This window comes from Trichosurus vulpecula, chromosome 8 (genome assembly GCF_011100635.1).
Source record: "Trichosurus vulpecula isolate mTriVul1 chromosome 8, mTriVul1.pri, whole genome shotgun sequence".
Lineage (NCBI taxonomy): Eukaryota > Metazoa > Chordata > Mammalia > Diprotodontia > Phalangeridae > Trichosurus > Trichosurus vulpecula.
This window is the reverse complement of record NC_050580.1, coordinates 161,208,620-161,352,798: the sequence shown is the minus strand read 5'-3', so window position 1 is coordinate 161,352,798 and position 144,179 is coordinate 161,208,620. Positions and strand designations below refer to the sequence as shown.

The window sequence follows — 144,179 nt, the reverse complement described above, 5'->3', positions numbered from 1 at the left end:
CCTGGACTATTGTATTTGCCTCCTTTAGGTATCCCTGCCTCAAGCTGCTCTCCTTTCCAAACCATCCTTTCTGCACATCTGCCTGAGTGATTTTCCTAAAGTGCTGGCCCAATGATGTCATTTTCCCTCCTTGCTATTGAATCTAGAATAAAATAGCACTTCATCTTTATCTCATCCTTTTGATTTCTGTTCATATTAAAGTTTTGAAATGTACACAAACTATTAGTATGAGAGTACATGCATGTCATTTATAAAAAAGTGAATACACATATTAGGGATATGTACTCAATTTGTTTTAATTGACAGGAGTTCATCAAGAGAGTTTGGTGATGCTGGTCTAGACTATTCCTATGGTCTCTTCCAACTCGAAGTCCCTTGTGCCCACATAAGCAGCACATTCAAAGATTCAAAGGCAGGTATTCTGATTCCAGCTCCCACACGACAGCACACTGGGAACCTGCATCCCCCTCCACAGGAGAGAACTTTGGATAGAAGTAAAGTTGGTGGCTAGGATTGTTAGGGGGGTCAGGCACAGAACCCACAACACCAACAGACTCAAGGCAGCACAGCTACATAAAGCATTTTCAGTGGTGCAAACTTTACTACTTACCTTATATATTGTCATGAGGATCAAATGGGATGATGTGTAGAAAGCATTTTTTTTTCAAATCTAAAAAGCATTACATGAATATCTTGCCCAGAGGCACGTTTAGCTTGATGTAAGAAAAAGACTTGTTAACAATTAGAACTGTCCCAAAGTGGAGGGGTCTGGGGGGAAGGATCTTGGGACAAAGTGTGTCTGTGTGTGTGCCTATGTTTAGTCGTTTTTGAGGCATGTCCAACTATCCATGACCCCATTTGAGGTTTTCTTGGCAAAGATATTAGAGTGGTTTGTCATTTCCTTCTCCAGCTCATTTCACAGAGGAGGAAACTGAGGCAAATGGGGTTAAATGATTGGCCCAGGGTCACACTACTAGTAAGTGTCTGAGGCCAGATTAGAACTCATGAACTTCCTGACTTCAGGCCTGGTACTCTATCCACCGTACCACTTGGAGCAAAGTATGGGTGACCACTTATCAGGTAGGATAGAGAGAGGATTACTGTTCAAAAGTGAGATGAACTGGAATGCCTCTGAGGTTTCCTCCAATTCTGAGGTCCTGACTCCGTGACACTATGACCTTTACATTGTAGGTTAAATAGGTTTTTATGCATTGGCTTAGGAACTAAACCAACATTGACAAGATGTGAAGCTGAGGACAAATAACTATTGGAACTATTGCTGATAAACACGGAAGAAAGAGTGTAGACCCATTATTTGGAGCCAAGGTAAAAGAGAAAGGGGAGAAGGTAAACTCTCTCTCTTGGTTCAGTTCATGGCACTGGAGCGGTAGGTGAACTGGAATCTTCACCCTCTGAAAACAGCAGGAAAGAGCAAACAGAAAAGACAAAGCCTGTCTTAGTCTGGCCAGTTCCAAAGACACAGTTTCTTCTGGCTACACAGCCAGTGAGAGGAGGTCTGGATGGAGGTAGGGTGCCTCTGTGTTAGGAGATCTGGGCAAACCCACATCAAGATCCCTTCTTCAAAAGAAGGATACAAATTGGCTGTAGAAATGGGGAGAAATTTGGTATATTAAAAAGAATTTTAGGCTTTTTGGAAGAAGCCTTGTTTGAAAAGAAGAGAATACAGAGGGATATGTGTTTAACCTGTGAGATTAGAAGAGGAGAAGTAGAGGAAATGGGATTGTTCAGTCCTCGGCCACCTCTGCCCTTGTTTGGGTCTTCGTTAATTTTTAAAAAATTTTTTTTTGCAGTGGAAAGGCAGGGAAATTGGGGTTAAGTGACTTGCCCAAGGTCACATAGGTAGTAAGCATGTCAAGGATCTGAGGCCAGATTTGAACTCAGGTCCTCCTGACTCTAGGGCAGCTTGTTAATCTTTGGGGTATTTGGAGAAGCCTCTGCTGCCTTATAGAGTGGGTGAACTCAAGTCAATTCAGTTCAACCAGCTGTTTTAGAGTTACTGTGTCAGATACAAATGTAAAAACAAAACAGTCCTGGCCCTCAAGGAGCTTACGCTCTGCTAGTCAGCTCAGACCTCAGTTTCCTCACATGTAAAAAGAGGAGTTTTGACTAGGCGATCTCTAAAGTTCTGTTCAGCTCTAGTGCCGTACTTAGAGTCAGGAAAGCCTGAGTTCAAAGTTTGCCTGAGATGATCACTAGCTGTGTAACTCTGGGAAAGTCATGTAGCCTCCCTGGGTCTCAGTTTCCCCATCTGTTAAATGGGGGTTGTGGACTCGATGACCTCAAAGTTCTCTCCCAGTTCTAAAGCCATGATCTTATGATCCTTTCACCCAGGCTCCATTGAGCCCTTTCTTTTTCTACTCCGTTTTTCCACCTGGGTGACTTTGGGCAATTATTTGACTTCCTTGGGCCTCACTTTCCTCATCTGCAAAATGGAAGGATTATATTAATACCAAGGGTTCTTAACCCAAGGTCTGTAAATTTAAAAAAAGTTTTATTTTCAATAACTGTGTTTCAACATAATTGGTTTCCTTTATAATGCTGCGTATTTTATTTTGTACATTTAAAAACATTATTCTAAGAAGGGATCCATAGACTTTACCAGATTGCCAAAGGGGTCCATGACACAAAAAGATTAAGAATCCCTGAACTGGATGGTCTCTGAGGCCTTTTCCAACTCTAAATCTGTGATCATATGAAAGTATTATGTCATATCCTTTTCTTCCTCAAAAAAAAGAACCTTTAAAATGCACACTAATTACCATGATTACCAGGATCTCAGTATATTTTGTTCTCTTCCTTGTAAAGAAACATCTAATCATTTGTTGTTATCGCTATTCAGTTGTTTCATTTGTGTTCAACTCTTCATGACCCCATTTGGAATTTTTTTTTTTTTTGGCAAAGATACCGGAGTGCTTTTCCATTTCCTTCACCGGTTCATTTTACAGATGAGGAAACTGAGGCAAACAGGGTCAAGTGACTTGCCCACGGTCCCATAGCTAGGAAGTGTCTGAGGCCAGATTTGAACTCAGGAAGCTGAGTCTTCCCGACTCCAGGCCCAATGCTCTATCCACTGTGCCACCTAGCCAACTTTTCAAGTAACAGAACTCTGTATAAAGTTGCCTTCACATTTGGTCCAATTCAATTCTTCTTTGACCCCTCACTACATTTGAGCTCCTGGGAATTACCTGCATTTCTTAAAAAAGCTCATCTACACAGCTCTCTGATAAGGCAGCTCTTTGGACATTTTATATTTGGTTGGCTTAATTTATGAAGGCAGTTTGTGAATCATCAAATCCATATCATAAAAAAAAATCATCTTATTTTAATCTCAAGGAAATTAGGTACTTTCCATCCAGGCGGAATGGATGGACCTTATAAACTGCCATCAATCTTACTATTGTCTCTGTAGCCAGGGTCCCTGCCCAACCTGAGCAATAAATACTGACAATCAACCAATAAACATTTATTAAATGCTTATCATGTGCCAGGTATTGCTACGTGCTGGAGATACAAAGAAAAGCAAAAAGACAGTCCCTGCTTTCAAGAAGCTCTCTTCCTAGCTGGGGCCATACCATGTAAACAACTATGTATGCACAAGATAATATACAGTGTAAAAAAAGAAGCAATCCAATGATCCAAGAAAATCCCAAAGGAATAATGATAAAGCCTACTATCTGCCTCCAGAGAAAGAACTGATATTGCTTGAATACACATTGAAGCATGTTATTTTCACTTTCTTTCATTCTTTTTCTTTTATTTGGATCTTCTTGTACAAAATGATTAATATGGAAATGTTTTCCACGATTGCACATGTATAACCTATAGGTGTTTGCTTAAAGTCTCAGGGAGAGGAGAGGGAAGGGAAGAACAAAATTTGGAACTCAAAACTTCTTTTAAAAAATGTTAAAAATTGTTTTACTGTAACTTGGGGAAAATAAAATATATTAATATTCAAAAAAGTTAATAAGTGTATTAAAAACTGTAAATGACAAAAAAGGCGGGGGGTGATCACAGGGAAGGTCCTAACTGTGGGGAGAGGTATCTTTTTAAAAAAATTAATTTATTTTAATTTTCAACATTCACTTCCATAAGTTTTAAATTTTTTTCCCTCTTCTTCCCTCCTTCCTCCCCAAGACTGTATGCAATCTAATGTGGGCTCTACACATACATTCCTATTAAACACATTTTCATATTAGTCATGTTGCATAGAAGAATTATAAGGAATGGGAGAAAGCATGAGAAGAAAAAAACAAAACAAAACAAAAAAGGAAATAGTCTGCTTCGCTCTGCATTCTGACTCCGTAGCTCTTTTTCTGGCTATGGATGGCATTTTCCATCACGAGTCCTTTGGAAATGTTTTAGGTCCTTGCATTACTGAGATGTGCAAAGTCCTTGCACACTGTGGCTGTTACTGTGTACAATGTTCTCTTGGTTCTGCTCACTTCACTCAGCATCAGTTCATATAAGTCTTTACAGGTTTTTCTGAAGTCCTCCTGTTCATCATTTCTTATATAGCACAATAGTATTCCATTACATTCATATACCACAACTTGTTCAGCCATTCCCCAATTGATGGTCATCCCCTCAATTTCTAGTTCTTGGCCACCACAAAGACAGCTGCTATAAATATTTTTGTACATGTGGGTCCTTTTCCTATTTTTAAAATCTCTTTGGGATAGAGCCCTAGAAGTGGTATTGCTAGGTCGAAGGGTATGCACATTTTTATAGCCCTTTGGGCATAGTTCCAAACTGCTCTCCAGAATGGTTGGATCAGCTCACAGCCCCACCAACAATGAATTAGTTTTCCAACTTGGGGAAAAAATTGCATAGGCAGACACAAATAAGACCCTTTCAGATTCGGAGGTCTGGACCAGACAGAGTGGGACTAAGCAGTTAGGCCTGAGATGACCCAACAGAAAAAGTAGCTGAAACTCTCAAACAATTATTAGAACTATTGATGGTAAAAAACTTGATGTGGTTGTTTTAATGCAAACCTCTTAATCTTCTGGTCCCAGTTTTTTTACCTTGTTCTATGGATTCTCTGGTCACTGACTCAAATGACTCTGAAGACAAAAGACCCATGCCTCCCCTGGCTTTGTCTCTCCTAGACTTCCTGGCTTCTTCATGACTGACCTGAACCATTGATCTTTGCCTTTGCCCTGATGTCCTTCTGCCTGCCTTCATGATGATTGGAGCCAATCGGCTTGGGGACTGCCCCTGAAAATGGTACCAACCAGACAACCTAAGTACATCTGCCAAATGCTTCTTCATCTCTTCCTTACATACTCACTTGAATCAGGGTCTCATTTTAAATAGACTGTAAGGTCTCAATTTGATGACATGTGCAAATAACTCCCTACTAGAAACAAGACTATGACTATGAAGCTCTATCATCTTTATGATTTATTCATTGGAAGCTTTTCAGTTAATTGATCATTTTTCAAATTATATGTGAAAACAGGATGGTTTGATGAAAACTAGAGTCTGCTGAGTTAAAAAAAAAGATATTGGCTTACAATGTACTGGAAGGATTAAAGTCGGAATTGGGAGCTTAAGTTTAAAATTCTAATTCCACTCCCCTTTAATTGATCAATAAATCACTTAACAGACATTAATTAAACACCTACTATAAAGCTCCCCTTTTCTTTTGGTTTTTCCCCATTAGAATGTAAACTTCTTGAAGTCAAGGATTGTTTTGTTTGCTTGCGTTCGCATTGCCATGGTTGCCTGACACATAGTAAGCGCTTAGTATGCTCTGTGTGTCTCTTTTACATACTTCGCTGTACAAGGAGCTGAGAATCCAAAGATGAAACGATGGCTGCCCTAAAGCTTTTATTCTATCAAGGAAGACAACAGGTACATAAATAAGTATCTCTATTGCTGATATCAAAATAGCCTAGACGACAGGCCCTGCTCTTCAGAAAAGAGCCCTAGACCTGGAGTAAGGAATGCCTGAGTTCAGATCTGCCTCAACTACTTAGCTCTGTGACCATGAGCGAGCCACTCAAATTCTGCCTACATCAGGTTTTTTATCTGCAAATTGAAATAATAATCGTACCTACCTCCCAGGGTTGTTGAAAGGATGAAATGAGACACTATCGTAAAGTACTTTGCAAACCCTAATGAAAATGCCAGTTATTATTGTCGTTGTTATGGCTATTATTGTAAGGAAGGCTCATAAAGTCTCCCACCTCTTTTCCATTTGGATCTGGCCTGAGTATGACTATGATTCATAATTTTTGATGCCTATGACCAGCAATTCCTGGGTTCTCTTCCTCGGTGGCAAGATTATAATCCTTAGTCCTCTGCACCACCCTTCCCACCCCACCTAGTTCTGGACAGGTTAACACCTGCCACACCTTCTACCTGGTCCTCCATACAGGATAACAACAGATGACAAAGTCTAAGCAATTATTTTTTTCCATTCATGACTACCTGTGTTTCTCCACCAAACTTGTAAAAGACTAAGAGCTCAATCCTTACCTCTGTGGAGAAGAGTCACACAACTCCATATAGAACACAAGTCACTCTCCTGATCTGTGGTCCCATCTCAAACAATTTATGGAGTATTTCCACCTAAGATCTATAATCACTTAAGGTAAGGGATTGACTATCCATACAGGAAAAACCAAGTGGATAAAAAAATGCCTATTATCCAGACTACAGTATGCAGTTGGAGGGACAACCAAAATAGTGGGTCCTCAGTGTGTTTGTCTGTGTATGTATGTGTGTATGTATGTATGTATGTATGTATCTACCTATCTGTCTATCTACAAAAGACATGACAAATGGACAATGAGCTGGGCACATAATTGAATAGAAGGAGAGTTGACTGGATTGTCCTTGGGAAATTTTACTTTTTAATGACCATAAACTTTTCCCTGAAACAAAGATGCATATTTTTAACAAATGCACATGAAATTCCTTTGATAATATTTATCTGCAAGCTATGGAATCATTTAGTTCCTGAAGAATTGAAGTTAAGGCATCTCATTTCAGGAGGTCCATTAACTTGAATGGGAACAAATTACAGCTTTGTTTACACTAACCTTTGATTTCCATCATAATCTTACATATTTTACTTTATACAGTTTAAAATATTATTGTGAGAAGGGGATCCATAGGCTTCACCAGACTGCCAAAGGGGTTCATCACACACACACACACACACACACACACACACACACACACACAAATTAGGAACCTCTATTGTGTTGTTGTTCAGTCATTTGATCATGTCCAACCTTTGTGACCGCATGGACCACAGGCCCTTCTATGCACCACTATTTCCCAAGCTCATGTTCATTGTTTTTGCTGTGGAGGTTAAAATAAATGGCAGACCTCTACATGTTTTAACGTACATGTGCTTGTAGAGTCCCTGTTTGCATGATAGGCAGCAGTGCTCAACAGAAAGAGTATTGGCTTTGAAGTCAGATGATCTGCATTCAAATTCTAATTCTGTCTTTACCTGTTTCATTTTGGGTAGCTCACTTTTCCTCTCTGGGCCTCAGTTTCCTTATCTGTAAAAGGAAAGGGTGGAATAACTGGCCTCAAGAGTACATTCTAGCTCTAAATCTATGACCCTATGAAAATAATTTTCTCCTATGTGGTACATTCTTCAGTGAAGCCTGTGATGGGTAGGAGTTGTGCAGGTGGGGATGGGGGTGGGAGAGGACAGGAGATTAGGAAGTTCTCTATCACTGGAGCATCCGTTCTGGGCCCCTGTTGGAGACAGGATGCAGGCTTAGTTGGGCCTTTCGGCTTGCTCCGAAGCAAGATACTTCATGATTTTAAAAACACATGTGGGGGCAGTCCATATGATTAAACAGTGATAAATACATTGTCCTGAAACCTTAACTGGACAGGAAGGAAACGCCTGGTGTTTATGATATATCTTCCTGCTTATTCATGAAAAACTTTGAGGAGCTGGGGGGAAATAGTAAACACTGCAGAGATAAAAGTTTTAATGTCTGTCTAGAAAGTGCTGTATTATGATTGCCAACAGTGGCTGGGAGCTAAGACAGTTATAATAAATTGATAAAGCATTCTACGTCTTAAAATCCAAACCAGACAAAATTGGAAAAGTGATTTTTTTATATGTGACCTTTCTAAGGTTCTCCACACCTCCCTCCCATCCAGAGCAGGTATTCTTAGCCTTTTTTCTGTCTAGTCTGCCTTGGTGGTTTGGTGAAGCCTATGGATGCCTTCTCACAATAATTTTATGAAATGCATAAAACAAAATATATAGCACTATAAAAGAAACCAATTATTTTGGAATATACATACATATATGTATATATACATATATTTAATTTTTATTTCATTTTTTCCTAATTACAAGTAAACCAAAATGTTTAACATTCTTTTAAAAAATTTTTGAGTTCCACATTTTTCTTTCCCTCCTTTCTCTCTTCCCTTCTGGAGAAGGCAAGCAATTTAATATAGATTATAGTGGTGTAGTCATGCAAAACATATTTCTATATTAACCATGTTGCAAAAGTAAATGTAGACGAAAAAAGGATAATAAAGAAAGTAAAACAAGTATGCTTCAATCTGAATTCAGACTCCTTCAGTTCTTTCTCTGGAGGTGAATTTCAGCATTTTTCATCACGAGTCCTTTGGCATTGTCTTGGATTGTTGTATTGTTGAGAATAGCTAAGTCATTCACAGTTGATCATCATACAATATTGCTGTTACTGTGTACACTGTTCTCACAGTTCTGCTCCCTTCACTTTGCATCAGTTCATGTAAGTCTTTCCAGGTTTTTCTGAAATCAACCTGGTCATCATTTCTTATAGCACAATAGTACTCCATCACAATCTTATACCACAACTTACGCAGCCATTCCCCAATTGATAAGCATCCCTTCAATTTCCAATCCTTTGCCACCACAAAAAGAGCTGCTATAAATATTCTTGTACATGTGGGTCCTTTTCCTTTTCCTTTGCTCTCTTTGGAGTATAGATCTAGCTGTGGTATTGCTGGCCAAAGGATATTCACAGTTCCTAGCCCTTTGGGCCTAGTTCCAAGTTGTTCTCCAGAATGGTTGGATCAGTTCACAACTCCACCAATAGTGCATTAGTGTCTCAGTTTTCCCACATCCCCTCCAACATCCATTATTTCTCTTTTTCATCATATTAGCCAATCTAATAGGTGTGAGGTGGTACCTCAGAGTTCTTTTAATTTGCATTTCTCTAATCAATAGTGATTTAGAGCATTGTTTCACTACAGACAGTTTTGATTTCTTCCGTCAAAATATAAATTGTTTTAGAAGTTCACAGAGTCCAATTTAAGAACCCCTGCTCTAGAGCTTGGAAAGAATACCATCATGCTGCTCACCCTTCCTTTCCTCTCTCGTCCCCATTGCTAACAGCCTTAATAGGGTCCCACTGAGATGCTTCAACCCCTCCTACGGGATTCTTTGCTGCCTCTTATAGACCCAAAGTTTGTCACTGCTGGGCTCCTTCCTTGACACACTTGACAAATTAATCTTATCTAGATGAGAAGCTGATTTTTCTTGGTGTCCTTAGGTAGCACAGGTTGGGTTAAGGATCCTGATGGCTTTCAGAGGCAACGAGGATTTATTCTACTTCCTCAGCCTTGGCTGGGGTGTGAACTGAGTGACCAATGTGTGTTGTCCTCCAGGATCCTGTGATAAGATCTTTGATCTAGTGCTCAGAGAAGACCCCAGAGACCATCTAGTCCAACCCTGTCATCTTACACATTAAGGGAATGGAGGCCCAAGGAAGTTAAGCAACTTAATCATTTGAGCTTGAGTCCTTTGACTCCTGAGCCAGTGAATCGTCTTTCTACTCTCCCGTACGGATTCATCATGGTGCTAGCTTGTGTGGTGGAAAGAGTCCTGGATTTGGAGTCAGAGGATGATTGGGCTTCAAATCCTAAGCTCTGCCATTTACTACCAGTTGCTTGGATCTCCATTTCCTCAACTATAAAAAAGATTAGACAAGATTTAAACCTATGATCTTAATCCTTGTCAAGGGTCCAGAGGGAGAAGGTTGGAGGCCTTCTATCCATCTTATTCACCTCCACCATCCTCATTGACAAAAAGAACATAACTAGAACCCCTTTATTCTAGAGACAAGGACTTTGCTTTTGTTGTTTAACCCAAGAAGTGATATTAATAGTGAGATGATTTGGTTGAGACCTAATGGTGCTCCTCGAATCATGGCATGTAACCTATTGTGTCTAGGTAAAAAACAAAACAACACAAACACCTTTGTCGAATTGAATTGGCTTATCCTTTCCCAGAATCCTCACAGTTGGGGAGTTGTTACTAATATGGATTTTAACCACAGATATAAATACTACCCAGACAATCCCAGCCTCCTCTTTGCTTAATTTAGCATTTCAATTCGACAAGAATTTCTTGGGCACCGATATTTGTTGAGGGCCTGCTGTGTACAAAGCACTGTGCCAGGCTATAGAAGAGAAATACAAAGATGAATGAGACTAAGTCCTTACCTTAGACTGTTTGGAGAGAGAAGATATTTTCAAAATAATTATACATAAAAAAAGTATGCATAAAAGAGGTGTAAATAAAGTGCTATGATAATTCAGAAGAGGAAGAAATTATTTCCCAGAAGGTTTCTCCATGTGGGAGATGTTTAACTTGGGTCTAAATGAATATATGTCATTTAAACAGGTGGAGACTTGTGGGTTCTTTCTAGGTCCAAGGAATGACCTGAGCAAAGGTATAGAGATAGAAAAGTATGCAACACATTGGATAAGCAGTAAATAATCCAGTTTAGGTCCAAGGTCATGTAGCAAGGTGTCTTAAGAATTAGTCACATAAATAGCAACTGATTTTGGTAGTTGGGGTAGGGATGGTGTGGAGGGCTCTTCATTCATTTTCCCATGTTATAGTAACTCTGAAATTATTTTTCAAGATCTTCCAGAACAAAGAAAAGCATAAGATCCAAGTATACCAAACATTAATAATCACAAAAAGGAACCAAGAGAATAGAATAACACATTTATAGAGCATTTCATGTTTACAAAATGATTTCCTCAAAATGGGTAGTATCAGTATTATTATCATTTCCATTTCATACATGAGGGAATTCAGGCTCAGTGACTTTTCCAGAAAAATATAATGAATAAATATTAGAGCTGGAAAGGGAAACCAGGTCTTCCAGCTCTAAGAACAGTGCACATTCCATTCTATAACCGTGTTTCAGGATGAGATGGAATAAACCCTAACCAAGTAGTAACAACATCATCTCCCTTTCTCATTGGTCTCCCATAATAATCAACATAGTCACACACCTCTAACCTAAATCTACCTTGCTTGCATCTCTCCTGCATTCCAGGGCTTGCAAAAGCCCTGTAGCAACATGATTTCCTCTGTACAAGTTCAAATCCTGTCAGTGGACTCTGGAGGTAAATACTTGGAGCCACAGAAATCATAACCAGGAGACAAACCACCTGTTCAATGATAAGCAGATTCCTTTTTGAAGACAGATCTATAGTCTACAATCTTCTACAACTCTACAATGTTCTGCTGCTTTGCTTATCTTAATCACTTTGCCTGGGTGGTATGAGCCCCTCCCTTATGTGGGTAAAGAGTTACCAGGTAACCCAACCCTTGCTTCATTTATGATGCAAAACACTTATAATGGTAAATGCCATGCTCTGACTCCTGAACTTTAGCCTGTGATAATGGATGACTCAGTCTACTACTTTAAACACACACACACACACACACACACACACACACCAAAGCCAAACAAAAAGAGAACCATGGCCTTTTTATTATAGGAAAGTATGTTTGGCTCCAAGTCTACAAAAAGGAGACTTTATTTCTTGTTTTGTGGATATATACTTGACTAGCACTGTTGCAGAAGCATGTTCACAAGAATGGGAACTAAAAATTCTGTTTTAAGCACATTGCTAAAAAGTTGAATTTCTGTGTTTTAAAATTTTATGTTGACAAAATATCAGAGCTGTTTTTCTCTTAGGAAAAAATGTGTGAGAATGATATCTTATACTTATGGCACATTATCTCATTGGCTCCTCAAACAACTGTAGGTAGGTGGCACAGTGGATAAAGAGCCAGGCCTAAAGTAAAAAAGACTCATCTTCCTGAGTTCAAATTCAGTTTTAGACATTTACTAGCTGTGTGACCCTGGGCAAGTCACTTAACTCTGCCTCAGTTTCCTCATCTGTAAAATGAGCTGAAAAAGGACATGGCAAACCACTCTAGTATCTTTGCTAAGAAAACCCCAAATGGTGTCACAAAGAGTCAGACAGAACTGAACAACAGCAGATGGTATTATGATCCTTCTTTGACACATTGAGGAAAACAAGAAGAGATTTCAGAAGCCCTTGCCTCCAAGTTTTCAGACTTCCATTTTCAGTGTCCTTTTGATTCAATTGATTCCAATAAACATTTATTAAGTGCCTGCTGCATTCAAGGCATTGTGCCAGGTGCTATGCTTTCTATTATGCCAGCTGATGATGTAATCAAATTACTTTTTAAACGGCAGTAAGCTTTAAGTGTTTAGAGGAAATGTGACTTTCTGGTAAAAGAATGAAAATAAGAAACACCTGTGGTGTAATAGGACCAGTGCTGGCTTTGGAGTCAAAAGATGTTGTTCACTAGTTCTGGTCATGTCCAATTCTCCATGACCCCATTTGAGGTTTTCTTGGCAAAGATCCTGGAGTGGTTTGCAATTTCCTTCTCTAGCTTATTTTACAGATGAGGAACTGAGGCAAACGGGGTTAAGTGACTTGTCCAGGGTCACACAGCTATTAATTCAAGAAGATGAGTCTTCCTGATTCCAAGTCCAGGGCTCTATCCACTGTACAATCCAGCTGCCTTTGAAGTCCAAAGACCATCATTTGGGTTGAGATGATGGCTCTACTACATACTACCTTTGTGACCTTGGGCAAATCACTTAATCTCTCTTAAAAATTCTTCTACTAAATGAGAAGTTTAGACCAGTTGATTTCTAAGACCCCTTCGGGTTCTAACTCCTATAAACTTTGGTAGGTTTTAGATTGAAAGGAGTTCATGTGTGAGCTCTGTGATGGATGACAGGTGATAATTTTTGTGTATGTTACAGCAACTCATGATGGTCTACTAAGGCTATCTTAAGGCTACTGGAATGCTATCTACAAAAAGCAGAGAGGAGTGCCCATATTCATGAAATCATGTTTCCTTAGACTTGTTGAAGAGAAATATAGCATCAAATTCATTTTGGTGAATTTAGACTCAGCACTCCAAGAAAATTTCATGATGTCCAGTAAAGAACAGGAGACTTGGAATCAGGACACCTAGGTTCAAATCTTGACTCTAAATTATCTTGGGCAAAACACGACCTCTGTTTGCCTTAGTTTCTTCATCTACAAAAATGAAGGTAAAGAACATAGATCCAGAGCTAGAGAGTACCTTAGAAGGATTTTAGTATAACCTTAAGGATTTGAACCCAGTTCTTGTGACTCCAAATCAGTGCTCTCTCCATATTTCTGCCTCCTTACTACCTCACAGACTTGTGAAGAATGTTTTTTATAAAACCTTAGAGAAGTATGTGAGAGTTGTACAGTTATTAGAGATGGACAAGCTAACCAATATGGATAGATGGTGGTGGGAGACAAACACTGAAGGGAGGGGAAGACAATTTTCCATGGTACAATTCCAAAAGCTGACCCAAGGAGGTCATCTCTTAGGGTCACATTTGTGCCTGCTTCAGGAGCCTGTACCCAGGACAAATGCCTTCCTCTTCCTCTAAGCAACAGTCCAGCAGAGAGAGTTTCTCCTTAAGTATGTCAGGGACAAGGAAGGTATCTTGGTAGATCATAGCTCTTCCTTGGGAAGCGGTACCTTTCATAATAGTGTTTCAGAATAGTGTTAAGGAATAATTATGGTCAGTTGGATGAAAAATGAACAAAATTCAGGCAATTTCAAAGTTTCCAGACCCTAGTCTATTACTTATCAATAGAGAGTAGATTATTTCAGCTTGTTAACTACATTACTATTGTAGGGCATAGGTTATGGGCTCACCCTCCTAATTCCCACTTCACTGGCTGTTCCCTTCTGCATTATAGGGGTAACTCTGAAGGGGCTGAGATCATTTAAATACTATTACTCTCAAGCCTCCAGCTGATGGGCTCCCCAATGTCATTCACTCAATTAATATCTTCCCAATATCATCTGACCAGATATCCCCTTAATATAAAATAACTACTAAACCTCATGTAGCTTTTTACAAAGGATTATTTACCAAAAAGATGGAACAAGACCAAAATACAATCTGACCCGTTCCAGCTGTGAGCATATCCTTTTCTACTACCTTGGGCCCTAAAGAGAATATCTTCAAACTTAAAGTGCTTGCAATAAACATTCCTCCTGAATTCACTTCTGGTGTGGCATAGCTGATGGAAAACTTGCTTCCTTGCTTGCAGAATATGGCTCCTAGGCCACTTCACTGTTGGGTTTGATTAAGTGGGTCACCCTTCTGCTTCCTAGTCTCCTCATTAGATTCTTTGCTGGGCTCAGCTGCCTCTAGCTCCTGGCAGACTGCTTTGGATTCCAGTTGGTAGGCCTCTGGTGGCTCTATTGACCTTTCAAAACTCACAGTTATAACTGAGTCTGTCCATCACTAGTGCTCATTCACCTAAGATCAAGAATGAATAAATACAATAGACAGGAAACAGAAGTGCGCTAAAGTTTTAGTCTTTTCTATGAACACTCAGTTCAAGTTCAGGAGCCAATTACAGGGCTTTCTATCACAATAAAACACCTTGACAGCAAAAAAAAAAAAAAAAAATCACAGGATACCTGTTCACACTTTTTATTGAGGAGGGAAAGGGCTCCTCCATCATGCATTTGTGGAAGCAGGCCCATGAAGCTTCCACGTGGACATACAACAGGTAAAGTATACTGTGAATGCTGTAAGGACTGGGCCTCGTTGATCAGTCCATAATTGGTTATTATTATTCCTTTGTTTTTCAGTCATATATAACTCTTTGTGACCCTATTTGGAGTTCTCTTGGCAAAGTTACTGGAGTGGTTTGCCATTTCTTTCTCCAGCTTATTTTGCAGATAAGGAAATTGAGGCAAACAAGGTTAAGTGACTTGCTTAGGGTCACACAGCTAGTAATGTCTGAGGCTAGATTTGAACTCAGGAAAATTAATCTTCCTGACTCCAAGTCCAGCTCTCCATCCACTGCACCACCTCGCTGTCCATGACACTATGTAGCAGATACAATATTATGTAGACAATGTAATAGAATTATGTAGACAATGTAAAAGAGCTACAAGGGACCTACGTGATCAACTACCAAATGATCAAATTAGATTATATTTGTAAAGCACTTTGGAAACCTTAAATTGCTAGGTTAATGCTAGCTATTATTATATAATACTAATATAATATAATAACAATGTTATCATTAATATTGGAAGACTGAGGCCAAGAGAGATTAAATGACTTGTCCAAGGTCACTCAGGTCTCTGATTCCAGATTCACTGTTTTTTCCCCTCCACAATGCCAATCTATCACTCCATTTTCATACATCTTTGATTACTACTAGACCCTGTCATATTTCTTTTTTTTAGCAGAGGGGAAGGCAGGGCAATTGGGGTTAAGTGACTTGCCCAAGGTCACACAGCTAGTAATGTGTCAAGTGTCTGAGGCCAGATTTGAACTTAGGTCCTCCTGACTCCAGGGCCGGTGCTCTACTCACTGTGTCACCTAGTTGCCCCAACCCTGTCATATTACTGTTTTGAATTTGAAGAGATGTTTCCCTCCAGTCCTTTACTTACTTCAGATAATGCCTCACTGTGGCTCCAGAACTGTAATTTCTATATTTGGATATGGCAGTATATTATACTCTGTGGGACACCCTGGCATAGCGTATAGAGAATCAGTCCCTGAGGCAGGATAACCTTGGTTCAAATCCGCCCTTTGATACCTTCTAGCTGCACAATCAAGGGCAAGTAACTTGATATCTCAATGTTCTCATTGTCCAACTTTCTGAGACTGTAAGTTGCTTTTCTGTATTGGTAGTGGGAGTTTATTCATTGGCAGTTCCCTATGCCAATTCACAGATCCAGAAAAGTAATTCTTAAGGAATCTCGATAGGATATGTGACATCCCCTGTTTTTAAAAAAAATCTACAACAGAAAACAAGGTAGATCTCAGGAAGAATATAAAATGTTTTAATGTACATGTGAGTGTGCCTAATAGCACGAATGATAAAAGATAGCAGCTAAGATGGTTAATGGTCTTTGCTAACATAATTTCAGAGTTATGATATTGTGAGTACTGCTGTTATAGATGTCTTTTTTCTTTTCTTTTAAAAGTCTAATTATAATTTGTTGACATTAAAACAGAAGATAGACTAAGTCCCCTGTGTCTCTTTTATCCTGATACAGGGATAAAAGTATGTCATTTTTGGGGGGGGAGGGCAGAGTGGATAGAGTGCAGGGTCTAGAGTCAGAAAATCTGAGTTCAAATCCAACCTTAGACATTTACCAGCTGTGTGACCCTGGGCAAATCACTTAACCCTGTTTGCCTCAGTTTCCTCATCTATAAAATGAGCTGGAGAAGAAAATGGCAAACCACTCTAGTATCTTTGCCAAGAAAACCCCAAATGAGGTTACAAAGATTAGGACATAAAATGACTGAACAACAAATCTACACAAGGGAGGTATAAAGTGTTGTCCTCAGTAGGGACATGGAAGAAGAAGCAAGGGGCAACAAGGGAGGGACAATAGGGCAGCAGCTGACTCCCAGACCTAGGGCAAGAGCCAATATATACAAACTAGGGTGGCACCTGCTGCCCCAAATTCGAGCAGTAGCCAACACCCCTAAATCAGGGCAGAGATGCAACCAGAGATCTTGCTAGGACATCAGATGCAATGATCTTTAAGCTATAGGAGGGGGAGGAAGGGTGGTGGAGTCTACCATGGTCCTACAAGAGGCCACCCTGTGAACTCGGCATAAGCAGGTAATACCAAACTTTCTTTACTCCTCCCAGTTCCATGGGTAGGATGCCTGCATCTATCATCACTCTGTGAATCAGGACAGCTCAGCTATGTGAAAGTCAGGGGTTTTATAGGGAGGAGCAAGGTCTCTGGTGGGGCATCTAATCGGCTTTCCACCTCTAATGCTGCAGGTAGGAACCAATTAGCAAGGTTGCATGGTTCATGAAGTTTCTATCTAGTGTGGCAAAAGGTTCCTGGCACAGAAGATTCCAGAAAAGGGAGGAGATGCCAGACATTGAGAATGGGATGAATCTAGAACATGGTCTGTTGAAAGAAGACTGAATCCTACCCCTTCCCCAAACCTGAAAGGTTTGGGGGCTACTATATCATCTTTCCAAGTTTTTACCATTTGTAAAGTGCAAAATTTGTAAACAAACCCCTTTTCTTCTCTATCCAAGTTATTTCAATGTCTTGGGTTTAGAAGCAGACATAAATGTTACTGGTAGTTGAATTTTGTCAAAACAAGATTAACTGGCCAGACATGAATTGAGAGCTTTTAGGATGAATCTCACATATTATTCAGGGAAGCTCACATCATATATTACACAATGAGATGTTTTAGTATGGTGCCTCATAGGAAGCCTCATAGATCCTTTTGCATTTCCCACCTGATTTATTCCCTACTTTTTTGGGTAGAGTGTTATACCAGCTTCCTCTTTGAAATCAAACAACTGCTAGAGCCTCTATCAGGAATAAATTCAATTTCCTTCTTTGCATGTAAAATATAAAATTATTACTGGGAAAAATGGTATGTGCTTGTCTCTTCCCTTATCAAACCAGGTTTTATGTAAAGGCCCTGGGTTCAAGTTCCAATACAGATACTTAATAGCTGTGTGACCCTGAAAAAATCAAATAACCTCTCTGGGCCTCACTTTTCTCATTTATAAAGGTGTCAGTGAATTTAGTACAAAACTTAGATACAGAAAGACCCGAATTTAAATCTTGCCTCAGATACTTCCTTTCTTTGTGACTCTGGTTAAGTTATTTAACCTCTCCCAGTCCCTGTAAAATGGGGATAGCATCTACTTCCCAGGGTTGTTGTGATGATCAGATGAGATATAACTAACTGTTATGAAGGGGGTTGGACTTGATGGTCTCTGAGGTATCTTCCAGCTCTTAATCTTTGATCCTATGATCCATTCCTCATTTCTCCCCTTTGACTGTACTTATTTGGGGTTCTCAAATAAGGCTTGTATGGTCACTCTCCCTGCAACTTACAGAATTCTTCATTAAGAAAGTAGATCTCTTTCATGCAATATCCTCTATTACTCTTTGCTGTTGCCCATTTGTTCACATTCTTAACTGATGCAGGAACCAGGATTATTTTCAGTGGATCTTGCATTCACCAGTATAGTTTAGCCAAGTTCCACTCTGTGTGTCTAGACAGATTTGGGTAATACTGTAGCTCTCACTGGGTTAGCTGGGTGTATTTGGTTACTTTCAACCTGCTCTCCTTATCTTTGGGTCATGTTCTCTGGTTCTCTGACTCCTTGTGAATGTACAGTGTTTCTTGTTGCACTTTATTTTTTAAAAAAGCTGTCTTTGTAATTCAATAGCCTCATCAAAGTGTTAAAAATGTTTCCCCTGTCCTGTTGCAAATGGTTATTCTTTTTCTGGTGTTCAGGAGAGATGAATGTAGCAGGACTTTGGGACAAATGTTCCAGTGTCCCAGCTGATAGGACAAGAGAAGTTTTAGAGATAGCAGAAAAGAGGCTACAAAATGCAGAAATGGTCAATGCTTGTTTGTTTGTTCCCAAAACCCATTATGGGCAAAGCACTGTGCTAGATGCCGAGGAATTTACAGACATAAATAAGCCAAGCTTACAATCTAGCAGTGGAGCTAATATACTATGGGAAAAGTATATTGTAATACATTAATAATAATTACACATAACACAAGTATATTATAATAGACTACACATAAAAAGCTGTAATTTTGAAAATAGAACATAGTTACACCAGAGAAGTGCAAACCAAACACTATGAAGAGTCCTGAGCCTGTGTGTATGTGTGTGTTGTTGTTGCTGTTCCATTGTGGAAGCCTCTTTGAGGCTCTGCGAACCATACTTTCCATAGGGTTTTCTTGGCAAAGATACTGGAGTGGTTTGCCATTTCCTTCTCCAGCTCATTTTACAGATGAGGAACCAAAGCAAACAGGGTCACATAGCTAGTAAGTGTCTGAGTCTGGATTTGAACTCAGGTCTTCCTAGCTGCCGTGTGTGTGTGTGTGTGTGTGTGTGTGTGTGTGTGTGTATACTTAGCAGTATTAGACATCCAATGAATTGATCCCTGATCGTTTCTGCCAATAACCACATTATGTTGGGCTTTTTCCTGAAAACTTACTAGAGTACTTCTGGGCTCCCCAACTAAAGAGGGATACAAGGATTTGGAGAAGGTTCAGTAAAAAGTAACAAAAATAGGGACAGCTAGGTGGCACAGTGGATAGAACATCTGCCCTGGAGTCAGGAGGACCTGAGTTCAAATCCAGTCTCAGACATTCAATGGTTGCTGTGTGACCCTGGGCAAGTCAGTTAACCCTGATCATCTCTGCCCCACCCCAAAAAAGTTTAAAAATGATTAAGGGGCTAGCATGTTGGGAAAGGTTAAAGAATTTCAGATTATTTAGTGTGGAAAAGAGAAGCCTGAAAGATGACCAGCAATTCAAGAATGTACTTGAATATTAATATGAAAGTATTTTACATAGACAGCAGGTAAACTCCCTCACTACCAAAGTCCGATCCAAATAAAAACCCCTTTATTACTTGTTTGATTAGGGTGGAGGTTGCCTGTCACTAAAGCCTCTGGGTCATCTCTTTGGTTTAAGTAGAAGCAAAGGAATTTAAGATAGATATAAGGAAAACATCTTATGTGTATGTATCATTCTACCAGCTTTGATAGTTCAAGATGGCAGCTAAGACAATTTCTAGCCAGTCAAGACTACTCTCTGGTGGCTTTTCCTGTTGCTTTCACTACTGTTCATCCTCAAGTCAACTCTCATACCTTGCCCTTCCTTATCCCTACTGTTCAGGGAGAGGTAGCAATGAAGGAAGAAAAGACCTCCAACCAAGATGCCACACTAGGTGGAAGGAAAGTGCTTAAAGGTCCGGTTACATGATAGAGAACTCAGGAATAGGACTATGGGAAACCAGCTAGGCAACTGAAAGCCCCTTGAGTAAACAGGAGGTAAGCTACAAAGTGTGGAAGCTATAGAATATGGAAACTGAGTGTAGTTGAAATTATGAAACAATGGAATCAAAAGGCCTTAATGGAAGGAATGATAGACTGAGAATCAGGACACCTGAGTTCCAGTCTTTACTGTATTTCTATTTTTTTGTATAATTATGGGAAACTTACTTAACTTCCTGGTTTTGAGTTTCCTTATATGTAAAATGAAGAGGTTTAACTCAATGGTCCCTAAGGTCTCTTCAAATTTCTGTGCTTTTCTGGGTGATAGAAGGAGGTCATGGTATCTTCTTTAGTGGAAAGCTTTAAAAATAACCAGATTCTCTTACTTCTGGGGATAGTTTTGGCCTCCACTCTACTCAATGCAAAACATATCCTTCAAGGTCCAGTTAATTCCTGTCTTCTCCATGAAGATTTACTAATTTCTTTAGTCAGTCAACAAGTATTTACTAAGCACTTAACATGTGCTAGGCACTGTGGCAAAAATAAAATAAAAAAGAAAGACACTTCTTCCCTCAAAGAGGTTACATTCTAATGGGAAGATAATGCATTAAAGGAATCTGAAAGGGGTGGGGGAGGGGAGATTGAGAGGAGAAAGAAGGTATTCAGCACTGGGATGGATAAATCTGGAGGAGTACAGTCTAGTGCCAAATTTAGGACATTCCTGTCTTCCTCTCTCACTTCCATCCTTCAACACCATATTTGACTCTAGCAGGCTGTCATTTAAACAAACATTTATTAAATGCCTTCTCTGGGCAAGACCCCTGTGACAGAGGCAAGGGATACAAACATAAAACTACCACAGAGCCTGGACTCAAGAAACTTCTCATTCTATCAGATATAAAATGTTTTTCATAGATTAGTCATATATATATTTTTTCATATTACATATGACTATAATTATGGTCATCATGGCCATCAGAATCATAAAGGAGACGTGCCATTCAGGGATTGGGGGTCCTATGGATACCTCCTTCCTCAAAAGTAGTGGGGAGTGACTGAGGAAGACATCCTTCCCATCTCACATAGCACTTTTGTTTCTTAACTCCCTAATGCAGTAATCATTTAATAGTGTATGATAGCTATGTTTGTATGGTATCCTTTTACCAGGTGGCTGGCTTTTCCCTTTTCCCCCCCTCTTACCTTTTGTATTTGCAGTTATTCTGCTACTGCCTAGTCTAGACTGGGTTCAAATTCTGGCTCTGCCAACAACTACCTGTGTGATCTGCATTCAACCTCTCTGGGCCTCAGTTTCCTCATCTGTAGAATGAGCTGGACTAAATGACCTCTAATGCCCTTTCCAGCTCTAAATCTAGATATACCGAGTTCCTTTGGTTATTCTTAAAAATATATTCAAACCTATTACTTCATTTCTCAGAATTACTCCTAAAAGTGTGTGGCTGAGATGAATTATTCAGTTTTCTATTCTCCTCTCAGTTTAGTAACATATTCTATTGTTTTCTTTTTCCCAGCTCTGTGTGCTTCCTCTCTCCTCCCCCTCTCCCCCTTCCACTTTCCTGTTTGCTCCCCATTCTTCTCTTCCTTGGACTTCCTCCAATATTGCTAAATATGCTTTCCAGTGTTGGCCTGGCTGGAACATGACATAACCCAGAGAGGCATCATAATACTTTGGGAGTTGACTGAGTAATCAACGGGCCCAAAGCCCTTCATTCCCTAGTCTTCCCAGGCAGCACGAGCCCCAGGGCTCTTGTCACATAGGCTGGCAAAGTGCTCTGAGAGCTCTGTCAGTGAGATTATCTGGAACATCTTTTTCAGTAGCAAGAGTTATGGATTTTGTTCTTGAGATTTGGAATTTGTAGAAAAGGTTTTTCTATTTGTTACAAAACACATTGACAGAGTAACGCCTTTGGGAGGGACCGTGCAAACCTATTATGTTGCAATGGCCAAAAGGGACCCCGAGATAAAATGTAGATCTACTGCCTCCTTTGTCTTTACCAAAACATTTGAGAGACTCTCCAGTGGCCACCAAAACGTAAACAAGCAATAGATGCCAGTTTATTTTGCCTTCGTCTGGGCCACAACCCACTTCCTTCCTCCTTAGAACAGCTGCCCAGACTTCAAGACAACAATCATTAACCTCTTTCAAGATAAGTATCTTGGTAGATATCAATTAACCAATGGAATCTCACTAATAGCCTGACCCCATTTTGACAAGTGGGGAAAATGAGACCCAGGTGGAAGGACCTGTGTCCCCACCCTCACAAAGCCACATCTGGAGAATGATAAAGGAGACAGGCCATTCAGGAACTGGGGGTCCTACGGATATCTCCTTTAAACAAAAAAATACTGGGGGGTGCCTGAGGAAGACATCCTCCCCTTCTCACTTAGCACTTTTGTTTCTTAACTCTCTAATGCAACGATCATTTAATAGTGTAGGATAGTTATGTTTGTATGGTATCCTCTTATTTTCCTCAATACCTTGTGCTCTTCGAACAACAGAAACACAAGAAATGTTTGTTGAATGACTCGATATTGTGCCAGAAGCAGTTCCAACCTCCAGTTCTAGAGAGGGCCTCCCAGAGAGCTCCCTCTCCAAGCTGTAACAAAGTGTCAGTAGAGGAAGAAGAGTCCTCTGCGCTGGCCTTACCCAAACTCAGACTGACCGCCCCTGCATAGAAAGACTGAGTCAGAGCCAAAAAGAGAAAATGCTGCCGGACAGGTCGGACGAGCTGGGAGTTCGCTTCTTCCGCCCCGAGGTGCGCTCCCTCCCCGTCTACCCGCCCACTCTTCCACCCGGGCTGCCTCCGACCACAGCTGGCCGCACAGCTGGCTTGGTGGGGCCACAGCGCGGCCTCTGGGGGTGTGGGTAGTGGGCTAGCCTGGGCGTTCCCTCCAGACCGGGCGGGCTGCGGACACTCCCCCGGTGTAGTGCAGGGAGAGGAGGAGCGGGAACAGTGACGAGGGCCAAGGGAGGAGGCAAGGAGGACGAAAGGGGGAGGGCAGATAGACAGACGGGCAGACAGACTGCCAGCCTGGGGCCTGGGGAGCGTTATTCGAACCCGAGAGACACTCCGGCTTCGCTCCCGCCCTCCGCGCCCTACGGCACAGCTGGAGGATGCTGCGCTACAGCTCCGCGGTCACCCTGCTCTCGGGCAACGGGGCCGCTTCCTCTGGGAGTCCAGGCAAGAGGGTGAGTAGCAGCAAGAGGAGAGGGAGCGAGCGAGCCCAGCTGCGCTCCGCCTTTCTCCTCAGTAGTCCAGTCTAAAGGCGCTCGGCTCCCCGCTCCTGGGTGGGTAAGCCCTTGCTCCCAGGAGCGCGCAAGCCGTGGGCCGGAGAATCGCTCAAGTTTCTGCCCACTTCCTGTCCGAGACCCCCTGCCTTCGCTCCGCCCTGCCAAGCTCAGCCCCTTCACTAGCCCACCTGCTCTCAACCCTGCAAACCACCCACAGATGAGAGGCCCCAAGAAAAGGAAAAAGGACTTGGTATTTAACGTGGTGCCTACTGTTCTTCTTTTGCTGACTTTCCTCTTCCTTACCACCATGCCCCCTTAAGCCTAGGATGTGGGGATGGCATCAGCTTCATAAACCAGCGTGACCTTTTTAATCACTTTAGCTGGCTTAGGACCCAAAGGCAAAGCTATAAAGAAAATGCCTAACTTTGTTTTGTCCCTTGATGGAACTAAAAGGACAGTATTCTTTTTTGTAGTGTTAGCTGGCCTTTAATAATTTTTCTAGGGCTGCCTTTTAAAAGGGAGACATAGGGAAGGGAAAAAGATCCCTTCTAAGTCCTTTGTATAGTGCTTAGCAAAACTGAGAAAAACCCATCTGGGAGCCAGGTGACTCTATTTCCTCTGACTTCACTTAGTGGAAGTCACTGTTTTTCCTTCCGAGTTACTTAAAAAAATCAGTAATTCTATGTGGATTCTTGAGCCTCAGATACCATCTCCACAATGTGTGTTAAGAAACTATTTTATGTACCTTGAAATGATATATGTAAATCAGATTCTTAAAGTGTCTTGCAAGTGGCAGCTTTCCTCCATCTTAGAGAAATTAATTTAGAAATTAGAGTGCTTTTTAATATTTAGTGATAATCACTAGAGGTCAAAACTGTGCCCTTCACTCCAAAAAAACAAAGTCAGCTGCCTCACGATTTTTTTATCTCATCCTAATATACGTTCATGTTTGTGTGTACATACATGTATATGCACCTATATAGTAGAGGCTATCATTGGTCACATTTTTAGATTATTACTATCACTTAATAAATAAATATTTATTAAGGGTCTACTATGTGCCCTGGCACAGACTACACTGTGCACTGTAGCTGGGGATACAAAAAGAGGCAAAAGACAGTCCTTGCCCTCAAGAAGTTTACAATCCAATGGATTAGTAACAAATACCACCCAACCTTCGGGTAGTTTGGTATTTCCTGCCTGCTCTGAAGTTTTTATTTTTTTAGGTATGTCTGTTTTAATTTTCTACTACCAGAAAGACATTAATGGCCTTCAATGCCTTAAGCCCTTTAAGGTTCTTTTTTCTGGGGTGGTGGAGTATTGAGTATGGAATTTGTTGAGGTCTTACCTAATTTTTTCTCTTGTTTTTGAAATCTAGCTAAACACATAGATTAAAAGGACTTTATCTGATTTTTAACTTCAAAATCCAGGATCTCAATTTGGGCCATTAGGACTTTTGATGATAATGGTCTTTATACAAAGACATGTGTTCATTCAACTTCAGGGAGATCTTTGTTAATTAGGACACAATTTAGACAGTGGAATAATTAAACTTCACAAAGGCTGGTCTAGAGCACAAAACTATGGATAGACAGAAATATAATCAGCAACTGGTCAACTTCCTCAAATGCTCACTCTCATCAGTAACCAGAGCAATACTTCAGTAAATAAATGAGCTTGTATTCCTAAGTGGGGTATGACAGAAACATCCTTAAAGAAGGCCTTGCCTTTGCAGTCAAATAGCATTCGAATCTCTGGTCACTTTGGATACTCCTAGAATCGCATAGTTTAGGTGGCTTCCACTCTCCCAATGAATACAGTTTCCAGTTTTGTGCAGACCAGTTCCTTAATCTGGAAAGAAGACAGCTCAACTGTCCAGTTATTTTCCCTCTTCCAAGACTGCCCACTCTAATTATGAATTTTCCAATGCCTCAGTCTCAAAAGGTGCCATTTCTGAATGGGAAAAGGACACTGGATATGCCATTAATCGCTTTATTGAGTATTGGAATGGTTAAATGGAAGGAAGAGAACATTTTGCTCTAGGGGGAAGAAACATAAAAATTTCTTTTGTTTCAGCTTTATAGATCAGATAGCCGAAAAAGCAACTTTACTTGGAGGTTTGTTAGTGATGACTGCTTCCCTTTGTGATACTGAATAAGTGAAACTGGGACAATAAAATGTTACTAGCAGATGGAATTAAATTTTTATCAAAGTAGCATGTCAGACATGACTGGGGGAGGTAGGGAAGATACCATGTTTTGATAGGATGAAAACTCAAGCAGAATAGAAATGGTTGCTAACAGTTGATGGGGAGTCATGAATTCTCTGAATCAGGTACCAAAAAATGATGTATCCAGCCTGGGTTATTATTGGGATTTCATTTGTTTGATGAATGTCACTTAGAAACTGTGATCGCCTCTCAACTGAAGTTGTGCCCAAGGAGTAATTTCTGTCAGCCCAGAATCAGAGGTGTGAGAAGCATAGAAATATGCCAACCAGCCAAGATTGTGAAACAAAAACGCCTGTCTCCAAACCAGTTGTGCACTAAAAATAGTTTTTATCTACAGCAACAGCAGGAAGATAAATTGGAAAGACTTGGAACGAAAACATGACCATAAAAAAAAACCTGAATGATAACTTTGGGGGATGGGAGAAATCAAGCATTTTGAAATTTCTTTGTCTTTCAAAGGAATGTTTAGAATACAAGGATGATCCCCTGAAAGTAAGACAGGTATTTTCCCCCTCAAGAAAAAGGCTTTGTGTATTTGTGAACTGTATGTGTCTCAGACTGTAACCAAATATGTTCTGTGTAGAGTGGTGACTAACAGAGTATACTGAATCTTCTCTCTAACAGCAGACCTTATTTATAGCCACAGGTGACTTGACTGCTAGCTGACAGCTGACTACTAAGAGATATTTACAAAAGAGGGAAATACTCAACCTAGGGTGAAAAGAATTAGGCATCTCCTCTCTTCCTCCTCCACTATTTTCTTTCTATTAGACTACTGTTTCCTCTGCAAAGAAGTAAAATTTACTTGTTAATCATCACTTCCTTGTTTTTGTATGAATATCCTAAGTCTAACCTGAGTGATCATAGACTCATAGCCTTAGAATTGGATGAGCTTTATAAACAACTCTTTCTGAGCTGTCAGCTACACTACTGGGTGCAAACAGCTGTTCATCGTCATTTTACTTTCCCAATAAATATATAGAACCATAGAAATGGCAGAATTTCAGAACTGAAGAGACATTAGAAGAAATGAATGAATGAATGGGAAGAATAAATTTATCCACCATTTACTGTTTGCCAAGCACTGTGTGTTAAATACTGGGGATACAAATAGGAAAGCAAGCATCGTTCCTGGCCTTAAGGAGCATATAATCTAAAGGGGATGGGGAAAGAAGGAGAAGGGAAGAGAATAAGTACTAATATACTATGTGTCAGGCACTGTGCTAAACATTTTTAAACAAATATTATCTCCTAAACATGGGAAGTAATAGGGAGGACCACTTTGGTCTAGAAAATTACATGGATGGTGAGTAGGGTTATAAGTTGATAGACTGATACCACCCATCCAAGAACTATGGTATTGATCATGATTCATGATTCCAGAACTGAAATGGAGGGGAAAGTACTTGAGTTAACATAGTGGATAAGTTGTAGAAGAGAAAGCTGGAGAACGAGGGCTCTGCTGAAACAGTGGTTGAGGAGGCAGTCACCCATCAGGATAGCTAGGCGCTAGGGTCCCTCCTAGACCAGCTACTGAGCAACAGCTATTTGTTCTTGGGGTATCAGCGTACACACACAGCCTGGTACAGCAAATATAGTCCTTGATGCCAGGCAGTAGAGGAGAAGTGCTAAAAACAATGTCAAGACCTTGAAGCTATCTTTACTGATCTTAGGAAAATGTCTTTAATAATGTGAGTCACCTTTAGTTCCAGAAGCTACTAAGGAAGTTTGACTTCTTTGAATTCACCAGAGTACTAAGGTTACCCCATGGTTCGTTGTATCTAAATTGATGACTGGCTCTCTTTGTTCCTGGTGAGCCCAAGAAATCAGTCAATAAAATTTTATTAAGGTCTTACTATATGCCAGACACTGTGCTGAGTCCTAGGGATACAAATAAAAGCCTTCAAAGAACGTACATTCTATTAAAGGAGACAACATGTAAATAACTAGGTACTTACAAGCTATCCACAGTAAAAAGAAAGTGATCTGAGAAGGGAAGGCATTAGAAGCTGGGGGGACCAGGAAAGGCCTCTTGCAGAAGATCAGCTTTGAGTTGAGAGGAAGGAAACCAAGCAAACTAAAAGGGGTACAAGGAGCTCAGCATTCTAGGCATAGGGGACAGAGAGTGCAAAGGCACAGAGTTGGGATGGAGGGTTGTGTTTGAGGAACAGCAAGTAAGCCAGCATGGCTGGATTATATTGTGGGTAGAGGGAAGAAAAATGTAAGAAGACAGAAAAGGTAGGAAGGAGCTAGGTTAGGGGTAGGGAATCTGCATGTGGCCTTGAGGCCAAAGGTTCCCCACCCCTGGGCTAGGTTATGAAGAGCTCTAAAAGCTTGAGAATTTTGTATTTGATCATGGAGGGAATGGAGAGCCACTGGAGGCCATTGAACAGGAGTAGGGAGTAGACACCATGAGACCTATGCTTTAGAGAAAATGTCTTGGCCACTAAGTCAAAGGTGGATTGGAGTGAGGGAGAGAGGTATGGGTTAAGAAGGCTGTTGCTGTAGTCTAGGCAAAAGCCAATGAGGGCTTGAACTAAATTTCGGCCGTAGGAGTGGAGAAGACACACGTCTTGTCGCAAGGGCAAGATTTGGCAAAGGATTGCATATGCATGGTGAGTGCGAACTATGTAACGATCCAGTTTGTCAGTCTGTGCTAGACTCCATAGGATCACAGGCTTTAGAGATGTAAGGGAATTTGGGCTCATCTAGAATAATCCTCTTATTTTACAGAGGAGGATATTAATGCTCAGAGAGGTTAAGTGTCTTGTCCGAAGTCTCAGCGGTAGTAAATGAGACTTGAACCCAGGTCCTCTGACTCCAAGTCCAGGTCTCTTTCCCCTCAACCATGAGATACCCCAAATATTAATTGGGGCCTGGAAGTTGATATCAGTGTGCATCAGTTCAACGGACATTCATTAAATTCTTGCAAGGTGCAAAGATGGATGAGGACAAGGTCCATGATCTTGAAGGGTTTACTAGGAAACTGAATTGTTTAGGCAGCACAAATCATCACAAGTTCTGGATATAGTCACTGAAGAACCCAAGCCTGTCCCTTTGAGTAGGGGAGGAGGGTAAAATCACATTATGTTTTTTCCCACCACTCTTCAAAAGACAAGATATAGGTGAAATGAGGATAAAATAAAAATTTAGGGCAGCTGAAAAGAGAGAAAAGAGATCACAAAAGGGCCACCTGAGAATAGGGCTCATATTTCACCTATCTCGCTTGGGGATGGTGTGTTGCATACAGCTTATACAGCTGTGAATCCCAGGTCTTACTGAGAACCAATTGGGAGGAGCCAATTTCTTCTTCTCCCAAAATTGCTGCTGACTTCTTGAGTCACGGCCTAGTCTCAGCAGCCATAGGGTCCCCCAGAGTAATGGTCAGGGATAGGAATTTCGTGCTGATAACCACTCTATGTATATGCATAAGAAAGAGTGTGTATAAGCAGTCAGTAATTAGTCAGTAGATATTTATTAAGCACCTACCATGCCAGGCACTGTGCTAAGCACTGGGGAGACGAAGAAAGGTAAAAGATAGTCTCAGCTCTCATGGAACTAGCTCACAGTCTAATAGAGGAGATAACATGCAAACAACTATGTCCAAACAAGCTATATGCAGGATAATTGGAAATTATCAACAGAGGGAAGGCTCCAGAATTAAGGGGGGATCCTATAGAAGGTGGGTTTTTAGCTGGGACTCAAAGGAATCCAGGTGGTGAATATTAGAAGGGAGAGAATTCCAGAAATTGGGGCCAGCCAGTGAAAATTCCCAGAATCCAGATGAAGGATCTTGTTTGAGAAACAGCAAGGATACAAGTATCACTGGCTTTCAGAGTACATGGGGTGTGGGTATGTAGGTGTATAAGAAGAATAGAATGGGGGCCAGGTTATGAGAGACTTTGAAAAATACCAGAGGAGTTTACATTTGATCAGTATAGTAGCAGCTTATTGTAGACTGAAGATAGAGCCTTAAAACCCAACTTAGTACCAGCATTTGACTACACAAGAGAAATTTTATCTCTATCCAAAGATATCCATCAGCAATTCAACCAGTAAAGTGTATTCTAGGATGGTTAGAAAGTCATCCTAATCCCAGGTACTGAGATAATGAAAATTACCCAATATAAGCAAAGGAAGTGTATGTGTATTATATATACATACGTATATAGATATATACACATATACACATATGTGCACATACATATATGCAGGCAAATATATATATATATCTTCATATATATATGTGTATATATATATATATATATGCATATGTATTCAGTTAGCTGGTAAGCATATAGTTTTCAAACACAGGGCAGGATCCATGATGAAAGATTGGACCCAATACCAGTTGCAGTAGGCAGACAGATTACATCAGCCTGAGGGTTGCTTGGGCAATAGTCAAGACAATGTTTATGTGTCTTGAGAAATGTCTATTTTAGCTTTTACAGCCTTGCTTTTCTGACCCTTCCCTGCCTCTGTTCTCTAACCTTGTTGACCTGTTCTTACTTGGTTAAATTGATATTAGGCCCATTGCCCTCAGACTGGGTATCTTTTGGGGTGTTGCAGCAGGCCCCCAGCCAAAGCCTCACTACAATGCACCCCAGGATTCTGTTGCTATATAGTCCAGTGAGGTTGGGATTGATAAAGAAATAGAAAAACAAGACAAATGAAGCTAGTTTCTTCCTTGAAAGAGAGCAATGTGCCTAAATGTCATCAAATTTCAAAGGCCTGTAGAAAGGAGGTAGTATCTGTTCCATATGAATTAATTCCAACAAGCATTTTAGCACCTGCTAGCTGCAGGTACAAGGACAAATGAGGCCTGATCTTTGCCCTCACAAGTTCCTAGAGTCTGCTTTAAAACCTGGATTTTAAACAGAAAACATCCCCAGATGTCCAAAGAGTTTCTTTATTGTCATTTAGGAGTTATATTCATAGTAAGTAATACAGGATTCCCCTGTGATAAAGTGCTGGAAATACCAGGTGACCAGTACTAGGGATATACACCTTGGATGTGGAAATTGGAAGATGGCCAAAGACCCAAGTACTTTATGTTATGGAGCTGATGTGGTATAACCACTAGCAACAGGCCCTAGGCAGAGTTAATTAGTAGTCATCTACCTGAAGCAATTTGTGAGGTATTAGGGAAACTTCCCTCTGACCCAAAATATCTACCTCACCCAAGTGCTATAATGTCTGATATTTCACCACTAGAAATTAATTCCTTAGGGTTAGTCATTGTTCTCTCCCTTCCGTCCTCTTTTAGAATGTAAATATCTTGAGGTTTTATATGGTAATTAGGGAGGTAGGACATGAGCTTAGTAACACTAAAAAGTTCTAGTGACTTAATCAATCATAGGAGGCTTCCAGAGCCTGAAGGAACTAGGGCTATGAGAATAGCACATTCCCAGGACTGGAAGGGATATGAAAAAAGGGAAATTGGTAGTTAAAAGTATTTTATAAAGAGTCATTTGATCCTTATATCCCCATTTTACAGACAAGGAAACTGAAACTTGGAGAAAAATTAAATAGAAGACGGGGAAGTGAGGCACTCATTCAATAAAAATGTCACCCACTTCCCGATTCTTTCTAGGGCCAGGCCTGAGAAGAAGGAAGGCTCTCGTTTTATCATTGGATAGGGCCTGGGAACTCATTTATGAATCTGTGATCTTTCATCAGCATCAGCACTCCAAAGGGGCAGATCACAAACCAACTTCTCATCCCAGACATTTCTTGTTTATGTATTCCATAAATATTCCAATGTGCCTGTGAATCTTTTAGGAAAGCATTTATTAAATGCTTACTATGTGCCAGCCACTCTGGTAAGGACTGGTGATAAAAAGAAAAGGCAAAAACAGTCCTTAAATTCAGCTCCGGGTATTATCTTTGACTGTCCTGCAGGCCTGGAATGCTCTCTGCCCTCTTGTCTTCTCACCTTCGTGGCTTCCTTTAAGTTCCAACTAAAATTCCACTTTCTAAAGGAAACCTTCCTCATCCCTTCATAATTCCAGTGCCTTCCCTCTGTTAATTATTTCCTACGTATCCTGTATACAGCTTGCTTTGTATATATTGTTTGCATGGTGTCTCCCCACTAGATTGTAAACTCTTTGAGGGCAGGGATTGTCTTTTGTCGCTTTTTGTATGCCTTTGCACTTACCACAGTGCCTGGCACATGGTAGGAACTTAATAAATGTTTATTGATTGACTGCTTTGAATTTGAGGGACAACTTGTATATAAACAGATACAGTATAGGCAAGGTACATTACGTTTCTTTGTATCCCTAGGTTTAGCACCTACGAAATCCTTAAAAATGATTGTTGTTCACTTGTTTTATTGAAAAAGATTAGTTTAGGGGTGACGGAGTATATAGGAAAGACCTACAGAAGATGGAGTCTGAGCTGAGTCTTAAAGGAATTCAGGGATTCTAAGAGGGCAAGATGAGGAGAAAAGTATTCTAGGCGTATGAGGGACAACCAACGCAAATCCTCTGAGATAAGTGATAGTGTCATGTAGGGAAACAACATTACCTTTCGAGTGAGGCAAGTCTTGGATTTGAGTTCCGGCTCTGACAATTAAAAGTTGTGTGAGCTTGGGCAAGTCAACTTGGGCAACTTCTGAGTGAGTCTCAGCTTCCTCCTCCATAAGGTTGGAATGATATTTGCAACACATACCTCATAGGGTTTTCTTAAGGAAAGTGACTTGTTAACCTTCCTGTGCCATGTCAATGAATTGTTATTTTAGAATTTCATAATGCCCGTGCAACACTTGTTGGCCCATAGTTTGCTACATGATGAACTACCCTTTGCCAGGCACTTGTGTCCTTGATACAGTCATAAATATCTATTGTAAACCATGAATCAACAAAATTCACCTTGGAAAAATAATGCATCCAACTCAGCTTAAACAACCAGGATGCCAGCCTTTTGAGTTGCCATCAGGAATGGAATGGGCCATTCTGAAGTATTTTTCAGAGACAGTAAGCCTAAGAGCAGAGGTACAGACAGCAACAAGTCTTTTGGGATGGCTGTGCACCCACAGTTTTTACAAGTTTGCATCAGTGAAGAAAAGCGGTTAACTCTTCAGGCATACCCACACTGATCACATAGAGCAGTTTTTCAAAACAGAGATGACACTGAGAGGCCCCTCACAAATGTTTCTTTGAGAGGAAAAGAGGAAGAGGAGGAGGCAGGGACCCATGTGTGAATTAGCTGACCTTGCTGTTCGGTTACAATATGGCCTACTTTGAAGAAAATGTAATTGCCGCTGGTGAATTTTCAAACCCATCTGGATAGATTCTGCTGACTTTACTTTTCTCTGTTTTCTCGGATTATCTTCCCCTTTCCTCCTCCCCCCACCTTTTTGCCCCAGTGATTGTTTTTCTTTCAAAATCAAGTGCTTTTGACATGTCTCAATTACCAAAATGCACAAAATGATTACCGTTCACAGTTACCCCATAGAACTCCAGCCTGAGAAATCAGGCTTTGACTTTTCTTTCATCCAAATTGCCCAATGATAAAGTCCCAAGGGGACTTGCTTAGCCCCTCTTGTTGCCTGAGTTAGAGGCCATAATATAGCTGTTCATTGTGAATGAAGGATGCATGCTTTTTGACAGGTTTAGCAGAGTTTAATTTTAGGTCACTCCTTTATAGGTGTTTTGTCTGGAGGGAGCATGGTATATTTTTGTTGTTTAATTGTCCAGTCATGTCCAGCCCTTGGTGATCCCAAGGACCACAGCATGCCAGTGCTGTCCATGGGGATTTCTTGGCAAAGATACTGGCTGGAGTGGTTTGCCATTTCCTTCTCCAGTGGATTAAAGCAAACAGAGGTTAAGTGACTTTCCCAGGGTCACACAGCTAGTAAGGGTCAGAGGCCAGATTTGAACGTAGGTCTTCTTGACCCCAGGACCAGTGCCTTCAGCACTTAGCCACCTAGCTGCCTCCAGTGTGGTATCAGATTTGGAGTCAGAGGATGGGTTACTTTAACCTCTCTGGGGCTCAGTTTCCTAATCTGTAAAATGACTAAATGATCTCTAAGGCCCTTGTGGTATGAATCCTGCAGTGCCACAAGGGAGGCAGTATTTTGGGGAATATCTTACATTGTATCTCTGTGATGAATTGCAGAGTCATAGAATTCCAGAACTAGATGATTACTCAGAGACCCAACCATCTCATTTTACAGAAAAGTGTAGCTGAGCAAGTACTGGATTTTGAGTCAGAAGACCTGGAGGTCCTTTCCTTAATTGGAACTACTGTTTTCATATCCTGGTTCTATCACCTTCTAACTGTATGAATTGGGGCCACTCACTTCTGCTCACTAATAAAAGGATTTGTTCTGTAAAACTTGGATTCAGTCAAAGGGTTGCACTTGAGGACCTAGAAGGCCACATGTGGCCTCAAGGTCGCAGGTTCCCCATCCCTGATGTAGTGTCTCCCTCACCCAGCAATCTTTCACACAATGACCAAAATAACCTTTCTAAGGCATGGGTCTGACCACGACGTCTTCTGTTCAAAGGTCTTCAGGGGATCCTTATTGCCTCTAAATATAAGTTCTTTAGACTGATAATTAAGGCCCTTTACCAGATGGGGGCGGGTTACCAATTCAAAAACACTGAAATAGATGATGGAGTGTTATGTGTGAAAGAACATTCCAGTTGGAGTCAAGAAAGACTTGGATTTGAATTCTGACTCTGATACTTACAAATTCTGTGACCTTGGGCAAGGAGTGGCACTTAACTTCTGAGTGAATCAGGGTTTCCTAACCTGGGGCCTGTGACCTTAGGAAAAAATGGATAACTGTATTTCATGATCATTGGTTTCTTTTGTAATCCTATACATTATATTTTATATACTTACAAACATTCCGAAAAGAGGCTTCACCAGATTGCACAAAGAGGATAAAGAACCCATGCCTTCTATTTCCATATGTTCACTTGACTATTCCTTATGCCTACAGTGCACTTCCTTCCCATTTCTGATGGTCAAGTCCTTTTTGGATCTGATGCTGCCTCCTCAAGATGCCCCAGCTGTTGGTGTTATTTCGACCTTCAGATTTTCTTAGAATATTTTGGGTCTCAACCTTTGCTCCAATGACATTCTTTCTTATATTATATTTGTCTATGTGCATGTTGCATTTCCCTAGTAGATGAAGCTCCTTGAGAGTAAGGACTCTTTTAAAAAAAAGTCTTTTTTCCAATTACATGTAAATTTTTAATTCTGGTCCTCCTTCCCTCCCCTCCCCCATTGAGAAGGCAAGCAATTTATTATAGGTTATGCATGTGTATTCATGCAAAATCTATTTCCATATTAGCCATGTTGTGAAAGAAAACACAGACCAAAAATAAAAATAAAAAAAAACAAGAAAAGTAAAGTTTAAAAAAACATGCTTTGATCTGCCTTTAGACTCCATCAGCTTCCCTGGGGGTAGATAGCATTTTTCATCATGAGTCCTCTGTGATTGTCTTATACATGACGGAGAATAGCTAAGAATGACTCTATTTAAAAAATAAATCCCAAGTCGGAGCACATTGCCTTGCACATTGAATATAGTTAATGGGTTTGTTGAGTGTTGTTGAATGATGACACAGGTGGGATCTGGTATGATCTTAGCATGACATAGAATGATCTTAGCATGGTGTAGAATGATCTTAGCATGGTGTAGAATGATCTTAGCATGGTGTAGTAGATAAGGTCCTGGACTTGGAGTCAGATAGCCCTGGGGTTGAATCTTGATGGTTGTGATCACACATTTAGTGAGTGAGGCTCTTAAACTCTCTGATTCTCAGTTTTCTTATCTGTAAAATGGCAATAATGCTGGATATGACTACCTCATTGGTGGTTTAGTCACTATTAAATGTAAAATGTTTTGCAAATTTTAAAGAAGTATTCAAATGCCAGTTATTACTCTCTCCCATGTTTCCAGTACCATGTAACAGCAGCTTCAGTGAGACTAGAGAGAAGTCATTCTGTGTTTCTTTGGCCTTAGTAGCCTCTGGGGAAAGCCAGGAGATTGCTGTCCTGTGTTCTTGGATACCATGGTAATTGAGGTCATAAAATAATCCTCAGGGAGATAAGACTTTCACCTGAACTTGTTCTTCCTCTATAGGAAACTTTCCCACAGGGAAATTCATATATTTGTTTGTCAAAAAAGAAAATTAGGACACGTGGCTTAACAAAGACATTCCTTTTGAAATGCTTTGTTAAAGACACACCTTTACCAGGCCTGGTGGTACATGCTTGTAATCTTTGTTGCTTGGGGAGTTTGTGGCTGATGGATTCCAGAGTTTGTGAGTTCTGAGCTACAGGAGGGCTGAAGTTGATTGGGTGTCTATACTGTCTGGTACCAATGTTGTAAGTGCCCTGGTGCAGAGGGCCAGAATTCTGCTAAAGGAGGGGGGAACCAGTTCAGGTCAGGAAAATAGTGGAGCAGGTCAAATGCTCCTGTGTAGATCATAATGGGGTAAAGCCCATGAGTGACCATGGCTCTTCTAGGCTGGGTGAGTTGGGGACAGGTAGGTAGCAGAGTGGATAGAGCACCAGGCTTGGAGTCAAGAAGATTTGAGTTCAAATCCAGCCTCAGACACTTACTAGCTGTGTGACCCTAGGCAAATCACTTAACAGCTATTTGTCTTATTTCCTCATCTGTAAAACGGGGACACACTGGAGAAGGAAATGGTAAATTACTCCAGTATCTTTGCCAAGAAAACCCCATGGACATTGGGGTCACTTAGAGTTGGACACAACTGAACGACTGAACAGCAGTAACTGACAGTTACTAGAGATGTGACTATTGGCACATCACTTGGTCTTGATGACCTTTAAAAGGCTATATAACTGTAAGTTATTGTTACTTGTTCATTACAGTTACAAAATGTTTCCTCTGCTGGCTCTCCGTGGTGGTGTTTTCCCCACTTATTCAGTCTAAGTTCCTTCTATGAGAATCTTACTTTGGTTTGACATCAAAATAGGAATTTTGTCTGTGGTAAAATATACATTACCTGGAAGTAGTAGACAATGCTCTGACTCTTTCTCATGAGGATAAATTAGATGCTAAATTAGTTAGTTTCTCCTTGTGAAGACACTCTAGGAAAAATGAGATGAGGACAGACTGATTTCATTTGGGTCTGGGGGAGTTGGCAAGGGGTGGGTGTGGCAGCTGGAAGATAGCATGGGATAGGGAACGGGTGGGTATAGAAGAGTGTGTCCAGGAAGTGTCCAAGAATTGTCCTGCACAGCTGGAGACTGAGAGGAAGGGGTAATGAAAGAATAAGTAGGAATCCATGCCATGCACTTGACAGGATAGGCTAATGGGGTCTTCTAGGATAGAGGTTAAGAGGTAGAGAGGAAAGGAGGGTGGGGGAAGGACCCTTGAGGGGGTGAAGGTACTGCACCTAAAAATGTCTAAGTCAGTCTTCTTGAGGTCCAGAGTTAACGAAAGGGTTAGAATATCTAGGTGGGAGGTGGGGACCCAATAAGTTGTATTTGTCTATCCAGGAGGAGTTATGCTTTGGTATTTGGAAAGATCCCAGGAATGTGCTAGATGAACCAGAATTGTTGGGAGTCAAGTCAGGAGAGTAAATTCTTTCCAAAGTGACCTGGATCAGATGCTATTTCTAATTGTTCAATCATTTTTTTTTCAGTCATTTCCATCTCTTCCTGACCCCATTTGGGGTTTTCATGGCAAAGGCACTGGAGTGGTTTGCCATTTCCTTGTCTAGCTCATTGTACAGATGAGGAAACTGAGGCAAATAGGGTTAAGTAACTTGTCCAGGGCCACATAGCTTGTAAGTTTCTGAGGCCAGATTTGAACTCAGAGAAGATGAGCCTTCCAGACTCTAGGCCTGGCAGCTCTATCTACTGTACCACCTTGATTCCCTGCTATTTCTGATTAGTCAAGGAGAAAGCAAAGTGTGATTGTAAGTCCCTTAAAGTTGCTTTCCTTAGAAAAGCAGATCAAAGAACCTGTGCCAGCAGCCCTCCTGTGTGCTGTCGTTGTTGGTCCTACAGCTCCACAGCAGCTGCTAGCAGCATTGCTGTTACAAACCCTTGTTCCCTATATTCTGTAGACAATCACCTGTGTGTGGAAGGTGGACTTGGTCACAACCTAAGGGGAAGTGATGTCAAGCAGCAGCCATGGGGAAGATGATGCTAACAGCTAACATTTCTCTAATGCTTTCAAGTTCAGAAAACACTTTTATGTCCCAACACTGTGAAGAAGGTGCTATTTTCTACTGTAAGTAGTCTCCATTTTGTGGAGGAGGAAACTGAGTCTCAGATAGCCAAAAGAACTTGGCCATAATGAGTCTTCTGGCTCCAAATCTAGGGCCCTTTTGACATTTGTATCTGGTATAGATTGACTCACCTGATGGTAAAAATGTTAAGAAAACTTTTTTTTAAAATAGCTCTTTTCTCTAAGGCATTTGGAAGGGATATAAATCCAAATAACTTTATGCTGACTTTCTGGATGACAGTGGAATTTTATATAAAATAAAGGGAAAATGTTAAACGGAAGATGCACTTCAAGAGGAGGTTGACCAGGATGATGAGACAATGGAAGACTGTAACATGCAAAGATTAGTTGAAGAAATGGAAGTTGTTTAGCATCCTTATCTGTAAGATGGGGACAGTATTTGCCCTGCTTTCTTCACAGACTGATTGTGGAGAAAGTATATTGAAAGCGTGCAAGGGCTAAACAACTGTGAGTCACTGTTTATGAGTTATGACTCTAGAGAAGATTTGGGTGGGGGGAAATGACAGCCATTTTCATGTAATTGAAAAGCTCTCATTTGGGAGGGAGAGGAGACTTATTCTGCTTAGCCCCAGAAGGCAGAACTAGAGGCTTTGGGACTCCTGGTTACTGTATCATTTTTGAATTTTGTGGCACTGCTTCATACCTTTTCCCATGGAAACCAAAAGCTCCAATTTGCATCTCTAAGACTGGGTGATTTTCCATATATATATATATATATATATATATATATATATATATATATATTTACAGTATACAGGCATATACATATATATCTGTGTGTATGTACACACAGATATACATGTATGTGTGTGCGTGTATATATATGTGTGTATATACACATACACATACACATTTGTACTGAGCTACACTTGAATTAAAATGCAGTCATAACCCCTAACCTACTCTTAGTTCTATTTATCTGGCCAGTCTTCAGCCTCTGTGCTGAATCACCCTCCAAGTCCCACTGTCCTGGGCCCTCTTTTCTTCACACCCACTCTATAGGTGATATCATCAGTTCCCATGGGTTTGATGACTCTTAGATCCAGGGACCTGATATCTCTCCTGAGCCCCAGTCCTGTGTCACCAATTGTCTGTTGGACATTTTGAACTGGATGTATTGCAGGAACCTCAATTCAACGTATTCCAAATGGATTTTACTGTCTCCCCTTTCAAAACCCTCCCATATTCTGAGATTTCCTATTTCTGTCATAGATACTGTGGTTCTCCCAGTCATATTGGTTTGATTCCCCCTCAGCTCTTCACTCTCCATCAGACCACCCATATCCAATTAGTTTTTGACCATTCTGCCTCCACAACATTTATTGAATCTATTCCCATCTCTTGATATGACCCCATTCTTTCCAATATGGTGACCACGCTAGTTCAGTCCTTGTTATTTCTCACCTGGACTAGTGCCGTAGCCTCCTAATTTGTCTCTCTTCCTCAAGTCCTTCCCCATCTCTCCTTCAATCCATCCTTTACATAGCTGCCAAAATAATGTTTAAAGCCCAGATTTGACTGTGTCGCTGATATACAGTAGGTATAAAATGTTTGATGACTGGTCGAGAAAAAAGCTTCCTATCAATTCAAACTATTGGAAAGTAGAATGGGATGCTTCAAGATGTTGTAGGGTTCCCAACACTGGAGGTCTTGTAGAGATTTCTGTTTAGATACTGGTTGGATTACATAACACCTGCAGTTCCTTCCAGCTCCCTTATCTGTGGACTCTAAAGTCTCTTCCAACTTTAAAGTTCATCTATTATCTTAGGTCACTAGGATCTGTACTCTGATGACATGTCTACCATTAATGCCTGCTCTGTATATGTATCTGTCTCTCTCTTAGGCCAACGTCTGCAGATTACGATTAACGGTACCCCCTGACTGCCCAGTGCCGGAGCAAAGTGAAAGGAAAGAGGAAAGAAAGGAACAAGTAAGTAGTTTTGGCAGCTGAACTCCATCAAGCAAATGGTATCTGGACCTATTTTAAAACAACATCAAACACGAAATGACCCTTACGCCTCTTAGCGCTGTTGGTGGAGGCCTGTTTTTTCCTTGAAAGGCTATTCATTAGAGTTGAATGTCAGGAGCTGTTAATAAAAAGCACCATCATCCCTCCCTGATCTCATTTCACATCTCCCCCCAAAATATACCTCTCCTCTCTGTCCATGGCTGCCTCCCTTTCCTCTCTCCACCCCCTTCTCCTGTTTCTTCATGAACACTGTTGAGCTATGTTACCTCTGAAGCCTCGGGGGACACTGACTTTCTAGCAGGAGGCACTCTGAGGAAAGGCCCCTTTCCAGCTGAGAAGTGTAGCCCAGGATAATCAAAATGCAGCATTGTTTGCAGGTACTACAATGTTGCCAAGCCTTTCTTTGCCATAGACACAGTAGACTAGACTCTAATTACTCAGCCGGCCTCAAATCTCCCTCTGTTGGAAGGAATGTTCATTGACGTCACAATAGTGCAGATATCTTGGATTCTATTTAAGGCAAATGAAAAGGTGTGTGATAAGGTGTAGGCTTAGAGAAGTAAAGAAAAGGAAGGGAACAGGGGAATAGGTCTCTGAAAAGCAGGTTGGGCTCAGTCCCATAATGCCAAGCACCCAGGCAATATTCAAGGACACAGCTGTCCTCTCTGTACTCTAGAAAAGTACAGAAAGTAGATATTATTCCCAGGTTACCAGACAGCTACAATGTTGACCTCTAGATTAGCCTGGCTTCAGAAGATAGGGAGCTAAGAATGTTCTCTCACAATTCCATAGTGACTTAGGGACACATGGTGTAGCAGAACGAACTTGGCCTGGAGTTACAGGACCTGAGGTCCTAACTTTGCTACTTACTAGCTATGTAAGCCTGGGTATAGCTTTAGATAAGTCACTCAACCATTTTGAGCCTCACTGCCCTCACCTATTCATCTAAAAAATACGAATGGTACTTGCATTGTCTACCTCCAGGGGTTATTGTGAGGGTCAAATGAGGTATTATAAGTGAAGAGTTGTGTCACTACAAGGCATTATATAAAGTTCACATTCACATAGTGCAGGAAGATTTACAGCACATTTTCCTCATAACCTTGGGGGTTATGGGTGAGGCAAGTATTATTTAGACCCATTTTACAGATGGCGAAACCAAACCATAAAAGGCCAAATGATTTGCCAAGAGTCACTATAGCTAGTAAGTATTGAAACTTAGAGCCTCTCTATTTGAACGCAAGTGGCTTAACTCTGAAACCAGCGCTCTTTTCATCATATCTTGCTGCCTCTCTATTAATCTATTGTCATCATTGTTATAAAATAATTTGCCAAAATGGTAGTTTTTCTGTCTTTCTGCATGACATGGCACACCAAAAAAGGACAGTGACATTATAGATTTAATATCCATGAAAGATAAGCAAGCAAGAAAAATAAAGAAAAGAATCTTTCATAAAATTGTTAACATATCAGACTGTACATTTTAACCAAGTACAACCAAATAAAAAATGAGTTTGCTTCTTGTGTCCTTCTGATTTCATCTGAAATTCCATTAATATTGATTACAACAGTAGTTGTAGTACTAATAAATGTAGTTGTAGTAAATATGTACACTTTTCTCATTCTATGATCTCCCTTCACATATCTTTCCATGATTCCTTGTATTTCTCATTTCATTACACTGACATACCTTTAATATTAAGGGTGGCATAGAGGGTAGAAAACTGGCCTTGCAGCCAGGGTTCTGGGTTCAAGTCTCACCTCTGACACCCACTGGTTATTTGACCCTGGCCAAGTTACATAGTCTCTCAGTACTCTAAGTAATTCTATAAGATTGCAGCTTCAGAAGGTGCCAACTTGCAAAGATATAGAAATTTCTTCACCAGTGAATCTCTTTAACAATGAAAAGGTCTTTATCTTTAATATGCCTTAATTTATTTAGCTATTTTCCAGTTATTGGTCAAATAGCTTTTTTTTCTTTCTTTTCTTCCTTTCTTTCTTCCTTTCCTTCCTTCCTTCCTTCCTTCCTTCCTTCCTTCCTTCCTTCCTTCCTTCCTTCCTTCCTTCCTTCCTTCCTCCTTTCTTTCTTTCTTTCTTTCTTTCTTTCTTTCTTTCTTTCTTTCTTTCTTTCTTTCTTTCTTTCTTTCTTTCTTTCTTTCTTTTTCTTCCTTCCTTCCCTCCTTCCTTCCTTCCTTCCTTCCTTCCTTCCTTCCTTCCTTCCTTCCTTCCTTCCTTCCTTCCTTCCTTCCTTCCTTTCTTTCTTTCTTTCTTTCTTTTTCTTTCTTCCTTCTTTCTTTCTTTCACTTGTTTGTTCTTTCTTTCCTTTTTTCTTTCTATTACAAATAGAACAGCTATCAATATACTTTTTTACAAACAGATGCACTTAATCTCCCTTTTTGCTTCATATGATCAGTTTTAGTGACCTATTGAAGATCGCCGTATTGCTTTGCAAACACATTTACAAAGGTCTCCAGTCCCACCAACACAGGGAACCATCACAGTGGCTATGCAGAGTCCTAGTCATACTCTTCTAGAAGCCAATCAAGGGTGTGGCTGTTTTAATAGGTGCTATTTCTACAATGCAGTAACCACCTAAGGAAAATTCTCAGTTCCCTGAACTTGTAGGTACATAATATTCCTGAAGAAGAACCCTTGGTTCTCTTCTCACAAATGCTACTGCGGTATAAAAGGTCACCATTGCCTTGGCTAGCATCAGGATTGAGTCCAAGAGAGCCACCTTGGCCTTTGTATAACTTTGTAACCTCCTGACTGAGCAAGGAAGGACCAAGAAGATTGCCAGGACCAAAGATGAGTCTAGGATGAGTGCAATAGGACAGCAAATCAGAAGGTACTCATTTCCCAGGGTTTTGCACTGATAACATACAGGATCACATAAAAGGGTGGGAGTGTCAGAAATAGGTGTGTTAGAGCTCCACTTTGAGACAAAAGACAAAACAACGTAGTCTGGCACTAAATCTCATTGGCAGTAGTAACTGAGGCTGGCCAAACAATTTCCTCCAGTTACTTACAGACATTCAGATAAATTGGGCTCTTCTGTGGGATCATTAACTTTCTAGTCAACACAGAAACATGTCTCCCTAGACTAGAATGGGCAGGTTCCAAAGGAGCCACACTTACTCACATGAACAGATGGTAGAGGGAAGAATATCAATACAATAGAAAGGGATGTTCCTGATCTACTTAGTCCCAAACGTCTTCTTCTAAAGGAGACCACCACTAATAACTTGCATTATTAGTGAGGAGACATGTAACTAGTCAGATCACCAGCTGCAAGCCTTTCTTGCTTTTCATCTTTGTGGGCTATGAGCTCTGTTGGTATCGTTTTCTGTTGTGTGCATCCTAGTGATTTTCCCTTCTCCACCCTCCCTTCTTTCCCCATGCGCACTGTGTACACAATTCAGCCTTCCCGTCTTGTTTTGACGTCTGCCTTTCTCTTGTCCCCTCCTTCCCTGCCTATGTGGCATCTGCTTTGGAGGCAAGGTAAGCAAGGTAACAATTTATTATCCACAGTGAGTTATTTACAACATAGCAACGACCATAGCTACTCATAAACAAAAGTAATTGTAGCTTACTCAGCCCAGGACAAGTAGCTCTTCAGTTAGGTTCCTAATGGATAAGGCACTGGATTGGAAGTCATACTCTGTGATCTTGGCCAAATTCCTCGGCTCTTCAAGCTTATTTGGTCTCTTCCATGCTTCATGCTTTACTTGGTATCTAAGGTGCTCAGTCAGTGTTTGATATACTTTAGCTTGCTTATAGAGTATTTTCTACATTGTCCCCAGTCATAGAAATGGCCCATTAGTTGGCCATTTTTTGAAGGCCATATCTTGTTTGTGGAACCAAATTTGAAAATACTTCTCTCTCTCTCTCTCTCTCTCTCTCTCTCTTTCTCTCTCTGTGTGTGTGTGTGTGTGTGTGTGTGTGTTGGAGATGATCATTGTATTTAGTTACTGGAAACTCAAAAAGTGAGAGAGCATGGAAAGGGCAATACTTTCATTCAATAGTAAAAACCTAAGAGGAAGAAGTCATAACCAATTTTGTATTTCTCTTTGCTTTAACAATAATGGATGAATCAGAGCTTTCTGCCCTCCTGACTCTGACATTGCTATTTATTTAACATCATAGGCTGTTACCAAGTAAACATTAGTGTCTATCATAATCTGGTTTCCATGTTGTAGCTGAGCAGACTGATCCAATTAGAATGAATTGATAAAATAAATGCAAGGGAGGAGATGCAATAACTCTATTATATATATGTATATGTATATATACACACATACATACACATACATACACACATACACACACACACATATATATATATCTGTGAATGAGTGAATGAATTTAAAAAATTATTAAGTGCTTGTCACATACAAAGCACTGTGAAGCTGCTTAGCACAGTGGCTGGCACACAGTATGTCCTTAATAAATGTTTATTCACTGACTAGACTTGAAGGAAAACAGATTCCACTTTGGGAGAAGGCTAATCCGTTGTCTCACAGGGATTGATGGTGCCATGTGCAATGCCTAAAAGATCCTTGCCTCCCTCTCCTCATAGAGAGGGCCCACCTTCAAATAGCCCTAGGAGCTTATGTTGTCATGGAAATACTCCTGTGTGAACATAGTAAGTAATTAGTGATTGCTTTTTATTTCATTCATTCATTCATTCACTCATTTGTTCATTCATTCATTCATTCATTCATGTCTCCAACTCCTGGAATGCTTCCTGAGAGCTGCTTGGTGGACCACTTCAGAGAAGGGGAGATTAGTACAATAACTACTTTGGAAAGGGTCTGAGAAGGGTAAAAGGGGCCATCAGCTTCCTGAAAGAGACAGTATCATAATCACTTTACCCAAACGTTAAAAGAAATCAAGATAAGGTCACCTGGGTCCAGGTTCATTTGGGAGCCTTCCACCATCTTGGAAAGATGCAGTTTGGATATTTAATTTTTATCATTCAAACCACCTATGACTTTTAAGTTCTTTACTCAGTGCTGTGTTTTGTTTTGTTTTTTAATATAGAAATAACAGTTCTTGAATCTTAATGTAGGTCTTATTTGCTTTTTTCTCTTTCCCTGGATTTTTCAGGTTTAAGCTATTAGTATTGTTTATATAAAATCTTACTACTTCATTCTGAAAGCTTTCAAAGAAACTTTTTTTTAAGAGAGAAAGAGAGAGAGAGAGAAAGAGAGAGAGAGAGAGAGAGAGAGAGAGAGAGAGAGAAAGAGAGAGTGTGTGTATTTGGGGGGGGAGACATTGTAGGGGAAGGAGTCATCTTCGTTTTTATATAATTAGGCCACTGAAAGTAAGTGTAGGGTTTCTGCTCTGCTACAGCTATTTTCTTCTGGGCTTTATAGAAGATAAGCTTCATTAATCGAGCACATATTGACAGACTTGGGAATGCACATTTCATGGAATACTCAGTAATTACATGGATTTCAGCCAGGCCAAAAGTCAGATTGCAAGATTTAGAGTTGGAAAGGTAACACAGAGACCATCTAGTCCTAATGCCTTATGTTACAGATGAGGAGACTGAGGCCTGGAAAGGTTAAACAGCTTCTCAGATCACACAAATAATAATTAGCAAAACTGAGATTTGGGAAGCAGCATGGTATAGAGGGAAAGACATGGCACATGGAGTTCAAAGGACCTTCTGATCTGACCTTGGATAAGTCTCTTAACTTCTTTCAGTCTGATTTTCTTCATCTGTAAAACAAGGGTGTTGGATTAGATGACTTCTAAGGTCCCTAGTGGGGACCAATGTATTGAACACTGGGCCTGGAATCAGGAAAACTTGAGTTCAAATCTGGCCTCAGAAACTTACTAGCTGTGTGACCCTGGGCAAGTCACTTAACTCCTGTTTGTCTTGGAGACAGCCAGGTGACTCAGTGGCCAGAACACTGGACCTGGAGTCAAGAAGACCTAAGTTCAAATCTGACTTCAGACACTTACTAGTCGCGTGACCATGGGCAAGTCACTTAACCCTGTTTGTCTCAGTTTCCTCAAATGCAAAATGAGCTGGAGAAGGAAATGGCAAACCACTCCAGTATCTTTGTCAAAAAAGCCATATAAGGGGGCAAGAAGAGTTGGGCATGACTAAATGACTGAACAACAAGGTCCCTTCTGGCTGTAAGTCTATGAGCACATAATCCTTTAAATCCACATCGTAGGCTCTTGTCAATACACCAAGGCCACCTTGTTTACTTCTCTGAGGCAAGAGAGGTGCTTTTTTAAGCCTAGTCCTTACAAAACCTGCTTTGGGAGCTATGAAATACCTCTTTTCCTGTGACATTCATCATAGGCACAGGAGACAAAACAGTGTCAAGTGTGAATAATGACCTGAAACTAGTCATTTGCTAACACTGACAACAGGTCAGAGCACATTCTTGAAAACCAGATGCTTTGTGCACAAGATACGTTCGATGTACTGTAACATTCAGTGCATAGCAATTCTCAGAGTAAGAGGCACAGTCACTGAGGTGGGGGCTGGGGTGGAGTGGGTGCCTATCCCATCAGTCTATGTTTCTCTGCAGTGAGTTTACTACAGTATCCCTGTCAGCCTCAGAATATTACTGTTGGAAGAGACCTTAGCAGTCACCCATGTCAACCTAATTTTATAGGTGGTATCCAGAGATGCCAAGTGATTTCTTTAAGATCACACAGTTACAGTGGAAGCACCTAGACTAGAACCTGAAGTGCCTGACCCGTAGCTAATCTATACTACTCTCAATTAGTTTTAGCTTAGTTCAGTCCAATTCAATCCAACAAGCATTAGGACTGACTAAATATGCCAAGCACTTTGGCAGGGACTATGGCTTGAAAGATTAAAAAATGGAACCCACAAGGGACTTACATTCTCTGGGAATGACTTTTAGGAGAGAAGGTAATGATACTTTTACCTCAGTCTTTCAAAAGAGAACTGCAGCTTTGTTGGTGTGTGTACTTTCTCTTATCTAGATTACCTTTTCTTCCTAGGTTAGTTTATAGGAACATGATTTCAGGCTGGAAGAAAATTTGGAAGCCGTTGAGCTCAGTATCTCTTTTTTAAATATTTAAAACATTTTTACATTAATTTTATTGATATAATTTGTGTTTATGTCACCTACATTTCACTCCCCTTTCACCTTACCATGGAGCCATCCTTTATAATAAAGAATAAAAAGAGGAAAAATAAAATGAAACATTTCAGCCAAACTAACCAATATATCAAGAAAGTCTGATGTCACATGCTGTCATCCACACCCATTGGCCCACACCTCTGCAAAGGAGCAGAGGGAAGTTCCTTCTCAAATCTTTTCTTTAGGGTCAAACTTGGTCATTATAATTTCATGGCATTCAATTTTGATTTTCAGATTACTTTCTTTATTTATAGTGTTGTTATTACGTACATTGTTTTCCTGATTCTGCTTGCTTCATTTTATATCAGTTCATATAAGTCTTCCCATGCTTTTCTTTATTCATCATGTTCATTTCTTACAGCATAGTGACATTCCATTATATTATTTTGTTTAGCTGTTCCCTGATTGATGGAATTTTACCTTATTTCCAGTATTTTGCTACTATACAGAGTGCTGCCACAAACATTTTGGTGTATAGAGAGAGACTTTCTTTTTTGTCATTGGCCTCTTTGCATATATTCCTCCCGGTGGAATATCTAGATGAAAGAATATGGAGAATTTAGTCACTGTCTTTGCATAATACCAAACTGCTGTCAAGAATCTCAGCCCCTTATGTTTATAGATGTGGAAACTGAGGCACTGAGGTTAAGGTGATAGATTTGCTTATGGTGTCTAAACAGCTGGCAGGTGTTCCTTAATGCAATTAATTATCCATTATATCATACTGACCCTCAGTTGCTGTAGAGAGAGAATTAAGCACCTTCCAGTGAAGGTGGCTAACTTTCTGCTCATGTGCTTCTCTGTACTTAGCTAGATCAGTCTATAGTCAACAGATGGGAAACCAAACCATTTCTGAGTCTATAAACAGAACTTTTCAACTTGGTAAAACCTATTAGATTATGCTTTCTGTTGGCATAGTCATTAAAAACCTGGAGTTGCCTCTGTGACATGAGTAGCATCCAAATAAGATTTTAGTGGAAGAAGGGGATGATAAGTTAGTGTAAGGATTTCATAAGGGCCTTGTGGATAAAGCAGCCCTAATCAAGCCTTCCTACACACTTTCCAGTAGCAGATGCTCTCTAAATGGCTAATTTGGTGGTAAGCCAGCAGCCATGCCCACTAGAAGCGAAAGACAGTTTGTGCATAAAGCTTACATATTCTAATAAGATTTATGAAAGGCTATATATATGTATATGTATATGTATGTATATATATACATACATATATATGTATGTATACACACACACACACACACACACACACACACACACACACACATATATATTTGCTAGCAGAGGCCATATGGAAACACTGGGTGCTGAAGGTACCTCTAGAAAGTCTGAATCTTATCTCAGGTCTGCAGATTGAGTCAGCTTGTGAGAGACAACATCACAAAAATCACAGCCCAGATTTGACTCCCCTCACATTTGGGGAAAATTCCATCTCTAATATGTACTATTGATATTTTACCAGTTTGTCTTTCTTGCTAGGAATTCTAGGGCAATGATTGGTGGAGAAGCAAGATGTTACTTCTGCTTCCAGATCTTCATTTTGAGATATTTGAGCATTATATAATAGGTTGAGGGTTCATAGGCTCAATAGAACCCTGAGGCTGTAAAAGGAATCTTAGAAATCACTTACTTCAACCTTCTAATTTTTTTACAGATGAGGAAACTAAGGCCCAGAGGTTCAGATATATTAAATAACTTACCCACACAGTTAGCAAATAGAAGAACTGGTGTTTGAACTCATGTCCTTTGTCTCTAGGTTCTTTTTTTTTTTGTATTATTCCATGCTCCTGCTTAAGGGGTAAGGGAGGGAAATAAAGGAGAAAGGGAGAGAAGATTCTGACTCACCCTATAGCTGACTTTGCAAATATATTGTTCACAGCATAGAGATGGGAGCCTGCTCTCCAAAATATTTCCCAGACCCTGCTCCTTCATACAGCTGGCATCTATCTATCTATCTATCTATCTATCTATCATCTATCTATCTGTTTATCTATAGTTTATTAGGAGTTTGGCCAAGTAGCCTCATAGCTCAAGGAATGCCAAGATGGAACATTTTAAAACAAAGATAATATGAAAGTTGTTCTTGGACAGGATTTCTGGCTAAACTTTCCTGACTCAGTCATCTAGACTCCAAGCATGCTATCTTTATAGATGTAGCAAACAAGTTAACGTTCAGTCCAAGCTTTTGTTTAGTACTTCACATATTAGGCGTGTTTTATATCCGTGAGATGGATCAGGAGACAAGTACAGGCTTACTAGAATGGGCACGAGGGTTTAACTTGGGCCTCATGAATTCATACCTCTTTAATGAAGGCAGAGACTGCTCGATAAAATATAAAATTAGTAATTTAGAGTTCAATTCTGGGCAGCTTTTCTATAACCTCCTAATTCCTTTTGTGAAGCATTTTAAAGATCTTTTTAAAGGCATATGCTACTAAACACTTCTTAAAGGGAAAATGTGTTAAGTCAGGAAATTCAAAATTATGGGCCTATTGGTAGGACTTAAAATTTGGATAGAAGGCATGGGATAACTTTAATTGGTAACTTCTTTAGAGGGTTTTACTGTACAAAGCTGGTATTGATTTGAGCACAGTTTGTTCAGGGTTAATGGAATTCATTTATGCCCTCCTGGCTCCTTTTCCCTCTTTGCTGTTGAAAACCACATGTTTTCATCACATATATTTATTGTAACTCTCACTTTCAGAGTATTTATCTCAGTATCATTAGATGCTTCATGGATATGTTGAAATTTTGGGAAACATAAAGATGGCCCTTTGCTACTATGTGTAGTGAAGAGTCATTGTGGTGTGGTTGAAGGAACATTGAGGGGAGATAATCATCATAATAAATAATAACATCTATACAACACTTTAAGATTTGCAAAATGCTTTACAAATATTATCTCTATTAATCCTCACAACAATCTTTGTAGTTAGGTGCTAGTATTATTCTCCTTTCACAAATGAGGAAACTGAGGCAGACAAAGGTTAAGTGGCTTGCCAGGGTCATGCTGCTGGTATCTGAGGGTGGATTTGAACTGAGGTTTTACTGATTCTGGGTTCAGGGCTCTACCCGGTGTGCCATCCAGCTGTCAGAAGACCAGGGTTGGAATTTCAGCTCTGCTACTTGGTAGCTGTGTGACTATGGAATAATTACTCTGGGCCTCGGTTGTTTTGTCTGCGAAATGAGGATAATAATGCTTATATGATCTAACTCACAGGGATGTTGTGAGGCGAGGTTATAAATGTGATTCATTATTATTTTGCAACACATAAAAATATTTTGTGTTGGTCTTGATCCTCCAGGTATTCGTTGATTGTGGTAAATGTTAGCCATCTGTGCCTCAGTCCTAAGGGCCCTTGGAAACAGACAATTCAACATATATTTATTAAGGCACTGCGCTATGTGCCAGGGATAGAAAGATGAAAACCCACTGTCCCCATAAGGTTCTTACATTCTACTGGGGGACTATAATATATGTGTAAATAAGGAAGTGTGAGCTTTTGGAGGTATAACTCCAATGGCAGCTCTTTCTTAGTTCAGGTTCATTGTTGGGACAAAATAAGTCACTTATAAGTCATTGAACAATTAATAAGGGGAGATTTAATTTGCTAAATCTGAGCAAGGATATACAGTAAGGTTTAGTGGTATTTAACTTCTCTGGATACTACCTTCTCTTCCCCCACCCCCAATATCCATATAAAAATAAGTCTAATCAGCAGTGCAGGGTAAAAGCAACTCAAATAAGATTCAGGATCCACCAAGTCCCAAGGGCCTAGTTTCTAAGTGGCTGGGACTTTTTATGCCCTTAGATGACTGGGAAGCTATGTCAGAGAAGCCAGGGCCATGAGGTCCCAGGAGGGTAGCTTTATCTTGGGCCTACCCCATGTTTTCTGGGGAAGGAGAATCAAGAAGGGAAATCGGGGCCAATTAGGTCCCAGGGGCAGCTTCTATGTTGTAGGAGGGAGGAATGAAGCCGTGTCAGGGAAATGTTGGCCTTATTACACAAGGTAAGTGGAAAAGTAGGAGAGCCCTAATATTTAAGGAGGTCAGGGAAGACTTCACAGAAGAGGTGGCTGAGCTTGAGCCCTGAAGGAATATCAAGTTTTGGAAAGGCAGACCTGAGGGGAGGGATTGTATTTCACTTCATAGGGATTCTGAGAGGCAGTTGCTTCTGCTAAATCAACATTGTATTTTAATACTTGGCCAAATGCTCAGCTGATTAGCCCCATTCTTCGTTACTTCTATACCTGCAGAATTTTGTCACTTTCCTTATTACAGACCTGCAAACTACCCCTCCCTACTCCATGAAGTCCCTTCCTGTGATACTACTCCCTCTGTCCATCCTGAAATCACCGTGGGTCTGGGCAAATCACTTAATTTCCCTGGTCTGAGTATTCCTCATATGAAACATGAGAATTTGGATGAATTGATCTCTAAGATCCCTTCTCTAAAGTTCTATAATTCATCTAGCTAAAGCAAGGATTCTTTTTTTTAAAATTAAATTTTATTTTTTAAATTATAAAATATTTATTTTTTTCATCCTTCCCACCTTTCCCACCACTGGAAAAAGTAAAATCCTCATAATAAGTAAGAATAGTCAAGCAAATATTGCCCCCATCTCTAAATTAAGAGGCCATGTCCAAAACTGTATATGTCATTCTACATATTAGTGTATTAACCCTCTGTCTAGAGGTAGATAGCATTCTTCATCACTGGTCCTCTGGAATCATAGAATAGTGAGCAGTTCTTGACCTTTATTGTGCCCCCTTTCTAAGTCTGGTAAAACCCATGGACCGCTTCTGAGAATAATGTTTTAAATGCTTAAAATAAAACATGAGATTATAAAGGACATCATTATATTGAAGTAGTTATAAACTTTTTTTAAAGTTTATGCACCCCAGGTTAAGAACCTCTGATCCAGGGATATGTCTGGTTTGTTTTTACATTTTAATTTCTCACATTTGGGGTAGTCTTATTGAAGCAAAAATAAATTGGTTCCTAGTTGCTGAAGACAAGCTTCTCTATGCTGGTCTTACTGTAAATGTGTGCAATTCAGATCGCAAAATGCCTTTGCTTTATAGAAATTAAGTTGGTCAGAGGGTTATGCCATCAAGCTTGTTTTTCAGGAACTAGGTGGGGTATGTGACTGAAAAAAAACTGCTTTTCATTTCCTGGAATATGAAATTTCATTGGGAGTTCCATTTTAGTTTTTTCCTCTTCCTAATTATGTGTTGTCATTTGGGAATGTCCATTTCTTAATCACTAGATTCCACAAGCACTCAAGTGTAGTATCTATAGAATGGAAAATTGACCAGTTTTCCATATAGGTCTAAGGATGTGAACACTTTGCATTTCTTATTTTGAAAATTGTCAACAATCAAATTTAAAAATGCATCAAATCACTAATAAGAGAAAGGCAAATTAAAGCAGGTTTTGCCTTACACCTATGAAAAGTGCAAAGATGTGAAAATTCAGTCCAATTTAAGAAACATTTAGCAACAAGCACAAAAGTTGGAACAAGTTAATTGTGGAGGGGCTATAGGAGACAAACATGCTATGACTCTCTTGGAGTAACTGAATTTTGGTTCAGTCGTTCTGGACAGCAACTTGGAATTATGCAACAAAAATCACTTAACCTTTTGACTTAGCAATCTCACCAGGCATATACCCCACGGAGATAAAAAACAGAAAGATCCTATACATACCAAAACACTTACAAAAGTACTTTGTGTAGTTGTACAAAATTGGAAACAAAGTTGGTTTCGTTTGATACAGGAATAGACAAACAATTCGTAGGATGTGGATATGATGGAATGCTTTTGTGTCATACATGGGGAAATTCAGACAAGCCTGAGAAAGTTTACATGAAACCAATGCAGAGTGAAGAAAATGCCACCACAAAACAATTTAAACAGCTATAAGGATGTAAGTGAATACTAAAAGGGGGAAGGTAATAAGCATTTATTAAGCACCTTCTCCAACCAGGCACTGTGCTAAGAACTCTCCAAATGTCTCATGTTGAATTAAAATAATCAAAGTTGATCTTTCTGTATTACAATTTAAAAGAAGAATTATTGATTTCCTCTTGTCCTATTAAAATATATCAGAATGAGAATATGAGGCACAGGTATCCATAGAGGTATTTGGAGGCATGTCCCAGGTGTCTGTACTTGATCAGAGGCAGGTGAATTTGGATTCATTGCACTGATTTGTATTGGTATTGAAGAACAGATGCACAAACTCACTTTCCTACTCTTGGGAGAAAGGTGGGGGGACTATAAAGGCAGAATGCTACATGCTGTCATATGTGATCACTTTGTGGGTTGGGTTTTGTTTAATTGTATTTCTTTGTTCCAGGGGAGAATTCCGTTGGAATATTCAGAGGAATAGTCGCATTTGGGGGTTATATCCTGAAATAATTTTGATACAAATACATAAGGCAAAAATAATACATATTAAAAAGAAAGTGATAGATCTCTAGGATTAAATAATACGTGGGTTTCATGAAAATACAAACTACTTGTGTTAAACCCTCATTCAAGAGACATGCAAGTTTTTTCAATAGAAATCCACATCCATAAATGTTGGGGGCCTGTGATTTTATAATAATGACTAATATGAATCTGCTAATATGACACTTGGGTGGCAGTAGGCTACTAATTTAAATACACTAGGCAATCAGGTTTTTTTAAAATGCAAGGAGGGAATCTCTGGTAGATTTTGTTCTGAAATCATGTGGACTTTGAAAGCTACTAAGATTTGGAAGAAAACAGGCTACTTAACTCAAGAGAGACTTGAATAGAAATTCTCTCTGAAATCCCTGACAAGTGACTTTGGTTGAGGATTTTTGGTAATATGAAACTGACTACCTCCCAAGATGACAGCCTATACCAGTCTTAAAAGAAAGTTTTTTTCCCTTTACATTGAGCTAAAATATCTTGAAGCAATTTCTATCCATTGCTACTAGTTTTGCCTTGGAGAGCCTTTGTCCAGAGTAAGTCCAATCGCTCTTTTTTGTGTGTGCCAGTCCTTCAAATATTCTGTCCCAACAAGTCTTCTCCATATTGAAGACCCTAGTTTTCAAATGGTCATCATGTGACCATCTCTAGTTCCCCTACCATCCTTGTCACTTTCTCTGGATACCCTCTAATCTGTCCCTGTCCTTCCTAAAGTATTAAACATAACTCTTCAGGTGGGATTTGATGGGAGCCCAGGATAACTAGACTATAATTTCTCTAATTATGGACATTTTGACTTTATTAATGATTTTTTTTGCTGCCATGTTAACTCATAGTGAATTTGCAATCCATCGAGACTCCTAGATGTTTTTCACATAAATTGTCATCAGTGCACACTTTCCATATCCTGTGTTTGTGATGTTGAATTTTAAAAATTCAAGTAATAGAATGACACATTTTGCAATGTTACATTTTCTCTTATTAGATTTAACCTATCATTCTAGCCTATTGAAATCTTTCTGGATCCTGACTATTACTTAGTGTATTAGCTATCCCTCCAATTCTCATGACATTAGCAAATTTAATAAGAATGCTACATATGCCTTCAATGAACAAAAATAATAAATTTCACAGGACTAAGAACAAATTCCCTGGGACATGCCACCAGAAACCTCTCTTGATACTTGTGCCTCATATTCTTGTTCATGTATATTTCTAATAAGGGAAGGCAGGAAGGGGAAGAAATAGAAAATTGTTTTTAAAAAGTTTATAATTTTGAAAAATTAATTTAAATTATTTTAATTAAAATTTGTGGTGGGAAAACATGATTTCAAGGTATATTAAAGTCAAAGTAATAGAATTTAATATAAAATGTTCATATTAGTGGGGCTAACATGGGAAAAATATTAAATAGACTATTTTGTTTTCTGTAGTTTTTGAAAGCTTTCTCTACCAAGTCCTATTCTCAGATCTTTGATCCCATAAGGGATAAATCACTGATAATAGTTTAATGTGTTGTAGTATATAGGGCATTGGATTTGGAATAAAGACGACCTGGATTCTAATCTTGCCTTAAAAACTGACTTTCTGTGTCTTTTGTTTGTATATCACCTGTATCTCCCAGTGTATCCCTCCCCCTCCTAGGGAGTGATTCCTTTTGTTTGTTTGTTTTTGGAGGGGGGAAGGCCAGACAATTACCCAGGGTCACGCAGCTAGTAAGTGTGTCAAGTGTCTTAGGCCGGATTTGAACTCAGGTCCTCCTGACTCCAGGGACGGTACTCTACTCACTGCGCTACCTAGCGGCCCCGAGAGTCATTCCTTTTAACAAAGAATAAAAAGAGAGAAATCAGTTCAGCAAAACTAAACATATCAAAAAAGTCCAATGTTGTGTGAAGATATTATATTCGTAGTCTTATACCTCCACAAAAATGGGGCCTTCTCAGAACTCTTCTTTGGGGATAGTTTACTAATTATATCATGTTTGTCAGTCTTGTCATATTCGAATTGATGGCAAATTCCTTGATGATAGGGAATTCAATGGCCCTAGTAGACAAGTCTTATCCCTCCTCTGGACCTCAGCTTCTACATCTGTGAAATGGGGGTGGAGTGGGGTGGACTAGATGTTATTTCAAATCTCTACCAGCTTGAAATCCAATTTTGTTACCATCTTGCCCTTCTTTTGTATCTGCTATAGGACCTGACAGAATATTGGGCATATTGTGTTTCATATTCAGTGGATCTCTGAGATCGTGCAAAGGAAGTTTTAAGCAAATCCAACCCTTTAAGCACGATAGTCATTCGGGTGGCATCAGGAGGACAGGTATTTGGGCTTGACAGGACCCTGAGTAGATGTCATAATTAGGTTGTGGTTTGTCCTTCATTCTCAAAGAAGATCATGATATCAGGAAGGTGATGCCATGACTTGCAAATGAATTGGATTTAAGTGACACAGGGCTGTGCAAAGTCACCAGCCTTACTTTCTTCTCCAGAGTCATTGGGGTCCAATGGCCAGATACAGATCAAGACAACTGAAGATGGCCCAGTCGTAATTAGGAGATTTATGGGGATTATGCTACTGTAGAACTGAGATAAGAGGCCTTGACAGTTTCATGCAGAGCAATCAAAGAAGGGACATTAGAGTGTAGTATGGCACCAGACTTGGAATCAGGAGGACCTAGGTTCAAATCCTACCTCAGATACTTAGTAGTGTTGTGACCTAGGCAAGTCACGTTAACTTCTCTGTGCCTGAATTTCCTCATTTCGAAAATGAGAAAGTTGGAATTGACGGCTTCCAAGGGTCTCTCTGACTCTAAATCCGTGTTGCTGTATTTGACTCTGTAACCTCACTGAATGCCATGGAGAAGTTGAGAGAAGATGGTTTGAGTGAGAATGGTGTTTGTGAGGGCAGCTAGGTGGTACAGTGGATAGAGCACTGGACGTGGAGTCAGGAAGACTTATCTTCCTGAGTCCAAATCTGGCCTCAGACACTTACTAGCTGTGTGACCCTGGGCAAGTCACTTAACTCTGTTTGCCTCAGTTTCCTTGGCTGTAAAATGAGCTAGAGGAGGAAATAGCAAACCACTCTAGTATTTTGGCCAAGAAAACCCCCAAATGAGGTCACAAAGAGTCAAACATGACTGAACAACAAGAAGAAGTATATGTGACTTGGATTGGGGTTTTCTTTCTTTTGTTTTTAAGGGGAACTATCAGGAAAGGATATGAATAAGAATGAATGTTTTCTAGCAGTTTCTCTATTTACCTATTTTACTTTGTTTTTATTATTTACTTTTTGTATTTTTACTATTACTAATGCCCATAGTATTTTTACCCTTTACCTTTTTCCTTTTTGTAGCATCCTGATTTAGTCAATGGAGAATCTACCAAGAAACTCCCCCAAGGTGTGGTTTATGGTGTGGTTCGAAGATCCGACCAAAACCAACAGAAAGAAATGGTGGTATATGGTTGGTCCACTGATCAGCTGAAAGAAGAAATGAACTACATCAAGGATGTGAGATACTTTAAAGATTTTTTTTTCTGGCCCTTATTCCTTTCTGAAGTCCACCGATAGATTGCTATATGTCATTTAAGAAGATTATCAGTTCTTTTTGTTAGAGAACGCTCTCTAAGTCTTCATGTTATTGTCATGGCCAAAGCACAGGGGTGGTTCTCACACCATAATGTTAGCTTTTGCTGGAATCAAGGTGAGACATTGTGCTTAAGGAACTAAGAGGTTTCTCCTGTTATGCTGAACAGCCCTAAGAAACAGTGACCAAAAGGAAGCCATTCCTTTCTTTGGGTTTCCCTGGAGTGTTTCCCTTTACCAAATACAACTGAGATTGTGTCTGGGACATGTATCATCCCATGGTCAACACTAGATTGGTAACAAATAGGAAATAGAAGCTACTTTGGTTTGCCTCAGGTTTTTTTTTCTTTAATCTTTCTGAGGATGATGTATTTCTTTGCCTTCTTGTTGAGCTTGATTGAGTAGCTTTATTTTCTGTTTGTCACTGGGGAAAAGTCATACATACTTTGCCTCCCAGGTAAGTCACTTAACTTCTCAGTTTAAATAATTTCTGAATCTGTAAAATGGAAAAGTAATAGCACTTAATTCTTGTGAGAATCAGATGTGTATAAAGCACTTTGCAAACTTTAATGAACTATATATTTAATGTACCCACCAATGTTATTATTGGAACTCATACAAAGGAGATTCACACACTGAAATTTTTTTCAGGAGAAATGCTACTTTTACTTATTCACGCCACCTAAATATCTCAGAATTTCTTTTCAAATATTCAGAGCAGTATAAAAGAGAAGGGATGAAAATTGAGTCAAAGGTCACAGGAAGCCATTCGATGTATGAAGCTGAGCACAGCTGGCAAGATTGATTTGGAACTGCCAGCATCAAAATGTACTAATCCATTATGATCTTCCATGTCATAATGAATCAAAATTAATTTTCTTATCAGAACTGATAACATTATGTCTGTCTACCTAAGTTCAAATTCAGGTTCAAAGTCAGTGTTGACTAACCTCTTGTTTAGTCATTCTGAAATAAGTGAGGGTTGCTATACCTTCCATTGCCTTGTTATCCTCCAAAAATCACTTTTTAAAAAAAATATTTTTTAAAAGGAAGATCTGCCTTCTCTCCCTTCCAGCTCAAACAAAACCTCTATTATAGACATGTATAGTCAAGCAAAACAAAAATCTTCATTGGCTGTGTCTAAAAACTCATATCTTGATTTCCACTCCATCACATCTCTATCAGGCGGTAGGCAGCCTCTTCCATCATGAGCCCTCTGGAATTGAAGCTGGTCTTTCAAAGTCAACAATTATTTTTTACTCCTTACTTAACTTCTACCCTAAATAAGCCAGCTGGGACAAGGGGAATATTAAGGGCTGCCACAATATCCTAACAGTGAAAGAAAGGTCTTCCTTTTCCCTCAAATGGAAGACTATGCTTTTGTCCTTAATTTCCTGGGATATAGGATTGTTATAGATAAGACAATAGATTTTGACAGTACACGATTCCCCCTCTTTTCAAATGAGCAAGAATGAGTGAGAGCTGATGGAATGAAAATGCCAAAGGAATATTACCAGGTTACATATGAGTTCTTCTAGGCTTCGCTTTCCATGTTGTCTTTTCCTTAGGAATGTCTTATGTTAGGGCTGCCCATAATTGTGGTTTCTTAAAATGTTTGCATGATCTTTAAATGGCATCTCTGTTGGGCTACAGGTGAGAGCAACATTGGAAAAAGTCAGAAAACAAATATATGGGAACTATGATGAAATGAGGCAGAAAATTCAACTCCTCACCAAAGAATTGAGAGTAAGTAAAGGTCTCATTCATCTGAAAATGTGGAGAGATGATCAGAATGTAAATAATTTTCATAGGAAAATTATGTTTTTATGTGTGCATACATGCATGCGTATGCAAGCTTCATTTTAAGCAAAGATATGTATCTGAGAAGTTTGGGGGCTATCAGTATTTGTGAATTGAAACATATTTTAAGACAGGGCTGTCCAACTTTAGGTTTTCATTGAAATGATAGACAATATATTTTGATTTGCCATTTTAGTGAGAGCTCTGCAGTAGCTGGGCTTCGTTTACTGAAGCATTTATGTAAATTTCTCTGCTTGCAGGGAGGCTGCATAAATCACACTGCCAGCCACATTTTGGAGAGCCCTATTTTAAGATATACTAGAGGAGGTTATTTATAGAAAATGTTCAACTAATCTTTTTGAAGTGGGGAATCATAATGATTTACTGCTTTTTTGAGTCCCAGATTTTAAATATTTGCTTTTCTTAACCCAGGGCTCACCTTTTTGTGTGACTGAAGCCAAGTAAGGAAGAACCAGTAGCATATAACATTTTATGAAGATTCAATATCTTAATGAAAGGTGTTGATATATAAATATTTTGGAAAATTGGGTAGTGAAATTCTAACATACCTATGGAAATCTGAACTCAACATTCACTCGCAGTCACTAAATCCCCGTAATAAGTGCAAAAGACTTTAATGTAAACAAAAAATGATTTGATTGATAATAGAAACACAAGCAAAACTCTTAACATTTGTACATTATCTGTTTCTTTGTTCACCTTTTTCACTTCTCTGTGATTTATACCACCACGACCACCACCACCACTACTACCACCATTACCACTACTACTACTCTTACCAGGCCTGTTTGAACTAGAACACCTTTAAGTATTTAAGATCATGAACTTCCTCTTTCAAGAAGCCTTCTCTGGCTACTCCAGCTTATAAGAAGACCTTCCTTTATTAGATTCTGATAGAACTTGTGATCAGAATCATATAATTTTGTATATGGTTATATACAATCTAAATTGTTTGCTAATTGTTTCAGGTGTGTTAGTCTTGCCAACAAAAACATTGGCACAGTAGATAAAGCCCTGAACCTGGGCTTGTGTTCAAATCCAGCCTCAGGCGCTTACTAGCTGTGTGACCTTGGGCAAAGCCCTGTCTTCCTCAGTTCTTAATATCTGTAAAATGGCGATAATAATTAACACCTACGTCCCAGGATTGTTGTGAGGATAAATAAGAAAATATTTTTTACAGACCTTTGCAAACCTTAAAGCATTATATAAATGCTATCATTATCATCATTATCATTAATAGTAGCAGTAGAACTGGTAGTAGTAGTAGCAGGGAAGAGTCATTCAACAAACATTTAATAAGTGTTTATTTTGTGGCAGGCACCATGCAATGCTGTACTCATTTTCCATCCACCACAGTGCCTAATGAAACAGACCCTTATGAAATAGGGTTTTTTTTAACAATACTTCATATTGCTGATACATGATGAACCCCCCCCCCGCTTTCTTCTTTTGTCATTAAATTTTGATGGTGGTAATGACATCACAAGTATTATATTATTAGAGTCTTATTCTAAAACAAATAGTTTAGAATGACAAATAGTTTAATGACAAAAGAAGAAAGCAGGGGGTTCACCTTGCATATGAAGTGTTATTAAAATAGTCATACCATGGATCAAATCACATCCTTTGCCAAATATAGCTAAATATGGTAAAAACTGGGCACATGTTACATAGGATCAATTAATATTTGATAAATTAGTTAATGAATTTGCTCATTGCCTTTATCTGTTATGGGAATTAGCCTGTTTTTGGACTTAACTATGATCTCTCTATGTTGCGTATGTAGAGTTTATAGGGGGTCCTATGGAGAAAGTAGCTGGTCTTAGTGACTTTCTTAGGTTCTTTTATTTGTAGGCTGACTTTCCCCTCCGTTCAGAGAATGGACATGGATTAATGAGAATACTAGACAGATTATTCGGCTAAACGATGTCAGTTCAGATCCTGGGTCCTTGGGAGAATTTAAAGGAAGGGCTTTGTTCCAGCATATTCTTACCTTGCCTACTTGAACATTGGTTTTGCCCAGTGTTTGTGATAGTACCAAGTGTGTAGGGGTATCAGGATACAAAAAGGCACTCTAACTTTCTTGGAGGACTTTAAAAGTTGATGCAGGAGGAGCAACTGAGAACAAAGTTGCAAATATTCTTTTTGACTTAAAGGATGACCATCCTCTAAATGAGTTAACAAACCAAGGCGGTGAACATCTTCTCTAATTTCTCTATCTGAACAAACTGGTCATTGTTTGTGAAGAGCACCATATTTTATGTTTTGACTTTATTGGGTATATACTGTATTTCCCCATGTACGAGACACACCTTGATTTTGGGGCCTGAAATTTGAAAAAAAATGTATTACATAAAGTTATTGAACTTTGTCCATATTTGCAATCTGTCCCAACTCAAACTGATGTGTCTTCTGACATTGAATGACAAAATGATGAAATTCAAGGACCTTCTGCTCATAGCTTTCAGGCATCTTTTGGGCAAGTCTGGTGCATGTATGCATGCTTAGTCCATTCCATTCCATAAACCTGAAGCACCAATTGTGTCCTCCTTTGAAGTCAGTAACTTCTTTTTCATCAGCATCTTTGTGGACACAGGAATTCCAATTGCCCTTTGCTCTTCAATCCGTATCTTAAATTCCCTCTCTGAATCAGGCCATTTTGCTGACTTGCCTCTCATGGCCTTCTTCTGCCATGGTGTTTTCAGTAGGGTTTCTTCTTTCCATAGCCAGTCTTGGGTTGTTTTCTCAGTTGGAGGAGGACCAATCTTACGTTCAGCAGCACGATTTCCATTCACTTTTGCAAACTGGCACTTTTAACTTGAATGCAGCACCGTACAAAAATCTTTTCTGAGCCATTTCTGGGCAGAATGTGGCAAAAGTAACCTATATACCAGTGACAAATGTGAAAGAACGAGCGCAAAGACAACAAGCACGAAAAAGCAGGAAATGCAAGTAAAAAAAAATCTACAACCACTGTATAAGATGCACTCAGTTTTTAGACCTCAGATTTTTTGAAAAAGGGTGCATCTTATACGTGGGGAAATACAGTACAACCTCTGAAGTTCTGTCCTCTGATTATCTAGTTGTTGCCTCCAAACACATTCTATGAAATCTTGACGAGCTTAATTAGTACATCTGAGGCAACTGAGTTGAGTTCTATGTGTGTGGGTTTTGCCTAATTCTCTTTTCCTTCTGTTCAGGTTTCCAGTGCTCAACAGGAGTATCTACAGAATCACATCGAAACACAGTCTTCAGCCTTGGATAGTTTTAATGACATGAGCTCCTCTTTGGCTTCAGACTCCATTGGTTTGCAGGTATATAATTGTGCTCTCCTTCTTCACAATGCTCCAGGATGGCCACATGCCAGCTTTCTAGAAAGGTTTGAAAATAAGATTGAAAGCACATTTCAAACAGAGAGTCTCGTTCTAAACCAGTTGTTTTTGTCATTACCACCATCAAAATTTAATGACAAAAGGAGAAAGCAGTGGGGTTCACCATGCATCAGTAATATGAAATGTTATTTAAATAGAATCCCATTACACCATGGGTCAAATCACATCCTTTGCCAAATATAACTGAATGTGATAAAAGTAGCATATGATATAGTGGTTGCATCCTCCAATATCAGTGTTACAAAGGATCTCTCTACTTTAGTACAAGGAAGCAAAAATCTGATTGAGGACAAGATATTTGATATATAGAAAAATATAAATGAACAATCGAATGAAAGAATGAATAAATGACAAAGCATTGATTAAGTGCTTTGCTGTGTGCTAGGCATTGTGCTAAGTGCTAAAGATACAAATAGAGAAAAGACAACTGTTCCTATCCTCAAGGAACTTACTTACATTCTAATAGGAGAAGGAAATATACATAGGAGAATGGTGTCCAGGGTTGGGTGTTTTGGTTTGAGGAGTTACAGAAATGGTGAATGGAGTTGTAGAGCAATGGATGGATATGACCTTTTTATAAATGGTAGTGTTGCTTTGATTACTGTTCCTAGAGCAAGAGGCGGAAAGCAATGAAGCAGAGGGCATATATAAGGTGCCATAATAGGGATAATGGCCAGTGATGAATAGTCTATTTCATAGTGGATCTGAAGACATTTAAATATGTTGACCACTCTTTGATCAGCAGTAAAGGGCCCCAGGTCAAGGGACAGAGTAGTAGTTTGGATAGAGGAGTACAGCAGCATGGCAAGTTAAAAGACTTTCTGCTTCCATTGTGATTATTAATTATTATGTAATTATTAATTAAATGTAATTATTAATATCAAATACGTGTATGACCAAAAGGGAGATGGATTTGTCACGTGGTAGGAACAAGGGATAATTAAGACCTTTCTTGTATTCTACACTGCTATCCTTATAATGGCAAGAGAAAGGGAAGAAGATCCCCAATGTGTTGGAGGGAACTTCCTGTGTGGCAAACTAATGGGCCAGAGTCACAAATGGTGGGTAGGTAAAGGTCTGTGTCATTGGAGGAAATAGCTAGGTCAGTGAGACCACAGGTCCATTTGTTAAATAGAAGTCATAAATAATGATATTGTACTTCACCACTTACAAAGCCCATCCATATTCGCTACCTCATTTAATAACCCTCATAGCAACTCTAAGAGGTAAGAAAGGCAGATGTTATTCCCGTTTTACTGATGAGAAAATTGAGGCTCAGAAAATACTCTAAGTCTAGTTCTCTTTGCCTATCCCATGCTGCTTCCATTAATTCATTTAGAAAATCATTGGTGCAGGAAGCCAGGGGCCACCTGAATGTCAACATGAGGCACAGACCCCAATTGCAATAGAAAATCAAAGTTATGCTGACAACAAAGCTAGCCATAAGAGGTCTGATGGCTGGTCTAGGTGAACCTCATCTTGTGTTTGGGTTTAGCTGGGATGACCCCTGGCTGGAGTACCGGCAGCTATAGAGACATAGGCCCATAGATGATTAGAGCTGGAGGACCTGAGGGATCATCTCATTCAACCCCCTTATTTTGAAGATGAGGGAACAGAGACCCTGAGAGGGGAATTGACTCACTCTGGGAGGCTGTGTAGTGATACAGTGGCAAAGTTGGCAGTACAAGCCAGGTCTTCTGATCTTCCAGTCCACAGATTTTTCTACTAAAATAATTTTAAAAGATGCCAAGAGATGGCTGCACCTTCCCCAAAGAGCCAGTATTAAACCCCTGTACCTCCCTTATAAAATGAAGAGGATGAGCCTTCTGTCACTGGTAATAGCAGTAGACACTGGTCAAGTGGCTCATGGGATGAGGTTTCTGGCATCAGTCTCTTAGTTGGTTTTCTCATGGCTTTCTCACCAGTAGGGTGAGGGATGGAATCAAGTGTGACCCTGAACCAAAAGACTTTGACAGTTATTTAAATGGCTTCATGTAAAAAAAATGGAGAAGAAAATGCCAAACCACTCCAATATCTTCTCCAAGAAAACCCCAAACAGGGTCACAGAGAGTTAGGCACACTGAAACAAGTGAACAACAGTGGAAGAAGAATTTGGAAATGAGGGTGAAGCATGTCTCTATATTCTTTCTGAGTCCTTCCGGAGAACATAATTTCCCTCCTGGGCATAGACTGAGTGGGTGGTACTGGTTTTTTAAAATCACCTCCACATTTTCCCTCCTCTCTCCCTTTGTATCTGGTAACTAAGGCTTCTTTTACCTTCTCAGAATGCATTTAACCACCTGGCAGCTGAGGGGGTCACCTTGACTGAGTTTAAGAGTTATTCTATGGTGAGCTTGTATGTGCTTATCTTTTTTTTAAATGATTTTTTATTTTTCCCCAATTACATGTGAAAACAATTTTTAACATTTTAAAAGTTTTGAGTTCCAAATTCTATCTCTCCTTCTCTCTCCCCTGAAACGGTAAGCAGTCTGATATAGGTTATACATGTCCAATCATGTAAAACATTTCCATATGAGTCATTTTGTGGAAGAAAACTTGAAGAAAGAAAGAAAGTGAGGGGGAGAGAGAGAGAGAGAGAGAGAGAGAGAGAGAGAGAGAGAGAGAGAGAGAGAGAAAGAGAGAGAGAGATTTTCAGATGCCATCAGTTCTTGCTCTGCAGAAGCATAGCATTTTTCATCATGAGTCCTTTGGGATTGTCTTGAATCATTGTATTGCTGAGAATAGCTAAGTCATTTACAGCTGTTCATTGTACAATATTGATGTTACTGGCTGTATACAATATTCTCTTGGTTCTGCTCACTTTATTCTGTATCAATTCAAGTAACTCTCTCCAGGTTTTTCTGAAATCATACTGCTCATCATTTCTTATAGCACAATAATATCTTATTACATTCATATATCACAATTTGTTCAGCTGTTCCCCAATTGATGGGAATCTCCTTAATTTCCTATTCTTAGCCACCACAAAAAGAGCTGCTATAAATATTTTTATACAAATCAGTTCTTTTTCCCTTTTTTTGGTAGGGAGGGATAATGTGCTTATCTTTTATCTTTTATCAGAGCCCTGGTTGCTCACCAGGTGTATAATTTACATAATTGACATCTCAGTCTTTTGCATTTGAGAGGCACATTTTTATTTAAGCAACTGGATAAATTTCACAATCTTTCCATCTTGACCTAGTGTATAGCTAACTTCAAATTGTTGTTATTCAGTTGTTTCTGTTGTGTCCAACTCTTCATGACCCCAGCTGGGGTTTTCTTGGCAAAGATACTGGAATGGTTTGCCATTTCCTTCTCCAATTCATTTTACAGATGAGGAAACTGAGGCAAATAGGGTTAAGTGACTTGTCCAGGGTCACACAGCCAGTAAGTATCTGAAGCCAGATTTTAACTTGGGAAGATGCTCAGACAAACTGAGGCCTGGGAAAGACCTTAATTTAGAAAGACCAAGGTCATTCACTGCATCTCTTGGTCATCACCAGTTGTCTTGACTTATGCTTTGTCATTGGATTTTGGTGACTCTGGAGGAGTCAGACGGATGACTTCACACAGCTCTGCCTCACTCAGATCTAATTCATTCACAAGTCAAGACCTCATCTTTGTGATGCCATTGATCCTCTTCAAGTGCAAAGGATGAACAACCAGAGCAAAACAGGAAGATGCATCTTCCTGACTCTAGGCCTTGCATTCTATCCACTGCACCACCTATCTGCCCCACAACTCCAAATTACCTTTGAATATTAATCACAGGCAGCCAAGAACAGCTATGTTATGACTAAAGTAAAAAATCTATCAAGTATAAAATTATCCATCTAACAGCCTGCTAACTTAGCTAGGGCTGAAAATCTGTCCAGGGGTGGGGAACCTGTGGCCACATGACCACATGTGGCCCTCTAAGTCCTCAAGTGTGGCCTTTGACTGAATCCAAACTTCACAGAACAAATCCCCTTAATAAAAAGATTTGTTTTGGTAAATTGTGGACTCAGTCAAAATGCCTCATCCAAGGACCTAGAAGGCTACATGTGGCTTCAACGCTGTCGGTTCCCCACCCCTGGAACAATTTTACTTCTTATTTATTCTAATTTCTAAGTTTCAATCAGTCAACGAGCATTTATTAAATCTTTACTATGCATCAGTCACTCTGCTTCTCCCGTTACCAACTTTGCCCATATCTCATTTGACTTGATGAATGAAGACAAGCCCCTGTTTAGTTTTACTGTGACATCATTTGCCCAGTAAGCTTAGAATCTATTCTGTCGATGAGGAGGAGCCAATGTAGGCTTTTAAGAAAGAGAGTAACACCTGGGCTTCTATATCCTTGTATTTAAAATGAGTTGGTTCAATTAGGTGATCTCTTAGATTTTTCTAGCTCTAAGATTCTATGATTCTCAGAGAGCCTGGCTTGTGACTGATCTTACTCCTAGAATTATAAATTTGGGACTGAAAGGTACTATTGAAGAAAAGCATTCTAATTCTGTTTTAGATTAAATCTGTTGGAAACATATCTTATTAGTGTATACACAGCTTGCTTGGGTAGAGGTTCTGACCAATAGACTTCAATTGTCCAAAAATTTTCTCTTTTCTCTCAAGCAATTTATAGCTTGCATTTATAAATAATGGTGAAACAAAAAATGAAGACATTCCATAGTAATGATAACAGTAATGTCGGTACACCTTTAGGGAAGATGTTTCCCAGAAAACTAAAGACCTTCCCTTTCCTGGTTTGGTCAGGAATAAAGTATACATCCTTTCTAAATTTAGTCACAATAGACAAAGGATTCTCTCTCGACTGATTTAGTCAACATTAAACTAAGACATTCTCTTTATTAAGACTCTCCCTATGTTTATCAGGCCTGCTATCCAAGGGAGAGTGAGGAAATCAGTCCAAAGATACTTAACACAATATTAATTCTCAGTTTTAATATAGTACTTTATTTTTTCCCAATTACATGTAAAGACAATTTTTAACATTTATTTTTTAGCTTTTATTTAGTATTTTATTTTCCACCAGTTACATGTAAAAACAATTTTTAACATTCATTTTTAAAACTTTGACTTCCAAATTCTTTCCCTTCCTTCCCACCCCTACCCCTTCATTGAGAAGACAAGCAATTTGATATAGGTTATACATGTGTAGTCATGCAAAACATATCTATTGATAGTCATGCTGTGAAAGAAAACACAGATAAAAAGACTCAAGAAAAATAAAGTAAAAAAAGTATGCTTCGATCTATATTCAGACACCACAAGTTCTTTCTCTCTCTGGAGATGGATAGCATTTTTCATCCTAAGTCTTTCAGAGTTGTGTTGGATCATTGTATTGCTGAGAAAAGCTAAGTCATTCACAGCTGATCATCTTACAATATTGCTGTCATTTTGTATACAGTACATTTCACTCTGCATCAGCCCATGCAAGTCTTTCCAGGTTTTTCTGAGTGTCCTGCTCGTCATTTCTTATAGTACAATTCAGTTTTTATATAGCATACCATTTTACAGATGAAGAAACTGAGGACTGCAGAGGTGAAGTGACTTGCTCATGTTTCTCGGGTTGTAAGTGGAAAAGTCAAAATTTGAACCCAGGTCCCATGACCCTGAATCCAGATGTCTATCCATAGCACCATGGCACCATACCGCCATTCAAGCTCCATATTACTTCGTGCTTTTAGCTATTCCACATACCTCATTGTAAGATTTCAGTTCAGCAAATATTTTTGAGGCATCAGGGGATGTGGTAGGTACTGAGAATACACAGATAGGTACAACAATCATTCTGCTATTGAAGAACTCATAATCTCTTGGAGATGAGGGCACCTAGGTATTCAAATAAATGTGATATAGTGGAAATTGCACAGGTTCCAAGAGGAGGTTTATGAGACATATGAGGATATATAGATCACTTTTAGGTATGCAAGGGAGGTGGTGGTGGAAAAGAATTGTGGAGTCTTGGTTCTAGAGCTAGAAGAGACCTCAGATGCCACCCAGTGTAATTCTCTTATTTTATAGATGAAGACAGTAGGACCCCGGGTAGTAAAGTGACTCACTTAGGTATTGAAGTGTGATGGGTAAGGCATCATGGAGGAGGTGGTATTGGTTTGGGTCTTAAAGCAAGGGATGCTCTTTAACAGATGAAGATGGAAGAGGAGTCCATTCCAAACATAGATATTTCATATAGTCACTACATACTCTAATCAGGAATCCTCTCCTCTGCTTAGAGAAACAAGGAGCTAAAAGGCTTATCATCATTATTCAAATAAGGATTTAGAAACGAAGGAGCCTCGGAGATTAATTTCTCCTCTTGCTACAGAGTCAGCAAAGGTCTTGGGATACTATTTCAAAGGATAGGGTTTCCAGATGTTTGCATTTGAAATGGCATGCGACTTGGGTGGGGGGTGGGGGTGTGTGGGAGGTGAGAGAAGACGGCCATAAACACAGTGTCTAGCAGTGGGAGTTCTGGATTTTAATGACCTCACTCTTCTGGAGTCCTAAAAGAATAAACCAAACACAAATTGCAGTCATAAAAAGCCGCAGGCATTTAAAACATTCTTGTTGATGGGCACCCCCTGGCTATTATCAAAGGCATTTGTTAAGCACCTGTCTGTGCAAAGCACTATGATTAAGTGCTATAAACTACACTGAAAGTCCATGGTCCTCTAGCTCTACCAGCTCCTCCCTCCTACTCCTGAGCTGGAATGAGAGGGAGCCACTAGAGAAGAGATTTCTTGTGAAATTGACATTTCATTGGAATCCACTGAGGACACCCCTCCATATTGCCCTGAAGGACAAAAGTGACCACCCATTTCAGGTAAGGGAGAAAGTCTCCATTTTTTTAGATTGTCTCTAGCCAACCTCCATGGTACAGGCCCTGTGGGAAAGGTGTAGGTGGCTGCAATGGAGGAGCTTAGGTGGTAGGTAGATTAGAGCCACTAAATAATTTGGCAATAGTGAGCATCTACGCCCCTGCGATGGTGACAAAGGCTCCCAGAATGGACTGGGTTTCCGGGGTATGAATAGCCAGGGTGATTTGTTATTCCTCATATTGGCTACATACTGGGTTGTCTAGGTTGAGGCAAGGTACATAAGGATATTCTAGGCTACAGCCTTGGTGAAGGTTTTACAAGATCTCTTGGCCCTCTGTTCACATGTAGTTTCTGTATGCCAGTAATCAATCAGTAATGGAATGTCTCAAAATGTGTTCTTCTTTTTGTCCTGGCAGAAAACATTGGTGGATGTTACCTTAGAAAACAGTACCATTAAGGACCAGATCAGAAATTTACAGCACACATATGAAGCATCTATGGAACAACTGAGAGAAAAGCAGAGACAGTTAGAGGTGGCTCAGGTTGAAAACCAGCTTTTGAAACTAAAGGTAAAGTAAATGAAATTTAAATTCTTCATCAGGTTTCTATTCCTAATTTATATTTCTTCATTTCCTCTTTCTTTCTTCAGCTCCCTTCTCTTTTGTCTTCTTCTCACTTTCTCTTTTACCCCTTACTTCTTCTGTTATTTCTTCTCACATTCATTGTTAATAGTCCCAGAAGACTGAAATTGAAGGTATTCTCTAGGTGATCTAGAAAATGTTTGAGCATGTTACTATTATTTTCAGTGCAGTACAAGTACTAAATCAAAGAAATATTAACCATACTCCATTCTCATATACACTCTTAACATGACCACTTCTAGGAGGCAGCTAATGGCACAATGGAGCGCTGTGATTGAAGTCAGGAAGATCTGAGTTCAAATCTTCCCAAAGATACTTTCTAGCTATGTAGTCCCTTAAAAAAAAATCTGTTTGCCTCAGTTTCCTCATCTGTAAAATGGGGATAATAATAGCACCTACCTTGGAAAGCTGTTGTGAAGATTAAATAAGATAATATTTGTAAAAGCACTTAGCATAGTGCCTGGCACATAGTAGGTGCTATTATAAATGCTTATTCTTTTGTTTTCACCTACTCCCTAAGTGTTGCAAGAACTGCTCAGACAGTTATACCTTTGTTCTGTACAAACAAGCAAGGTTATTCACTATCAGTCATCTAGCACTTATTACGTGCCTACACTACACAGTCCTAGGCACTGTCCTAGGTGCTGGGGATACAAAGGAAGGCAAAAAAAAATTCCTTGCCCTCAAGGAACTCACAGTCTAATGCTGGGAGAGGGAGAGGGAGAGACAATAAGATACATACATATTACATTGGGGAATAATTTCAAACGGAAGGCACTGGTCTTAAGTAGAATTGGGAAAGACTTCTTCAAAAGGGGAGACTTTACCTGAGACTTGAAGGAAACCAGAGAAACTCAGAGGCATAGATTATTCCCTATACCTGGAATGTCTTCCCTCATCTTTTGCCTGAGTTTCTCTGGTTTCCTTCAAGTCTCAGCTAAAGTCTCTCCTTCTGAAGTCTTTCTGAGTTTTACTTAAGACTAGTGTATGACCCTAGGCAAGTCGCTTAACCCTGATTGCTTCAAAAAAATTTTTTTAAATTATTTTTAAAATGCTTGGAGCGGGTCTTGTGCAAGGAATAACAAGGAGGTCAGTGTCACTGGATCTCAGAGTAAATGCCCAGGAATAAGGCAAAGATAGGAAGAGGCCATGATATGAAAGGCTTTAAAGGCCAACAGAGGATTTTATATTTGATCCCAGAGGTTATAGGAAGCCATTGGAGTTTATTGAATAGAGGGGTGATGTGGTCCAATCTGTGATTTAGGAAGAGCAACAGCTGAGTGGAAGTAGAGGACAGGCTGGAATGTGGAGAGAATTGAGGCTGGGAGACTCACCAGGAAGCAATAATACAGATGTGCAGTGATGAGGGCTTGTGCCAGGTGGTGGCAGAGCCAGAGGAAAGGAGAAATGTATGAGAGATGTTCCAAAGGCAGCAATGATAGGCTTTGACAACTGACTGGATATAGGGAGGGGAGGGGAGAAACAGAGAGGGGGGGGGGCAGAGATAGAGACAGGGGAGGGGATATCCAGGATGACACCTGGGTTGTATGTTGACTGTAACATTAGTAGTACTGGAACATAGATGTGTTCAAGCTTTACCAAGAATTATCCTAGGAGCCCACAGAATAACCCCAAAGCCTCTCTAATCTGATTTTGCAGCAAAAAAAAGATAATCGTGGTGTCCCCTACGTTTCTTAGTCCCAGCAGGGGTGGGGTGAGGTGGGTTCCTTAGCAGTGCTGTTTTATACTAGCAACCAATTCTGTCCTCATCCTGGCACCACGAAGAAAAATGTAAGAGCATTCTCTAGAGCAGGGATTCTTAACATGGTATCTATAAATTTAAAAAAAAAATTGAAAATTGTGGTTTAATAAGATTGGTTTCCTTTCTAATCTTGCAGATTTTATCTTGTGCATTAAAACATTATTCCAAGAAGGGATTCATAGATTTATCAGACTGCCAAGGAAGTCCATGACACGCAAAAAGTTTGAGAATCCTTGCCCTAGACCTAGAGAATATATATTCCTACTGTAACTACTAGGCATTACTGTGTAGATAAAAGTTTGGTTAGGCCATGAATCTTTCTTGAACCATGCCATTCTCCTCTGCCTGCTGGAGGCTAAAATTTTTCCCTCTGGCACTTGAGCACCTATATCCTGCTATAATAACAAGCTCATTTTCTAGCCTAGGGGGTAAAATGACTCCAAATTCCATATGGATATCTTTATCTGCTATTTTAGGGAGCTTAAACAAATTCTAGTCATTAATAAAAAATTACATATAATTTTTTTTGCCTCTAGATCAGTATGAAATTCTGATCAATTCTGACCTACTTTATACTCCTATTGCCTACAGTAGCTATACATTCATACTATATATGCATTCGTGATTTTTAAATGAGGCTAAGAAATCAGGATAAGAAATAGCTTAGATAAAGGGAAAGATGATCATATAGAATGCTTGTCAAGCATGGGAAGGAGAATTTAGAAAGCTAAAAATAAAATCCTTTCAGAACTTTGTTCATTTCCCCAAATGGGACATCAGAGTCATCTGCTTTTTCTGTCTAAGTTCTTTTTTCCCATTGACCAGAACCCATGCCCTACAGCTTAAGTTTTTAGTTCTAGATGATGCTATGTAAGATACCTATAGGGAATCCATAGTGCTTCACTCCATTGTTCACTTTAGCTCTGCTCATCTATCTCCTTCCCCTGCATGTCCCTTTTTTCAAAACTCCTGGGCACAACTCAAGGCTGTCTCCTAGATCAAAGATTAAAGTCATCCAGATCTCTCCCAGGGCTGGGAGAAAACACTTGCCTCACTGAACTACAAATCCGAGAAGGCCAATCAAGTCTCAAATCACTATTACACTTCTATGGAAACATAGACTCTCAGAGTTGGAAAGGACCTCAGATGGTCTTTCCAGTTTTATTTGAAGAACTCCAGTTATGGAACTTACTTGTGTCTGGAGGGTTAGCGTATTTTATTTCTGGACAGTTTTAATTGTTAAGCATTTCTTCCTTAGTATTGTGTTGAAATGTGTCTCTCTGTAAACTTTTGACCTTTGGTCTTGGTTTTGCCCTTTGAGACCAAGCAGCATAAACTTAATTGCTCTTGCACAAGGTAGTTCTGAAAAGACTTGAAGATAGCTATCTTAGTCCCATCTTCCCCTATCCCGAAAGCCAGTCTCTTCTCCAGACTAAGCATTCTCACATCTTTAAATTAGTCTGTGTATGGCAGGATTCTAGTCCCCTCACCATTTTCTTGTTGTCTTCTGGATTTACTACCATTGTAATGGCTGTCCTAAAATGGAGGTCCCAGAACTTACAAATGTGTTCTGACCATCAGAGTTCAGGAAACCATCATTTCCCTAAGTATGCACATTATGCTTCTCTTAATGCAGCCCAAGATATTATAGGCATTTTTTAGCTTTCTTGGATGCCAGTTCTCCATTATAAATCTGACCTTTCGGAAGGCCACTTGGTGAAAGTGAGCAGGACTTTTTGTTGGCTCCCAGGAACCCAACAGCATTAGTGTGTTTCTCAGTGGTGAATAGCTTGTTGCTTTCCCAGTAGCAGAATCTGTTCCATTCTTGTTTGTATCAGTCACTTCCTCAGCCCAGGTAAATGTTCTACATTCTTGTTTCTGCAAAGACCTCTACGCGCCATGTATTGTTGTCACCGTAGCTCTATTAAAAAGGAATGTGGGAGAGCCTTATCAGGCTAGAGATAGCTTTGATTTCAAAGTGCATTTCTTGAATTTGGAATGGACTGCTGTGAACACATTCATAAGGTGTTATAAGCCTCAGCACCTGTGTTTCAATTCAATCAACATATATTAAGCATTTACTTTGTATGGGGACTGGGCTAGGAAACTTTGAGAGATACAAACTTTTACTTGACAACTAAGAAAAACAGAAGTATAATAATAGATCCATTTATAGAGCACAGATTTCTTGAGTGAGTGGCAAAGCCAAGATCCCAGGCTAAGCATTTTGACTTTGAATGCAACACTTTCCCCACTATATCATGTACTTCTCTGGGTCTTGGTTTCCTTATCTATAAAACGGAAATAATTATATTTTTACTAGCTCCTTCAAAGAGCGATGGTGAGGAAAGCACCTGTAATCTTAAAATGATGTAGAAATATGAACTATTAATAAAGTCTATCACAGGTTGGCTTGATAGTACAATTTAAGAATGAACTTTCGTTAATTTTTACTTATCCCAATTCTGTATAAGTTGTTCATGTCCCAAAGCTCCATTTTAGTAAATCCTTGGCTCCTCTTGCAGTGGTGCATTTTATGAATTCACCCCAATTAAAGAAAACACCACAAACCATCACAGAACTCATAATGCCAGTCATGTATTAGCACAATAACATGATTCTTAGACGTTCAGCCCTCTACTATCATTCCATTGCCTCATTCTCTCTATTTGTTGAAGGGAAAGAGTGATTTCCCCATCTTTTGTGCTAAGAGGTCATGTACTTTTCTCACAGGCGTGCCTTGAAGTCCTCACTTAGAGCCCATTTACTTGTACTTTAGACACAAGTCCAACAGGCTTGTTTATCTGATTCCTCAGCTCACATCAGATTAGAAGCAGCAAGTTACAATGAAGACTGTATGAGACAGGTGGGAACCGTGATAGGAATGAGAAATGACAACAAAGGAGAGACAATAAAACAGTAATACAATAAATCACATTTATGTAGTACTTTTAAGGTTCACAAGGTATTTTCTTCACCACAACCCTAGGAGGTAGGTAGTTAAACAACTCATAAACACAAACCTAAGTAAGTGTTGGAAGCTAGAGTAGGATTGACAATGCTATTAAAGCAGAAAAGATAGGGAGGATCAAGTGACCTTTAGTGGGTCCTAACTTGAGGTGCCCTTTGCTATTGGTCTGAACTCCAGCTCCACTCCCAAAGTGTTTCTGTGAAAGATAAGAAGTGTACTTCTTTAGGGGTAAAGGGTAGGGGGGACGGTGCCAGGGTGCTTAAGTATTGGCAGACAATCATGATGGAAAATGCTGTCCACCTCCAGAAAAAGAACTATGGAGTCTGAATGCAGATTGAAGCATACTATTTGCTTTCTCTGTTTTTGTTTGTTTCTTCTTTCTCATGGCTCCTCTCAGTGGTTCTAATTCTCCTTTAGAACATGACTAATGTGAAAATATGTTTAATAGGAATGTATATGTAGAGCCTATATCAGATTGCATACCATCTTGGGGTGGGGGGAGGAGAAGGAGAGAGAGAGAAAATTTGGAACTCAATAAGTGAATGTTGAAAACTAAAAATATATTAATATAAAAAAAGAAAGTACATAAAAAAGTATTGGCACTCAATCAACAAGCATTTATTAAGTGCCCACTGTATTCAAGGCACCATGCTAGATGCTAAGGATACAAGGACAAAAGTGAAATAAACTCAAGCTTACATTCTACTGGAAGAAACATGTTCAGTACAAATATATACTAAAAAAATAGGATATAGGGCAACTAGGTGGCACAGTGGATAGACTGCTGGGCCTGGAGTCAGGAAGACCTGAGTTCAAACTGACCTCAGACACTTACTTGCTATGTGACCCTGGGCAAGTTGCTTAACTCGGTTTGCTTCAGTTTCCTCATCTGTAAAACGAGCTGGAGAAGGAAATGGCAAACCACTCCCCCAAAAAGGGTTCACAAAGAGTCAGATACGACTGAAAATGTGTTGAACAACAGAAAAGGCCCTAGCAGCTGGGACAGGGAGGTCAGGAAAAGCCTTATGAAGAAAATGGTGTTTAAGTTAAACTTTGAAGAAAACTAAGTATTCTCAAAGATAGATGGAGGAGGAGGGAATACACTCCAGGTATGGGGGACAGCCTGTGCGAAGTCCCAAAGTTAGGAGATGAAATGTTGCATTGGCACTCACCAGTCACCACCCTATCTTAGATAAAATCTTGCCACATTCTCTGACTCCTTGGGGAACAGGAATGCCTAGAAACTAAAGAAGTTTGACAATATCAGGGGTTTTTGCTTTTCTTTTTTCTGTTGAAAGCCAACATAAAACATTTTTCCTTGAATAATGAAACTTGAAACTCACATTGATGAAAGAGTATGTGGGCGGAGGCTGTTTTCTCTGACCAAAATCACTACTTAGGATGGCAGAAAAGGAGGAAAGGATATTAGCCGTAGGGAAGCTGATGGTCAGAACCAGGAGATTCTGAAGCTGTGATGATCAGGGTCAGTTTTTGGTAGAGAACACACAAAATAACTGGGTTTTTATTGTGTTGAAATTTTCTCCAGAGAGCACCTCTGATTTACTAATTAGTTTCTAGAATTTGGGTATGGGCATAGCAGTGATTAACCAGTTAATACATGGTGGCACAGTGGATAGAGTGCTGGGCCAGGAGTCAGAAAGACTCATCTTCATTAGTTCAAATCTGGCCTCAGACACTTACTAGCTGTGTGACCTTGGGCAAGTGACTTAACCCTGTGTGCCTCAGTTTCCTCAGCTGTAATATGAGTTAGAGAAGGAAATGGCAAACCATTCCAGTATCTTTGCCAAGAAAACCCCAAATGGGGTCACAAAGAGTCAGACATGACTGTAAATGATTAAACAAAGATGTTTATTAAGTGAATTTGATGTCAGGCTGTGTTCTATATGCTGAGGAAACATATACAAAGAATGGGACAGTTCCCACTCTTGTGGTGCTTAAGAGCTAGGTTAAAATCCCACATCTGATACTCCTTTTGTGACCTTGGGCAAGTCTCTTAACTTCCCTGGGCTTCAATTTTCTTGTCAAATTCCTTAAATGGACTCAATTGCCTTCTTATCTTCCTTCTACTTCTAAATCAATGACGATTTCTAGAGATTGAGAAAAAATTCTCCAAACCTCTTAGAAAACCAAAAGTTGGGAAAAAGTCAGGCATGAATGAAGCAGGTTCAAGTTATAGAATGACAGGTTATAATCCAGAAGGGGCCTTGGTTTTACAGAGAAGTTAAACTGAGGTTGCTGATCCTTTGACACTGTCACTTAACACTTAACATCTATTAAGTGACTATTCCATGATTAGACAGCTAGAAAATGTCAGGGACAAGTTATAAAGTCAGGTCTTCCTGATCCAAGTTGAGAAAATATCTGCTTTCAAAATGCAGAGATTATTGGAGGAGGGGGACAGGTGGAAGAGGTAGACAGTGAGCTGAAACAAGTTTCTTTTTCCTCACATTTTTCACTTTGAACAACATTTGGCATTCCAAATATGTCGGCCCTATTGAATTCCTTGATCAGCTATGTTTTTACAGCAGTAGTAAAAACATTTAACTCCCTCCGCATAAATACTTAATAAATTTCATCCAGAAAAGGGGAAGGCAAAGATTTTCTCTAAAGGATTCCTATTTTAAGGTTAGCTCGTCTATCTGCTGCTAGTGTTGATCATATACTTAATCTTAAATCAATGCCCCAAAGATTTCCTTTTAGATCTTTTTTTTTCTTTCCTTCTGAGTCTGATTCTCCCTATTCAACCAGCCTGGAAGTACATCAGCCACTCATAGTCAGATCCATTGCTGGTTGGCACGGGAGCTCTGAACTGCTCCGTTTGTGATCTAGGACAGTCCCCTCACTCCCAGCTCCCAAGGGCTCACTGTATTGATGCTGGACTTCAACCCACTGCAACTCAGAACTCCCAAGATCAGGTGCTCTACCAGCCTCAGCTGCCCCGTAGAAACAGGGCTTAGAGGCATGTGTCACCACAAACAGCTTTCAATTTAAATCTGGGTAATGAAAAGCAAAACCAAAAAGATGAATGACTGGACAAGATGAGAGAAATGACACAGAAATAAGGAGGAAGAGTGATAACATTAAATCAGAGTCTTGGTAAGTAAAGTGAGAATAGTGGAATATGGGGGACAGCTCGATACACTTTCACATGCATGGTATAAAGACCTGCAACATCATGATCCAGTGGGAAAAAAAACAGACTATGGAGTCAGAGGGCCTGAGTTCTAATCCTATTTCTGACACTGTGTCGCTTACTATGTCCTGTGACACTTGGGATAGTTATTTAAACTTCCTGGGTCTGTGTGTGTATGCACATATACATATACACATGCATATATACACACATGCATGTACACACATATGTATAGATACGTATTTCTTCTGTTGAGTTGGTTTCAGTCATGTTGGACTTCCTGTGATCCCATTTGGAGTTTTCTTGGCAAAGATACTGGGGTGGTTTGCTATTTCTTTTTCCAGCTCATTTTACAGATGAGGAAACTGAGGCAAACAGGGTGAAGTGACTTGCCTAGCTAGTAAATTATACTGTAATATTAAAATGACACATATGTGTATATAGATATATGTATATATGTGTGTGTGTATATACATATACACACACACACACACACACATACATACACACACCTCTTACTTCTAGCCTTATTTCATCTGCAGATGGTGCGACCTTGATGTTTCTCTCTTTTATAGGTAGAATCTTCCCAGGAAGCCAATGCTGACGTCATGAGGGAGATGACCAAGAAGCTCTACAGTCAGTATGAAGAAAAACTACAGCAAGAACAGCAAAAGCACAATGCAGAGAAACAGGCCCTCCTAGTAAGTTTGGGGAGCCCTGCAATGAAAATCAAAGAGAGGTTTTTTTGTTTTAATTTTGTTTTCCTCAACCTCAACGTGGTCATAATCATAGGACTATAGGAAGGAGGATTCCATTTATTTATTTATTACCCAAAATCTCTCAATAACTTCCCATGATCTACTAAATTAATTTCAAACTCCGTGGCCTGACATTTAAGCCCTTCCATGGTATGGACATAACCAGGTTTATCTCCATAAATAAAATCCCCAGATATATTCTTTATATGGCAAACTGAAATCTTCATTGTCCTCCACATTCACCATGTGTTTTTCTTCTTCCATACTATTTTCCCTTATACATGCTCTACCCCCATCTCTCTATCTGCTTAAAACTGAATTGTTCTTTAGAGCTTAGCAGAAACGTAGCTTCTTCCATGAAGCCTTCTCCAATTACGAAAAGTGTCTCCTTCCACTGGGAGGGAGATGGTACTTCTTTTATACTGTGCTTATATTGTACTATATATAATAATCATATGTGTATGCACAGAATCAAGAACTTGACCTCAGAAGCGATCATTTTGTAGATGAGGAAATAGAAACTCAGAGAGTTATAACTTGGCCAAGGGTCACACAAGTAGGAATATAAATACACTGTAAACTTGAGAGGTCAGGTGCTATATTTTATGCATTTTTATATCTCCCAACACTCCAGTACAGTGACCTGCTCACAGTAGATGCTCAGAAAATGTTTGTTGAGTGATTGATTCATTTATTCGCTCAATCAAATGAGAATATTTGTAAAACGCTCACTAGAATGCTTGGCATACAATAGGTGCTACATAAATGCTTATTCCCTTTTCTCTCCTTACTAATAAGATTTATTCTTAAGGGTAGTTTGGTGGACAGCAGTATAGGAAGGGCATCCAGGAATTCTGTACTATACTTATGCCACTGATTTCCCCCATGGTTTTGATAAATAATGTGACATTGCGATTGAAAAGATAAAGCAAACAAAACCCAGGGAGCATAGTTAAATGTTGAGTAATGGTGGCAAGACTTCTCAGGTGGGAACCATAGTGGTAAATGGAAACAAGGTAGTGAGATTGTTCTGTTTACAAAGTTAAATAGCATAGAAATGGGAAGAATAAATACCTCCTCCAAGTACTCGAAGCCTGCTTAGGCTCCCTTAGAACTAACACAAGGTGACTAGCTTCTCATTTCTACCTCTGCTATGGTCATCATAAAGGAAGGTAAATGGCCTATATGGTCAGCTCTATGGTCACCTATATGGTGAGCTCTAAATGCTAAAGGATGTTATAGATTTAATGAAATAGAGAAAGGGTGTTGGATTTGGAGTTTGAGGACCTGGGTTGGAATGCTGTCTCTGCCAGTGTGACTTTGGGCAAGTCAATGGCTTCTATTTTCCTCATCCACAAAATGAAGGGGTTGGATTTAATGGCCTCTGGGGTCCCTTCCAGGTCTATATCCATGATCCTATAAATAGGACTTTCTTGTTTTCAAATAAAGTTTAAAAAATGATCCCATCCTTGATGAGACCCAAGCTCTCCTTCATATCCCTAAAGAAAAATGGTTGAATTAAGATGGCTATCCTGGACAAACTCTGTGTATTGAGACAAGTGTTTGTTTTGAAGGAAGAAACCAATAATTTTCTGAAAGCCATTGAGGAAGCCAATATCAAGATGCAAGTAGCGGAGACCAGCCTCGAAGAGCGAGACCAAAGGATCGGAGAACTGGACAGACTAATTGAACGTATGGAAAAGGTAACCCCCACACTCTCCTTTCCTCTCTTTCTCCAAAACTCCCATGTACTGTCACAACTCTCTAGACCCAAATCCTACACCACCATTCTGGAACTCTTTTCGTTTCTTGATGTGCAATGTAAATGTTAAAGGTTTCCCTGGCACTGAAGGACATGGTGTAGTGGTGGGAGTACAGGTATGACTGTGAATGTGGGACATGTTTTTATAGGAGGAGTATGTTGTGAGCAGGCTGATGAGTAGAGAACATTCCTCTGGAGCAAAATGTGGTTTGGGGACCCCTGGGGGTCTACAATAGTTCTGTCACATCAAAACTATTTTCATGATAATAATTATGACATTTTAGTTCTAATACAGTAAATATTAACAATTGCAACTCATATAAACAAAAGCTCTTTGGAGTTCTCAATAGTTTTAAGAGTTTAAAAGAATCCTGAACCCAAAAAGTTTGAGAACTGCTGTTCCAGAGGGTAACTGATTGCTAAAGTCACAGAAGAGAGGAGGCTGAGAGGAAGAATTGGTTAGGGGAAAGAAAAGAATGAAGAAAATGAAGGAGGACAAGAAAAGGAAAGGACAAGTGAGCTTCTACTTAATTATGTAATGGCCTGGCATATAGTAATCACTTAATAAATGCTTATTGATTGGGTAGTTTTGAATTATGTTTGATGGCTCAGGACTAAAATTAATGGACAATTGTGGCCTGACCCTCTTTGACTATTGTTGCTAAGCCTAGGTGACCTTGCTGAAGCCACTGACCATAGTGACCCCTCAGAGACTTGGGAGAAAGGAAATCCCAGCATCCTTAAATATTTTTATAGAGAAAAACAGGAAGAAGGAGCTAGTACTGACTATATTAAACTTAAATAGCTCTTTCTACTCCCTCAAGTGAAAATATTAGCCAGTTCCATGAGGTGAAATTTGGGGCCCCAAGCAAAAATTTCAAAAAGGGTTTTACCTTTTGTTAGCTGAAAAATTCATAGCTCTCTAGTGCTTGGGCAGGGATTAACTGAAATGGGAAATGTAGTAAATTCAGTGTTTATGGAGCCTGAGGGGTTCCTAGTGACTTCCAATAAAGCTAATGTGTGCATTTGGGGTATATGGAAGCTTACTTCAGTATGTAATAATCTGACCTGCTTTTCCCTAGGAATGCCAATTCTTTCCTGCTGAATGCTAAATCCTCTAATAAGTCTGTTGAAAATTAAAAGAATAGGTGGACTGTGTGAGGGAGTTGTCCTGTCTCTCTGTAGATATATACCTTATCCAGAGACAATGTGGTATAGCAGAACCATCAATGGATTTGGAGTCAGAGAATTTGGGGCAACTGTGGGCAAGTCATTGACCCTCTCTTGGCCCCCATTTCTTCATCTGCAAAATGAGGGAATTGAACTAGATGACTTGTGAGGTCCTCTAGAACTGTGATCCCTTTGTGCTATTTTCTAAATAGTCCCTGGATTATGTGTGTGCTGGGGTGGGGTGGGGTGCAGTGCTTTAGAAATTTAGATACAGGCAGTTCTGCTATAGCTGGGCACATACTTTCCCAAATACCACACCATGCAAAATCACACAATAAAAACTACGTGGCTTATGAGGAAAATGGAGCTGGGGCACAATTTTCAAAAACTCTATAAGTAAAAAAGAAATAGAAACCTAATAAGATGGTAGGGCAGGTTTATACATGTTAACGGTTAAGAAATAGACAAATACTATGATAAATAGTGGACTTGTCAGCGGTGGTAGCAGTAGGAACTTGGATAGGCCATAACTCTGAGAAGGCCATAGGGGAAAGGGGTAGGGGTGGAGGTGGTGCGGTGAGCCTTTCTTGTCTTGTATATCAGAAGATATACAATTAACACGGCCCTTTACCTCAACAAACATCTGAAGTTTCCTTGTGGAAGTGGGTGTTGGAAGGGTTGCAGCTTTTGAGTTATTTCTGCATTCTCACTTTTTCTTTTCCTAAAACAAATTTTATTGATGTCTTCTATTACTTACAACACCGTAATAATACTAATTATCCCTTCCCTTCCCCCTCCCAGAGAATCATGCCATATTTGTTGCTGTTTAGCTGGTCAGTCTTGTCCAACTCTTTGTGACCCTGTGGATTGTAATGTCCATGGTGTTTTCTTGCAAAAAGTACTGGGCTGCTTTGCCATTTCCTTCTCCAGTAGATTAAGGCAAACCGAGGTTAAGTGACTTGCCCAGGGTCACACATCTAGTAAGTATCTGAGGTTGGATTTGAATTCAGGTCTCCTTGACTCTAGGCCCAGTGATCTATCCACCAAGCCACCATATGGCCAATACTGTTTTTTAGAGAGGAAAATGATCAGCTCAACTGATTGATACATATGTACAATGTGTAATAACTGTGGAAATCCCACCTCCACAAAGGGGTAGGTTGAGGGGAGTGGGTTCTCATAACTCTGGATTTGAGTCCTACTTCATTTTTACAATTTCGCTACATTCACTTTGGATTTTTGGTGTGTAATTGTTCTTTCCACTCACATTGTTGTAGCTACTGTGTATATTGTCTTCTTGGTTCTCTGCATCAGTTCATATAGCTCTTCCCATACTTCTCTATAGTCATCACTCACTTCATTTCTTACAGCACAGTAAATATTCTGTTCCACAGTAAATATTCATATGCCACAATTTGCTTAGCCATTCTCCAATTGATGAACGTCTACTTTGTTTCCAGTTCTTTGTTACCACAAAGAGTGCTGGGTAAATTTTTTGTATGTATAGAGATATGCTTCTTGTTTCTTGTTGAAGAAATTGTGCAGAAGTAAACTTGAAAATTGTGTTATGCTCAAAATGTTCCCTAATATGTTAATCATGTTGGAACAAACAAAAACAGACCCTTTTCCTTTTGCCACCAAACCAAAGTTTTCATTTTGGGGTTATTTGGCTTGAGTATCTTAAATAATCCTTAAATCATTCCTGGTTTTTCTTCTGATAGAACAGGTTTTATAAATGCTCTGGTATAACCTCTCCCTGCAAAACAACTGCCAGAACTATATTTCCCCATACTTCCTGACATAGCAATGAATATTAAAAGCTAGAAGGATTCAGAAATTAGAATAAACTAAGGCATGCCATCTATATTGCTTATACTTTATCAAAACTTCCAAGCAACTCTTTGGAACTCTAGATTTAATATCTCTGATTTAGAAGTCTGGTGGGATCCTCAGGGGTATTTTTTAAATTAAATTAATAATTTTGAATTAACAAAAAACCATTTAATCTTCCACCAATCCCTCATCTAAAAAAATAAAAACAAAACCCTGAAATAAATGTTCATAGTCAAGCAAAACATGTGTTATCCATGTTCAAAAATATGTGTCTTATTCTCCACTTTGAGTCTGTCATCTTTCTGCCAGGAAGCGGGTAACATGCTTCAACATCAGGCCTCTGGAATTTTGGTTGGTCTTTGCATTAATTAGAGTTCTTAAATTTTTGAAAGTTTGTTTTTACAATGCTATTATTGTTGTGTAAATTGTTCTGCTCCGGTTCATTTCACCCAGTCCAAGGTATTTTAAAACTAAGTTTGAGAAATAGTTGTATTATGATAAAGTGGGGGCTAAAGATTATGTTGTGGATTTTTGAGGTCAGAGACTCTTCTTCAATAAATTGGGCTGCCCTCTCTTGCTCCCCCCTCTACTACACTGCTATATACTCCAGGTTCTATACTGCTATATAGTCCAGGTTATAACATATAATTTCCTAGATGAATTGGGCCCAGATTTTCTTTCCTGGTCCTTCCCAAACACTTCTTGTCTAATAATCTGTAAAGAGGACCTTGACTTTTGCCATGATGGCAGCAGGGCAAAGGTCATCAGCTTTGCCACTCCTCTGAGTCTCAGTGTTAAGTGCCTCCTCGAGGCTTATGCTTGCTTTAAGGTAGTTTTTATGACTCCTGAACCAACTGCTGTGGCACAATGAGACCTGAAAGATATTCACTCCTCCCAAATGTGAAGCAGCTAGGTGGCATAGTGAATAGAGTGCTGGACCCTGAGACAGGAAGATCCAAATTTGAATTCCTCCTCAGCCAGTTGGACAATTCACTTAACCTCTCTAAGTCACAATTTCCTCACCTGTAAAATGGGGATAATACTAGCACCTACCTCACAGGCTTGTTATTAAGCTAAAATAAGATAGTATATGCAAGCATTTTGTAAATTTTAAAGTACTATGCAAATGCTTACTATTATTATTAATACAGGAATGAGGTCTGGGAGACTTTTTCCACTATGATCCGATGAGTCAAAAAGAAAAAAAAATTATGTCAGCTAGACTATGGTGCCTCAGTTAGGGTGAGTGAATTCCTTCCAATTCTTATCAAAACCCCTGGGAGCTAGCACATTAGCTGTTCAGATTGCCTTGAAGTTTTGATGGGTCTGAAATAGGTGCTTAGCAACACTGGAGGAAGGACAGCAGAGTGGTTGACCTTTGCTCATTGCTTTCCCTTTGGCAAAGGCTCCTGTTCCCCCTATAGTTCATTTGTGAACTTGGTAAATTCTTTTTGTCATATGGTGTTTTCTTAATTAAAATGTTCACTTGATATTCAGATTATATTTGTTTTGCAAATTCGGGAAGGCCATCTAGAATAAGTGCCTTTACTTTGCTGCTCTGATCTCTTCTTAAACTCCTACAATCTGACTTCTGACCTCATCATTCTACCAAAAGTGCTCTCACCAAAGTTACCAATGATATCCTCATTGTTAAATCCAATGGTCTTTTCTAAATCCTCATTCTTGACCGCTTGCAGCCCTTGACACTGTTGATAACTGTTTTCTCCCTGATACACTTGTCTCTGGATTTTCAGAACACTGCTCACTCCTGGTTCTCCTCCTAACTTTCAGACCACTCCTTTTCAGTCTCCTTTTCTAGATCTTCATTCAGATCACACTCTCTAACCATAAGGATCCCTCAGAGCTCTGTCCTGGGCCCTCTTCCCTTCTCCATCCATACTACTTTACTTGGTGATCTCATTAGCTTCCCTGAATTTAATTATCATCTCTATGCTGATGTTTCTCAAATCTACCTATGCTGCCGTAACCTCTCTGCTGACCTCTAGTCTTGACTCTCCAATTGCCTTTTAAGATATTTATAACTGGATGTCCAGGAGACATCTTAAACTTATGTCCAAACCGAACGCATTATCTTTCCCCCTAAACCTTCCCTCCCCTCCCCCCCACCCCTAAACTTCCCGTTTACTATCTAGGGCACCAACATCCTCCCAGTCCTCCAGTGTCTTCCTTCACTTTCACTTGACTCACCTCCCCCTACCCCCTCCTGTATCTAATCCTTTGCCAGGACCTGTTGACTTCACCTTTGCAATATTTTGACTATGCCCCCTTCTTTCCTCTGACACTGCCACCACCCTGGTGCAAGTCCTCATCACCTTATGTTTGGACGACTACAATAGCCTACTGGTTGGTCTCCCTGCCTCAGACAGAATTGCAATTTAGCAGTATTGGTATTAATATTGAAATTTACTTAATATCTGATTTAAAAGGAAGGAAGCAGCAGCAACAACAAGACCCAAGGCATGCACATGCATTTCAACAGAGGGATGACTTGTCACTCTAGACAGTTCAATTTAGAGCAGATTTTATTCAAAAAGTCTATGTCTGTTGTTTTGAACTTGGAACACATTTTCTCATGGAAGCAAATGGTGATTATATTCCTAGGCTAAACCAGTAAAGCCTATTTAACCACAATATATGAAATAATACTAATAATTCCAGCTCAAGTTCCGGACCTTGGTGTCCTGCAGCATAGTAAGGAATAGGAGGAAGAAATGGAATAGCATTTCTACCTCAGTTACTTTCCTGGGTACTGTATAGTTTACCCAGGATGAAACACACACACACACACACACACACACACACACACACACACCCCTTTCCATACTCCCTTCTCCTGGTTCCCACTGTCTTTGTTTTCCCCTAAGTCCTAACCTGTTCACTTCTTTCAAGTCTGTCCTAACTGTTAAAATGCTCTGTGCTACTTCAAATGTACGTACTTCTCCTTACTCTATAACAAAACTCCTAATCTCTCAGTGGCTGATTTCAGCTCTAGCTGTCTGCAGGAAAGCCTGGCATTGAGACTAATTCATAGTATGTATGTATAAATACCAGCACCCCCTCATCCTGACTCTGGTATTTGCAAAGAAGATTCTTGTTAACACAAATGATTCAATGGTGGGATTTCAGGTAGTGTAACAAAGTGAAGTGAAGAAATTCATGATGTTGGGGTCAGATACATTAAGGCTGTGTCTTTAGTCCAAAATTTATCATTCTAATGACCATTTAGAACGGGTTCTTAAATTGGGCCCTTGGGCAGATATCAGAGTATCCATGAAATTGCATGGCAAAAAAGACATCTTTATTTTCCCTAACTTCCAAATGAAATTTAGCATTTCCTTCAGTTATGATTTTTTAAAAATTATCCAATCAGTTGTCACATCCTGTTGTTTCTACCTTTGGGTCATCTCTTATATATGTTCCCTCAGAGACTACCGCTAGATTTTCCTGTATATATCATGTTAGTATATAGCTGTTCTTTGGTTTGGTTTTGTTTTTTGGAGGCATTTGGGTTTAAGTGACTTGCTAGTAAGTGTCTGAGGTCAGATTTGAACTCAGGCCTTCCTGGCCCCAAGGCATATGCTCTATCCACTGCACCACCTAGTACAATGTTGCTTGCATATTTTCTTCTCCTTTTAGACTATGAGCTCCTTAATAGCTGGGAATGTTTTTTGCTTTTCTTTTGTATCCCCAGAACTTAGCACAGTGCTTGGCACATAGTAGGCTCCTAATAAATACTAGGTGACTGACTGACTGAGAAGGGGTCCATAGGCTTCACCAGACTGTGATAGGGCTCTATAGTGCACAAAAAGGTTAAAAATCCCAGTCATTTCGGAAGCCAGTTTTCCCTAGCAGCCAGGATGGCAACTACCCGTTTTTTTTAACTTGGAGCAATTTCTATAGTCTTTCTGGAATAAAGATGATTAAACACACTCAAATACTACTGATGAGGCCACCTTGGCAGGAAGTAGGGTTAGGGGGTGAACAGCAGATTGGGAAGAGTTCACTTAGATTACATGTAACTGCATGCTTTTTAGTAGCTTCCTATTACCTAATTTTGGAGCCAAAAGGGACACTGGGAATGATCTCATCCAATTCCCTAGTTTTATAGGTGAGGAAACTGAGTCCCAAAAAGAGTAAGTGTCTAAGCTAGACTCCCAGTCTAGAGTTTCTTTCACTGCATCAGCCATTTGTGACTTGGCTACTTCTTAGTCTGAATTTCCTGTAAACTTGCACATAAGCATACAAATGTTCCTCAAGTCCTCATGACTTTCTCTTGATAGCTTTAGAATAGTTCTCCTCTCCTCTAAATTATCATTTCCATTTAGGGCTGGAGAAATGTCTCCTTAGCTAAGCTAAAATTTGGCATGTCAAATTACAACCCTTCTCCCAACCCTACTCCCACCCTGCACCCCCACTTATAAATCTTTGAGAGCAGAAATGCTGCCAAACCCTTATCAGGTATGGGAACAGCCTGCCAGGAAGAATGAATTGTGGTACTGTTTGTATCCTTACTTCCCATCTCCTGACCTTGCTTCTTCTATTTTTGGACTTTGCTCAAGGGCAAATTTCTACTTTATGAATGGCTTGTCAATTATAAGGCTTAATTTATCATTCTCCTCACTCACAATATTGAAAATATTATCTTGATCCAAATTAAACTCAAAGTTAGATCCCGTGGTCCTGTTTCACTACCTTTTTTTCTTCCTCCTGTAGTTTATTAATGAGTATTTTCATAGACGTGTGATCTCATCTTTGTGGCTACTGTCTTTATAGATCCTTTTCCTATATAATTATTTTCTGTGTCTTTCCATAAATCTTCTTTAGAGGCTCAGCCAACCAACCAACCAATTAATAAATATTTAATGTCTACAATGTACCAAACCCTGTGATAGGCCTTGCGGATATGAAGACCAAAAACTAAAGCAACATTTGTGTCCAATGAGTGGGTACACATATAAATGTATACAAGATGTATACAAAGTAAATACAAGGATCTGTTCCAAATAAACTGAAGGACTTCCTGTGGTTCTTTTAACATGTTGGAGATACCAATGAACTTTGAGGGCAGGTTCACTGTTGTCTCTCAGTCTCACTGTGTCACTCATTGCGATGTGTGGGAGTAGAATTTTTGTGGGGAGAAGAGAAATAAGAAAACTTTACCCTTTCCTTTCTCTTACAAGGATAAAGCTCTTCATTAAAATGTCTGAATTCAAATATCAAACAATATTTGCATCAATGCAGTTTGACACTTAAATTTAGGTCTTTTACTAGAGTATTAAAAAACACCTTTAAATAACCTTTACATTGTAAAGAAGTGTATTGGAAAGGGGAGTATTTTTTTAAAGACCTCTAACTACCCTTTACATTGGCAGACGTGTCAAACACAATGGCCCATGGAACACATGTGCCCATGATACTCCCTTGTGTGGCCTCAACCAGATTAAACTGTAATTGGGAAATATTTAACAAAATAAATAAAAACATAATAAAACTTAGGTATTATTAATATGTGGTTTTCTAATTTAAAATGCAACCTGCAGGGATCCTTATGTATAGTTTAGTAGTAACCATTTCTATTTGAGTTTGACACCACTGCATTACAAGATTTCTAATAGATGGTTACTCAATCTCTACTTGCCTACTTCCAGTGACAGGGAGTTTATTACCTCAGGAGGCAGTCCAAAGCATTGCTGGACAGCTGATTTCATTATTAGGAAATGTTTATGTTAACTATAATCTGCATTACAGTAATGTCTCATTGTTTTAAGTTCTTTCCTTTTAAATAGGAAATCATACACCTTTTCCACTTGACCATCATTCAGTTACTTGAATCACTCTTATCATAAGTCTTCTCTTCTGCAGGCTCAAAGTCCCCAGGTCTTTCTTATGATCCTCTGAGGTTTAGTGGAAGGAATGACAAATTTGGAGTCAGAAGACCTAGGCTGGCCGTGCACTAGTTGTGAGACATCGAGTCTCTATTTCCCCATCTACAACGGAAAGATAATAGTATTTGTATTACATACTTCACAGAGTTTGTGTAGAGAACAAATGAGATAATAGTGCTATATACAACTGCCTTAGTTTCCTCATCTGTAAAATGAGCTGGAGAAGGAAGTGGCAAATGACTTCAATATCTCTGCCAAGCAAACCTCAAATGGTGCCACAAAGAGTTGGACATGCCTGAAAAACAACTGAAGAAATGTTATATATTATTTATATAGTATGTGCGTGTGTAAAAGTACACATATACATGTGAGTTGCTGCGATTAAATGGCAGAGTTTGCAGATTACTCACCAGCCTTTTCATTTTCTTCTTGAGTTTGTCATTGTCAATGTTTTTCTAGAGTTTGTCATTGTTTCTTTTAAAATGAGATGTCCAGAACTGAATAGGTATGCTAGCTGTACTCTGACCAGCACAGCATATGACTGATTAGGTTTTCTAGATGGAGACAGTATATATTTCTTTTAACAAAGTCTTAGGATTTATTATCTTTTTAGAAGTCCCATCCCATTATAACTTGGGCAATTCCCCCTTCTAGGAGAGAAGGGGTTATAGGCCATTTTCCTGATAACAGTATGGCCTCCTAATGTTGACAATCTATTCAAAAAGCCAAACAATTCCCTCTCATCTGAAATTTAGGGTTGTGAAGTACTTATGGAAAGAGTTTAGTGGCTCTATCCTAGTTGTCAAGTTCAAATGGCCTATTTATTGATTTTAGTGAGACCAATTTTTTGCATAGACTACATAAACTCTGGTTTTCCAGAATAGCTGTGGAATTTGCTATTTTGGTTAATTAGCTCTTGTGGTGAACTAAAATCTAGCATGTGTACCATAGCAGGATTACTAAATTTCAAAGAACCAGAAGATAGGAATACTTAATTTATAACTATTCAGACCCAAATTTGCACTCTCTTTGATGATTCAGAAGGGAGTTGAGGATACTGTAGTGCCCATGGGTACTCATTATGAACATATCTATGTAGAGAAGGAGAATGACATAGTGGATAGTGTGTTGTGCATGGAGCCAGAAAAATCTAGGTTTAAATCCCACTTCTGACACTTACTAGCTTGTTACCTTGAGCAAGTTATTTAACCTTATTTAAACCTCAATTTCCTCACCTGTAAAATGTTGTGGTAGGACTAGAAGAAAAGGCTCTGAGGTTCCTACCAGTTCTAAATTTATAATCCTATAAGACTATAGATGAAGAATAGTAGGATATATAGGAGTCTAGGCCAAAGTTGTACTGTCCTTATGATACACCCTGGCCTCTCTGACACATACTGTAACTTTAAAAAATAGATAATATCAACCTCCTTATTTCTAATTTGTTTATTTCTCCTAAAATTTGAGTGCAGAATGTGCAAACAAACAAAACTGAACCCTATTCCAGTTACTTGGGCTTTGTTTAGAGGCTGGTTAAACTATTTAATATACATATAATTGCTTTGGAGGGCTTTTTTTTGATGAGTTAATTTAGAAATGTTTCTCTTTGTTTAGGAACGCCAGCAACTTCAGCTACAGCTGCTTCAGCATGAGACCGAAATGTCGGGAGAAGTTGTCAACACAGACTTTGACAAGAAAAAGTAAGCTATAACATCTCTTGTCTTAAAATGAATGACTTCAGTGGTCTGGCATTTGTCATTGAAATGCTGTCTCTATGAGCAACGCTTGCCTAGATAGGACTCTCATCTTCACATCATTTATCTCATTTGTATGGAGTTTTGGTAGCTTGTATGTTGGGACATGTCCAAACCATGGCTTAGTGGATAGATACTGGCCTAAGAGTCAGGAAGACATGGATTCAAATTCTGCCTCTGACATACTGAGCAAGGCAATTAACCTCTCAATGTTCTAGACAACCATTCTATGTTGAAGAGAAGATGCCGACCTACATTGGTGGAGAGAGTTCCTTGTCTGGGAATTCCCTAGGTCAATGAAATTACAAATCCAGTCCCTAGCCCTCTCTAGGGAAAGTTCAGTCTGTGAAATGTTTTCCATCAGTTGACTTGTGTAAGGGGCTGAATTGCTCATTGATCAACAGAATGTATCATTTTGATGAAGAATCACCATTGAGACAAATTCCAGTTTCCAGATTTCAAAAATTTGACTCTCTCCTACCTTGTTCCCACTTGTTTACAGAAATTGTTAAACCAAAACTTTCTTTGTACAAAGTAAAATTATCTCTATTTGTTTTGCATACTCTTTGTTTTACATTGAAAAGAGGAGAGTGGCATTCATAAGCAACAGAAATGTTGCTAATTCATGGAAAATTCTAAGTCAAGCAAATATTTCAAGAGAATAATGCTGCTTTGTATTTTTTCTTTTACAACTAAAGGCTTTTTGAAGTGATAAGATTCTTCTTTTTCTCAAGGCCAAGTATTTTAATACCCCCACCCCCAGCCCAGTATCACTCATTCTAGGACATAACCTGTAGGTGATGGACAGTTAAAGCTTGAAACAGCCATACTGTCCTTTACAGATCATATAAAGATACCTCATTAAACCCCAGGATTCCACAAAACATTGTTTGGAATCAAATACAGTGAATTCAACAAACCACTTATTAAATGCTGACTCTAATAGACATTGAGTATGCTACAAAGAAAAAAAACACTGTTCTTCCCCTCAAGATGTTTACAATCTAATTTGGGCAAATGCATCTCCTTGAAAAAATATGATGGAAGTTAAAATGAAATGGGGAAAAGGAAAGATACAAAGTGCTATAGTAATGTTAGTGATTAGAAGACAAAAATACTTATTACTTTCCAACATGACTCTCTTTCCTTTAGACCAAGCCAATCGCAGACGAGGTCTTTAACTTTTATAGCTGAAAGAATACTGAAGTTGGAGTCAAAAGACTCAGGTTTAAGACACACTTCCATCACTTTCTAGCCATGTAATCTGGGGCAAATCACTTAATCTCTTTGAGTGTCTGTTTCTTTTCCTACAAAAATGGTGATCATAATGACTGTCCTGCTATCTTGAAGGATTATTGTGAGGATCAGATAAAATAGTGGCTATAAAGAACTTTGTAACTGTATACTGCCATACAAACCTAACTTTTCTCTTTCAACTTTGTCCTCCTTTCAACAAAATAGAGGTTGGCAAGGTTATGGTTCTTTTTAACAATCCAACTTATTAGTGAGTACTTAAGGAAGTATCTGAATAGGTATTGCTAATGAATATATCTGCAAAGGATGCCAGATTTTGCATCTTGCTACTAGGCTATATTTCTTTAACAGTTTGACTATATGTGTTGATTATGTTGCCTCCAAAAGTAATTTAGTTGTTTTATATTCTCCTGATGTCAGGTATCAGCAGCTGGAGGAGGCAGCAGCTAGCCTGCGAGAACGCATTAGACACCTGGATGACATGGTCAACTGCCAGCAGAAGAAAGTCAAGCAGATGGTTGAGGAGGTAAGCTTTTCATGAAGTATTATAATGCCAGAAATGCTGCCCATAGACTTTAACAGCCAATTAGGGGTGAGGAATCTCTGGCCAGTATGCCAGATCTAGGCCTCTGCTTAATTTCTTCAGCTCTTGGGTCAAATTATTGTGACCACAATCATTTTAGCACAGGGATTTATGGCCCCCCAGTACAGGTTTCTATGGCTATCCCCTTCACAATGTAGATCCATAAGGTTAAAAGATTAAACACTTGAACATATTCTAATAGCTAACAGCTGAACAATTTTTAAAGGGCTGTGATAACTTATTTTGATACCCATAGTTCAGTATTATACAAGGTCTGATGAAAGTTGCTTGTCTCAACTAGTGGTCACTGCTAAACTGGCTAAGTCTCTTTCTGTCTCTAACTTTATCTCTTATTTCCCTCTCCTCTCTCCTTTTGATGCCTTCTATTTCCTCTCCCTTTTCCTTTCCCTTTCCCTTTCCCTTTCCTTTCCCTTCCCTCCTTTTCTTTCCTTTATCTTCTTTGTTCCTCTTCCCCCTTCTCCCTCCTACCATATTCCTTCCTCATCTGTCTGTTTTCCCCCTCTATTTCTCCATTTTCCTATTTCTTCCTTATTCTTTCCCTTTGTCTCTATCCCCAAACTAGCTATTATGTCGAACCAAACTATATCATTAATATCTATTGTACTTGCTGAATAAAGTTTCATGCTCCCTGATATAGTAGGTAAGTCAAGTATTTTATATTTCTTTAAAAAAACACTAGAAAATTAAGTTTCTTTTTAATTCTATAAGGTTGCCCTCACCTTTGGAGGGGTGAGTTCATAACCCTTGATTTCTGTCATAAAGTCAGATATTGGTTGTTTGATACTGTGGTACAGTATGTCACTAGTTATGCATTTGTGAGTCATTTTTCTTACACAAATTTTAAAATTACTTCCAGTGCCATTTCATTTGCGAACCTGATTAAAAAGAGAGGCATTGACATTCCAGCTGGTTAGTAAAAATTCCTCAGGGTCTGATTCCCTTTCTCATAAAAAAGGGAGGTTTCAACCTAATTAGACCCCTGGTGAGGAAAGTAAATCTTGAAAAGATATATATTTACATTGGATATTGCTGTAAACATTTGAAATTTGCTGATTATGTTTTGCCAATATAGAAAAATGTTGGAATTACTGCTAAGGTTGGAGGTGTGGAGTAGGAAAGGGGAAGGGCTTTTTATTTTGTTGCTTTAAAATATGACTTAATTAGCATCTTGACCTGAAATGAGAAATCAAATCATATCATGTTGTATTTTGTGAGTCTTTTTGTTGGCTCTGGCCCTTTCAGATTGTTGTCATGCCCTTGATCTAAATGAAAAAGATGGCAAATCACACATATCCCTCCCCTTTAACCCCCCACCCCCACCCCACCTTGGCCACCCCTTTTGCTGCTCTGGCACCCATGGTACCTGTACCATAAGAATAGCATCCCTACTGGTTATTGTTATGGAGTCACTTCCCAAAGGGAAAATGTTGCTTGTCTGCTAGTTACTTACTGTAGGCAGAGCTCGTACTCATTTTTACACAGAGAATTCTTAGAGACCATAAACAGAATTAGGAATGTTTTCATGCTCCATTACAGGCTATGGAAGATTCCATTCAATGTTTCTCTAATACTAGATATTGAGGAAACCATAGGATGCTCTGTTTTCTATTACCCACCCACCCCCAAATTCCCTATGCAGTTTAGGGACAGAATCTTTTCCTTTTTGAGAATATTAGCTTTCTTCCCCCCTCTCTTCTGCTTCATCACTTCTAAAATTGCAAATATTTAACATTTTTTTAATGAAATTGCTCCAACTACATGGAATCATGGTGTCCCATGTTTTCCTCAGAATCTAGTAATAGATTGCTAAATATCCAGGCAGTGTGCTAAACACATGTAAATTTCTGATTGTGCTATCCTAGCTCAAACTTAGAAGGGCTACAGCCAAATTTAGGACATTCATTTCAGCAAACATTTCATATTCAGGCATGCTGGCTTTCATTTTCTTTGGTGGTTTGGAAATCTCTGTTCTTCATCTAGAATCCGAAATAAAACCAATATACAATTTTTAAAGACAAAAACATTATCGTGAATAACTGGGGGGGGGGCAGGGCACAAGCAAGAGGAGAGGGAATTATAGTGAATGCCCATATCCTACTGTTTTGTATGTTGTTAGCCTACCCAGGTAAACTCCTGTAAATACTACTAATATCTCTAAACCCATTTGTTGGAATAAAGTTATGGCCTAAGAGAAATTAGGTGTGTGTTTGTATACACATGTATGTACGTTGGTAGAGATGGTATCTGTGGCTATGATCCTGAGATTTATTGGTATGTTAAGACCTTACTTTAAAAATAAAAATATTATACTCTTGAATCAGGTCTTTTGAAAAGTACTATATCTGTTACTTCTTTTTTAAAAAAATCATGTTTTAAACCAGCATGTCAATCACATATTCCTTTTATTTTCTGTTTGCCTCAAGTTGAAGAAAAAATGAGTGGTTTGAAATTTCAGTTGCTATAGTAATTAACATGGCAACTTTTGGGGGGGTTGTTTTCCAAAGACATCTTCAAAGTATTTTGACAAAATGAAATGCATCCCAAGGAGGATGATCAAAATGGTGTGAGGGTTCTGAAAATTATGTCTTGTGAGGACCAGTATAAGGGATTGGCTAGATTTATCCCAAGGATTAAGCCTAAGGAGAGAAATGACATTTATCTTCACATTTTTGAAGATCTGTCATGTTGGGAAGAGCAAAAAAGAGCTGTGTTGCTTTAGAGGGCAGAAGGGTAAGTCGCAAAAAGAAGCAGATTTCAGTTCAGCAGAAGATTGAATTGTCTGTCTACCAGAGGAGTATGATGCTCTGGGAGGGAGGATCACTATCTGTCAGGGCTTTGAGGAAAGGATTGCTCATTTGAGTGGGAGGTTGAACTAGATGACCTCCAAGGCCAAATTTTGACTCTAAAAATTTTTATGATCTGAACTACATCTGGTTTTTTACTCTACAAAAAAATCTCATATATCTTATGGTGGCATACCATAATTCAGGTAGATATTAGTACTTCCATTACTTTGGGAAGGTGAGTCAAATCAGCAAAGTCAAAATCAGGTCATATTGTACGGACAGAGTCTGAGAAGCAAGGAGGCTTGAGAGATTAGTTGTGAAATCTTGTTCCAGTGAGCAAAGCATCTGTTAATCCGACTACAGAGTGAGCTTTTATTGGTGGCAAATTATTTGGATAGTTTCTCCTACACTATATTGAAGCTTGAAAGCTCATGAGTATTGAGGACTGAGGGATCACACTGCCTGCTAATGTTAATTCATACATAATGTATCATTTTAGTTATAATATCTATGAAGAAATTCTATACATTAAAATATGTGTTTTCCATTTTTAAATCAAACTCCCCCAAATTAGACTAGTATGTGGTTTTCGGGATGTAGTCCATTCTGCAAAAACAAAACCAAAAACTTACCTTTCCGTGTTACTTGAAGTTCTTAAGCTGCTTATATGGTCATTCCCATACTGAAGGTGGGTCAAACTTAAATTATATGTAACATATATGTACACATCTATATATGTATATATGTACACATATATTTATATACGTATGAATGTGTGTATGTACATATACATACACACACGCATACATATACACACAAATGTAAAAAGAAACAATGCTGGATTTAAAGTCAGAAGATGTAGGCCCAAGTTCTAGCTCTACCACTAACTGTGTAACATTGGGCAGATTGTTTCTTTTATTTGAGCCCCAATTTTTTTCATTAAAAATGAGAATAATAGCTATATTACCCACCTCACAGGGCTGTTGTGAGGAAAAAGCTTTGTAAACTATGAAGTCCTCTGTGAGTATGATCTACACATGACCCTAATGTAGAACTTTATGAGCTTTGTTGTTGAGTCATTTTTCAGTCACGTCTGACTCTTTATGACCCCATTTTGGGTTTTCTCGGCAAAGATACTGGAGTGGTTTGTCGTTTCCTTCTCCAGCCTCACTGAGGCAAAGAGGCTTAAGTGACTTTCCCAAGGTCACACAGCTAGTAAATATCTGAGGCCAGATTTGAACTCAAGAAGATGAATCTTCCTGACTCCAGGTCTAGTGCTCTATCCACTACAACACCTAGCTGCCAGAAAGATATAAGATATCCAGAAAAGAAGGGCAGAGGAAAGAAAGGAGCTGATCTCTTTTATGTGAAGTCTATATACATAGACTCAGCTGGAGAAAGCCAAAAGATAAAATGCTTTCCCAAGAAAGACCGCCAGATTGAGTGATAGTCTAAGAAATATGGCCCTAATTAGACAGATGAAAGGACTTGGACTTGTTTGCTCAACAGAAAACACTATAAGTTTCACAACTTCAGATGAATGTAAGGCTATTATATAGTGTGTGCTACTCAGATATTCTCTACTTCCACAGAGGACTTAACTAGGAGAGAGATATTAGGGCTTAGGGACATGTCCAGAACAGGAACATTCTCTGGCCCCTCCATTGTATTCCTCATCTGGACAGACTTTGGCGGGGGGAGAGGGGGCAGATATACATATAACTATATCTATATAGAGATCTACATAGAGATAGATATAAATATAGTTATAGATACAGATATAGTTATATAGATATAGATATAGATTAGACACCAAGCTTCCCAAGTGTCATTGCCTGGCACACAGTATGCCCTTAATAAATGCTGATTGATTGTCATTTGCCATTGAAGCAGAGAGAGGAAGGAATGAGACCAGAAGAGAGTAAATTATTTTACTGTCATTAAAAAAGATATTTGCTTTTATTTGTATAATCTACTTCCCTCCATTAGCACATATTTTAATGCCTAAATGAGTGGAAGGGTGAGTATGCATAGGGATGAACTAATGGGGTTCAACTCACCAATCTACCAAGGAAGACAGTTAATTCTCCTCATCACTCCCAGCTCCATTCCCCTCTGAAGGCCTGGGCAAAGCACTTAACTGCTGTTAACACCTCTTTAAACCTTCAGACTTCAACAAACACGGTCATTCACACCTCTTCAATTGCTCTGACCCAGCCTGCTGCCTTTGCCAACCAAAGCATCCTACTTGCCTATGGAAAAATGGAAAAATAATGTGGAGAAGAAAAAGAATCTCATAATTTTCCTCAGACTTAGTGGGGAGCAGGGGAAGTATGTGAGTGGATGGTTTTATAATCGCATATTTATTCAAATGGGTGCACACATTATTCTTTAGATTAATAAAGAGTAACTTAAATCATTATTCCTGTGCCACTTGCCATTTCAACCAGCAGAGAGCATCCAATTATGTCCTCCATCTCATGTCTCTTTTGTGGGTATCTTATACTTCTTTCTCTACAAAAAGTCAGTTCAAGGGGCTTTCCTGTTAGCAGTGATCAGAGGCAGGCTTGGCTTACTGCATAAGAAAAGAGGCTGTAATTAGTTCTTATTTATCAAACTAGATCCTAGGTGGGTATAGGAAGGCATGTAGCTCCCCAAGGTGCTACTTCACAACACTAACCTAAACTTTTGCCAAATATGTGACCAAGTCTTTAATTTATTTAGCTAGTCCTCCTTTAGCAGATCCTCCACCTATGGTCCTCTCTATTTTGACCTATTTAAAACACGAGGAAAACCTTAGCTAGCTAAAGTTAGGCTGATGATCCAGAGTCTGAAGCCATAAATGAAAAAGAAACACAGAAAAAAATGACCACGGAAGCAGCCACATTTAAACAAGTGCCAGGGAGGTTTGCCAGCATCCATGACCTTCATCATCTCCTGTTGGAGTGGTACATCATACCATCTCCTGTCCTCCAGGAGTTCTTAGGCTGTCAGAGCCACAAATGATGACTAGAGAATGCTTTCTTTCTGGCTGATGGCCTTGTATATAAATAAAAGCCTTTCAGAGGCTGTCCAGATAGATCGAGAGTAAAGATTTTTCTAAAGTAGAATGGATGTCATGTTTAACAAGAAGCAGAGATAAGGTGGAAAACAATACACCCTGTTCCTGTATGAGCTATACCTAGGGATTGCTAATAACTGAACATGATTTGTTTATCCTCTTTGGACTCTGGTCCCCCAGGACAAGTACCAGTGTCTTTCTATCCATTCCCCGACTAGTTTAAAATATTCAGGAAGTATCTGTGAAAGTTGATTGTTCTGTAGTTTCTTAGGAAGGAAATAGAGTCTCATAGTGGTGGCATCTGCCTGTATTCCTCTCTCCTGGGGAGGCTGAGGTTGGTGGATCACTTGAGCTTAGGCATTTGGACCTGCAGGAAGGCTAAAACAGATCAGGTGTCCACACTGAGTGTGGCACCAGTATGGCAAGCCCCAAGAGGTGCTAGGGGCAGGCAGTGTGCTCTGGGTCAGCCTGCCCAAGTTGCAAATGGAGCAGGTCAAAGTTACCCTTTTTATCACAAGTGGGGTCAGAGCAAGCATTGTGCTGTGTGTGGTCAATGCATCTCTAGTCTGGGTGAGATGGGGAGACAATCTGAAAGAAAGAAAAGAAGAAAGGAAGGAAGGAAGTGAAAGAAAGGAGAAAAGAAAGAAATTAAAAGTAATTCAGGTCTTGATTTGTTTTTCTTTAAGTATCAAAATTTTAAAAAAACACCTTTGCACAATTTCTGAGAAGTTGTTTTTAATAGAATAAGCTAGAAGGGATTGTAGAAGTCATCTAGTTATCTGGAATTCTTAACTTGAGGCCTGGGGTCCTATTTTTTCCCCAACATTTTGTTAACTGTATTTCAGCAGCATTGGTTTCTTTTATAAGTCTATGTATTTGATTTTAAAATGTTTTTCTGAGAAGGGGCCCATAGGCTTCCCCAGACTGCCAAAGGGGTCCATGACACTAAAAAGGTGAAGAATTTCTGCTCTAGTCTGACCTTCTCACTCTATAGATGAGGCAAATGAGGTTCAGATTGATGATAGGATCAGTGGAGCATGATCTCAGGCTAGAATGGACCTCAGACTTGTATTACAGAGATGCCGGTGCAAAAAGTCTTATGTAAGTAGAATATACATGTGTCCCACATAGAATGGGCATATAGTCATTTTGGATAGGAAAAGACAAGGTGGACCTACCTGCTACCCATATCACAAAGGCATTTTTAAAGGAGCTTTTATTTATTTTTTCTTTTGAGGCCTCAAAAACAAAACCTGGCTCTTTTGGTTAGCTTTTCTTAACTCTTCTTCTCTCTATATACTGCAACTGATCTTCAATGCTCTCCATCTTCAAAATCTCCCTTACTCATAATGTTTATGCACACAAACATTCTTTTGTTTTTTCTTTTCCCCTACATTTTTTACATAATTCCTTGACATACACAGCCCTTACCAATACATATTATACATGTATATACAAATACATATACATATACATATGCATATACATATACATATACACATGTGTTAAATTTCAGATTGTGCATCTTGCCTTTGGCCTTGCATTCAGCATACTTTTATTTTCTAAAGACAAAAAGTAAAATCTGCCTTATCTTTACTGGCCAGAGATTCATGGTCTCTGTCACTAGGTCACACAATTCCACTTTAAATGGGGGAGGGGAAAAGGAAAATTTTCTATAGAACCTAGAGCTCTAATCAACTGAATTGAACTGTTTCTAGATCATGTCACACGAGCTCTTCTCCAGATTTAGTCTTCGTTTCTTTGGAAGATGATAAATGGTGACCTGATCTAAGAAGCTTTTCTAATTACCCTGTGATGTACCATATGATGTCGGAAGAATATTCGTGCTGGAGAGGTGATTCTTATGGCCAAAATATTAAGAAAATGCCATTAAGAAGAAAAATCCTAAGGACTTTTCGATTTGGGAAAACATCCATGTAGTTAAATACTACACAGAAAGAAAATTACATCTTAAATGCTGCAAACAAAGAAGTGAAAGAATCTTAAAGACTGATCTTTTGGAATATTTCAGAAACTGTAGGCAGACTTCAAGATAAAAAAAGAAAGTTCTGTTATTAAATCTGAAAATCCAAGTAAAAACGGTATTAAGGAAGTGACATTTGGAAGCTGGGTTCCAGACAATCCATACTTGAAAAATAAAACCTTATGTACAGAAAAAAAGCTACAAATACTTTATCAAAGACATTACTGATGAGATGTGGAAAACTATGTGAAGATGTTACAAGGATCATCAGTGTGTCTGATTTTCAAATGGATCTGAGCTAAGGAAGTTATCCTTACAAAATCACTGTCAATCCCTCAAGAAAAAAAATTAAGCAAAAAAAAAATGCTCATATGGTTTTTAGTGGCCAAATAACGTACCTTTATGTGGTGGGTGTATGGAAGGCTGTTTTGACAGAATAGACATCAGCACTTGAAAATTTAGCCCTGAATCTTTAAGAAAAAAAAAAAAAGCTTGATTTGATTGGGATCATTTTCCTCTCTGGATCTCAGATTTCTCATCTGTAAAATGGGTGTGGCAGGACTAGACTGTCTCTAAGGTTCTTGCTAGCTCTAACATTCTTTCACTGATTTGCTTCTGATACTAAGAACATTCTACTGGGCCTGAGGCAGGGATGTGGTGGAAAGAATGCTAGATTGAGAGTTCAAAGACCTGAGTTTGAATTCTGGCTCTGTCATTTACTCACTGTGTGGTCTTGGGCAAATTACCTAACTTCTCTGGGTCTCAGTTTCCTCATTGATAAAATGAGGGCTTTGGACTAGATACCCCTCAAAGTCATTTTCAGCTCTAAGTCTAGGATCTTAGGCTCTATAAGAAGAGAAAATATATTACTTCTGCTGAGACAGATGCATTGAAGTAATATACTTCATCTGTGCTTTGGATTTTACAGCATTTCTGAGAGGCAATATTGCTGGGCTTGGGTTCAAGTTCCAATTCTACAGTTTACTTATTACACGGCTTTGGGCAGGGCATTAAAATTCGTTCGATCTTTATTTCCTCATCTCTAAAATGGAGATAGTAATACTTATGTTAACTATCTTACTAGGCAATTTTAAAGATTAAATGAGATATCATATATAAAAGGCACTGTATTCCTAAAGACCTATATAATTGTAAGCTAATATTTCTAGGGAGGCAGTGGTGGTGTGGTAGAAAGAACACTAAAACTAATTATTATAAAAGTTAGCATTTATATAGACTTAAGGTTTACAAAGTGCTTTGTATATGTTACCTCATTTTATGCTCACAACAACTCTGGGAGGCATTTATTGTTATTATCCCTGCTTTTACATATGAAGAAACTGAGGCACACACAGGTTAAATTACTTGCCCAGGGTCACGCTGCTAATCTAAGGGAAGATTTGAACTCAGGTCTTCCTAACTCCAGGTCCAGCATTTTATTCACCATATGACCTAGATACCTAGAAAGTTATTATCTCTGTTACTTTGGACAGTCGTTTAATTAGTCTCTCTGAACCTCAGTTTCCTCATCAATAAATTGAGGCGGAGTGTCATCAGAATAGATAATCTAGCTTTAACACTCTTTGATTTCCTGGAGAAACACAACAAATTGGTGTGAAGTGGTTTCTTACTCAACCTCATAATATTCTCATGGAGTAAGGGAGTGAGTAGGTAAGAGAATATAAGTAAGTAAGAATGTAAGAGAGTGAGACACGGAAGAACAGTCAGCAAACATCTATTAAGCACCTCCTGTATGCCAGGTACTGTGCTAAGTGCCAGAGATACAAAGAAAGGCTAAAGGCAGCCCCTTAATGATGAAATGAGGTAGAGTTAAGAGTGATCTGAGGTCACTGATAATCAGCCTCTGACTTGGAAATGAAATGACTATATCTAGATGATCTAGAAAACTCGAGAATGCCTCAGTGGAAAACTTGATGTTTCACACTCTTTCCTAAGCACCCGTCCTTGGACTTTCCTTTAGATTTGACTGGCCAGTATAAGTGAGGAGAGGCAGTGTGACTTAATGGATAGAGACTTGGCCTTGGATTTAGGAAGACCTGAGTGCAGGCCCTTCTGATACATCCTAGCTGTGTGATCCTGGGCAAGTCTCTTAACTGTTCATGCCCTGAAGTCGCTCTTTAAGTTGCAGATGTCTTGATCTAGATTGGTAAAGGAAGTTGCTTTTGATGAAATCATAGTTCTGACCAAACACAACAACAACACAAAAGTGAGGGAGAGGTTCAGAAGGCAGGGAAGGGAATGATTTTCATGTTCTAGAGTAACAGTAAAGTGTAGCTACGTGGCTCCATGGATAGAGTGCTGGGTTTGGAGTCAGGAAGACTCATCTTCCTGAGTTCAAATCCAGCCTGAGATACTTACTAGCTGTGTGACCCTGGATAAGTCACTTAACTTGTTTGCCTCAATTTCCTCATCAGAAAAATAAGCTGGAGAAGGAAATAGCAAACCACCCCAGTATTTCTGCCAAGAAAACCTCCAATGCTTCAGATACTTACTAGCAGTATGACCCTGGGCAAGTCACTCAACCTTGTTTGCCTCAGTTTTCTCATCTGTGAAATGGACTGGAGGAGGAAATGGCAACCCTCCCCCCCAGTCCTTCTGCCAATAAAACTCCTAACGGGGTCACAAAGAATCAAACATGACTCAAAGACGACAAAAGAACCAACTAAAAAGAATAACAGTAAAATCATAGGATGTTTGAGCAGAGAGGGATCTCATAGATGATCAAAATATATAGATGAGGAAACTGAGGCCCAGAGAAATGAAGGGACTTGCTACGGTCACTCAAGTGTTATTGCAAATATCATTGCATTAAGTCCAAATTTCATCAGCTCCTCAAGGGCAGCACCTCTTACATTTTTGTCCTTGTATCTCCAGTAACTAGTACAGCATCTGGCATACAGTAGGTGCTTATAAAGGCTCATTGATTGATTAGTTGACACAGCTAACCTTTCTATCATACAATAGTGCCAAGACTGAGTAGAGTGATGGATAGAGCACTGGTCGTGGAGCCAGGAAGACTCATCTTAACTGAGTTCAAATCTGGCCTCAGACACTTACTAGCTGTGTGACCCTGGGCAAGTCACTTAACCCTGTTTGCCTCAGTTTTCTCATCTGTAAAATGAACTGGAGAAGGAAATGACAAACCACTCCAGAATCTTTGCCAAGAAAACTCCAAAGGGGGTCACAAAAATTTGGACATAACTGAAGTGACTTAATAAAGCGCCAAGACATTGTAGACTGCAAATTTGTTATGATATATTCAATTTAAATGTTTGTAGATTTTAAGTTAGAATATGAGAAGTTTGTGTTGAAAGTATTGATTCTACTATAGTGTTTTTCCCACAGTTTCTCTACTAGTTTATCTTTTTCTGCCTTGATTTTTCCTCAGTGTCTCTGGTGGTGAAATTTCCATTTTTTTTATCTTGCTAGTATAATTTATTAAAGAGTCATAGAAAGAAATAAGTACCATGAGCCTTTTGGAGAATGTACCTAAACTCATTGACAATGAAAAAATTCTTGTTCAGATCTTGCCTCCGATGCTTAATACTTATGTAACCATAAGCAAGTCACTATAGCCCCCTGAGCCTTGGTTCCCTCATCTGATATAACGCGTGTATGTGTGAGGGTGGGGAGAGGTGTTGGACTAGACCACCTCCGAGGTGACTACTATGTAAATGTCTAAGGCTGCACATTTACTCAAGACGTTTACATAGACTGAAGTCTTTCTAAGTCTGGGCCCAGAACTCTATCCACTTAACTCCCTGGTAGCCTTAAATGCCCTGCTTTGAGGAGGAAGATTCTATCAACTCTACCCACTTCAAAGATACTTCTAGTATCTCTGATCCCACTTTAGTAAAGAGTGGGGTTTTCTTATAGGCCCATTGCCTTTTTCTGGGTTATGTTCACCTCCTTTGAGTTCAGGGCACACCCAGCAGCAGCTACAGAAGACAGAATCCAGCCCTACTAATGCTGCATTGGCTGATTTTCTGACCTTTTGGATGCTAAAACCTACTTTCTTCTGCCTTGAAGGGGCTTTGCTTGGCTTGAACCATTTCATTATCTGCTTGAGACCTACTGCTTAGCAGAATTCTGATCCTGTGTCATTGCTAGTCACATCCCAGTATAAAGTTGCCACTAGAAAATATTTATATATAAAGAATTTTTAGTAAATAGGAGTGTTAAAATTCTAAATGCCAGAATTTGGCATGGTCTTGTTCTTAGTTTGATCTTTAAATATTAACATATTTTACTTAAAGTATGAAGTTTACAGTCAGTGCTAGAAATATTATATGTACATAAGCCTGGTGTGTGTATATATGTATGTGTTCATGTGCATGTGCATGCATGTATGTGTGTGTGTGTGTAATGGAAAGCAATAGAGGCAGTTAGGTGGCACAGTGGATAGAGCTCTGGGTCTGGAGTCAGGAGGACCTGAGTTCAAATCCATCCTTAGACTCTTAAGACACTAGCTGTGTTACACTGTGCGACCTTGGGCAAGTTGTCTGACCTCTGTTTGCCTTAGTTTCCTCAACTGTAAAAAGGGGATAATAATAGCACCTACCTCACAGGGTTGTTGTGAGGATCAGATGAGATATTTGTAAAGCACTTAGCACAGTGCCTGGCACATAGTAGGCACTATACAAATGCTTATTCCCTTCCCCCTTCCCTTTCCCTACTGCAACTTCATTTTACGAAGTATGTATAATATAGATTGTTCATATTGTTCTCCTAAAGCTTGACATGTTTTCCTTTCAGATGTTACTAAATAAACTCTGTTGTTCTACAGATTAGTTGCTCTTTGGGCTCCAGATATGTCTAAAAGGACAAACATTTCTACAAGGTTCAAACTATCCCTATGAAAGGTGGGGATAATCCATCAATATCACAGGAGTAATTCATCAATATCACTTAAGCATTAGGATACTTCTTGTAGGACATGCCAATGAAATGAATGTTGTTATGGCCACTTACAACTGTCATACATCCCTTGGGGAATGTGGTCCCTAAACATCCATGGAAAATCCAATCTAGTAACCAGCAGGGGTGGTGGGGGAAGGGAATAAGTTTAGCTTGGACTAAAAGCAGTGATGAGGTCTCACTGGTGCACACTGAACAAAAACCCCTTTGCCTTGGGGTGGGGAAGATAACAGAGTGTTGTGGTGGATAGAATGCTCGAGTTGGTGTCAGGAAGACTTGTATTCAAATCATATCTTGACACTTAATAACAGTATGACACTGGGAAAGTCACTATATTCCTCTAAGCCTCATTTTCTTGAAAGAGATTGAATTCAATGATTTTTAAGTTCCTCTCAAGTTCCAATAATATGGTCCTAGAACTTTTAGTAGCATTGTTGGAACATTCTTCTCCAGGCACCTCCTATAGGAGATGCCTGTTCTATTTTCTGATCCTTCCTTCTATCACTAATTTATGGAAAATAGTAGTTCTATATATGTGAATATTGTATATGATTCAAAAGAGAGCAAAAAGGAAAACTTGATAGTAATACATACATTCACTGGAAATATGCAAACCTGCCCATCCAAGTCTGAATCAATCTTGTCTCAAGAAATTTCACAACTACCATAACTGAATCCCAAGAAATTTGCATTTGCCACCTGTGAAAGCAGAGATAGAAAAGCTTGATATAAGTTTTTTCCACGTCTTCCTCTCAAGAGAATTGTAATAAGCAACGATTTTAAACAACAAACCCTTTCCAAACTTAGATAAAAATCATCTACAATTCCTTTTCCAGTGTAGCCTATGGCATGGAGAATGTTACAATCGCGAGTGGATAGTGATATTTGATTTAAATGTCCTCATTGGGAGGGGAGCACAGTGTGAAACAGGGGAGTCAAAAAGCCTTTGCCATTTCTAGATGATTTGTTGATACTAATTTCAGTCACAACATTAAAAAAAAAACTTGACCAGTTCCTGGAAAATGATACAACATGCTATTAAAAAATGGAAGCCATTCACTGAGAGCTCCCTCTTCTCCCCTCCTTTCCTCATTTCACATCACTCAGATTTCTTGCAAAAATTTCTCTTTAATCAACCTTATTTCACAGGAAGTGACTCTTCTTGCTGAGGCAAACCCATCCGTATACCCGTAATCCCATTCCACCCCATCTCATCTTCTCCAGAAGATTATGCCTTCTGTCGTCTCCACTCTCTCACTTAATTCCATCTGTCTACTGGTTGGTTCCCTACTGCCTAAAAATACACCTCTGTCTTCTTCCCTGTCTTCAAAAAGACTTCACTTGATCCGTCTACCCCTGCTAGCAATGGATGGTATCTCTTCTCTCTTTTGTGACTAAACGTCTTGAGAAGGCTGTCTACAGTCAATGCCTCCACTTCCTCTCCTCTTACTCTCTTCTGAACTCTGCAGTTTGGCTTCCAAGCTCATCATTCAACTGAAACCTCTCTCCAAAGTACAAATGATCTCTTAATTGCCAAATCTAATGATCTTTTCTCAACTCTTCTCCTTCTTGCGCTCTTTCCAGCCTTTGGATTACCAGTTCTTCTCTTCTCCTTGATATTCTCTTCTCTCCAGGTTTTCATGACACTTCTTTCTCCTGGTTCTAATTCCACCTGTCTGATTATTTTCAATCTCTTTTGCTAGATCTTCATCCCAATCACACCCACTAACTAAGGGTATCCCTTAAGGCTCTTTCTGTATGATTTCACTTAGTTGTCTCAGCTCTCATGTATTCAACTGTCATCTCTATGCAGATGATTCTCAGACCTATTTATTCAACCCTAACCTCTAGTTTCACAGCTCCAATTACCTATTGATATCTCGAGCTGGATGTCTAGTAGACATCTTAAATTTAACATACCCAAAACCAAAATTATTATCTTTTCCCTCCAAATCCTCCCTCTTCCTAACTTCCTTATTATGGAGGAGGGTGCCATCATCCTCTCAGGCACCTGGGCTTACAATCTTCTCGACTCCTCACCCCCACACCCTTCCCCAAACTCAATCAGCTGCCAAGTCCTGTCATTTCTACCTTTATAACACCTCTTGTATATGATCCATCTCTCTTCTGTCATTGTCACCACCCTCTTATCACCTTGTCTCTAGACTATTGTGATATCTTTCTGGTTGGTCACCTTGTCTCTAATTTCTCCCCACTCTAGTCCATCCATTCAGCCATCAAATTGATCTCCCTTCTGTACAAGTCTGATAACATCAATCCTCCCTCTATTCCTCCATTCTGAGATTCCTTCTAGTTCCAAATCTAAGATTATGTATCATTTCACTTATGCCCTTTCCACCTCTATCTACCACATGACTTTTCCAGTACAAGGCCTTAATTTCCTGGAAATTGGGGGGGAAAATACAGTGGGGCTAGCAGTTGGTCCACATGCATGGTCCCCATGCCATCAAGGAGGGTATAGAGTGATGCCTCAGAAAGATTGATGGCCTATTGAGTTTCTATATTGGGAACTTGTTGGAGGTGGAGGTGGGGAAGGCACTCATTATGAAAAGGAGGCATTAAAGAAAAGCAAATAATAGAAATTATGGTAAGGGGCAGGTCACTTTCCCCATAAACCAAATCCTGATTATGACCCTTGGATACCCTAAATCAGTGGCATCAACCCCAAGGGGCTGCATATTGATTTAGAAAACCACAAATTAACATTATCTATTCTGTATTGTATTTTTATTTATTTTTTAAACATTTCTCAATTACATTTTAATCTGATTTAGGCTGCCCACAAGCTATGAGTCTGACACCTCTGTTCTAAGGTGAACATGTATTCTTTCTCAGGCTTGTAACCCCAGGTATCTCACTTGGAAGAGAGAGACTTCTCTGCAAGTCCCAATATAGTTCCTTAAGCTGGGGTCCATGTACTCTCTCAGGGATCAGGGGATAGGTTTTATGGAGACATGAATTTGGATGGGAAAAAATTACATCTTCATTTCAATTTAATTTCCTTTGTAATCCTATGTATTTCATTTTGTGAATCTAAAAATATCACTTAAGAAGAGGTCTGTAGGCTTCAGTAGACTGCCAACAGGGTCTGTGACACAGAAAAGGTTAAGAAGTTATTGCATCTAGGCCCTGACCTCAAAGACTTTGAAATATCTTTTTCCCCATTATTCAGCAATAGTTTTGTAGGTCTCCTTGTAAGAAAAACTTTCAATAGATGGTTGGAAGCTAAAGGAACTCCATTCCCCTACCCCTCCAAAAAAGGCTAAAGAGACAGAGAAGGGATAAGGGAGAAAACATGACCTACCTTTCCTCTATTCAAAGTGATCAAAAGGAAGGCGTTTGTGAGCTCTCCATCTTCCCCTATCTTGCATTAGGTTCTCAGATCTTTAACATTTTGTGATGCTGGTATAAGTAAACTGTCCTCTCTAACCAGATCTATTTTTAAGCTAGTCCAGTTTGAGAGTACAAATAGATCTTTTATGTATGAGTGTGTGATGATTATAAATGTTGGTATGGGAAATCTGCCCATCAGCGCCACAGGAATAACGAAGTGCCCCCTCCTTACCTCTACGAGGTTAAATCTGAGTGTAAGGCAGTGTTCGGGGTGGGGGTGGGGGTTGAAAAAAATCTTTTGCAAGAAATTCAAGGACAGAACAATTCTAACAGCATAGAGAGTACTACCATTTTCTTCTTTTCTGTGGTTATGTCTTCTCTGTGAATGTGTCCAAGCCATAAAACCAATTTATACCTCTTTGTATCACTCTTATACACCTAAGGATGATTTTTAGGTGTTCTGGAGAATTGGACTTAATATTTTGTGTTGCCCACTTTAAAAAGAAGTAGACGTATCATGAGTCTAAAATAAAAGTCAAACAAAAGTAGATTATTTTCCCTTGGAAGCCAGTTTCATCTTGAGCCTTTAAATGGCATAATTCTATTACTGTACATTACGCGGAACTTAATAGAAGAAATTGATTAAAATATGAGCACTATTCGTTGCATGTGCCCTGGCTGAATGCCACAAGACACATTAATTGAAAATGAATTTTCACAAACCCAATCAGGCATCATGAAGATGAAAAATGTGCCTTTTTACCCCTTTCTTTCATTGATTTTTCATTTTCCCCTCTTAACTTCATTTAGCAATTTTTCAGTTTCATTTTGTTCTTACTTTAATTCATTCCATCCTTTTCCTCTCAGCTGGGGTATTATAACTTTTTTTTTCTTCCTTGTTAAGCTACTTTCTTATAGTATATTACAGCAGGGCAAATTCTGATAACTTAATAGCTGACTTATTTCTCCCCATATGGTTTATTTCAGAAAAAAAGTTTAGTACTTACATTATTTTTTAAACTTGCATCCTGAGGTCATTTTTTATCCTGAGGATTTCATTTTTAATATAAAAATAAACCCCTAAAGCATAATTATTTTAATATAATTAAGGATAGATATAAAAATAAAACCTTTCCTGTGAAGAGAGTGAAATCTGGATTAGTCTCATTATGGGTGGAGTTGTCTTAAAGTAGTTGGGGTGAGGTTTGGGGTTCCAAGGTACAGGACAAGAAAGGGCAGAGTACCAGAAGATATGTCACAGCATGAGAAGGAATTCAGCAGAAAGTAAAGCCCTTTATTGAGGGAAGGAGCAGTCAGGAAGGATGGAAATAGGTCCGCAGGGATCCTTGGGTGAAGTAGGGTACCCCAAACCAGTAAAGCCATGTGGGTTTATGTCAGGTTCTTATTTGAGTACAGTGAGATCAGGCATTGGGGGGAAAAGAGGGAGCCTGGACCTGAAGCACAGGTCAGGGTTCGAAGACTGGAGCTGATTCATGCTTGAGGGTGGGAGATGGGCTTGGAACACCTGAAGAATTGGTAACTGGTTTCGGCGATTTGAACCTACCAGGATGCAGATTAGTGCAACAGATACAGTACTGGCATGGTGTCAGAAAGACTCAGTTTCCTAAATTCAAATCTGGCCTCAGACACTTATTAGCTGTGTGACTCTGGGCAAGTCATTTAACCCTGTTTGCCTCAGTTTCCTCTTCTGTAAAATAAGCTGGAGAAGTAAATGGCAAACCCCTCCAGGATCTTTGCCAAGAAAACCCCAAATGGGGTCATAGAGAGCTAGACAGGACTGAAATGAATGAACAGCCACAATAATGACGCTATAGAAATGATGTTTGCCAATTGGGCACCTGCAGTATGTGACAAAGCTGAAGCAGAACATTCATTTCCTGCTTTATTAAAAACTATTTATTGTTGAGACTGAGCATTCACCACTCATTACCAGTGGCAAAAATATCTCTCAAAATCCTATAGGAAGTGTTATATTACATTTGATACTCATATGAACTTTTATTTTCATAGGCTTAGGTACTTGAGCTAAATTTCTTTTACATTGGAAAACTGGATACCAATCATGACACTGAATTGTAGAGTTACATCATATGAAGAGGGATTAGATAGTGGCGTTGCCATTTATTAACTGGGTGACCCTGGGCAAATCACTGAAATTCCTGGTTCTCAGTTTCCTTATCTATAAAATTAAGGGGTTGGACTAGGTGACCTCTCAGGTTCATTTCAGCTCTAAATTTATGATGCTAGGTCTCAGATAATAAAAAACCTATATGACTGTTCTGTGAGACTAAAAGCTGCTTTGGGCGGCTAGGTGGTACAGTGGATAGAGCACTAGACCTGGAGTCAGGAAGACTCCTCTTCCCGAGTTCAAATCTGGCCTCAGACACTTAGTACCTGTGTGACCCTGGCAAGTCATTTAACCCTGTTTGTCTCAGTTTCCTCATCTGTAAAGTGAGCTGGAGAAAGAAATGACAAACCACTCAAATTTCTTTGCCAAGAAGAGTTATAAACAACAAACATTGCCTCATCACAGCCCCTTGATGAAGCTACTTTAAATTTCTGCTTTTAAAAACTTGTGAAATTGATTGTTTATAAATATTGTTTCTTTCTGCTGGAGACACCAACTTTTTTAGAAATCCATTTGAATTAATTCTCTAAAACAGTTTGTATTCTATTTGTATTTTATAAATATTAAAGGGTCAGGGTGATAGGTACAATTTCAACATATAAAAGAAATATTATTACATTTAAATCCTACTAACTTTTACCCATTTCTTGTGAAAGGAGAGACAGTTCTGCTTTTTTATAGATAGGTGGAGGTGCCTTATAGATAGACAACAAAGTTACTCCCTTCTGATTGAAAAAAAAGTCATGTGACAGAGAGAGAGTTTATGGAGAGAGTTTAGTGCCTTTCCCTGTCTGCCTTAGCCAGTGAGAGAAAGAAGACCCTGAGGAGAGTGGAACAGCAGTAGATCTTCACAATTGATAAGAAGGCTAAAGGGTTGATTAAGGAAGTTCCTTTAATTAGCTAGAATAGGATAAAGCTGTTGGCAGCTATGCAAAGCTGGTTTTTGACGTGAAAACTGACTTGATTTCCTAGAAATGAAATTCTAGAAGCATGTACCATGCCCAAAAGGGGTCCAGCTGCAACAAAAAGATTCAGATTTAGTTAGAAATGATCATTCTAATTAGAACTAGCAATAAGACAAAGGCTAGGTAAACCTGTGATTCATAACAGTTTAGCATAGTGTGAAAGGTACTAAATTGTACTTAGGTATTTTTTGCTTTAGAAACTTGTTTTCTAAGACTTTGCTATTCAGTGTTTAGGATCAACTGTTTTTAATGACGTCTTTTTTTTTTTTTAGAAAAATAATCCAACAAAACCCAGGAAAAAATCTGAAAAAATCCATTGTTCTGATCTCTTTCAGTCACTTTTTCTATGACACAGATCTGTTAGTTTGTACCAAGCCACCCACTACCACTTGGTGGCAGCTTAACCTAATTGGAGACTCCTTTCTTTTGAATGCTGAATAAACTTGTTTAAAATGAAATAGGAAACCTAAACTAGTAAAGTGATTACTGCAAACAGGCATGTGGTAAGGTGCTGCCCCAGATTGTAATCACAGAATTCTTGGGGTTACAGATCCAAGAGATATCCAGCATTTCAGGGTTTCCTCAGAAACTCTGTTCCAGATGAGTTCTGTTCCACTGAAATTCAAGACAGGCTTTCTAAGTGTGGACCCTCTCTACTCCAAGTCATCTATTCCAGTCATCATAGGAAAGGTTAAGTAAGGAAGGCATGATCAGATTATACTTCTTGGGGTCAGCCTTAATGAGAATGGTTGCCCTTAAAAATATCAAAAATTGAGCCACTCTCCTAGTGAATAGTCCTACTTCTGCTATTCCCCATTTCCTTCCTCTTCCTTTTAGTTCACCAGAAATTTAATATCATTCTAACCTTACGCTATTATTTGTCACTCCACTGCTTCCCTTTACTCAAAATGGGTTGTGGCATGTCTTTTTTAAATTAAAGTTAATTTTTTTAGAGCTTTTTGTGGGAGGCAGCTAGGTGTTACAATGGTTAGCCTCCTGGACTTGGAGTAAGGAAGATCTGACTTTGAGCCTTGCTTCAGACACTTACTAGTTGTGTGACCCCGGGGAAAGCGTCTAATCTTTGTCTCAGGTTCTTCATCTATAAAGTGGGGATAAGAATAGCACAAACCTTACAAGTTTGTTAGGAGGAGCAAATGAGCTGCTATACTATGGAAGCGATATTTTACAATGGGGCAAAGGAAATTTGTTAAGCACTTGGTAAATTTTAAAGTGGGGCAGCTAGGTGGTGCAGTGGATAGAACGCAGGGCCTGGAATCAGGAAGACCCAAGACTCCAATTTTCAGTCTTCTAACTGTTCCTCCATCTGTACTGCTAGTCTATCCGGTTTTCTTCTTTCATCAGTTCCCTAAGTCTATATTTATAGCTATATGATACTTACAGCATCTAAAGTGAGCAGGTCATTAGTCATCCCCAGGTAGTTTTCTAGCTCCTTGGGTAAATGTTCTTAAAACGTATCTGTTGCCTGCCTTAATTATCCTTGAAAGTTTTCCCTACTCAGGACCATTTTTCTTATCCAGTAAAGGTACTGAAAAGAAATTGACTCTTAAAAACAAATAGAAAAGAATTATTAGGGGCAAGATAACGTTGATGTTGTTGTTCAGTCATTTTCAGTCATGTCAGACTCTTCATGACCCCATTTAGTGTTTTCTTAGCAGAGATACTGGAGTAGTTTGCCATTTCCTCCTCCAGATCATTTTATGGTTGTTGAAATTGAGGCAAACAGGGTTAAGTGACTTGCCCAGGGTCATACAACTAGTAAGTGCCTGAGGCTGGATTTGAACTCAGGTCTTCCTGACTCTAGGCTCAGCGCTCTATCCACTGTACTCTACCTAGCTGCCAAGACAACATTACATTAAAATAAAATTGTGTTCAACAAAAACTAATAATCAAAAGAAAAATAACATTTGGAAAATATGGTAAATTATAACATAAAAACTTGATATCTAAACTATATAAAGGAACTGTTAATGTTAATGTACAAGGCAACTTTGAGATCAAAGACTGAACAGTTTTCAAAAGAGAAATGCAAATAATAATCATTTGCAAAATGCTCAACCTTAATAATAATCCAACAAGTACCATTTTAAAAGTAATTAAAAACAATAAAAGGCATTGCTGGTTGGGCTATGGAAAAACAGGTACAATCATTCAATTGCTGGCAGAATAGCAAACATAGCTTTTTTTTGAAGTGCAATCTGAGAATCTTCATTATGAGGTATTCAAACAATCTTCTTTACTTCAGTAATTCCATTTCTGGGAATATATTCTCAGAGCGTTATCAAAAATAAATTTTAAAAAGCTGTTAAATTTTCTCATAGCAGCATCATTAATAATCACAAAGAATATAATCTAAATGTCCAACAATTGGGAAATGGTTAAATACAATGTGATACATTAACATAATGGATTTCTGCAATGCAATTAAGATAAAGTATGAGTACTATTTTTAAAAAGCTGGAAGGAGCTTTATGATATGAAACAGAGCAAAAAAAAAAAAAGCAGAACCCAAAGAACAAAGGAAATGCTGACGGACCATATGAAAAACTAAATAGTAACAAGAGGATAAACAGAAATCCTGATGGATATTTAAAGAGAGTGACTGAAAAGTTATATTTTATCAATTAAAGTTGCTTTATTTAAATGTAAATAGTTAAAAAGCAATCTTACTCATATTAATGCTTAATATTGTTTATATAAAATTATAAGAAATAAACTTTAAGCTCCTAGAGAATGAATTATCATACTTCTCTATATCTCCTTGTCACAGAGCATTTATTACAAGGTTATACATTTAGGAAGTGCTTTATAAATACTTTATGAATTTTCCTTTAAGAATGTTGAATAGACTTTTTGATAGACTTTGTAAAAAGCGATGTCCCATAAAGGAAGAAAAGTAAGAAGAATAATGTCAAGTGAGAGATTTTAAAAACTGGGTAATTAAAAATATTTAGAGGAGGAAATAATAAAGTTTGGTGTGTGGTCTTAAAGTTGGTGTTTTTTTAAAATGTTAGTGATGGCTACTGAAATGCTGGTAGGTTCAATAAGGCAACAAACATTTACTATGCTTGGCAGAATGATTATCAGTCATATTCTTTGGGAAATCCATCTAACTATGAGCAAAGAAATCAACACAGTCTTTACTATTTTGGACCTTGTGGTCAGTTTGGGGAAGAAAAGACTTGTACCCAAGAAACAAATTGGAACAGTTCACAACAAATTGATAATCAAATATTAAATTGTGCTTATTGAATGAGAAAGACTATAGAAACTTAGAGGAAGGAATTATCAATGGGAACCAGAATCTTCAGGAAAGACTTTGTGCAACATGGAACAGGATATCAGCTGACTTTGAAGGATGAGATTCAGGGAGCTGAAGAGATATACCGGGAATTTTGGGTACAATAAAAGCTAACCACAGGATTAGGAATGTTCTGCAGTCAGTTTAATTCTCATTTCCAATTTCTGCATAAGTAGCCCTCGTGATATATCCATGAAGACTTAGCCAGACCAACTTGCTAGGTTTTCCTCTAATTAGGAGAGTGTAGACTCTTAGAAGCAGCTAGGTACCACAGTAGATATAGTGCTAGGCCTCAAGTCAGCAAATCCTGAGTTCAAGACCTGCCTCAGAAACTTACTAGCTGTCTGATTCTGGGCAAATCACTTAACCTCTGTCAGCTTCAGTTTAGCACTTGCCTCCCAGGGTTGTTATGAGGATCAAAAGAGATAATATTTGTAAAGTGTCAAATATACTGCCTGACAGGTGCCATTGTTACTGTTATTCAATAAAAATAATTAGGTAGGATTCTCAATCAATTTGCATGTACATGGTTTCTTTGCATCTTTTCCGATTAACTATTTAGTACTACTTTTGTTTTTTCATAGGTCGAATCATTAAAGAAAAAAGTGCAACAGAAACAACTATTTATCTTGCAGCTTTTAGAAAAAATATCCTTCTTGGAAGGCGAGGTAAGAATCTATGATTATTTAGATATAATTCTGTACCATGTAACTTTGTTACCAGAGTACTAAAACTTAGTTTTCAAATAAATGAAGACTTTTTAGACTCAGAAAATAGACAGCAAATTAACTTTCAATGAAAAAATGAGATTCTGATAATTAATCATTCGTCAAAATTATTATATAGATTTGTGATTCTATCAGCAATGAATGAATGAATGTATCTGCTACTCCACAACCCATCTTGGTGGTGTGGGCTTTTCTTCTATATGAACTTTCTAAACAAGTATACTAACATGCCGGATAAATATGATAGTGGATTATAAGTCATTTGGTTTTTGCTAGAACTTTAAAATAGTTAATATTAACATTCTTTCCTTTCTGAATTTATAATTTATCTTATTTTGTCCAAAGGAGGAATAGAACCAAACCAAAAAATTAGAAGGAAACTTAAGAGTTCAAATGTACTATTGATAGAAAAAGAAGCTAAAGACCTATTGTTCTATATGCTCCTTCCATTTAAAAAATCAGAATATATTTTATTTTTATTAATATCTTTTGTTTCTGTAACATCTTCATTTCTGAATATGTTCCTCTCCTACCCAGCAAGCTATCCCTTGCAACAAAGATTTAAAAAGAAAATAGGGCAAAACAGTTCAGCAGAACCAACCAACACATCTGCCAAGTATGACAGTACTGTATCTTCCTTAGGAGCTTGGCATGACTCCAGCCCAGGGATGGGGAACTCGGTGGCCTTGAGGCCACATGTGACCTTCTAGATCCTTGGGTGCAGGCTTTTGACTGAGTACAAGTTTTACAGAACAAATCCTTTTATTAAGGGGATTTGTTCTGTGAAGTTTGGATTCAAAGGGCCACACTTGAGGTCCTAGAGGGCCACATGTGGCCTCGAGGCTGCCCGATAAGAAAACTGAAGGAGCGAAGAGAACAATGAAAAGGAAGGTGGGAAAGGAGGACTTAGAAACAGTGCCAAGAGGAAACTTTGTCTACGTCACAATTTTACCTAGGATCAATCAACATTGGGGGAATTGGAATAAGGAACATAGCACTGAACAGATAATTAGCAACTGGAAAGGCTGAGAGTAAACATGGTTGAGTGCAAAGAGCTTCAGATTTTGAGTAAGAAAACCTGAGTTTGAATCCTGGCTCAGCGCTCACATTATGTATTGTTCTCTTGGAAAAATTATCTAATTCTTCAGTTTTTGTATTTGTAAAATTTAAGGGCTGGAGTCTCTAATAATGTGTAAATCCTATGCATCAGGGTAAGGGAGGGAAATTTCATATTCATTTTTTTTTCTCCCTACCATTCTCATGCTAGTAATTGTACTATCAGTACTGAAATACTATCATTTCCATTTTAAAGAAAACAAAGTTAGGGCTCAAAGGCCTTAAATGACTTACCCACAGTCTGGTATCAGTGCCAGAATTGGACCCTACTGCTCTTCCCTCCACCCCCCTCTTTTTATTGCAATTCTTCTCTGAACAATCAATTTATCTGTCTGCCCTGTGGCTGGTGGTCAGTCCAGTACCCAGGGAGCTCAGGGTGGGAACATCACTTTCAAAGGTAGGGGGAAGCTGCTGGCTTCTACTTCCCCTGCTGCATCACTCTTCACTGACCCAGAAAAGATACAAGGGAAGGAAAGAAGGAAGGGGAGACCAGGGCTCACGGTCCTCCAACCCCAACCAGGACCAAGGCAATAGCGTGCAGCCAGAGGGGATGTATACAGCTGCCCCCACCCAGGGAGGGGCCGTATTTAGATTATGTGCCTATCTCAACTGTTCTTTATTGTACTGTCACAAAAGAAATGATGATAGCTTTGTGACAGAGCTTCTAGATGTATCCTGTCAAGCCAGGGCATGGTCATAAGTACAATGCCTAGACACAAAGTGGTGCTATGTGACAGCCAGACAAGTTCAGGACAAGGTTTCACAAATGCAAGTGCCAGTTTATTATGAACAATATAGAACTCATTTGACAGTGTTCTAGGCCGTTCTGTTTTAGCAAAATTCTTAAATCAATGAAAAGGAGAAGGGCTTTGGTTTTACCACGAGAAAAAAAAATCCAATTTCCTTTTTACATTTCATATATATTTATGTGTGTGTATACATATATGTACATATACACACATATATACATATACACATATGTATGTATATATATACACATACATATATACACATATACATATATGTGTGGGTATATGTATATATGTATAAATATCTCCTACATTATATATAATGCATATATACATATATAATATAATACATATATATGTTTATGTGTATAAATATATATAAAGTATACATATGAACATATATCAATATATAATGTAAAAAGAAAATTTATGTATGCATACATACACACCCACTACGTCTATAATAGACTAGCAGCCTGGAATAGTGGATAGAGAGCTGGCTTCAAAGTTGGGAAGAACTGGGTTCAAGTCTTTCCACTTCTGGTTAGGTTCTATGACCCCGGACAATTCATTCAACATTGTAGTGCTCTCTAGGTGACTGTAAGACTTTAAGTTGCTGAGACGATGCAGACCGACCTTGGTGGAAGAGTTTCTTTATCTGGGAGTGCCCCATATTAATACAGGTCTCATTCCTATTCTGCTGTCTCTGATATGCACACAGAAGGCTGTAATCATATGCAAAATAATTCATTTAGACAGCATTACTGGCTGTGTGACCCTGGACAAGTTGCTATGTTTACCTCAGTCTTCTCATCTGTAAATTGGGGATAATAATAGCACCTGCCTCACAGGGTTGTGGTGAGGCTTAGCATAATGCCTGGTGCATAGTAGGTACTATATAAATGTTAGCTATTATTACGATTATCATCGATACCATCAATACAACTGGTTCAAATCTCACTATTCCCATTTTACACAAGAAGAAACTCAGATTCAATCAGTTAGCTGGAGTGTACTAATTAACCTCACTGCTGGGTGCTAGATATACAAATAGGAGAGCAAGACAATCCCAGCCCTCCATTGTGGTAGTGGAATGAGCACTGGATTAGAAGTTAGGGGACCTGGGTTCACATTCTGGCTCTTCTACTTCCTATCCATGTGACCTTGGGCAAGTCATTTAACCAGTTTCCTAATCTGTGAAATGAGAAGGTTGGACTAGGTTGCCTCCAAGGTCCCTTCAACTCCAAACCTATGTCATTGTGAACTGAGGAATTGTCTAATCCTGTGGTCTCAACAGCAAATGTCAGAGCAGGGTCTTAAAACTTAGACTTCTGATTTCAAATTCAGTGGCCACTCTCATTAATGTATTGTCCTGTAATTCTGTGCTCTAATGACATTGGGCTGCTCATTGTCCATATACAGCATATAAGTTAGTGCAGAGTCTCCAACTCTTTCTTTTTTGCCTAGTAAGCAAAGTTCCTAGATCTGACGATGATGTTTCAGCCCATATATTTGTAAATTAATGGATTTAATTAATTGCAAATTAATGGATTTATGTATTTGTAAATTAATGGATTTAAAAATGGATAGTAAATGACAGCAGAAATCCTTGTGTTATTTCCTCTCCTTGTGAATGGTAAAGTCCAGATGGAGCTGGAAAAGATGTGTGTATGTACATGTGTGTAAATTTCTGTGTCTCTTTGGCTAGTGTCCAGTATTATTCTCCCATACAGTGTGCATTAGGTGACTGGTTTCAGAGTCCATAGATCTGTCATGACCCGTCTGCTAAGAGGGCATCTGGAATGTGTTCTATCCCTTTACACCATTTCCTATTTATCGGAAAGGATGTGGTCTTTTATGTCCCATAGCTTTGTATGAGAGCTGTGCTAAGATTCAGCTGAATAGCTCATATTCCCTCTCACAAAACCTAGAGTCTGGAAAAAAAAAAAGCCCTAGAACTCAGATTTCCCATGCCACACTGTGTGGCATTTCTTAGTCCTTCTCCACCATCAGGCTAACTTTTCCATGTCAACTTACTGAAAAGCAAAAATGAATGTGCTAATTGAATGACAACACGTCCCTAATTTAAACATTGTTATCTGTTTCATAGATATGAAAAATCAGGGACCTAACATATTTTATGTTAAGTCCATCAAGATAGAAACGACATTTTGGAAAGGCTCTCTCACTCCACCCCACCCCAGACAGGGGGCCAAGCATCATATGTGTTTGAAAATAGAAAAATATACATGTTTATGAGGTGAAACCAGAGAATGAGCACAAGTTGTCTACTATATAGTGGGGGAGGTGGGAGGAGAGAGATTATTTCTTGCTAAAAACATTTTTTTCCTGCCCCTTTCCCCCCAATACAGAATAATGAGCTACAAAGTAGATTGGACTATTTAATGGAAACACAGCCCAAGACTGAGGTGGAAACCAGAGAGATTGGAGTAGGCTGTGATCTACCACTCAGGTATTTATGGATTTCTTATTTTCCTAAAAAAAGTGTTCCTCAGTGACTAAAAACAATCTCACCCCCTATTTCTACCTCAAGGGCAACGAGGTGTTGCAGTGGATAGAATGCTGGGCCTGGAGTCAGGATGACTCATCTTCTTGAGTTCAAATCTGGTCTCAGATACTTCCTAGCTATGTGACCCTGGACAAGTCACTAAACTCTGTTTGCCTCAGTTTCCTCATCTGTAAAATGAGCTGGAGAAGGAAACGGAAAACCATTCTTTCATCTCTGCTAGACGAGCTGGGTTGAAATCTTGCCTCTGATGCTTCCTACCATTTGATCTTGGGTCAGTCTATTTCATTAGCCCTCAATTTCTTCATCTGTAAAATTAGGGAGTTGAACTAGATGGCCTCTGAGGTCCTTTCCAGTTCTGTATTTATGATCCTATATTCCTACCATCCTTCCTCTCTATCCCCACTGTACTCCTTTCCCCTCTCCCCCACCAAAAAAAATTCAACAGGATCAGTAAATAAGCCTTTGTAGGGTTTTTAACAAAAAAACAAGCTTGTGTTTTTCCTACTAAAGACAGATGAGGAATTGTGAGTGAGCAGTTGTTCCTACCAGGATTTATTTCTTTCTGTGAACACTTTTCATGTGAACTATCCCAGGAGCCCTAATAGATCTTTGTGTAAACAGAGGCATGGGAAGGTGGGAGTTTGGAAGCAGTTAGCAAAAATGTTGTAACAATCACCTCTTATTCTATAGTGGCGGAAATTGGTCCATTTGAGTACAATGCATCTGATTACTTTTTATTTCTGGTCTTCATAACACTTTTGGGTTGAGTAACCAATGAGTCCATTAAACAATCAAATTTAGACATTAAGATAGGTCATAGAATGCCAGGTTTAGAACTGGAAGGGATCTCAGTGACCTGCCCAGTAAGTGTAAGAGGCGATATTTGAACCCCATGTCTTCTTCACTTAAGTTCAGCACTCCATCCATGATAGCCTACTGTGAGCTCTATTGTGGTTCATTCATTAGTCTCAAGACTGTGTTCTAGGCTGCCCAGTAATTGATCTGTTCTACTTGGCTCAATGAGTGACCTGCAAAAAGTTGATAAGGTTGTGTTTTGAGATACTGGTGTGTCCCCTTACTGCAGAATGGTGGTGGGAGGGATATGTAGGAAAATTAGCCAGCTTTTTTAGAGCCAGCCAGTCAATTAGTCAATATGTTAAGTACCTTGTAAGTATAAAAGACGGAGTCATGCTCCCTCCCCGCAAGGATCTTATAATTCAACAATTTAGTAATTGTTAAGTGCAAAGCAGTGCTAGACACTGGATACAAAGACAAAATACAAACTAATTGCTGTCCATACACAACATGCACATAGATATTTAAGACAAAGCATATAGAATCTGGTAATATATGCTATCAAGTACATAAAATGAGATCATATACATAAGGTGCTTTTAACCCTTAAAGCACTGTATGTATTGTTCAGTCATTTCAGTTCTGTCTGACTCTCTGTGACTCCATTTGGGGTTTTCTTAGAAAAGACTCTGGAGGGGTTTGCTCTTTCCTTCTACAGCTCATTTTACAGATAAGGAAACTGAGGCAAATAGAGTTAAGTGACTTGCCCAGGGTCACACAGCCAGTTAGTGTCTGAGACCACATTTGAACTCTCCTAACTCCAGGCTTAGTGCACTATCTACTGCACCAACCTAACTGCCCCGCTATATATATTAGCTATTATTAAATGTCATTATTATTTTTAGAAAGTAATATAAAATAATTTCAACAGAGAGAGTTTGATATGGGAGAGGTCAAGGCTGGCCATTTTATCTTGCTTCATTTACACTTACAAAATACATGAATTACCATTTAAAATGCACATTTTATACCATACATTTGACCAGTATTGTATCTAGTCTCCATATAGCCTTTCCTTTGCAATTATCTCTTCTTACTTGTGTTTTCTAGTCTTGTTTCTGACCTGCTTGTTTCTCCAGCATCTTATCTACTGTTTTTCTGTTTTCATTTACCCTCCCGGATTTTGATTGTGTTTATTTCAACTGGTCATTTGTGTTTCCAAAGGAATTCACTAGGCCTGGCACCTCGAGTCCTTGTTTGACAACCTTGTTTGTACTGCTTGTCTCCTTGCAAAATGTGGGTTTTTTTATTATCCTCACATAATTAAAAGGAAATATAAACAGAGTTTGAGTCTGTGCATCATGAATATGTAGTACCAAGTGCACAATAAAAGTTTATCAGAAAATAAGGACTGACCATGGGCAAGGACTGTTTTTGAAATCTAAATCTTGGCCACTTTCCTTTCCTTTTTTTTTCCTCCAAGTACCCAAGTGGCTTAGTCTGCACTAATTGACTGCCTAATAAATCCTGTTTGGCTAAGAGGAATACAAAACTATGCCTGAAGCCAATAAATTGTTTGTTTTTAAATTCCCACACTTTAACTTAAAATAAAATCAGCTTTTCAATTTGTGTGCCAAAGTTTAGCCTGAAGCTAACTTTTATGGCTAAGTTATGGAACCACAAATCGGTTTTCATAATGGAAGTGGTGACAGACCCATAACTTATGTTAGTGGTGAACCTGGAAGCCACTTTAGTATCTAAAAGCAGCTTTTACATAAGTTTCATATTCAGTTTCCGCCGAGCTACATCACAGTGACCTAACTGCCTTGGTCATTCAGTGGTAGATGTTGAAAGTGTGTACAGTGAGCTACATTTTTTTAATTTCCTAAAATTTCATATTCTTCTGGATTTTTAATGTGACTCAGGGATGTCAGGTGATAGGTCCCAAGTTGTTCCCAACATTCTAGCTTGTTTTGTGGTTAATATTCTGGCTCCAAACTAACATATGTCAGAGAATGTTTTATAGTCTATTTTTTCAAAACCAACTTACTTGATCCATATTTATCATTATTAAAATTGTCACATATTTAAGGCTGATTTTTGGCTAATGTTTTTGTTTCCCACCAGAAACTAATCAGGAAAATAAAAAGGAACTTGATTTTAGAGAAAATGTTACAATATGGATCAGAATATATCCTATAGCCATAAAAGGAAATTATATTAATGATAGACATAGGACTGAAAGGGACATTAGATGTCAGTGCTACCACCTTGCAGATAGGAAAATTGAGACCTGTGTATTTTAAATGATCTTCCTAATGTCAAACAGGCAGTAAAGGGATTTGAAAAGAAAAAAATGCATAAATATATACTGAAAAATAATAGTGATTACAGACTTTTACAATCCATGTTTGGTGAAAAAAATTCTAGCTTTTTATTTGGATTAATATAGTATATTTTTTAAAATAAAATCAATCTTTATCTTCCTTGATTTCTCTGCATTTGACACCATTGTCCCTCTGGCTTTTTAATAAACTCTCCTTCATTACTGTTCCTTGTCTGTCTCCTTAGTGGGCTACTCTCCTTCCTCATGGCTGTACTTACGGACATCTTGGAAAGTTCTCTCCTCAGCCCTTATCTGTTTACTCTGTCTGTGCTTTCTCCTTCAGTGGTCTCATTGACTAACGGGTTCACTTCTACACGTATTGTTTCTATATCTATGTCTCTAGTACTACCCTACATTTATGCCTGCTGGAAATTTATGCCTAGATGGTCTGCCAGCACACCTCAAACTCAGTATATCTAAAGTTGAGGTTATCACTGTCACTCCTAACTGATCTCTCTGTCTCCAGTTTCTTTCCCCTTTGATAGCCCATCAGGCCACCCTCATATTTATTCTTTCAAATCATCATTTTTGTCATGTTATTTCTTTGCTCGTAAACCTTCAAATGGAGGGGGATCCTTATTACTTAGAAAATAAAGTTCGACCTTCTTAGCTTGGCATTCAGACCATCCACAATTTGATCTCAGAGTACATTTCTGAAATTATTTTCAACTAGTCCAGTGTATATGTTCAATCATTCTTGGTTTTATTTTACTCTTCACTACCCCATTTGGGGTTTTCTTGGCATAGATACTTGAGTGTTTTGCCATTTCCTTCTCTAGGCCATTTGACAGATGAAGAAATAGAGACAAACCAGGGTTAAGTGACTTGCCTAGGGTCATACAGCTAGTAAGTGTCTGAGGCCAGATTTGAACTCAGGAAGATGAGCCTTCCAGGCCTGGCATTCTATCCACTGTGCCACCTAGCTGCCCCATTGCCTAGTTGAACCTTGTGTTCTAGTCAGAATAGTATTGTGTCATTTCCTGAACAGATACCCAGATCCATACCTCTACTTGTGCCATTCCTTCTGCATGGAAGGCTTCCTACACCTCCTTCCTTCTCCATCTTTATCCCTTAAAATCCCAGCCTAGGTGCCATCTATTTCAGGAAGCCTTCTCTGATCCGCCGCGTTAGAAGTGACCTCTCCTTTCTTTACAACAAAAGCAAAAGGCATACGTGAAACTTTTTCTTCATCGTCTGAACAGTGTAGTGTGAAAGGCTCTGTAGACAAAAAGTGAAAAAGAATCTCTGCCCTAAAGGAGCTTGCATTCTCTTGTGGAACATCTTTTGTACTTTGTAACACTCGTTGATCATGTACTGGCCTGTAGTTTTGTTAATTGTGTACACGTTCCAGCTGCAATATCTCTGTATCTCACAATGGGAGGGTGGGGAGGGAGGAAGAAAGAAAGAGAGGAAAGTAGGGAGGGAGAAAAAGAAGGGAGGAAGGAAAGGAAGGAGGAAGAAAAGGAGAAATAAAGGAAGGGGAAAATAAAGGAAGGGAGGAAAGGAGAGAAGAAAGAAGGAAATAAGGGAGGGAGGAAAGAAGGAACGATTAAAGCCATCAGAGGCCATGAAACTCAAAATCTTCACTTATTCAATTATCTGGGCACATAATTGAACATCCTTGAATTTAATCTACATTCCTACAGAAAAGTGATAGCCCATATAATCCTCTCTCCTTATTTCCTTCTCCACCAGGGAAGTCAGTCTCAGAGGAGGAAAAAATAAACTTTTTTAAAGGTACCACTTATTGGAAACCAGCTTGTCACCAGAATGTAACCCTTCATCGTCTGTCAGTAGCCAGATGACAGCCTTGCTTTTTGTTAAAATGTTGTGTGTTTACTTATCCTGATTTTTTTTGGGGGGGAGGTGGAATTTGGAGGGATGTGTGAAAGCTGAAAGCAGGAGATATGAAAAATAATAGATTAAAAATGCCAGAGCATATTGTATAACATGCCTAAAATTCAGTCTTAAAGTTAGCTATTCATGAAATCTGTTTTGCTCTCATTTTCAACTCAAAGGGGAAAAAACAATGAAAATAAGATAAAACAAAAATACAAGAAGTCCCTTACTCCCTGCTGTGGAAAGGCAGCTTTGTGAAACCTCACTCTGAAGCCTAAAAGGTCTACTTCCATAGCTATTTCCTTATTTTATGACCTTTAGGATATTGTTCCTCAAGATAGTTTTTGCTATGTGTATTTTCACCACTGTATTAAGTCACTAAGGGGAATGTCTTTTCTATGCAAACTCATCAAAGATACCAGGAGGTTGACTTCAATCTTCCTAACTTGTGTGTGTGTGGTTTTTTTCCATTTCTTAGTCAAACAACTAGGACTCGAGAAATTGTAAGACCTTCAAGGACCTATGCACCATACACGAGAGTAATGGAATTAACTATGAAGAAAGCTATAACTGAAGCAGACCAATAAGTACATTCATTTCCGAAGAACAAATGCACTGAGACTGCAGCATGAATTCTGGAGAGGATAAATGTTACTTCCTTGATCCACACGTTTGCATCAATGAGAATTAGAGTTGCTACAAAGTTAGCTTTCCTTTTGGGAGCCTAAAGATGGAAAGTCTGGTGGGGGTTGGGAGCGATAGGGAGGAGGGAAGAAGCCTGAAGTGCAATATGTCATATTTCAAACACTAAACCCAAATATGCTTATACGCAGTATTCTCTGTGACTTTCTAGGCACCCACTAAAGTTCTGTTAGTGGGATTCACTTACAATCTATAAGTTTTATTAGATTTGGGTTGTTGATAGAGGAAAGGGGCATTAATCAAAAAGTGATTTGTGTTTTATTTTCATGTCAGGATCACTTGTTACATACACTATGAAGGTTTTGTTACCCATAAAGTATTAGGAGTCGATATTTTTCTTTGGTGCAGAGACATTTGTCTATGAAAGAGAAAAGGACTGTCAGACACACTTTCAAACTGAAGTGGAAATGAAGACTTCTTGGCAGTTAGATGCCGGTGACTGCTGGCCACAGATGTCTGTCTGCTGAATGCTCTGTATTTCACATGAGCCCCTGTGAAGAATGATTCTAATGCTTGGGCAGCTGTCTTAAAGCTGGATTCTGGAGCTCCAAAGGCCTTTGCTGTTCATTTGTGCCTTGTATCTTTATCACGCCAATTGAAATCACCGTATTTATTTCTACCTATGAGCATTTTTCTTTCTCATTTCAACCTAAAAGATAATTTTGTATGTTAAAATTTTACTAATTTAAGTTTTCAATAACAACTGATGTTTTTTTTCCTAAATGAATATTTTATTCAACCATATAGTACGTTGGTATTATAACCCCCTGATGCATTTATTTAATAAATTCTATATATTTTGTTCTATTAATTGGTACTTAGTGCTTCATTTGTGTCCATGTTGAAAGGGTAGGGGGCAGAATACCATAAGCAAAAGCGAGGATTTAAATTAGTGGTGTCTTTGATAGCAACATAAATCTCAAGATGAGGTCTTTGAAATTACTGTAATACATAAGCTTTCCTGCTTTAACTTAGTTACTTGGTTCTATTAAAGAAACAAAAACTTATCGTTAGAGGGAGCAATATTACAGGAGGTCGTCCAGTTCCATAGGGACTATACTGTAGTATAGGTGCTCAGCTGACCAACAAGAAATGCTAGAGTGAGGTTTGGTTACAACATGATACAACAATAATAATGTTTATTGTGAAACGGTGTTGGATAAGTTTCGTCTGTCTAGCTTCCCTGCCTCCTCCAAAGCATTGTATACTTTTGGAAAGGACCTCAAAGGCAACTAACTAGCCCAACTCTCTCGTTTTCCAGATAAGGAAACTGAAGCTCAGAAGGGTTAAATGACTTACCCAAGGACCCACAGGTAGTGAACAACAGTCGAGATTTGAACCCAGTTCCTCTGAGAATAATCCAGTAAACTTTCCACTACATTGCCTTTTTTTTTAAAAGGAGGGAACAGTGTTAAGCTATCAGTATTAAAGAGCACCAAATTTTTGATTATATATGTTGATGGAATAGATACAGTGAGGAAAAGATGGATGGTGACTGATAAACAGCCGTAGAAGAGTTGGTTGGGGAAAACTAGCCTTGCGACTCGGCAATAGCGAAATCAGCCCTAGGACTAGCCATGTGCCACTAGAGAATAACTAAGACCTTGTTTGTGCAGCGAGAGTGACTAGCCTGGAACCATGGTGGGCAGGGAGCTAGTTTCATGACCTGCTTATTCTGGTTGTTTTAGCAATCCTCTTAACCTAGCACAGAAATTCTGCTGAGTGAGAGACAGAAATTTTCATTTGGCCCACTGAACCTCTCACATTCCCCTAGCTCTCCTTCATTCTCTTAAAATACAAATCTAGACATTTAAAAATGAATTAAAAATGCAAATGTCAAAAATTATCTTAAAAATTAACAGGATGCCAGGGAATGCCCCTTGGCATTAAAGCCATCTTGCCACCAAGTGTACATATGGGTGCGTGTGTGTCTATAGAGATATATGTATCCACACAAAAATATCCACACATACAATTTCATATACATACACGTGTATGTATGAAAGGTTATTATTTTACCAATTTTCAATTGGTGAAAAGCTGCAAATACCAAATATTAGTAAGTCCCCATTCAGAGAGATTGTTGAGGATACTTTGGAGCAATTGACATTTAAGCATAACTAGATTAAAAGACAAATGATGTTGTTTTTAGGTCTTTTGACAAAAGGTTAATGCCTTAGAATCTCAAACCCCCTTATCAATTACATTCTAAAGGGATTTTTTTTTAAAAAAAGACACATTTAGTAACATATTCTTTTGTGTTTAGTAGAGTTCAAAATTTGAGGAATAAATTCAAATATGACTTTTCTAAATACAGTAAAATTTGTATCTAGGAATTTATTTTAAGTATCTTAATATAATACAAACTCTCCGTTCCAGTCTAGCAGACACTACACATGTGAAAATCGTCACTCAATCTGGGCCTGCCTAGATATTCCTTTGTGGAACACAAGTTGTTGACTTTTCTCAGTCTTGGATAGGCTTGTGTAGTGATTGTCTGTATTCTCGAGGTGAGGGGCCCATTGAACATAGATATTGGGAGAATCTCAGTGTCCTAGGGGAACACATAAAACAATGAGTAGGAATGAGAGGAATTGATTTAAGTGATTGCTCCAAAGCATACCAACTTGAAACATTAATAATAATAATTTGCATTTTTATTCTCATTTATGTTTTGTAAAGTGCTTAACATATATTGTATCACTCAATCCTCAAACAGCTCTGTGAAGTTGTGGCTATTATCCTCATTTTAAAGACACAGAAATTGAGGCTCAAGGAAGTTAAGTAAGCTACTTTAGGGTCACACAGGTAATAAGTGTCTGAGGCAGAATCTGAAACCAGGTTCTGCTGGCTCTAAATCCAACATGTCTTCCACTAAACCAGATGCCTTGGCACACTTGGGGGCCAGACAAGGGGTTCTGGTTACTTAAAATCTCAAGAATATTAGATGTGTGCAGTTCAGCTCCAAGTTGGGTTTTGTGGAATCAAGACAGAATTAGAAAGAAAAGACTTAGGGTTGGGGTCAGATGACTGACTAGAGGCATTTAAAACTGAAGGAATCTCCAGAAATATGACATCCAAGGTGGACAAAACCAAACTCTCCACTCATATTTTGTAGTTGTAAATGCCTATAGTAATAGTATTTTGGCCCATCTTCAGATCTGTAATAGCCTTTGCTGCATTTTGAACTTCTGGCCTGAGAATGAGTTGCGGTTCTGGAAGACAAGGATGGCCCTCCACCTCTAGGGCCAGCTCCCAGATCTCAAGTGCCTTCAACAAAAGACAGGAACCTTTCTCCACCTTGCTTCCCAGAAGCAGACCAGGCTCCTTTCTGACTCTGTGCCTTTGTTTATGCTTTTCTTCCTAGTTTGCTGCTCTTCCCTCTCCTCCTAAGCTCTAGATCAAGAACCACATTCTCTGAGAAGCCAACCATAGCTCTTCATCCTTATTTTCTACAACACTCATTTAATCGCATTTTGTTAACATTTAACTTTCTCTTGAAAGTATCCCAAGTCTTCCCATCAAGATAAGCTTCTTGAGGGCAGGATAGAGATTGGATCTGTGATTTCATTGCTTAAAAGGCAAAGAAACTCTCTCTGCTGATTCAGGTCCCCCATCAGGAGAAGACACCTCAATGCGTAGGAATCTCCAGAGAAGGAAGACTGAGAAAGATGAAAGATATCTCTTGTAACAATGTTCCTTCCTCCATCCAGCATGGAGTAGGGGATAGAGAACTAGCCTTGAAACCAGAAGGAAAGAGCCAGGCCAAAGTCCTGCCTCTGACATATACAAGTTGTGTAACCCTGGGCAAGTCACTTAACTTTCAGTGTTCTAAAATACCAAGACTCTCAATTGCAGAGAAGGTTCCAACCTGAGAGTTTGTTAGACATAGAAAGGGGATATGGACTCAGTGGTGGACTTCAAATAAATTAACAACCGGTTCTCCATGGAACCCAGCCAAGGTACCACTGTCACCCCTGACGTGGTGGGCACAGGACCTGCCCCTGCTAACTATCGGTTCACTGGACTCAACCTAAAATTAGGTACTGGTTCTACCGAACTGGTGAGAACCAGTTGAATCCCACCACTGGATGTGGTACTTTTAGATGGGGCTCTTGCCTTCAAGGGCCCTGTGATGGCAGTGTAACATGATTTCTCAAAAACCAAGGAAGAAGGGAGATTGAGTCTAGTGAATGAGGCTGCATACCTAGAGGCAGTCCAGATAGCAAGGGGTTTGTTTGCTGTCTGAGATTCTAGTCTTGGGTAGAGTTTCGGAAATGAGGTGCCAGATGTGTGAGGCTATGAGCCTGGAGTAAGAGCTTTGGTGACTGAATCTGTCTGGGCTGAGTCCTGGAGGGGAGGGCATGGGGTCTGAGGATGTGCCTAAGAGAGGAGAGACTGAAGTCCAAAGGCTTAGATCAGTAGTGAGGGTCTTAGTCCTAGGTGGCATCATGGAACATAACAAGATTAGACTAGATATTTAAAGTCCTTTCTATCTCTAAAATGCTTATCTTCATGTACTATAGTAAAAGTAATTTTATACTCTAAAGTGTTATACTGAATGCTGCATATGTAGAGAGGTGGGGATATGTGTATATATACATGTATTGTGGGGTAAGGGAAGGGCTACATAGAAAAAGGGAAGGATAAGGGTCCTAAGGGTGAGCTCTCTTAAGAACACTACCTCATTCCCTTAGACAGAACTTTTTTATTTCTCTTTTCCTTTTAAATTTTAATAGTATTTTAAATTCCCCAATTGTATGTAAAGACAATTTTTAGCATTCATTTTTACAAAATTTTGAGTTCCAAATGTTTTTCTATCCCCCCTCGACTCCCCCATTCTAAAACAGTAAGCAGTTTTATATAGGTTTATATATGTGCAATCATATAAAACATTTCATATTAGTCACAATTGTGAAAGAAAAAACAGACCAAAAGGGAAAAAAACATGAAAAAATAAAGTGAAAATAGTATGTTTTGATCTGCATTTAAAGTCCATCAGTTCTTTCACTGGATGTGGATAGCATTTTCCATCATGATTCCTTCATGATTGTCTTGGATCATTATATTGCTGATGGGAGCTTAAATCATTCATAGTTGATCATCGAACAAGGTTGCTATTACTGTGTACAATTCTTCCTGGTTCTGCTCATTTCACTCAGCATCAGTTCATGTAAATCTTTTTAGGTTTTTCTGAAATCTACCTGCTTATCATTTCTTTTTCTTTTTTTCTTATTTAGCATTTTATTTTTCCCCAGTAACATGTAAAAATAATTTTTATATTTTTTACATTTACATTTTTAAAACTTTGAGTTCCAAATTCTCTCTCTTCCTTCCTCTCCATTCCCCCTCCCAATTGAGAAGGCAGGCAATTCTATATAGGTCATACATGTGTAGTCAAAACATATCCATAAGGCATGCTATGAAAGAAGACAGACAAAAAAAACCCTCAAGAAAAATAAAGTGAAAAAAAGTATGCTTCAGACTGTATTCAGACACCATAAGTTCATTCTCTGGGGATGGATAGCATTTTCATCCTAAGTCCTTCAGAGTTGTCTTGGATTGTTGTATTGCTGAGAATAACTAAGTCATTCACAAGTTAATCTTAGAATATTGCTGTTACTTTGTACACGGTACATTTCACTTTTCATCAGCCCATGCAAGTCTTTCCAGGTTTTTCTGAGAGCATCCTGCTCATCATTTTTTATAGTTCGATAGTATTCCATCATAAGCACATACCATGACTTCTTCAGCCATTCCCCAATTGATGAATATCCCCTCAATTTCTAATTTTTTGCCCCCAGAAAAAATAAATATAAATATTCTTGTACATATAGGTCCTTTTCCTTTTTGTTTTCTATCTCTTTTGGAATACAGACCTAGTGATGGCATTGCCAGGTTAGAGGGTTTATAGTTCCAAATTGCTCTACAGAATGGTTGAATCAGTTCACAACTCCACCAACAGTGCACTAATGTCTCATTTTCCCATTCATCATTTCTTATAGCACAATAGTATTCCATACATCCATATGCCATAATTTGTTCAGTCATTCCCAAATTGATGGGCATTCCCTCAATTTCCAATTTTTTGCCACCATGGAAAGAGCTGCTATAAATATTTTAGAAAGAACCTCTTAATCTTTTTTATGTCATAGGTCCCCTTGGCAAAATGGTGAAACCTACAGATCCTTTCTCTGAATAATGTTTTTGAATGTGGAAAATACATAGAATTGCAAAAGAAACCAAATGTATTGAAATAAAGTTCAAATGACATGAGTTCAAATCCAGCCTCAAATACTAGTTGTATGACCCTGGGCAAGTTACCTTCTAGACCTCTGTCTACCTCGGTCTGTAAATTGAGGAGAATAATGACATCTACCTCCCACAGTTGTTGTGATGATCAACTGAGATCATATTTTCAAAGCACTTAGCACAGTGCCTTGCATGTAGTAGGTGCTTAATAAATGCTTGCTCCCTTCTTCCTTGCTATCTGGAAAGAATCTTAGACATTCTCTAGTATGTCTCCCTCATACAGATGAGGAAATTGAAGCCCAGAGAGATAGATGTATCCTACCAAGGTTGTACTGAATAGGAGATGCCCAGGGCCACAGCTGAACACAGGTCTCCCAATTGCAGAGCTCTTTCCAGAAAGTATCTTCAATCACAAAAATGTGCGTAAATGTTAGAAGTCTGTTCAAATTTAAATTATGTTCTACTTTTACCACTATTATAATGACCTTTGGGGCAATTTTCCACTTGCTTGAAAGGACCTTTGATAAAAAGGCTACAAGGTCTTAAAAATATGATGGTGTACCAAGAGGCTATCCTTTAAAATTCCAAAATATGATTAGGACTGATAGCAATATTCTCATAGAAGGAAAAGAGTTGAAGAGTTGAGATTTGCCTAGTTATAGTTAAACCTGGAAAAAATTCCAAACCACATAAAAAGAAAGAAGATATCAAGAAATTTCAGTATTATGAGCACATCGGAAAATACAGAAATAATTTTTACAGATTAAGAAGCAAGAAGTGAATGCATGTTTCTATATTCGATTGGCATATGATTTTTCTCTATACTATTTGGCCAGAACTGTGAGTCAAAGGCAAATACCCAATTATGCAGTTATCGAGACAGACTGGAGAAGGTCTGACACTTCCTTGGTTTGCCAAGGTGCCTGAAACGTCTACTTTTAGCACCAAGATTTTTACAAGAGACCTTGTAAAAATGTAAATGTTACTTTAAAATGGAGCAGCTAGGTGTCGTGGTGCATAGTGCAGTCACTGGGCCTGGAGTCAGGAAGATCTGAGTTCAAATCCAGCCTCACACTTTCACGCCATGTGACTCTGGACAAGACACATAGCCTCCGTTTGCCTCAGTTTCTTTATCTGTAAAATGGAGGAAATAATCGTCCCTTCCTTCCAGGATTGTTGTGAGGATCCAATGAGATAATAACTGTGAGGCACTTAGCATAGTGCCTGGCATGTAGTTAAGTGTTATATATTATTATTATTATTATTATTATTATTATTATTATTATGGCAGCTAGGTGGTACAGTGGGTAGAGTGCCAGGCCTGGAGTCAGGAAGACCAGAATTCACATCTGGCCTCAGATACTTCCTGGCTGTGTGACGCTGGGCAAGTCACTTAACACTGTTTGCCTCAGTTTCTTCATCTGTAAAATGATCTGGAGAAGGAAATAGCAAACTTCTCCAATATCTTTGCTAAGTGCCTGGCCTGGAATCAGGGAGACCTGAGTTCAAATCTGGCCTCTTACTAGCTGTGTGACCCTGGGCAAGTCACTTATCCCTATTTGACTCAATTTTCTCATCTGCAAAATGAGCTGGAAAAAAAAATGGCAAGCCACTCCTGTATCTTTGCCTAGAAAACCCCAAATGGGGTCACAAAGAGTCAGCCACAACTGACTGCACAACAACAAAATTCTTATTATTAACTACAAAATGGGGATAATAATCGCACCTACTTCACAGGATTGTTGAGGATCAAATGAGATAGGATTTGCAAAACACCTAGCACAGTGCCTGACACATCGTTTGTTGTTCAGTCATTTCAGTCGTGCCTGACTCTTCATGACCCCAAATGGGGTTTTCTAGGCAAAGATACAGGAGTGGTTTGCCATTTTACAGATTAGAAAACTAAGTCCAACAGGGATAAGTGACTTGCCCAGAGTCACACAGCTAGTAAGGGGTTGAGGCCAGATTTGAACTCAGGTCTTCCTGACTCCAGGGCAGGCACTTTATTCACTGTACCACATAGCTGGCCCCCTGACACATAGTAGGCAGCTAACAAATTCTTGTTCCCTTCCCTTCCCCTTACTTGGTGGAGGTAAAATGTTAACATTATCACCTGTCATCACATGAGTGATCTATGAGGTTGGGAATGGTCCTTAATAACAAGAACAGAGTCAAAATCCCTTCCTGTCAGTGGGATCATGGGTAAGCCATGTAGTCGCTCTGAGCCGTGCTTTCCTAATATGTAATATAGGAATAATAATACTTGCAGCTGCCTTGCAGGATGATAATCGAGTGACTGTCATGTAATCCCGATCAAATGCTCAGATGTCACAAAGCATGGAAGGATGAATAATGTATCAGATGACAGAGCAGAATCCTTAAAGGTCTCGCTAGGCTGGAACGTTGGACTGAACTGAACAAGATAAGATTTAATAGGGATAAATGTATTGTCTTACACTAGGTCTGCAAAAATTACTTCCTAAGTACAAGATGGGTAAGATTTAGCTAGATAACAGTTCTTCTGATAAAGCTCTGAGGATCATAACGGATTTCAAGTTGAAGAGTAATCAATAGGATGATTTGACAGTCAAAAACATAGCATACCCATAGGTCTTTAAGGTTTGCAGAGTGCTCTTTATATGTTATGGCATTTGTTTCTCACAACAACCCTGTCTGATTTAAGAGAAGAATAGTCTTCAGGCACAGGGAGGTGACTGTCCCACTATATTCTGCCCCCGTCAAACAACATCTGGAATATCGTGTTTTGTTCTAGGAAGCTCATATCAAGAAGATGGAGTGTGACCACAATGGTGAAGGGTCACAAGATCATCAAATGATATAATAATTAGCATAGTACCTGGCATATTTTTTATTGTTGTTTAGTCATTTTGGTAGTATCCAACTATTAGTGACCCCATTTGGGGTTTTCTTGGCAAAGATACTGGAGTGGTTTGCCATTTCCTTCTCTAGCTTATTTTTCCGGATGAGGAACTGAGGCAAACAGGGTTAAGTGACTTGCCTAGGGTCACAGAGCTAGTAAGTGTCTGAAGCCAGATTTGAACTCATGAAGGTGAGTATTCCTGACTCCAAGCATTCTATCCGCTGTGCCACCTAGCTGCTCCTGCTGACACACAGTAAGCACTATATAAGTGTTATCTATTATTAACCATCAAACGCATATAATATTCATTCATGTGATGACAGGTGCTAAGGGATGAGCCTCAGTTGAAGGAGCTAGGAACGGTTAGCCCAGAGAAGAGAAGAAGGGGACCCATGATAGTTTTTTGGAGAATCTAAAGGGCTTCCATGCGGTTGATTTTTGAAGCGATGCTCCACAAAGATCCTGCCTTCTAAAAATTAAACATAAAACATCATTAGTAATATTTTATTATATTACATATTGCTATATTATGTTACATATTTGTATATATTCATATATATTAGTAATATTTTCATAGAAGGAAAATAGCTGAAAGCTCATTTCAAATGTCTCTAGCTACTAGTTAAACTTAGAAAAAAATGCTAATCCATATGAAAAGACAGATAATATCCAGAAATGGAAATATTATTAGCAAAGAGAACATGTGGAAATAATTTTATGGATTATTTCATAATCCACAGAGGCAGCTATGACAGTACACAGAGCTCTGGATTTGGAATCAAGAGGACCTGAACTGAAAACTGGCCTCAGACACCTACTGACTATATGGCCCTGGGCAAGTCAGCTTTAGTTGGCTTATCTGTAAAATAGAGATAGTAATAACACCTATCTCTCAGGGTTGTTTCAGGGATCAAATGAGATAATATCTGTAAAGCACTTAGCGTAGAGCCTGGCGCATAATAGGCACTTGAAAAATATTTGTCATAACCCAACAATGAAAAGTTAATCTTCCATTCAGAGGGTGGAACCAGGAACAATGAGCAGCAGTTAAGGAGTAGAAGATTTTGGCTCCATGCAAGAAAAAAATTTCTACAAATTTAAACAATACCAAAATAGACTAGGTTTGCTTGTTGCAAGCCTTTAAGTGACGTCTACAGGACCACATATTGAGGACATTTTAGCCAGGTCTGATATTAATTAGTTGATTTCTAACTGAGATTTTGTGATTCTATGATTCTAGGTTCTATGTACGTATGTCATTTTTACCTAAATAGAGTGACCTGAAAATCTTAGTACTATTTTAAGGTATTAAGGCTTTAAAATGAACTAAGACTTTTAGGACATCCTGCATATGTTGTGTGGATGAATAGATATAGGATAGATAGATAGATAGATAGATAGATAGATAGATAGATAGATAGATAGATGGATGGATAGATAGATAGATAGATAGATGGACGGATGGACAGACAGATAGATAGATAGATAGATAGATAGATAGATAGATAGATAGATAGATAGATAGATAGATAAATAGATAGATGAAGGAAAGAGAAAAAGGAAGGAAAAAGAGAAAGATAGATGGATAGACAGATACAGAGAGGAATGTACATACATTTATGTACATAAAGTAGGACTCTGAGAGATCACACATCAAATAAATTTTTATGAGTGGGGAGAGGAGACCTATATCAAGGGACAGAAAGGGAACCCCTAACATAGGGGTCACCCACTTAACATATTTGTCTAGGGCTGTGTATGTGGCAAAGATGCCTAAGTGGTTTGCCATTTCCTTCTCAGATTCATTTTACGGATGAGGAACTGAAACAAACAGGGTCAAGTGACTTGCCCAGGGTCACACATCTGGTAAGTGCTTCAGGCCAGATTCGAACCCAGAAAGAGGAGTCTCCCTGACTCCAGGTCTGGTGCTCTATCCACTCACTGCACCACCTAGTTGCCGCTAAGTATTTGATCCAGTTCTCCCGTTTGACTACTTACACTGCCCACATAAGAGGCAAGGCAGGAAGTAGATGTGGATTTGGATGGTGGATGACATACCTTATCTACAGATAGAGAACCTTGGGTTTGAATTCCAATTCTGCTCTTTATTGGCTCTCTGAGGCATTTATTAAGATCTTCTAAAGGCGTGGGGATACAAACAAAGGCAAAAGCCATCCTTGACCTCAGGGAGCTAGTATTCTAATGGGAGAGACAAACATGAAAATAACTAGGTATGTCCAAAATATAGACAGAATCTAGAAAGGGAATCGCAGAGGAGAAGGCACTAGCATCTGGCGGAACTGGGAAAGTTGCCCTGCAGAAGGTCCTTCACCTATCTGGCCCTCAGTTTCCACATCTTTTAAGATCAGGGATCTAAGGTCCCTTTTGGCCTCAAATCCTATGAGCCTATGATTCAATTCACAGATAATTATGAAACATTTTTCTTTGGTATGTGAATATTGAACAAAGTACTTTATAGTTAGAAAACCCTGAGGGAAGGATAGGAATGAGGAAGAATTTGGTTTAATCACTAAATCAACAGCATTTATTAAACATTTACTACGTTCCAGGCACAGAACTAAGGCTGGAGATACAAAGAAAAAGCAGACAGTCTTTGCCCAAAAGGAGCTTACATTCTAATGAGGAAGACATTATTTACAAATCAGTACCTACAAGACAAACGGAGTAGGTGGAAGGAAACCTTAACAAAGATGGAACTGGAAGCAGAGGAGAGCAGGAAGGCTTCTGGGAGAAGGGATGCTTAAGTCCTACAGTATATACAGCACAATATTTAAACCCTCTTAAAATTCCACTTCTGGCTCGTGCTCATCGAAGCAGAGCAATGACTACACCAAGGTATTTCAAGGTCTTGTTCCATTTAAGAGACAGGTCCCAGTCGGAAGGAAGTCCATTCCTTGTACCCCAAACCTGGTAACTTACATTTTTATGGACAAGTACCTATTTCTGGGGTCCTGTTGATAAAAAATTTCTCCATGCAGTCCTGTCTCAAGATTTAATGTTTGGGGGAATGGTATAGCAAGAAGTCCCGAACAGAGATGTAAAAATTGCAAGGTTAGTTCTATAATGATATAATTGTCAATATGTTTAGACTGGCTTTCTTATCATTTATGCTTTATGTTTTCTTGTCTATTTTTACCTGATAAATGCTTCAAGGTATATTTTGTTTGTGAGACATTAGGTAAAATTGCATGGGCCTTCGTTCATTGTCATCTTTGGAATTTTGAACATGATACCATTTGAAATACTAAACCTATGCTCAGGGGTCATTTAAAAAATGGCACATTTTGAGTGTAATAAAAAAGAAAAAGAAATGGAGGAAAATTCTTAGGGGCTTTCTCCTAATTTTCCAGCATATTTTAGGGTTTTAACATATAACATTTACAATATTCACCTTCCTGAATTAGGGTTGGGGGTTGGGGTGGGGAAGGAATAATTAGCAAGCAATCCTTTTGGCTCTTGGCCTTTGCTTGTAAATGTTTTCTTTGGCAGCCATGCTCTTGAGAACAGGAAGTCACTCCCTTGTTACAGATTTAAGACTTTCTTGAGCCAAATAACAGAAAGTTAGATTAGTTCCTTATTAAATGGGAAGAAAAGTGTGGACTTTTTGTTTTTGCCTGAGATAAATGACATCTTAACAAAGATTTTCATCAGTTCCTTTTCTCTATCAGTCCCGATAACACCTAACCAAAAACAGAACAAAACCAAAAACAAATCCAAACCAGTGACGTTTCCTAGGGAAAGAAAACCCAGCAAATTGGTTATGTTGGAATCCAGTCCTAACATAAAAGGATGCTTTTGGTTCAATGGCTTGTGGTTGTAGTTGTTGTTGAGGGAAAAGGAAATTAAGACTTCAAAAATTTAACCCCCTTTTTGTTTTGGTCATTTGTTATAAGATCTGTGAATACACACACACACACACACACACACACACACACACACACACACATATCTAAATTTATTTTATTTTTAATTTGTGGAATAAAATAATCATTTCCATAACATAGCATAATAAAAATAACTCTAGACATCATCAAATACCTGTGTGTATATTTTGAAATTGAACGGGTTAAATATAATAATGACAATGGTAATATTTTCTTTCATGATTTCACATGGTCTTTTCAGGAGGCACCAGTACATTGATAGTTATTGTGGCATTGTGGAAAAAGTGCTAGACATCTTGGTTCTGACAATAGTCAGATGTGTGAGTCACCTCTCCAAGAATCAGTTTCTTCATCTGTAAAATAGTAATCATCAAAATACTTGCCTTTTCTTGAAAGGAAATGCTTTGTAAATTTTAAACCACTATAGAAATAGACGGTATTATTAGTATTAATGAGGCTGATTCCTTCATGGCTTACCAAAAGTTTGTCTCATTTTTGTTGTACTCTCTTAATGTTATGGTCATGTCTTGCCTGTGATATCAGATTTAAATATTTAAAATAACAGAGAACAGAAACTTCTAAGTAAAGTCTTGTAAGACTCAAAAAAAAATTGGGTTTCACAGATATTTTTCAGGGTTTATGATCACTTTTCAAATAGAATCTCCTGATCTAAACCAAAGTCTTTGAGTCATTTCAAAGATGAAGGTCTAGACCAAAGCAGAGGAATGAAGCAACTTGCTTAATTTGAGGCCACACAGCAATGCCTGAGATCTCATTATGAGGACTCTTCCTTCTTAATTTATCTTGGGAACCTTTATAAGATAAAAGTAAGGAAAATCCTACCATGTCTCAAGTATGTATCTTTGACCAGTGGATAATGACATTTCTATGGCACCCACAGGAATGTCTCACAAAATAAATGGCTTGGGTTCAATTATCCGTTTCTACTATCTAGTGTTTTGAAGAGGGAACGTTTGTTCCTTTTTCTCAGGTTCACTTTTAGTGATATTCCTCTCACATCATTTATTATAGTTTGGTTGTCTGATGCAATTTGAATAACTTCACTTTTTTACTGAATTCCAAGTTCATTACCTTTAACATTAAATTACTTAAAGCTGTCATTGATTAGAAGCAAAAATGAAATTAAACCTAAGACTTCTAGGTGACTGAAAACATGATCCAGTCTTATGAGATATGTCCAACTGTAGGAGTAACAAAGACTGATAAAGTCAGGAACATTATCGGTGTTGGAAGGAGTTTTTAAGGGGGCTCCCTGCTTCCTACTTTATTGCATGTCAAATAATTCTTCTCTACATGTAAGACCTTAAAGAGATGCAGATGTAGCCAAAGAATGTATTTTGAAAATAAAATAAAATTAAGGAATTTTAAGTGGAAGGAGACTTAGAGATCATTGAGTTTAACTCATTTAACAGATGTGGAAACTGAGACCCAGAGAAGAGAAACAGTTTACCCAAGGGTTGTAGAATGATGGCGTCTGGGCTAGATTTGAGAACTTTTGCCTCTGGGTCCAGTGGCCTTAACACTACAAAAAGGCAGGAGATTAAGAAATTCCACCTCTCTCCACTATCTAACCTAAAACAACCTTGGTAGTTATTTTTTAATATCATGAATGTAATTCCCTTGAATACATATTGCAAAATGTTTTTCCTGCATACTCAAAGACACACACTTTTTTTTTCTACTTTGAAAAAGCAATCTGAGGTGCTTTCTCTAGCATATCACTCCTATAGATTTAAAAGTGGGGATTATCTACAAAATAAGGGGTAGAATAGATTAACAAATGAGGGGTTTAAGCCTGGATCATTTGTATAAGATTTTCCTCATTGGTGGAGAGGATGATGACTTGATGTGTGATGTACCTGTGTGAGGGGCAGAGTTGAATCAAGGGCTTGAGAAGAAAAATTTACTTCCTTCCTGCTTTGAGAAAAGACACATAGTTTCAGACTCTCTTCAGGGAGAAATCTATAGAGGAAAAGAACAGTCTTTGGAAGATAGACATATTGAGGGAATCTGGCCTCTTTAGAGATTTTGAGGAATGAGATGAGGCAAGATCAGGGATTCTCTGTCTCTGTCTGTCTCTCTCCCTCCATCTTTCCCTCCCTCTTCTCTCTCTCTCCTATCTTACTCCTCCTAAGGCGAATGTTCATTCCCCTGTGTATTTTCTGGTAGGCTCTAATCCATATAGCATCTCTTTTTTGCTATCTGCTTGGATAAATGGGTTTATTCACTATTGACTATTTGTGATTGTCTTTTGCGTAACATTTGGTAAGAAGGGGGTCATGTCTTCGGATATAAGGTATACTCCTTCCTTTTTAAAGGAAATAGCTTGAACCTAAAATAATTTTCCCTATACTAACAATATTTAGGCAGACAGATAGATATAAATCTCTGAGGAAAGCATATCAGTCAGACTCAAGGTCTCTTCTGCTCTACTCCAGGCAAAATCAAAGTCTCTCTTGGAGAAAGGTAGGTAAGAGTTCAGAGACGTCTATTCATATCTCCCCATGTGCCATATTTAGACAAATATAATAAACCTGTATTTCTACACACATGTATGTATATGCATTCATATATATATATATATATATATATATATAGGTGTATATATAAATATAAACATTTCACGGGCAATATATACATTTTACACATGTTACAAAATCTTTAAATCCTAAGACTCGTGGTCTGCCATTACAATTTCATCCACTGGAAAATCTTCCTTAGAGATAGGAGAATGAATTTAGACATGAAGGATCAGTCATACCACTCTTAGGTTGAAACTGGAGGACATGCCATCATATTGTTCAAATATGCTCTGGGTCATAATCTGTGTCTTGGATCCCATGTATTACAAAATCAAACCATGGACTACTTTGAAACCTCCTGGGGACACATGGCCACGGTACCCAAGTTCCCAACTGCCTACCCTTCCAGAGGATGATATAATGTAATGAAAACTACATTGAATTTGGAGTGAAAAGACCTGGTTGCAGGCTCTGCTACTTACTGCTTGTGTGATTAATGCTTCATTTCTCTTGGCTAAAGATTCCTCATCTATAAAATGATAATAATTTCTAGCTTCAGTAATGATTTCATCCTCCAAAAGGTGGAAGACATAACAAGGGGAAATTATGTTCTGGATCAGATTCTCACTAACATAGAAGAACTGCTTGTTGGAGTGGACATGATGGGAACCTACAGGGAGAATGATCAATTTATCCTAGAGTTTGCGGTAGAAGAGGGAAAATCTGGGAATAATCTGATATGCAACCAGATTTTAGGAAAGCATATTACAAAGGGTTCAGATGAAAGATAGATAGGATTCTTTGGAGTAAAATACTTCAGGGAAAGTCAGACCATGATAGATGGAAGAAAGATGCTTAAGAATGACATTCTGAAACCACAAAGAGAAAGAATTCTAATGTGGTAGTGGTTGTATTTGTCTGAAAAGACTAAAGTATATGTACAAGCATCAGCCAACTTAGATTTTAAAATGAAATATGAAGAAAGTGGAAGCAAAGGCAAGTAACACAAAATAAAATACAGGGTTGTGGGAAGAATAGAGTTTAAATTGCTGATACTCAGAATAAGCAAGGGAAGCTAATGGCAACAAAAAAAGATGTTTTAAAGCTCTATTGGGAGAAAAAAGAAAGATCAAAGAAAGGCTACAACCTTTGCTTGGGGTAGACAGGATGATGGTAATTTACAGTGTAGAGAAGGCAGAACTGCTCAACTATCATTTTCTGTTTTCTTTGCAAAGGAGAATGGCCTTTACACTGGAAATGACAGAACAGAAATGACTAATAGGAAATTATACCCAAGATAGTTATGGAGATAGTAAGAGCTCCCCTAGCTTCCCTGGAAGAATTCAAGTCACCTGGCTCAAGTGAACTATATTTTAGGATCCTAAAAGAATTGATAGACATGACTGCTGAGCTGTCATGGTAGAATAGAAGTACCATGGGATTAGAGAAGGGAAATTTTGTCCCAATGTTCAAAAAAGGGAAGAGAACAGAGTTGGCAAACTACAGGCCAGTAACTTTAACCTTGATTCCCGAGAAAATTCTAGAATGGATCATTAAAGAAACAGTTGGTTTAAGGTCATTAAAGACAAAGAGAATTACAGAGAAAATTAAAAAGAATTTTAACAATCAAAGAGAAAGGTGATTACAAAGAGCCAGCCTGGCTTTGAGCTATACAAATTAAAGATTACAATAAAAATGCATGCCTCTCAGTAGGAAGGGAAGGGAATAGAAGTGAATAAGCATTTATATAGTGCCTACTATGCATCAGGAACTGTGCTAAATATTGTTTTTAAGAAACAAATATTATCTCATTTACCTATTATGAGGTAGATACTCTTATTATCCCCAATTTGCATTTGAGACAAACAGGCTTCATCAAGATCAGCTCATAAGAGACTAATTTCAATTCGTTTTTCCCCCTCAAGAATACCAAACTAGTAGATGGGATGGGGGGTGCTCTGGATATAGTTTTTCTAGATTTTAGGAAAGCTTTTTGACAAAGTATCTCATATTATTATTGTGGAGAAGATAGATACAGTCGCATGGGTGAGGAACCTGCGGCCTTGAGGCCACATGTGGCCCTCTAGGTCCTCAAGTGCAGCCCTTTGACTGAAGGACAGGTTCCCCACTCCTGGTTAGAGAATAACACATTCAGAAAGATTAAGAACTGGTTGTCTGGCCATACTCAAAGAGTAGTTGTTAAGGGTTCAATGTCAATAAGGAAAGAGGTATCTTATGGAGAACCTGGAGGATCTCTGCTTGGCCCTGTGCTACTTACAATTTTTATCAATGATTTGGATAACGGCAGAAATGAAATGTTCATCAAATTTGTTAATGACACAAATCTGGGACGGCCAGCTAACACACTGGATGACAGAGTTAGGATCCAAAAGGATCTTGACAGGCTTAAACATTAGGATGAATCTAATAAGATGAAATTCAGTAGGAGAAATATAGAGTATTCCATGTGGGTACAGAAAATTAATTTCACAAGAGCAAGATGAGGGAAATCATTGATAGCTGTTTTTTTTGAACAGAGTTTTAGTGGC

General features: G+C 38.9%; 1 protein-coding gene across 1 annotated transcript; it reads left to right on the top strand.

Moving 5' to 3' along the window:
- The first annotated feature begins 23,143 nt into the window (after positions 1-23,143).
- On the top strand, positions 23,144-126,860 carry LOC118828854 (myocardial zonula adherens protein). Its single transcript, XM_036735739.1, has 13 exons — positions 23,144-23,366; positions 39,729-39,815; positions 56,818-56,973; positions 58,702-58,794; positions 62,070-62,183; positions 69,496-69,648; positions 78,183-78,308; positions 79,940-80,068; positions 90,651-90,736; positions 92,465-92,570; positions 115,789-115,872; positions 120,170-120,270; positions 125,826-126,860. Exons 1-13 carry the CDS (start codon positions 23,292-23,294, stop codon positions 125,932-125,934), a joined length of 1,419 nt encoding a protein of 472 aa, XP_036591634.1. The 5' UTR covers positions 23,144-23,291; the 3' UTR covers positions 125,935-126,860.
- The last annotated feature ends 17,319 nt before the right edge of the window (positions 126,861-144,179 follow it).

What these genes read in the sequence shown, in the direction of transcription:
- LOC118828854 (XM_036735739.1), top strand. Translation starts at nt 23,292, where the DNA reads ATGCTGCGCTACAGCTCCGCGGTCACCCTGCTCTCGGGCAACGGGGCC. An exon ending in CTGGGAGTCCAGGCAAGAGG is followed by an intron (nt 23,367 to 39,728) that starts GTGAGTAGCAGC and finishes TCTCTCTCTTAG; the next exon opens with GCCAACGTCTGCAGATTACG. An exon ending in AAGAGGAAAGAAAGGAACAA is followed by an intron (nt 39,816 to 56,817) that starts GTAAGTAGTTTT and finishes TCCTTTTTGTAG; the next exon opens with CATCCTGATTTAGTCAATGG.